Genomic DNA, 144,179 nt, shown 5'->3' on the forward strand with positions numbered 1-144,179 from the left:
CTCTTGTTCCTGAACCAGGATGAAACGTGGGGCTTCATGTTAAAACAAAGGGATTTTACTTATGTAGCAGCTAGGGTCTCCTCTTACTTGTGAGTTCCTAGAATAGCTACTCCAGGTTTGAGGTAGGCTATGGGACAGCACCAGTGGGAGAAAGCACAAATGTAAGGAGAATAACAAAGTTTGTGCTGCATAAAACAGCATAAAAATCAATGATAGGAATGAATATAAGGGCAGGAATGTGAAGCATGGGTAGAGGCCAAGGGCCACATCTGGTCTTTTGCTCCTCCAATTGTATTCACATGCTAATCAGGGAAAATCTTGGGAACAGGGAAAGTCTCCTTACACCATACCCCATAGAATTCCTGTGAGGTTTTGGAGGGTAGAGTACAAAGTCTTTAAGGGATACATACTCACAATTATGCATTTAAGAAGAGTTAAAAGGAATGTATTAAGCCCAAGACAAATTGTTATCTGGGATGTGAAGTCAGCAGCTGGAGAAAGGCCTGTCAAAATACAAGTGCTAATCTTAGCCCAAGGCATTCTGTGGACCTTTGCTGGCTAGTTGGCTAGGTATGTGGCAAATTGCTGTCAGCTACACAGTAATAGGATTGTAACTCAACCTTTAAGGGAAAAGTCTTTTGTTTTGTTTTTTCACCATTGCAGCCATTAGATGGCCAGAGAGTAGCATTATCAATTAATTGATCAATCAATAAGTATTTTATTGAGTACTTGCCATATGCTAGGTATAATAATAATCCATAATGACAATAACTAGCACTTACATGATGCTTTAAGACTTGCAAAGTGCCTTACAAGTATTATTTCATTTTTCCTCACAACAATCCTGGGAAATAGGTACTGTTTTGTTTTGTTTGCTTGTTTTTAATTTTGTGGGGCAATGCGGGTTAAGTGACTTGCTCAGGGCCAGATTTGAACTCAGGTCCTACTGAATTCAGGGCTGGCACTTTATGCACTGCGCCACCTAGCTGCCCTAGGTTCTGTTTTTAATTCCCATTTTACAGCTGAGGAAACTGAGACAGCAGAGTTTTAGGGTCTGAGTCTGTATTTGAACTCAGGTCTTCCTGACTCCAAATTTTTTTTTTTTTTTTTTTTTTTTGCGGGGCAATGGGGGCCAAGTGACTTGCCCAGGGTCACACAGCCAGCATGTGTCAAGTGTCTGAGGCCTGACCCGAACTCAGGCACTCCTGAATCCAGGGCCAGCGCTGCATTCACGGCGCCACCTAGCTGCCCCCCTGACTCCAGATTTAACTTTACATCCAATACACCACTTGGCTGTCTCTATCATCCTAGAGATGCAAAAACAAAAGTGAATCAGTCCCCACCTCAAGGAAATTATATTATAAAGACTATAGATCTGATGAAGATAAATGTCCCTAAAGAGACTGAATCTGACCCGATGAAAGCAGATTTTCTGTAACCATGAGGCACCATCAGAGACGCCTACAGAAGATTATGCAACTGAGATCAGAAATGTGGCTCCCAGCAGACAAAAACATGATAACTACCACCAGGGTCTGGCAGCTCTATAATAGCAGACATATAACTTGTTCTAACCTTACATGTGTCATGGTCACATCTGTAGCTATATGTTCATCCTGTTTGAGCAAATGATCAAATGAATTCTCTACACATACACCATCTTCCCCCAAGTGTAAGTTATAGGAGGGTTGCATGCATCAATGCATGCATCTTTTCTTGTTGTTTTGTTTGCTATGTTCCTTGATCAAATGGCTTTTGCTTTAAACCAACATATCTTCTAAATGTAAAAAGGAAGCATATTGATGGGGACACATGATCAATAGTTTTGGGCGAATGTTGACCAACTGAGTACTTTTTTTAAAGACTACCTTATCAGTCTGCTTCCCTGAATTATAATCCAGCTCTATATATCATCCTATGCTAGGGGTAGGGATGAGTACTCCCATTTTATGACACCTAGGGGCACACTGGGTCCAGAGCTTATTGTTAAATTTTCATTGTGAGCATTTTCAATTCAGAAATTGGCAAATGCTACAAATCAGGGCTTGATTTAGTATTTTGTTTCTTTCTAGACTTAAAAAAATGATGGAGAATTTTTTTTTACTTAATAGTATATTTTCCAATTACATGTAAAGATAGTTTTCAATATTCACTTTTGTTAGATTTTGAGTTCCAAATTTTTCTCTCTCCCTTCACGCCCCCTCCCCAAGACAACAAGCAATCTGATATAGGTTATATATATATATATATAATCATGTTAAACATGTTTCCACATTAGTCATGTTGTGAGAGAAGAATCAGAACAAAAGGAAAAAACACAAGAAAGAAAAAACAAAAAGAAAAAAGTAAAAATAGTATGCTCCAGTCTACATTCGGGGGGCAGCTAGGTGGTGCAGTGGATAGAGCACCAGCCCTGGATTCAGGAGGACCTCAGTTCAAATCTGGCCTCAGACATTTTACACACTTACTAGCTGTGTGACCCTAGGCAAGTCACTTAACCCCAATTGCCTTACAAAAAAAAAATCTACATTCAGACTCCATGGATGGAGAAAATTTTTAAAATTCAGATTAAACTTGTTTTTCATAAAACTGGTTGTTAAACATTTACCATAATACTGCTGACTACACCTGAGGGTTTTGGGCTACCTGGGGTATACTGTTCTTTGAGTTCCTTGGAATATGATGCGTCCTTTTGTGGCACCTGGAATATGGACATAGGAATAACTGTTTTAAGATTGAGAAGAAAGAGATTTTAAAAGTCATCTAGTCCAGTTGAAATTTACAAATGAAGTTCAGAGAAAGGAAATAAGTTGCCCAAGTTCCCATAAGTAGTAAGGCAGTAGACCCAAGATTGAAACCCAGATCTTTTCCCCCCCAAACTCATGGCTCCTTCCATTATGCCATATTATGACTTCTATAACACTTTAGCAATAGAGAAAATCTGAGGAATAATTATTCTCATTACATGCAACTCTAGCAATCCATGCAAAATTATGAAGGGAAAATATCTTCCCAGAATTGCTTATATAATTTTTAGAAATGCAATGGAGCTAGGGACTGTCCACAGCTATCATATTATCCTTTCATAGTCCCAGATTCACTGAAAATAAAAATTGCCCTGGAAAAAAATCTGAAAAAGCATGGACTAATTACTGTGCAACAGCAGATTCTATCCAAGGGCTTATACTTTATTTCCTGAGCAAAAAGAGTAAGCACCCTAGTGTTACAAAATGGAATTCAGGAAAGGGAAAACCTTGTAAAGTATTTGGATGGATGGGTTTGAAATGTTCTCAGTTCTTCATTTTCTTTTACAAAATGAGATAATAAATCTGTTTGTCTGAGCATTCCCAAATAGGCTTATGATAATCAAAGAATTTGACAGTTGCTTACGAGGAGGGGAAGATAGTCAAATCTGCCCAATTTAACATTTACCCATCCAGCCTGTGGATGGTCTTATTGTTGGAAAGTCATTAGAATATTGTCTTCATAGAAATAAACTTTGTCTGGGGATAGAAATGGGATTCAATGCTTGCAAAATACAAATGTATATGATGAAACATACAGATGTCTCATTAGATTCTCTTTATAGACACAATTCAGTGAGCACACAATATTGTGTATTTATTTATTCAGTTGGCAAATACTTATCAAGGACCTACTCCATGCACTAAGGGCTCAAGGTGGGATACAAATCCAGTGAGACACATTTCTTTGCCCTCAGAGAGCTTACAATATCAGAGAAGGTGGCTATATACACAAAAAAGCTAGAATACAAGATTTTCTTCCCGATAGCTTTCCCTAAGTCATGAAGAATGAAAATTTATCTGTTCCTATGGTATTCAGTAAAAACATGGATAACTCCATTCCTTAGCTAGATGTGAAAGTGTTTGGCAAATTGTAAATCACTGAACAAAAGTCAGGAATTACTAGAATGATAGTGATAATGAAGATGATAATGTACAGATTGTCCCAAGACAGATGTGGGGATGAGTGCCATAGGGGAGAAAGTATTGGACCTGCATTCAGGAATATTTGAATTCATATCTGGTCTCTGGCACTGATTATCTATGTGACCCTGAGCAAGTTGCTTAAACTCAGTTTGCCTCAGTTTCCTCAACTGTAAAATGGGGATAATAATAGCACCTACCTTCTAGGGTTGTCATGAGAATCAAAAGAATAATATTTGTAGAGCACTTGGCACAGTGCCTGGTACATGGTAGGCACTGTCTAAATGCTAAATATTACTAACTATTATTACACCCAGGGGTGTTCTGGAGCCAATTCCTTATAGTTGTGCAGTCATTTTTAGTCATGTCCAACTCTTCATGACCCCATCTGGGGCATTCTTGGTGTAGATACTAGAGTAGTTTGCCATTTCCTTCTCTGGCCATTTTATAGAAATGGAAACTGAGGCAAATAGGATTAAATGACTTGCCCAGGGTCACACAACTAGTAAGTGTCTGAGGCCAGATTTGAACTCAAGAAGATGAGTCTTCCTGACTCTAGACCCAGCACTCTAGTCACTGTGCCATGTAGCTATACATATCCATACTAGCTTCATAACATCCCATTGTTAAGTTTTCATTTACACTGCAGGAATTGACAAATACTACAGATCAGGACTTGATTTATTGCTTTGTTGATTGTCTAGACTTAAGAAAGTGATGGAGAAATGATTAATAATTCAGATTAATTTTTTGGTATTTTTTTCAGATTAAATTTAAAAGGGAATAAGGAAGAGGAGGATTAATACCTATATACCGAGGTTCCTTCCAAGTTTTTAATGCCAAAATACAAGCAAGTATATACAATATTCTGAGGGAACTAAGGAGAATCATTCTTAGGGTATAGTAACAGGAGCAGTTGTACCCAGAAACATGTGATGAATGCTATAAGTACAAGTAAAGTGTCAGAGGAGTAATTTCCTTAAATATAGTGATTGGTTCTTTGTATTTCTATCCCTAGTGTCTTTCACATAGCAGGAATTTAATAAGTGCTTGTTGTTTGATTTATTAGGAGATGCTACTATTAGGAATATTCCACCATCTTCCTTCCTAAATTTCTCCAAATGAGTTTATATTCCAAGCTATGGTTCCCTTTAGCTATTTTCTCTCTCATAATTGCAAGAAATCAAGTGTTTTCTAGATGTGGCTGGTTTTGTGTTCTTTTACTCTCCTTTGTATAGTGATGGCTTTTTAGTAGCTGAACTTTTTTAGGAAACAGAAGAAAACAGAAAAGGGCCTGTCCTCTTTGCTCTATTCCATTTTTGATCATTAATAACTTTTCTTTAACATGTCCAGTTGGTGATTTTGTAAAAGTATGCATTGTCTTCACTTTCATCATTTATATTTGTATTCATTTTGACCTTTGCTGCACTGAGCTGATGATTTGACCACACTCATAGAGTTTATTTGAAAGTGATTCTAATATTGGTAGCAAGCCAGTTAGTTCCTCTTTGTTAAGATATAATTAACTTCATTTTTTGTGCTGTTTGGTACTCATCCTCTCCAGTGCCTTTTGATTCTCTTCTGGAAGAAAAGTTGTGTTGTCCAGCAAAAAGAGTGTTCAATTTGGAGTCAGAGAGCCTGAGGATCCAATGATGATTGACATGCTGGGTCTAATTGCCTGGGAGAATGGTGATGCTGTTAACAAAGAATTGATTTCGAGGTGTGATGATCACTGATTATTTCAGTTTTAAATGAAGGTTTAGATATTCTAAAAGCTAGCAGAGGGGGAAAATACATATAAAATGAATCAGCCTGGCTTTTTGTGGGCCAAGAGTGTTTTCTGGTTCTTTCAGAGCTGTGATTAAATCATGCCTGACTCTTTATGACCCCATTTGGGGTTTTCTTAGCAAAAACACTTGAGTGGTTTGTCATTTCCTTCTCCAGCTCATTTTATAAAGGAGGAAACTGAGGCAAGCATGGTTAAGTGACTTGCCTGAGCTCATATACCTAAGGAAGTGCCTGAGGCTAGTTTTGAACTCAGGTCCTTCTAATTCCAAGCCTGGCACTCAATCCACTTCATCACTAAGCTACTATCCAACAACTCCAGGAGAAATGCCAGTCACAGAATAAAGTTCTGTACAACATTCATCAATCTAACCAAGGCCTTTGACACTTTCAGTCACAAGGGCCTGTGGAAGATCATGGGAAAATTTGGTTCCCAGGAGGAGTTCATGGGTATTTTGTGACAGTTTCATGATGACATACTCACACAATTCTGGAAAATGGACAATACTCTAATGTTTTCCCAGTCACCAATGGAGTAAGGTAGGGCTATGTGCTTTTTAGCATGATGTTTTCAGAAATGGCATCAAAGTTAACTGCCATACTGACAGGAAATGGTTTAACATGAAAAGGCTATAAACACAGACTAAAGTGGGGGGCGGAGCCAAGATGGCTGAGGAAAGACATTAAACTCACAGAGCTCCTAATACAATTACCCCAAAAACAGCAATAAAAGAACCCCTGGAGCAGAGAAACCCACAAAAATATGGGCTGAGATTATTTTCCAGCCATAGATAGATTAAAGTGGGCCATGCTGCTCTGTAAGTAAAGTCAAACCACATGATCATGCCAACAGAGACCCCAGGCATGCCACACCAGAGGAACTTAACCCCCAAGCCTCTGAATCAACTGAAATACCGGTGCCTTCTGGAATAGATATTGTGGTCGAGTGAAAGGGCTAAATGACTGGTTGGGGTGGGGGGAAGTGCAGGGGTGTCACCAGGACCTAGGGAAGAATTCAGCTGCCCTGGCCCCCCCGCCCCAGGGGGGAACCAGGAAGAAATCCTGAGCAGCAGGAAGACCAGGTGGGGAAGGGGCACAGGCTCACTGAAGCCAAAAACCACCACAGCTCTCTGCTGGCTGGTTAACTAGCAAATTGGCTTGAGGTTATCTTTGGACCAGAGAACAAGCCAGGTGAGAGAAAAACCTGCCCTCCCTCAAACCAAAACATCTGGGACCCTCTGAAGCTGGGGACAGTAGTGTAGCCTAGAAGCAGGGCCCCACAGTGGGGAGTTAAAAGTCAAATAAAAGATGGCAAGATGAACAAGCAAAGAAAGTTCAGAACTATAGAAAGTTTCTTCAGAAACAAGGAAGATCAAAGGGCACCCTCAGAGGAGGAAAACAACCTCAGGGCCCCTACATCCAAAGCTTCCAAGAAAAATATGAACTGGTCTCAGGCCATGGAAGCTCTCAAAAGGGACTTTGAGGAGAAAGTAGGAGAGATAAAAGGAAGATGTAGAGAGAAGGAGGAAAGAATGGAAAGAGAAATGAGAGTATTGCAGGAGAGTCATGAGAAAAAAGTCAACAGTTTGAAAAGTCAAATGGAAAAGGAGATAAAAAATCTGTCTGATGAAAATAATTGCCTAAGAATTAGGATTGACCAAATGGAAGCTACTGACTTTCTGAGAAACCAAGACACGGTAAAGCAAATCCAATTGAATGAAAAAAATAGAGGGCAAGTGAAATATCTCCTTGGAAAAACAACTGACCTGGAAAATCAATCTAGGAGAGATAATTTGAAAATCATTGGACTACCTGAAAACCATGACCAAAATAAGAGCTTAGACACCAACCTCCAAGAGATTGTCAGGGAAAATTGCTCTGATATTCTAGAAACAGAACCTAAAATAGAAAGAATCCACCAATCACCTCCTGAAAGAAATCCCAAAAGGAAAACCTCCAGGAATATTATAGCCAAATTCCAGAACTCCCAGGTCAAGGAGAAAATATTGCAAGTATATAGAAAAAAGGAATTCAAATACTGTGGAGCTCCAATAAGGATAAAACAAGATCTAGCAGCATCTACATTAAAGGACCAGAGGGCATGGAATATGATATTCCAGAGGGCAAAGGAAGTGGGACTGCAGCCAAGAATCACATACCCAGCAAACCTTGTATAATCTTTCAGAGGAAAAAATGGGACTTCAATGAAAAAGAGGACTTTCAGGCATTTGTGATGAAAAGACCTGAATTGAATAGAAAATTTGACTTTCAAATACAAGACCCTGGAGAATCATTAAAAGGTAAACAGGAAAAAGAAATTGTCAGAGACATTAAAAGGTTAAACTGTTTACATTCATACGTGAGAAAATAATACTTCCAACTCATAAGAACTTTTTCAAAGTAATATACAGAGGACACAGGTCTGAACTGAATATGAAGGGATGGTATTTGTAAAGCATTTATTTTTCCTGTATCCTTGTTCTTTGTGGAGCAAACAGGATGGGGTGCCTTATGTCTGGGGGTAGATTTAAGCTCTGGGCCTCCTGGGCCCAGGGCTGGTATTTTGTCCACTGTACCACGTAGCTAACCCATGATGACATCTTTAAAATAGGGTTGAGAGTAGGAGGAATAGACCGGGGGAGGGGGAAGGGGAGAGGTAGTTCACATGAAGGAAACAAGAGAAAAGCTTATGGAGGGAAGGGGAAGAGGGGGAAGGAATGGGGGAGTGAGTGAACCTTACTTTCATCAGAATTGGCTCAAAGAGGGAATAACATACACACTCAAGTGGGTATAGTAATATATTTTGCCCTGAGGAAAAGTGGGAGGGGAAGGAGATGGGGGTGGGAGAAGAGGGGAAGCAGGGAAGGGCAGATTGGGGGAGGGAGCAGTAAAAAGCAAAACACTTTTGAGGAAGGTCAAGATATTCTGCATAACTGCACATGTATGACATTGAATTGCTTGATTTCATATGGAGGGTTGAGGAGGGAGGGAGGAAGAAAAATCTAGAACACAGAATTAGCTCAAAGACTTAAATCTCATCAGAGTAGGCTCAAGGAGGGAATAACATACACACCCAATTGGGAAGAGTAATCTATTTAACCCTACAGGAAAATAGGAGGGGAAGAAGATAAGGAGGGAAGGGTGAATGAAGGGAGGGTAGAGCAGGGGAGGGGGCAGTCAGTAGCAAAACACTTTTGAGGAGGAATAGGGAAAAATAAGATAGAAAATAGAGTAAATATCATTGGAAGGGAATAGAATGGAGGGAAATAGTTATGATGATTGACTACAGTGGCAAAATGTATGGTACCTACTCTGCTGGGATATTGTGAAGAAAATTCTTGGTCAAGTTTAAGGTACTATATAAAAGTTATGATGAACAGGATGCTATCAGAAAAACTTGGAAAGACCCACATGAACTGAAGCATAGAGAAATGTACTGTATACAAAATAAAAGAATTAGTGTAAGATTATCTGCTGGGAAGCACAGGATTATTTTCAGCAAGGTGATGATGCAATATAACTCTGAAGAACCTATGACAATTGCAATCCATGTACAGAGAAAGAACTACTGTTGTCTGAAAACAGACTGAAACACATTTTTTCTGGACAATTCCTTAATCTGAAGTTTTGTTTTTATCTTTTTTCTCTCACAACCTAGCTAATGTAGAGATGTTTTCCATGACTACTCACGTATAATTTATATTGAATTGTTTCAGTTCTTGGGTTGGGGGTGGGAAGGGAGGGAGGAAAAGAAGTTGGAACAGAAAGTTTAAAAAAATTTATGTCAAAAATAAATTTAAAAAAAAGGAAAAGCAAGAAATGATGAGCAGGCAGATTTCAGAAAAACCTGGAAAGACTTAAGTGAACTGATGCTGAGTGAAGTGAGCAGCACCAGGAGAATATTGTACACAGTAACAGCAACACTGTGTGATGATCAACTGTGACAGACTTGGCTCTTCTCAGTAGTGTAATGATCAAAGACAATTCCAAAGAACCCATGATAGAAAATGTTCTCCACACCCAGAAAAAAAGAATTGTTGATTCTGAATGCAGATTGAAACAAAAAAACAAAGACTACCATGGAGAAAAAGTTGGTGTGTGTTTAGCTTGCAGATGATTATGCACTCATTGCAGCCTGTGAGGCTAAGATGTAAGAAAGTATGTATTGAATCTCTGCTGATGATTTTGGCCTAACAACACTAAAAACAAAACAAAACAACAACAACAACAAAAAAAGAGATTCTCCACAAGCCAGCATCCGTACATGAAACCCTTGGTTATAGTAAATGGAGAAATCCTGAAGAGTATGGCTAAGTTCACTTACCTTGGCAACATACTTTCCATGGATATAAACAAATATGAAGAAGTTGATGCATACATTGCCAGAGCTATTTCAAAAAAAATGTTTGAGAGAAGAGGTATTAGGCTGACCTCATTGTTGTATCCCTGTGAAACCTGGACAGTTAATCAGTGCCACGACAGGAAATTGGAATTATATTATAAAGATTCTGAAGATTGCTTGACAAGATAAGGTACTAAACACTAAAGTCCTTTCTTGAGCTGAACTGCCAAGTATTCAAACTCTACTACAGAGAGCACAATTCTGATGGGATGGCCATGTCGTTTGAATTTCAAATGTATATTTGCCTAAAAGACTATTTTATAGAGAACTCATATAAAGCAAATGCTCCCATGGTGGTCAGCAGAAGCAATACCAGGATGCTGTCAAGGTCTCTCTGAAGAACTTTGATATAGAGGCATGGGAGACACTGGCACAGATTGTCCAGTATGGTGTGCCCATATCAAAGAAGGCACTGTGAGCAAAGTAAAACTGTGGTAGCTCAAAAGAAATTTAGATGCACAAATTTAGAGACTTCTCTCTCCCAAATGGTTTGTGCCTGACCTGTTTCATAGCCTCCTGAGCTCATATTGGAATGATCAGGAACAGCCAGATACACTGTACATTGGCCCCAACATCATGACATCATTGCGGTCCTCTTTGAGCATCAAGGACAAACAACAGCAGAAACTGTGAAACCTCTACCTCCAGATGTGGTGGAGTGGTCACCTGAGATAACAGCACATGGGATCAACTAGTGGTAAAATGCTCAGTTGTTTTGGTCCTGGCATACTAGGCAAATACAACCAAAGCAACATGGTATAATAGAGTGTTGGGCTTGGAATCTTCAATTGAATCCTTATTCCACCAGTTGCTGCCTATGCTAAAAGAATCAGAATTTTAAAATCAGAAGAGACCTCAGCAGCCATCTAACCCAAGCAATAAATGGAAAAAATGCTTGTTAACCCACTTGACAATTGGTCTTCCAAGCCCTGTTGGAGACTTCCAAGGAGAGGGAACCCAGGACCTCTCGTGGTATCCCATTCCATAGCTTAAATCATTAATGTTTTCCTGAAGAATCTAAATTTGCTAATTTGGACAACTCATTCAATCTCCCTGGGATCAGTTCCCTCATCTGTAAAATGAAGTGGTTGAACTCTAAGGTCCCTTCTAGCCCTAAATGTTTGATCTTATGAGCCTTTGGGAATAATCTGTTGAGATAAGCTCTGTTATATACCCCACACCTCAGCTCATCTGGCCTGCTGGATCCTGTGGACAAAGATCAGGGCTGCCTCACTTAGTCCTCATAATTGCCATCCCTGATCCAAAACTGAGAGGCCATTTCTTGACGAAAGAAAGATCTTTTTATAAATGGACTATATCATTCAACCCAAGTCAGAAGCACAATTTCCTTAGAAGACCAAATCCTGCCACAGAGAAAGAATGCAGAATTAGGGCATTTAACTTTCTACTTTAAAGCAGAGCTTTCCCACACAATCTGGACATGTGTAATCCGATCAAAAGGGCTTAAAATTTCTACAGTGTATTCTGAGGGAGCCACTTTACTGTGACAGGCTGGTGTATTACACGCATGAGGCCCTGAAGGTGTTCACCACTAAGGATTAGGCAGTTCTTCTCCTAGCTCACTAGACTTTCTTTTTTTTAAAGGTGTGCAGGAGAGGGGTGCATGAAGACAGATGTAATGGAGACAAATCATATCCATTAAAATGTTATGGGGGGAGGGGATGGGGAAGAAGGAACTAAGAGACTCCAAATGTGTTTTTTTTCAATTAGAGATTGCCCTGCTGGAGTATAATGTTAAAAACTTCAAACCATTTCAAAACTCCTAAAGTGGCATAAGGATCACTTAATATTAGCCTAGCATTCCCAGGTCATTTTCTTGGTGAAAGCATTTAAAAAGCAGAAACTAATTAATATTTATAGGCTTTCCACCCCCACCCCAATCAATTAAGGGAGATTGGGATTCATGCAAGAGAATGGGGTTTCCAGGCTCTATGACTCCTTTGGTCTTTGTTGGGCAAGTAATAAATTGGACCATAAAGTGCTTTGTAAAAAGTGCCATATAAATGTCAGAAGCCAGTAGGAGTGTTGGTGGTGATGATTGTAATAATCATAATAATGATGATAATAAATAGTCCCATTCTTCCTATCTAGCTCTTGAGATGTTGCCTTTCTGCTGAGAGACTGAAGATAAAAACCAGCCAAGGGTGAAATGGGACTGCCCCGAGCCCTAGAGGCTCTGAATTAAGAGACCATTGACGTTGTGCCTATCACAGAGAGAGAGAAGCAGACAGCCCCTGGGCCCTATTTGGCATCTGGTGAAAAGTTCCCCCTCCTACCACCTTACTTCAGGACCCCATGCTCTCCTACCAAGATGACTGCAATAGTCTCCCAATTGAGCTTCCTGCCTCTGGGCTCATCAGCACTCCCCCATACACATTTCAATCCATCCACAAGATAATTGTTGTATTCATCTTAATAAATTCAGCTCTGATTGTGTCATCTTCCTAATCCAAAACTTTCAATAGCTCTCAAAAACTACAGTATGTAGTCCAGAACCCGGCCTCCAAAAGAGGGTGACCATCATTATAAGTGGCTTCAAAAAATTCCATGGGAAGATTGCCTTTAAAAATTGGGAACTATAACCTGGAGAAGAGAATGTAGGAGAGATATGATAGCATTCATCAAATCTTTGAGGGGCTGCCATGAACAAGAAGGATTATAATGATTCTACTTGGGCTCAGAAGGCAGAAGAAGTCATAGGTAGAAGCTTTAGAGAAGCAGATAGATGTAGGCTTGCAATAAGGAAAGAATTTTCTAATCATTAAAGCCTATGGAAAATAGAATGGGCTGCCTTGGGAGGTACTGAGTGCCCCCTCATTAGAAGTCTTCAAGCAAGGTTAATCACTTGAAGGAGATGTTGTAGATGGAATTACTATTAGAATAAAGACTGGCTTGGGTAGTCTGTAAGGTTCTTTTCAATCCTGTGATTCCACAATACATATATATTTGTAACATTTTGGTTATATATAAACACTAGGTGGTATTGCAGGAGTATACAATCAGCTGCCTCTTGCACCCTAAAACCCTCTCTGGACACAGCAGTGTACTGGGATTCTTAATTATCCACTGGCTCTGCCCCCTTTATCATAGTTCCTTGTTTCTTTAATTCTCTAGAGCAGGGTTTGCTAAGCTTTTGTTTTCCTGTCCTGGACCCTTTTGGAAGTCTTATAAAGCACAGGGACTCCTCAGAATGTTTTAAATGCATAAAATAACATATATACAATTACAAAGGACAATCACACTGAAATAGTTGTCAAAATACTTTAACCAAGTTCATGAATCCCTAATCTAGAAATGTGTTTGTGTGAGCATGAATCAATATTTCAGTTCCACCCCCCTACCTACTGACCATCTTCCTTCCTTGTCTTGATGGCTAGTCAGGCATGATCGCCTTAGTAAGCAGTTTGATTGGATTTGATAGAAGATTCATAAAATGTAATTAATAGACACATGTATTTCAGAAATAGCAACCATCTCAGTTGTTCCCATTCCTATGAGGTAACACCTCACTCTCATTGAATTCCAGATTGAGATAGTCTATATTGGGAAGCTAGGTGGCACAGTGGATAGACTTCCAGGCCTAGCATTAGGAACCTGAGATCGAATCTAGCCAGAGACACCTAACTGTATGACCCTGGGTAAGTTATCTAACTCTCTTTGTCTCAGTTTCCTCATCTGTAAAATAAGTTGTAGGAGGGGGGCAGCTAGATGGCGCATTGGTTAAAGCACCAGTCCAGGATTCAGGAGGACCTGAGTTCAAATCTGGCCTTGGACACTTGACATTTACTAGCTGTGTGACCATGGGCAAGTCACTTAACCCCCATTGCCTAAAAAAAAAAAAAAAAAGTTGTAGGAGGAAATGGCAAATTATATCAGTATCTTTGCCAAAAAAAAAAAAAAAACCCAAATGGGGTCATGAAGCATCAGAAATCACTGAACAAAAACAGGAACAAAGATTAAATTCATGTATTTAATGCAAATCTCCTTACTTGCACTGTCAGGTATTGTTAACATGAACTGGAAATTGAAATTTTCACTCATCACAGTAAACTTGCAGAAACTTTTCCCCTTTCTCCTAATTGTCTTTCTACACTGCTCACTAATCAGTGAGGCTGGATGGGATTTTGTTTATTCGGCTGAATGTGCCATGGCTCTGCTCATGCCTGCTGGGTTCAGTGCTAGTGAAAAAAGAAGTTTCTTTGCCAGGTGCTGAGGCAGGTTACTAAGGCCCAGAAAGAGACCATCCCTGGTACTGGGTTACCTCTACTGCTCGCTCAGTATCTCTTTCACCGATACTGCATTCTTTGTATCCCCATAAAATTGTTGTTGATTGATCAAGTGCTTTGTTTTTCATTTGAAATTTCATATACCCAATTCACCCCTCTATATTTTATATGGGCTTCTAAGAAATGAACTCCATGACTCACTCATTACCATGCTCTCTGTTCTTCTGGGAAATGTCATTTATGGGATGATTCCCATAATGAGAATTATGGCATTATACTCCCAAGATAAAACAAAAGTCAATTAGGCATGTATATACAGAAATCTTAATTTGACATTTAATCTTGGATTAAAGGTACTTGAGTGAATTCTTGAAGTGTAAAATAATGAAACTCAAACTTTGACAAGTTCTACCATGCTAAGAAAAAAACAAAAAGTTTCAAATATGGCCCAAGCAAAAGTCTATGCCTGCTTCTAGAGGACCATTATAGCTAAATACACAAAGGTTTATCATCAGGAAGCTGATGATGGGGTGAAGAATTCTTTGGCTTTGAAAATCCATGAAACAAGGGAAAATACAAATCACCCTCAGTCCCTCCAGAAGAAAGTTAGATGGATCCGTGGATGAAGCACTGGGCCTAGCATCAGGAAGACCTGAGTTCAAATACAACCTCAGATACTATCAGATACTTACTATCACCCTGGGAAAGTCACTTAACCTGTATTTGCCTTAATCCACTGGAGAAGGAAATGGCAAGCCACTCTAATATCTTTGCCAAGAAAATCTCATGGACAGTACACTATGATCCACAAGATTATGAAGAGTTGGATATGACTGATCAACTGAACAACAACAGTCCCTTGCAGTTATGAAGGTGCAATAACAAATAGCAGGAGGGGCAGCTAGATGGCTCAGTGGATAAAGCACTGACCCTGGATTCAGGAGGACATGAGTTCAAATCCGGCGTCAGACACTTGACACTTAGTAGCTGTGTGACCCTGGGCAAGTCACTTAACCCTCATTGCCCCGCAACAAAACAAAACAAAATAAAATTTGGGGGCAGCTAGGTGTCGTAGTTGATAGAGCACTGGCCCTGGAGTCAGGAGGACCTGAGTTCAAATCCGGCCTCAGACACTTAACACTTACTAGCTGTGTGACCCTGGGCAAGTCACTTAACCCCAATTGCTTCACTAAAAACAAACAAACAAACAAATAGCAGAAGGATTTAGAGGATATTAATAATTATGTAGTTTTTAGATGGCCTATGGGTATTAAGAAATAGAAAGCTCCTCCCTCTTTTTCTTCATTCATTCCCTAGTATATTCTTTTGTTTCTTCCTTTTCTTTATACTTTAAATCAAACACCTAGGTCCTGAATCTATCTTTATTTGCTCCTCTTTCACACTTTAAAATAATGGGATTTTGAGGTTCTCTCTAAAATTATTTAATCATCATTTATTTACTGACCATTGTTTATATGACCTTTTCTAAGGTCATCCTGTCTTTTGTGCTTGTGTTTCCATGATTCTTTTTTCCTTTCTTTTAATAGTTCAGTATTTTATTATTTTCAAGTTATATATACATACATAGTTTTCACCATTTGTTTTCATGGGATTTTTAGTTCCAAATTTTTCTCCCATCCTCCTTTCCCTCCCTCCTTCCCAAGACAGAAAACAATCTAATATAAGTTATATATGTACAATCACATTAAACACATTTCTGCATTAGTTATATTGTGAAAGAAGCGTCAGAGCACAAGGGAAAAACCTCAAAAAAGAAGGGCACAAAACAGCCCAAAAGTAGAAACAGTATGGTTCAATCTGCATTCATATACCACAGTTCTTTTGTTCTGGATGTTGAGAACATTTTCTATCATGAAGTTCTTTGAAATTGTTTTGGACCAATGCATTGCTAAAAAGAGCCAAGAGTCAAGTCTATCACCATTGTTCATCACACAATGTTTCCGGTACTGTGTACAGTGTTCTCCTGGTTTTGCTCCTCTCGGTTAGCATCAGTTCATGTTAAGTCCTTCCAGGTTTCCCTAAACTCCTCCTGCTCATCATTACTTTTCACATTGATTTTTTTAAAACTTTGTGTTCTAAATTTTCTTCCTCCCTCCCTCCTCATCTCTCCCTCTGAAATCCAGCAATTCAATATGTCATACATGTTCAGTTATGCAAAATATCTTCTCATTCGTCGTGTTGTAAAAGAAAATAGACAAAATACCTTTAGAAAGAGGAGGAAACAAATAAAATTGTACTTCAATCTGTATTCAGATACCATCAGTTCTTTCTCTGTTAATGGTTTGCATTTTTCATATGTTCTTCTGATATCATCTTGCTCATCATTTATATCACAGTTACTATTGATAACTATTACCCTCCATCCTATTCCCTCCCAGTGATATTTACTCTCTTTTCTATCTTCCTTCACCCTATCCCTCCTTGAAAGTGTTTTGCTTTTTACTGCTCCCTTCCCCAATCTGCCCTTCCTTCCTTTGCCTTCTCCCCCCCTCATCTCCTTCCCCTCCCACTTTCTCTCAGGGCATAATATATTACTATACCCACTGTAATATGTATGTTATTCCCTCTTTGAGCCAATTCTGATGAGAGTAAGGTTCACTGACTCCCTCACTCCTTCCCCATCTTCCCTTCCACTCCATAAACTTTTTCTTGTTTCTTTTATGTGGGCTACTTTTCCCCAGTCCACCTCTCCCTTTCCCTTTCTTCCAGTGCTTCCCTCTTACCACTTAACTTTATTTTTAAGATGTCATCGTGGGTCAGCTAGGTGACACAATGGACAAAGCACCAGCCCTGGACCCAGGAGGCCCCAAGTTCATATCTGGGCCCAGACATACACCACCCCACCCTGCCTGCCCCATAAAAAAACAAGGGAAACAAAAAATAAATGCTTTACAGATATCATCCCTTCATATTCAATTCACACCTATTCCCTCTAAGTATATTCCTTTCAGCTTCCCTAATACAGAGAAAGATCTTATGAGTTAGAAGTATTTTCTTCCCATATAGGAATGTAAACAGTTTAATCTTTTAATATCCCTGATGATTTCTTTTTCCTGTTTACCTTTTTATGCTTTTCTAGGGTCTTGTATTTGAGAGTCAAATTTTCTGTTCAGTTCAGATCTTTTCATCACAAATACCTGAAAGTCCTCTTTTTCATTGAAGTCTCATTTTTACTCTGAAAGATTATACACAGTTTTGCTGGGTATGTGATTCTTGGCTGTAGTCCCAGTTCCTTTTCCCTCTGAAATATCATATTCCATGCCTTCTGATCCTTTAATGTAGATGCTGCCAAATCTTTTGTTATCCTAACTGTAGCTCCACAGTATTTGAATTCCTTTTTTTCTAGCTGCTTGCAATATTTTCTCCTTGACCTGGGATCTCTGGAACTTGGCTATAATATTCCCTGAAGTTTTCTTTTTGGGATATCTTTCAGGAGGTGATTGGTGGATTCTTTCAATTTCTATTTTAGCTTCTGCTTCTAGAATATCAGGGCAATTTTCCCTGACAATTTCTTGGAAGATGATGTCTAAGCTATTTTTTAATCATGATTTTCAGGTGGTCCAATAATTTTCAAATGATCTCTCCTGGATCTTTTTTCCAGGTCAACAGTTGTTCCAAGGAGATATTTCATATTGCCCTTTTTAAATTCATTTTGATTTGCTTTATTGTGTCTTGGTTTCTCATAAAGTCATGAGCTTCCATTTGTCCAATCCTAATTCTTAGGCAATTTTTTCTTCAGAGAGCTTTTGTATCTCCTTTCCCATTTGACTTTTCAAGCTGCTGAATTTTTCTCATGACTCTCCTGCAACACTCTCATTTCTCTTTCCATTCTTTCCTGGATCTCTCTAAATCTTCCTCCTATCCCTCCTACTTTCTCTTCAAAGTCCCTTTTGAGTGCTTCCATGGCCTGGACCAAGTCATATTTTTCTTGGAAGCTTTGGATGTTAGAGCTTTGACTTTGTTATTATCTTTTTTGGGGGGAGAGTCTGGTCTCCTTTGCCCCACAAAAAGTTTTCTATGGTCTGCTGCTTTCTTTGTCTACTTATCTCAACCAGGAAGCAGATGACTAATTGAAATCTGATTCTTTATGGTTGGAAGCTTGATGTGCCTGTGCCCCTACCCCACTGGGCTGCCACCACTCAATTTGGCCCACTGGTTCAGAACCAGGGTGCTTCCCCCCAACTCCAGCAGAGACTGCAGCCACTTCACCCTGGCTAACTGCCGAACCCCCTTACTGGTCCATGAGCCAAGCCTCAGAAGAAGCTGCTGGTGCAAAAGACTCTGAGGCACTAGAGGTGCGGTCTACTCCTAGCTGGGTCTGAACCATGCACTGAATAATGCTCTCAGCATGATCAGCAAGTGATTCCAGTTGCTGTCTTTGGATGAAAAATAGTCTCACTCTGTTATGTGAGTTAGGCTGCTCTGGGAGTCTTTTATGGCATTATTTGGGAGTGAGTGGATGGGTTTATTGGGAGTTTGTGGGAGTCACAGCCTCTCCTCCATCATCTTGGCTCTGCCCCCTGTTTCCATGATTCTAACTAGCTCTGGTTTGTTAATAGATATTCAAAGAAGTTATCAATTTTGTTAAAATTTTATCATTTTCCCTTTAGAATTATACTGTGGGTTTTTTGCAGAGTACATTTTTTATTGAATACTTTTTTTCTTTTGCCTTTTGGTATATCATATTCTAATCATTCTGTTCTAATAATTAATTGCTGCTGAAGTCATTGCTCCTTTTCCCCAACTGCATGGAATATGTTTTATTTTACCCAGAAGTTCTAGACTTTGGCTATAACATTTCTAGGAATGTGCAATTAGGTTTTTCCTTCAGGATGTGACCCATGAGTTCTTCCTGTTTTCACTTTGCCTTCTGGTTCTAACTTCTGGATTGTTTTCCTATAATTTATTCAAATGTGGCATTCAGAAATCAGCTCAGTAACCATAAGACTCACGGAAAAACTTAACATAAATGACACAACAGAGACAGCAATAATGAGTGCAATAGAAATGCAGCAACCAGAAAAAAGCAGTAAAGATGATTACAATATCACCAAAGGACATCAGCCATCCTGCAGGATTGCAGGTGTGAGTTGCCCCAGGTATACATACATCCTAGCAAGATATTTCCCTAATTCTTCTTTGGTTGAACATGCTTTTGGTATGTGTACCTTCACACATGTTCTCTAGCCTCTTAAGTTCTTCCTGTGTATGTGCCCCCCCCCCCCCCCCCCCGCTCAATGCATTTTGCCTGGATTGTTCCCTCCCTCGCTGGTAGTGTCATAACCTGTAAGGATGTTCACCACAAATGTATGTGAGGAGGATTGACTTTCTTTTCTGGTCACTTTCTTTGTTATACTATTTAATTAAATGCCTTTGTCTTTATGTCTTTTGATTAGTCTAGTAAAAATAAACAGATTCAAGGAGACTTCTGAGCTATAATGTTGAGCAGTTGCTCATCCACAGAGTACTGAAAACCTGTAATAACTTTTCTGAAGTCCTATTGGATGGAAAAAGAGGAGAGGGAAGTTCAATTCAAAGATAGTAAGCATAAGAAAGCAACAGGATTTTACTCCTAGAGTGGGAAGAATCCTTAGATATCATCTAGTTCAGCTCCCTTATTTTACAGGTGAGGAAACCAAGACCCAGAGAGGTTAAATGATTCACCCAAAGTCACACAAGTAGGTAGGTTTTTTTCTTCTGTGGGTTATTGGGTTATTTCAGGTTTGAGTGCACATTTATCCTAAAGGCTGAAAGAGGAGGAGAGACACAGTTGTAAACTTAGTACCCAACACTGTCCCATGACACCCTTCTTAGAGACCTAAGTCCCAAATGCCCTCCTCAGCTTTACCAACAGAGACAGATTTCATCATGACACTGTTGTTCTTTGACTGGATTGAATCTCTAGCATGGGGGTGGAGGCGGGCTGGTGCAGGGATGGGGGAAGAGTTTGGAAGGGACTCACATTTCTTTTCAAACTGTCAATTTCTACTAGTTCCTCCCTTCAGCTAGTCCCCTTCTGCTATGCATTCCTGTTTTAAGTCCAACTGCTCTGTCATCCACCTGGGACATAACCCAGAATAGTGTATAAAATCTGCCAGCTGCCTGTTTAACCGAAGGCTGAACATTTGTCCCACTCAAATATAGCAACCTGTGGTAATGACCTCAGTAAGGAAACCCCTTGACCTGGAAAGTGATCAGATAAGAAAAATGTGTTTCCATCCTCTAAAGAGCCAGGAGCTAACTCACCTCAAGAAATTTTCTGTGACTTTCTTTTCCTGATTTTTGAACAAATAATTTTTGACAGTTAAGTTCGTTGTTGCTTCTCACCTAAAGTTTGTGCCAGAAATATATAACACCTGTTGGGGGAAACTCACTCAAGAGGACAACACAGTGCAGCTCTGAACACAAGATGTCAAAGGATGGGCAGCCTTGATTCAGAATCTCCACGCCTGTCTCCCCTGGAACGGAGAATTCTGTGATGACTTTAACCTTGGTAAAGGTGAAAGACCTGACCCTGGAGGGCAGTCTTGTGCTGACCCACCTGAGAACCAAAGTCTTGTTCTATTCAAAGTTATCTACACTAAATTCTCCAAGCCTGATTGACCAAGGAGAACTCAATCTAATTTAATGGATGATTTGACAGTGGAAAATTGAAGGAAGAAAGAAATGATACATACTAGATTTTGGCCTAGGAGAAACAGAAAGGGTACAATGCCAGTCAGTCACTTAATGGATGAGAAGCATTCCAATGGGGAGGGTTGGGTTCATTTCTTCAATTGAATTCAGTTTAAAAAACATTTATTCAGTGTCTCTTAAAGTCCAAGGCACTGGGATTATGAAAACAATAAATGAAACTACCTGCCTCCAAGAAGCTTATATTCTACTGAAGGGATACATTGTACACAGGAATTATTGATTTCCTTGTATTCCCCTATATGTACTCTATATTCTAGGCAAACTGGCCTACTTTCTAGCCCCAATATAAGTCATTTTAGCATCTGCCTCAATTTTTTATCTGTAAAATGAACTAGAGAAGGGGCAGCTAGGTGGCACAGTAGATAGAGCACCAGCCCTGGAGTCAGGAGTACCTGAGTTAAAACCCGGCCTCAGACACTTAACACTTACTAGCTGTGTGACCCCGGGCAGGTCACTTAACTCCAATTGCCTCACTTAAAAAAAAAAAGATAAAAATGAACTAGAGAAGGAAATGGTAAACCACTTCAGTCTCTTTGCCAAGAAAACTACAAATGAGATAATAAAGAGTAGGATACCGCTGAAATGACTGTACAACAAAAGTGCTTCCACTTCATGCTGCTAGGTGGCACCATACTGCACAAAGCCCTGGGTCTGGAGGAAGAGGATTACAATTCATATACAGCCTTAGACACTTCCCAACTATGTGATCCTGGGCAAGTCACTTAACCTCTGTCTGCCTTAGTTTCCTTTCTGAAAAAATGTAGATAATAGCACAAACCACCCAGAGTTGTTCTGAGGATCAAATATGTAAAGTGCTTTTCAAACCTTAAAGCACTATATAAATGCTAGCCATAAGCATCATCATTTATCTTTGAACATGCTATGCAAGTCACTCAACATGCCTCCCCCATCCCTGATGGGAAGAAAGCATTTTTTTTATTTTAATGAACAATAGAAATTGAAGCCATCATTTAGTCCAATCCTCTCTTTTCTTATATATATATATTATATTATTATATTGTTGAGCTTGTTATATTATTATATTGTTATATTATTATATTGTTATATTATTATATTGTTGAGCTTGTTGCTAAACATAAGCTTCTGATATATATATATATATATATATATATATATATATATATCAGAAGCTTATGTTTAGCAACAAGCTCAACAATCTCAATTTTAAAAATTAAAAGATTTAAAATGACAGAGCCTGATACCCTTTATGTTACCATTAAATAGTGCTCTTTTAAAAATAAAAGACTCTAACCAGATACTGATTTTTAAAATTAAAAAAACTCCCACTTAATAAGATTCCTTTTATAATCACACACCCTACCTCTTGCTCTCTATCTTCATGCCCTAAGGCAGTTTGCAAAAGATCAGACCTCCAGGGAGGGAACTGGGCCAAATTTCCCCTCCTCCAGATGGGCCACTGTGGTGGTCTTTCTTGCATCCCAAGTAAATTGACCCAATGGGATCTTTTCTTACTTAAATTTGTACTTGTTGTTTGCTTCTGTGGCTTTAGAATAATATTTCCAGCATTTCTCTGAGGGTCAGATTAGGAGAGACTGGATGAACCTTTGCTAGGGGCTGTAAAATGACCAAGCTTTAGTGTGTGCCCAGCCAGCACCTGAGGGGGAAAGAAGAGGCAGTGAGTGTCAAGTGTTCCTTCCCTCTTCACCTACTGCATTACAATGCCTGAGGAAATATTGCAGAAGGGGCCAGGCATTAGTGGGTGTTGGCAAGAGTGTTGTTTCTGGCCCCCATTCTTGTGAGCTTTACTTCCCTTCAGCCTCTTTGGTTAGATATGAAGGGGCTGAGGCCACAAGGTGAGGAAAACTCCTCACATCACCTTTTGAGCTGCGGGCACATCTTGTGATTGGTTTCTCTAGTCAGTTATTTAGCATAGGGGTAGCAAAACTGAGTGTGGGATGAGACTGCCTTAAAACCAGAGAGTAAAACCAGAGCAACAGGGGAAAGCAAGCTGCCTAGGGCTGGGGAGAGAGCAGGCAGTAAAAAGAAAGAACAGATGATGTGATTTCTGCCTGCTTCCCCATACCCCACCTCCTCCACCAAACTACAAGTTATATCTTCCTCCTTGAAACTCTCATCCCACTTTGACTCTGAGACATGCACTTTGGGTAATGGGTTTTGGAGCTCAAATGTACCTTGTACAGATCTGCAAATTCAACCCCTCATTTATAAATTAACCAAGAGAGATTATAACATTTATCCTAAGTCACTCAACAAGGAGCAATGAGTAGAGGCAAGATTTTAACCTCTGACTCCATACCGAGCCCTCTTTCCACTATGATAAGTTCTCTCCACCTATCTCATTATAATTGGCAGTAGAGATATCTGTGTATATTTCATCTCCTCTATTTAATTATAAACTCTTGAAGGGGAGCAATTATCTATTTAATCTTTTTATTCCTCACTGGCTTGCAGATCATAGGCACTTCATTTTTTAATTGAATAGGATGGAACTGAATTGAATTGAATCCCAGAGATCCATGTTAGGTGTCCATTACTAGAATCACAGGGTCACGGGATCATAGTAGTCAAGATCCAAGAGACCTTAAAAGCTATTCAGTCTAGTCCCCTCATTTTACAGATGAGAAACCCCAGGCCTAAAGGCGTTAAAGGATTTGCCCAGGGTCATATAAGGTAATAAGCGTCAGAACCCAGGTCCTAGTAGATTTACTGTGGATGAAGAAAAATGAGTAGTTCCCTCTCATTCTGGAATGCTGGAGTCCTTTATATGCCCATAGCACTGGGGAAAGGCACATGCTGCATGTGCGGGTAGAGGGATTAGCAATCACCTCAACCTACTGCACAGAGTTTTCTCATGTTCATTTTGGAACAGTATGGAAAAAACCCAACATTCACCCCTAGGGACAGCACTGAACAAAGTCCCTCATAATGGCAGACAGAATTCACGCACTATTAAACCAGAGGACAGGCAGAGAGGACAAAGGTATGAGAGAAATCAACCTTAGAACATAGTTATGTTTTGCTGAAATCTAACTCTATTTTACCTGCTTAAGAAATGCATGCAAAAAGATGTTTAATAAAGAATTGATAATTCTACAGATGATTGGTGATTATATCTTCCTTTTATACTGATATCCCCAACATTTAGCACAGTGCACATCATCAGTGCTCAATAAATACTTTTTTTCCATCCATTCATAGATTTGCCCTCATTTTAGAGATGAGGGCAGCAAGGTCCAGAGAGTATTATTGATTTGTATATTGTCACATAGGTCATAAGTAGACAAAGAAATATGTCAACCCAGATCCTATGACTTGAAATTCAGTGCATGATTGAGGGACAGCAATGTGGCACGGTGGATAAAGCACCAGCCCTGAATTCTGGAGGACCTGAGTTCAAATCTGGTCTCAGACACTTGACACTTAATGGCTGTGTGACCCTGGGCAAGTCACTTAACCCTCATTGCCCCGCCCCCCCAAAAAAAGAAAGAAAGAAAATAAATTCAGTGCATGATGATAATGAAAAGGAGGATAAAGATGATGAGGGGGTGGGAATGTTTAGATGATTCTGGAAATGTGTCTTGGGCCTTGACTGTGGTAGTACAGGAATTTTCCACACACATCATCTGTAGAAACTACAAACATGTTGGTATTTCATATTTAAATGTTGCTTTTGTTTTTCTTTTCCTCTGAGAATTCTTTATTGATCAGATCAAGACCATTGTTAATGTAAATACGGAAGGCCCACATCCCAATTAATATAAACATATTAATTGGCTCAGACTTCTCAAATTAATCAATCAAAGATATAAACTAGATGCAAACAAGTATTTAATCCATTTTGAAGGAATAAAACACTTTGATCAATGGATAAAGATGAATTATATCACAAATGATTGTAGGAAATAACCAGGCACACCACTGAACCTTTTTATGACATTATAAACCAGTTAAGAATAAAACAGTCAGGGGGCAGATAGATGGCGCGGTTGATAGAGCACCGGCCCTGGATTCAGGGGTACCTGAGTTCAAATCCGGCCTGAGACACTTAACACTTACTAGCTGTGTGACCCTGGGCAAGTCACTTAACCCCAATTGCCTCACTAAAAAAAAAAAAAAAAGAATAAAGCAGTCCAAGAGAAAAGCAGTTAATTTCTTTTTTTTTTTCTTTTTATGGGGCAATGAGGGTTAAGTGACTTTCCCAGAGTCACACAGCTAGTAAGTGTCAAGCGTCTGAGGCCAGATTTGAACTCAGGTCCTCCTGAACCCAGGGCCAGTGCTTTATCCACTGTGCCACCTAGCTGCCCCAGCAGTTAATTTCTGATCTCAGGAATTCCTTGAGTAGATAGACTCTTGTGCCTATTTCAGAAGGGATCAAGGGGAATGGTTAAGATTGAGCCCAGAGGGGCAGCTAGGTGGTGCAGTTGATAGAGCAATGGCCCTGGAGTCAGGAGTACCTGAGTTCAAATCCGGCCTCAGACACTTAACAGTTACTAGCTGTGTGACCTTGGTCAAGTCACTTAACCCCAATTGCTTCACTTAAAAAAAATAAAGATTGAGCCCAGCAAAACTGTTATGCTTTTGAGAGAGAGAGAAAGAAAGAGAAAAAGAGAGCAAGGGGAGAGAGAGAGAGAGAGAGAGAGAGAGAGAGAGAGAGAGAGAGAGAGAGAGAGAGAGATCTCCAATAAAAAAACAGAACAGAACAAAAATGTATGTTGTAATTTCCAAGACACATTGTAGCAATTCCAAAAACAAACAGTCCATTCTGCAAGAAACCAAGGTAAAGACCTTCAAATGTAAAGCAGAGGAAGTTTGAAAACACAAGATTATTCTGTACTAACTATAAATTGCAGAAAAGAATGGAATAATGTATTTAGAAGAACAAATTATCTCAAAATAAATCCCAGAGTGACATGCTCTGCAAACCTGAGACTAATTATCAATAAAAAGATTTTGAATAAAAAAGAGGAATTTGAAAGATGTCTACCAAAAAAAGGCCAACTTGATTTTAAAATGCCTCAAACAGAATATTAAGGAAGATAAATATGACTACTAAGGAAAAGACAAGTAATGAAATAAATTACTCCATCTCTAGAGGCTATTAGAAAAAATGGAATAGAAATGCTTATAAAATTAAAAATATGAAGAACAAGAGAGGAATCATTAAGAGATTTTTGTAAAGGTACACAAATGATAAATGATAAAAGCAGAGATTTAAAAATATAGGACAGGGGCAGCTAGGTGGCACAGTGGATAGAGCACCGGCCCTGGATTCAGGAGTACCTGAGTTCAAATCCGGCCTCAGACACTTAACACTTACTAGCTGTGTGACCCTGGGCAAGTCACTTAACCCCAATTGCCTCACTAAAAATATATATATATATATATATATATATATATATATATATATATATATAGGACAAACAACAGTGAAGGAACAGACCTAAAATAACATGGACTAAAGCTCATAAACCTACACTTCCCCCTAATGAATTAATGTATTTTTGAGGACAGAACTACAATGGATGAGTGCATAAAAATGGAAAGGCAAAGTAGAAAACAGAGGGGAATGTGTGGTTGTACCATATTCAAGTAGATGATAAACAATGAAGGGGAAAATAACTCCTATTATCTCTAAGCAAGAAGAGATATAGGAATATGGATAAAGTCAAAAAAGGAGACACTGAAACAGGTAGGGGCAAAGGAAGAGAGAATTCTTGATTCAGTGGTCTGGTCCCAGTGAAGGACACTCTTATGAGTGGAAAGATGGGAACTTTACAATAGGTTAAATGCACAGGGATTTGAAACTTCTTGAAAGTCTTCCTCTCAGAAAGATATTTGTCTGTAGTGGCAATATCCTGCTTCAAGAAAAAGGAAATAAAATGTCCTGGGAGCAACCAGACTGCAGAAGCATGGGAGGATATGGACCAAGGGGACAGAAATAGATAAGAATATGATCATGGGGAGAGCAGGGGGTAGAATTGAACTATGTAAAAAAGAACACAAGAAAATTTACCAAGGGGCAATAATTCTGTCCTCACTATTTCCTTCAGGAATTGATGCTTTTAAGAGTGAAGCAAAATAGAAAAGGGGAAATGATTCAAGGTCTATAAGGCAAAGAAAAAAAAAGAATTTAAAAATTGGTACTTCAGAAGTTTTAATCCATGAGTAACATAAAGAGACTAAAGAAGAAATAAGTAGCTATCAAGACCATGAATTGAAGAGTAAAAGCTTAAAATAGACAGTTGGAAAAGAACAAATTAAGAGGACAAGGTAAGGAAATCATTTTTATTAAAAATAGGCAGATTTTTTTAAAGTTGAATGAGAAGGTAGTAGGGGGTGATTTTAGGTGACTACTTAAATAAGAGAAAAAAGAGGGGAATAATTTGATGAAAGAAAAAAGAAAATACATCAATAAATAAGTTAAGTAATATCAATTGGTTATATTGATATTTTCCTCTTTTTCTTTTTTTATCTTTAAAAATACTATTTTTTATATGAGATGGCTCTCTGAGAAGGAAAAGAGGAGTGATACTATGATGATATGGAAAAAGAAAAAAAATCAATACAAAAATGTAAGCTACATAAATCTTAAACTAGGGGAAAGGGTTACAAATAATAGGATGGAGGGAGGATAAGAGGAAGAGAACCTGTGGGAATGGAGTGGTTTTAAAATAGATTAAGCAAAAATCACTGTTGGAACAAAGAACCATCTTAGAGGAAAAGGAACAACAACAACAACAAATATTAGAGGAAGAAAGTATAAATTTCTCATAACTGAAATGTAAATGCATTAAATAATCTAAGAAAATGAAAGTGGGCAGCTAGGTGGTGCAGTGGATAAAGCACCGACGCTGGATTCAGGAGTACCTGAGTTCAAATCTGGCCTCAGACACAGCTGTGAAACTTAACCCTCATTGTCCCACCAAAAAAAAGAAAAAAAAAAAGAAAATGAAAGTGACAGATTGAATGAAAATACAAAATTCCACAATTTATGGCCTAAAAGATATAGTAATAAAAATCAAAGAAATGCACTAATTAAAAATGAAGGACTGTGGGGCAGCTAGATGGCGCAGTGGATAAAGCACCGGCCCTGGATTCAGGAATACCTGAGTTCAAATCCCGCCTCAGACACTTAACACTTACTAGCTGTGTGACCCTGGGCAAGTCACTTAACCCCAATCGCCTCACAAAAAAAAAAAAATGAAGGACTGAAAATAAATCTACAATGCATCATGTGAACCCAAAATGGTAGGAATTATAATCAGGTGATAAGATAAAGCAAATATAAAAATCCAAAATATAGTGATAAAGAAATTACATTATGCTGAAAGAAACCATAGACAACAAGGCAGTATCAATATTAAAGTGATATGCATCTAAATTCATAAATGAAAAATAAATTAATTTATAAACAGGCATAGATAATAATACAATAATAGTAGGAAAATTTAATGTTTCACAGATTTGGATAAAGTAACAAAAATATAAGCAAAAGAGAAAATATGGAACTGAACAAATTACTGGAGAAAGTAGTCAGAAAATTTATGCTTAAGTAAGACATTAAAGTGTATATGCATTTCTTAGGAACACAGGGAACTTTTATAAAAATTGACCATGTATTAGGGCACAATGATACTTTGAATGAAAGGGAAAAGGAACAAATAATAAACACATCCTTTGCAAACTACCATGCAATAAAAATTATAATTAGTTCTGGGAGCACAAACAAAAGAAACAGACCTAAATGGAGATATAATAATGAAAAAACAAATGAGAAGTGGGTCTAAGAACAAATCATGGGAACTATTCATAATGATGTGAAAAACAAGAGAAAATAAATAAAACAGTACTCTACAGCATCTTGGGGCAGATATAGTAAACCTCAGAAGGGAAATTATACCTCCAAACTCATCCATTAATAAAATAGGAGGGAAAGAAATATACATTTTGAAAAATGGAAAACCCAACAAATAAAAAATAAGCACAAAAGTGGGGATAATTGAAACTACAGGCTATATAGATATATTGGAAAGCAACAAAGACTTTAGAATTAAAAAGTAAAACTAAAAGATGGTCCTTTCTAAAGACTAACAAATTTATAAGCAATTAGCCAACTTGATTAACAAGAAGAGGGAAGAAAATCAAATCAACAAAACACCAAATGAACAAGGTGAAATCATAACAAAACCAGAAGAAATAAAAAAAAATAAATTATTAGAACTTATTATGCACAGTTATGATACCCAAACTAAGAGAAAAACAGATAGATATCTTAAATATTCCACATTCAATAAAGGGACTAGAAGTAGTTATAAAAAGCTACCCCCCAAAAAGAATACCTAATAAAACTAAAAAATATAAACTTCTAGTCCTGATTGATTAACAGGAGAATTCAGTGAAACATTTAAATAACTATTAGTATCAATATCACACAATTATTTTACAAAATTGAGAAGGAAAACATTCTACCACACTCTTTTTATGAGATAAATATAATTCTATTACCTAAACCAGGGAAGGATAAAACACACAAAAAGAGAACTGTAGACCAATGTCATTAATGAATATGTATTTGAATATTTGAAATAAAATCCTTTCCCATTGTAGCAATTCATCCAAGAAGTCATCAATTATGACCAAGTTGGATTTATACTAGGTATAGAAAGATGGTTCAACATTAGGGGGAATAGGTCAACCTAATTAAAAACAAAAATAACCCAAATCACATGACAATCTCACTAGATACATGAAAACCCTGCTTTTAAAAAAATAAAACTCTCATGCTAAAAAACAAAACAAAACAAATCTTTACAAAACATAAGTTTTGAGGGATTTTTAATACCATAAAAAGTATCTGTCTTAAATAAACAATAATTATCATATGCAATGTAGATACATTAGAAGCTTCCCCAATAAACACAATAGTAAAGCAAGGATGTCCACTTCTTTCTGCTATTGTTTGATATAGTTCCAGAAATGTTAGCAATAATAATAAGAAAGAAGAATCAAATTAATGATAGAGAGGCAAAAATAAGATATAATTTAATTTACAGTTTTAATGCTATAGCAATCAAACTACCAAATGGATATTTTTTAGAATTCAATTACAATAAAATTCAGTTGGAGAAACAAACACCTAGAATATTGACAGGAATTGTGATTGGTAGAAATTAAGGGATGATGGCACTTATAAATATCAAACTATATTATAAAGAAATAGTCATCAAAATAATTTGGTATTGGTGAAAGGAGAGAAGTAGATTTTTTAAAGAGACTAGACAAGAAAGAATCAGAAATAATGAAGTTTAATAACTCAGTATTCAGTAAACCTCAAAACATAAATTACTTAAGAAATAACTCCCTGTTTTAAAAGAACATCTAGGAAAACTGGAAAGCTATCCAGCACAAGTTTAGAGCTCCTTATCCCATAATGAATTCAGAATGAATACATGATCTTAGTAGCAAATTAAAAGAAAGATAAGTCATATATTTTTCTTAATTATGGATAGCGTATGTATTCTTAATTTTTAAAAGGTGGGGATAGAGGTTATTACAAAAAGTAAGGTGACTGATTATTCAGTTGATATATGGTGGAAAAGATTCTACACAACTAAAATTAACATAAGGGAAACAGTTGAATGGGGTGGGGGAAATCTTTGTATCAATTTATTTTTCAGATAAGGTTTAGATATTCCAGATATATAGCAACTAAAACACACACATATACGTACATGTGTATATATTTAATGTATACATATGTATATGTTTTATATCTGTATGTATATGTTTATATGTGTATGTATATGTGTATATGTATATCCAAAATCCATTCTGCAATTACCAGGAGATATGAATAGTCTCAAAGAAGAATTGCAAACTATTAACAACCTTGTGAAAAATACTCCAAATCACTAAGTGAACTAAAAATCAAAATAACCCACAGGTTTCACTTTATACCTAGCAAATTAGCAAAGATCAAAAAAGTATAAAATAATAAATGTTACAGAAAACATAGGAAAATCATCCTACTAGTTAGTACATTGTTGTGAATTAATGCAACCATTTTGAAAGGTAATTGAGAATTATTCAAATAAAGCCATTAATTCTCCATGGACTTTGACCCAGAGATTCCACTATGAGCATAGACCCAAAAGAGGTCATTGATAAAAAGAAAGTCCACACTACCAAATTATTTATAACTGCATTTTTGTGTTAGCAAAGAACAAGAATCAGTGTAGATGCCTATTTATTAGGAAATGGCTAAATGCAATGTGGTATACAAAGGTAATAGAATGTTACTGTGCTATAAGAAATGATGAGTGTGATGAATACAGGGACTTATCAAAAGACTTTCATGAACTAATGCAATGATAAATAAGCAGAGCCTTAAAAAATTTACACAATAACTTTAATAATTCAAATAAAAAAATACACAATTGAAAGTAAATTTTGTAAAATTGCAAAATGTAAGCCCAATCATAAAGAAAAACAGGAAAAGAAACTTCTCCCTATCCCTTTATAGAGGTGGGAGTTTCATAGGTATAAAACATCATATAAATTTTCAGATTTTTAAAATATATTGAGTGGATTTGATTTTTCTTTTTATTATTATTACATTGTTACTAATGATAATATCTAGTATTTATATATTTGTGTGCATAAACACATTTGATCCTCACAACAACCTTGTAGAGTATGTGCTCTTATTATATCCACTTTACAAATAAGAAAACTGAGGTACAGGGAGGTTATGTAACTTTTCCAGGGTCACACAATAAGCAAGCATCTGAGACAGAATTTGAATTTAGGTCTTTCTGATGTCAAATCATTTGCTCTATCCATCTTGTCACCTAGCTATCTTTTTAAAAAAATTCTGTTATGTGGATGGCTTTCTGAGAAGGGGAGGGGTAGGCATACAGAAATAAATTTAGGTGATATAAAAACATACATATATATATGGAAAAGATTTATTTCAAAGAAGAAAAATCACTGTAATAACTTGTTATAAAGGAATAAATCTCTTTTATGTGAAAATATAAGTCACTGGACCAGAGACTAGTAGTTGGTGTTCATCAATTGATCAACTCAATTACAGAGGCAGCTAAATCATCAATGTTAGCATAAAGAAAGCCAGTCCCCTGAATGATATATCCATTTCCTCTCAACACCCCAAGGACGATAATATAGAAGGCAAGAAGATTGACTGGCTCTAGAATTTCTTGGCTATAACCTTTGGGTTTTTTGTTTTGTTGTTTTTTGTTTGTTTGTTTGTGAGGCAATTGGGGTTAAGTGACTTGCCCAGGGTCACACAGCTAGTGAGTGTCAAATGTCTGAGGCTGGATTTGAACTCAGGTCCTCCTGTATCCAAGGTCGGTGCTCTATCCACTGTGCCACCTAGCTGGCCCAGGCTATAACCTTTGTTGCTCCTCAGTCAAGACAGATACTCTCTAACCTCTGATGCCATCAAACAATTCATATGAATGAAATGGAATAATTTTGTTGATTCTTCAACCCTCCAAATAACTAAAGTTTCATTAGTGTGAGAACTCCTTCTAATGCAGTTTACAACACATCTTTACTTAAGTAGACAATCTACATGAGTAAATCATGACTAAAAACTTAACTAGTGCCTAATGAACATAGAATTCTTTATATCATTGAACACTTAACTCAATCACTAACTTCTACACTAAGCCTTTCCTGATACCCTCTCAACTACTAACATCCTACTCTATAAACTATTTTGCAATTATTTTTATGTACATATTGTAGCCTTGAAGTTTGGGACTCTTTCACTTTGCATCTTTGCATCCCTGCACCTGGTCCAGCTCTCAGAACATGATAAGTGCTTAATGAATGCTTGGTGATTGCTTACTTGCTTGATTAATGAGGGTGGTCCTCTAATAATAAACTTCTAGGATTATACTTGAATAGGACCTAACAGACCCCATTTTCCACTAACAATGCCTTTGGGGATACAGGTTCACCTTCATGAATTGGTTAGGAATCTGAGGAGTATTTAGTCAAGGGTACTAATTAGTCTTGATTGGAAAACTGGGAAATTAAGAAATTAACTTGCTTCTAATTTGTGAAACAATTAGTCAACCAGAGGTCTGAACTGTCACATTATTCATGATGTTTGACACCCCAATCCACCTTCAGTACCCAACAGAGTGTTTTGTACATGGTAGGCACTTAATAAGCCAAGGTTTGTTTTTTTTTAGTTAATTAATTAATTAATCAAAGACGGCTGCCTCATGCACACAAAACCTGTTACAATGTCAAATTCCACTTAATATCACCAATAGGTATTTTCACTAGACTTGATCAGCATCTTGTAATGAAAACAGCCCATGATTCTTTTCGATTAGGCCAGTGAGATTGTGGAGAAAACTCTAAAGATTGTCTGCTGAGTGCCAGTTTTTAATGAATCCCATTTGTCTTTCTTGATTAATTCTGCTATTACCCCCATTTAGTCCTGTCACCAACCCGTTAGCAAGAATTTTCATATCACTGTTTGGATGAGAAATTGGCCTATGAGAACAGTACTCATCAATCAGTAGGCAGTTTATTTAATACAGTTTACAGTTTATGAGTTCAAGAAACTAGAGCCTCACACTTTAAAAATGGGTAGCAGTCCAAAGAGTCAATCAAGATTTTCAATTCAATAGACAGGTTTGTAGAGCTCATGTTGAAAAGGTGGTAAGAGCCCTGAGAAAGCCTAAGTTATTACAAGCTTACAGTCCTGTGACTAAAAGGTTTTCTTTAATGATGGGGGAATCCCTAGTGTTTGGGGTGAGTATTCTACTTTACACTGTCCTCTAAACTTTGTAACCTTCAAAGTTGAAAGTAAATTCTAAGAAAGCTCACTTCCTTTAATGACAGATTTCCTTCTTGGTTGCAACAGCTTTGTAAATAAGCCATGCAGAACTTCTCTCTCTTCCTTGAAATCACAAAGAAGCAAATGCATATGAAGGAATTTTTTGTTTGTTTTCCTTCAGAAACCACAGCCATATATTAAAGAGGGAAGTAGAGATAGAATAATTCTCTGATCAATGAGCAATGTAAACAGCTATTCTGGGTAATTTGGGTGCCAGGGGAGATTTTGGTGGTGTAGGTAGATAGACTGATAAATCTAGCATCATGGACTGTGCTGATCAAATTAAATCAATATAATTCAGTTTGAACATTTACATAAATTTAGAACAAAAAAGGAAGTAGATGGTCATCTTGTCAAACCCAAAGGGATTATTAAATGTTTCCTAGCTAGGTGGCATTATGGACAGAATACTGGGTTCAGAATAAGGAAGATTGGAGTTCAATTTTATTTCAGACACTTCCTTATAGTATGACTCTAGGCAAGTCATTTCACCTCAACATACCTCTGTTAACTCAAATGTAAAATGAAGATAACAATAGTACCTACTTTACAGGATTATTGTGAGAAATGAATGATATAATATGTGCAAAGCACTTAACACATTCTCTGGCACATAGTAGGCACTTAAAAATAAATACGCATTCATTTCCTTTCCAAGGTTACGCTGGTAGTAGATAGTTAAGATGGGATCCAAACCTTGAACCTCTACCTACAAATCTAGTGGGCCTTCTGCAAAACCACCACACCATACTATCTCTCTAGCACCACAATAATGCTTAGATATAGACATGGTAATTAATGGGACCAGGTAGTAGGAAGATTCATTCAATTTTTATTTCACTCAGATCTATAATTTAAAACAGCAATTCTCCAGTTATTTCACCCAAATCTTTGGATTTTGCCCAGGTCAGGTATCTTGCTGTATACCCTGTCCCTGACTCATTTTTCTCACTAGAAATAATTCTTCTGGACAGGATGTACAGAGACCATGCCTTCCTGTTCCTCTAACACCCTGTCACCTCCTTTAATTCACTCCGCTTTGATATGATTGGTGGTTGTGCAAATGAAAACACATCTAACCCAATCTAACCCATTCAAACATCTGCAATGGCATAAGAGCCTATTCATCATAACATCTTGCTATCTGCCCAGTTCTGTGAAGGTATATCTCCATCTTCTACCTCCTGTTGCTCTGAAAACAATATTAAAATCATTATTCCCACTGATACTGAACAGCCATGATAGGCTACTGATCTGTATTTCCACTCAATCCCTGAGACTGCCTTGCTTGGTCACAATTCCTTTATATCTGTTCTATCCCCCTTAGAATGTAAGCCTCTTGAAAGTAAGCACTGTCTCAGTTTTGTTCCTTTATCATCAGAGCCTAATACTATGCCCCTATGATAAACACTGATGATACAGAGAAAATCCAACAAACAAAACAAAAAAGTCCCTGCTTTCAAGTAGTTCACAGTCTAATGGGGGAGACAATATGAAAACAAATATTTACAAACAAGATAAAGGGCAAATTCAGAATAGTCACAGGATAAAAGCAATAATATAAAGGGGCATTGGGAAAAATTTCTTGTAGAAGCTTGGATTTTAGCTAAAACTTGAAGGAAGCCAGAGAAATCAGAAGAAAGAGATTAAAGAAGAGAACTCTAGGCATGGGAGACTGTAAGAATGCAAGGAGTTGGGAGATAGAGTTTCTTGTGCAAGGGACAGAAAGGGGCTCCACATCACTGGATCACAGATATATGGTGGAGAATAAGGTGTAAGAAAAATAGAAATGTAGAAGATGGTCAAGTTATGAAGGATTTTAAAAGGCAAATAGAGGATTTTGATATTTGATCCAGGAGGAAATAAAAAAAAATTAGAGTTTATTGAATGGATGGGAAGGGAGAGAGTGGGTTACATGGTCATAGAGGTGAGTAGAGGATCAATTGGAGTGGGGAGAGATGTGATTTGACAGCTGAGTAGAGGATCAGTTAAAGTGGGGAGAGACTTGAGCAAGGAAAATAACCAGAAGACTATTGCATAGTCTACTCATGAGACTATGAGAATCTACACTAGGACAGTGGCAGTATCAGAGGAGAGAAGAGTGTATATGACAGTTGTTACGAAAGTAGAATCAAAAGACCTTGGCAACAGATTGGATGTGGGGAGATAGAGAGAATGAGGAGCCTAGGATCACACTTCTCAGGTTGTCAGCCTGGGCAATTGGGAAGATGGGGGTGCCTTGAATAGTAATTAGAAAGTTAGGAAGGGAAAAAACTTTGGGAAAAGATAATGAGTTCATTTTTTGGATGTATTGAGTTTAAGATATGGAGAGATAGAGATAGAGATAGAGATAGAGATAGAGATAGAGATAGAGATAGAGATAGAGATAGAGATAGAGATAGAGATAGAGATAGAGATAGAGATAGAGATAGAGATAGAGATAGAGATAGATATAGATATAGATATAGATATAGATATAGATATAGATATAGGAAGGTCAGTTTAAAATATCTAATAAGCAGTTAGAGATGTGAAACTGGAGGTCAGGAGAGGCTTTATAGTTGGATGGGTAGATCTGAAAATACCAGCATTAGAGATCATAATTGAATCCATGGGAGCTGATGCAATCATCAAGCAAAATAGTTTAGAGGAAGAAGAGAAATACAAGGAGAGAGCCCTGGGGGACACCTATAGTTAGTGAGTATAATCTGGATGAATATCCGGCAAAAGAGAATGAGAAAGAACAGATAGGCAGTAAGCATGAATGTAGTGTCATGAAAAGCTAGAGAGAAGAGAATGTAAAGAAAAACAACAGTATAAAAAACTATTGAGAGGTCAAGAAGGATGACGACTGAGAAAACGTCATTAGATTTGGCAATTAAGGAATCAGTAACTTTGGAGAGAGCAATTTTAGTTGAAGCAATAGAGGCTTAATAAATGTGTTTTGGTTAATTGACTGATTTTTCCAAATCACCTCTTCACAGAAGGGGAATAAAATCTCTCTATTTCATTTTACAGGTACTGATATTACCAAACTTTTTTAAACATATAATCTATCATTTGGTATAGTAAAACACTATGAAGATCAGAAGGATGTAGGACAATGAGTTGACCAGACATCAAATATTATTAATCGTGATGAAGATTATGCGACACATGTGGCATTACCCTAACATAACTATAGAAAGGTAAACACTTCAACCAAAAGTATAAAGAGAATAGTTAAACATTCTCAGAACATATGATTAAATGGTCAAAAACTCACAAAAATACATTTGGAATAAGCAGATATCAGTTCACTGAGTAAGTTGTAAAAATCAATACCAGGTCCACACCATTGCTATTGTCTAATATAACTGAAAGCAATTAATGTCCAATTAGAAGCTATGAAATAGATGTAAGAGTAGTATAAAAATGTCTTCCATGGGCAACAGCCACATGAATTTAGTAAACAAACATTTATTAAGCCTGTACTATGAGCCATGCACTGCACTAAGCACTAGAGATACAAGGAAATTCAAGACATTTCCTCCCCTCAAACAGCTTACAATATAAGATAGCAGATGGCATGCAAACAACATGTACAAACAAGACAAATACAAACAGCTAGGTTGCCCAGTGGATAGAGTATTAAGCCTAGAGTCCAGAAGACCTGAGTTCAGAAATGGCCTCGGATATTCACTGAGTGACCCTGAGCAAGTCACAACTTTTGTCTGCCTCAGTTTCCTCATCTGTAAAACAGGGGGGATAAAAGTATCTACCTCCCAGGGTAATTGTGAGGATAAAATGAAACCATACCTATGAAGCACTTTGCAAAGTGCAAAATACTGTATAAATGCAAGTTATTGACACTGGGTGTTTTGTTGTTAAATGGTGGAAAATCAATAATAGGAAGGCACTAATGACAAAGAAGAGTTGAACAAATTTCTGAATCAAGAAAATTTCTTTAGAGAAATGGAGGTATTTGCAATAGCAATTCAACACTGGGTCATTACCATTAGAAAATGTAGAAGATTTGTACCAAAAGCAAAGAGACCAAAGCATATTATGAAAAGAAACACTGGGAAATACGCAGCCCATAACTGTAAATTGGAAAAAAAATTAGCAACAACGAGCTACTTACCAGTCCTTCACTTGGTGACTAGAATTGAACATCAAATATTTAATAGATAACCGATAGACAACAAATCTCCATAAAACAAATATAGACCTCAAAATATCCTTGGGATCCCAACCAATAAATTGTATTGGAAAAATATTGCCCACATTGACCAGGCATAACTGATTCATAACAACTTGAACATTCTAATAGATTTCACTCTACCAGGTTTTCATAACTTGTAAACTGCACAGAACTGAAAGTTTTCAGAATATAAAACCTAGAAGAAATTGAAATGGGGTAGCATGCAAATCCTCCCACATGAACTCATTCCCTCACTCTCTTTGCTTAAGATCTCATTTCATACTTTACTGAGAAAATAAGGACATTTGACTTCACACACACAAACACACATTCCAATTCTAATTCCAAAAATATAATCAAATCAACACTACCATTCCTGGGGGGGAAAACTGCTCCCTGGTCACCACTCCCCAATAAGTGTTGTCTTTTCCTATTAGAAGGTATGCTCCTTTAGTAAGGAGACCATTTTGGCTCTTTGCAAGGCAGCTAGGTGGCATAGTGGATAGAGAACTGGGCTTAGAAACATAAAGACTCATCTCCATGAGTTCAAATCCATTTTCAGACACTTACTAGCTGTATGACCCTGTGGAAATCACTTAATCCTGTTTGCCTCAGTTCCTCATTTATAAAAAAATGAGATGGAGAAGGAAATGGCCAACCACTCCAGTACACCTTTCTTGAAAAAACCCCAAATGGGGTCACAGAGTCAGACATAATAAACAACAATTACTTGGTTGCTTGAATTTGTTTCCCCAATTCTTAGGACAGTATATAATATATAAAGTATATTATGTATAGTATATTATATATATATAGTATATAGCACATAACAAGTGCTTAAGAAATGTTTTCATTCACATATTTATGCATCCTTTGCATCAAGCTCCCTCTTATCTCTCAATCCTTATTTCATAATCCCTTGACTTCAGCCTCCACTATTTCCTGCTTTACTCCAAGCTCTGATTAGGATGTGATCCTTCTTCTCCTCAAGACCTATCCCTCTATTTATACCCTTAAACTTACCCTTTCATTTTTCTTCAGCAGATTGTTCCCACAATCATTGCCCTCCTCATTTTTATTATCTTCCTATCTACTGCCTCCTTCCCTGCTATAAAAGCATGTTTCCCTCATCCTTAGAAAACTTTCTTTAAATTCTATCATCCTTACTAGCTAGTATCCAATACCTTTCCTTCTCTTTCTCAGTGAAACCCTTTGGAAAAAAAAAACATCTATTCTTATCTCTACTTTTCTCAGTGTCCCCATCTCCAATCTGACTTTTTAATTTCAACATTCTGACAAAATTCCTTCTCCCAACAATACCAATGATCTCTTATCAAATATAATGGCTTTTTTAAAAAAAAACTTCATCCTTCTTGGGCTCTCTGTGGCATTTTGCACCATTGGCCACCCTCTCCTTCTGGATACTCTCTCCATGCTGTTTCCTTTTTGACCCTATTCTCCCTTGGTTGCCCTACCTTATCACTCCTTGGTCTTCTTTGATGGATTATAACCCATGTCTGTCTAACTATAGATATACCCCAAGGCTCTGTCGTCAGTCCTTTTCTCTCTTTTCTCTATACATTCACCTGGTCACCTCAACAGCTCTCATGAGTTCAATTACTATCTGCATGCAGATAATGCACTGGTCTATATATCCAGCCCTAATTTCTTTCCTGGAATACAGTTCAACATCACCAAATACCTATTAGATATTTTGAACTGCATCTTCAGTAGACATCTCAAATTTGACTTGCCTAAAACAAAACCTATTGTCTTTCTCCATAAATGCTCTTCTCTTCTAAACTTCTCTATTGTTATTGAGGAAACCACCAAACCTAGGTTCATAAACTTGATATGTTACTATACCTCACACTCACTCAACCCACTTATCCTAGCAGGTGCCAAATAATACTCCTAAAATAGAGACATTGTATGTATGATCAATAGATGAAATCCTAACCCTATCTCTTAGATATAGGATCATGAAGAAGATATCACCCAGCCACAGTGGTTCTAGATACTGCCCACCTCAACCTCTACAAACTACTGAGAGTTCCCATCACTACAGAGTTAGAAATTTCAGTCTTTTTTGGTGACAAGGGTGGCTCAGATGCTAGGAAAGTTTCTATTCATGTCTTGCATGGGCCAGTTGTCTTCATATTAGACAGGGACAAACCACATATAAAATATATTTATATGTTGTTTTCCACAAAATAACCTTGAGTATAGTTTCAATTTTGTCTTTGTACCCCCAATGATTAGTATAGTCTATTACACAGGAAGTGGTTTAAAATGTTTACTTATTAATTTATTTATTGATGCTCAGCATCTTGTCTGCTACTGAACTTGTACTAAGTATATTTTAAATGAGTCAAGAGAAGAAAGCTTATGTCCAAATCACAGGCATATAGGGAACATGGGCCAAACATGTCAGAATATACAAAGAGTGGAAATGACCAGTTTCTTGCCTTCTAAGGGTGCTGGAGCTGGTGTTACCTTCCCCCTAAGGGGAAGAAGGAAGGAAGGGAGGGAGGGAGGAAACAAGAACTTATTAAGTGCCTACTATGTTCCAGGCACTATGCTAAGTAGTTTACAAATATTATCTCATTTGAAATACGCAGTAACCTTTGAAAGTAGGTACTATTATTATCCCCATTTTACAATTAAGGAAACTGAAACAGACAAAGGCTGAGTGACTAGCCCAGAGTTGTACAGTTAAGTGTCTGAGGCTAAATTTGGACTTAGGTCTTCCTGACTCCAAGTCCAGCACTTCCTGACTCCAAGCCCACTTTGCCTCTACCTACCAATATAAAGGTCAACAATAATGTCCACCTCCATGTATGCCAAAAGAACAGATGCATATTTTATGCATACCTATTATCCCAATACTTCTGGTTATCTTCCAAAAGCTGTTATTTGATATGTCTGGACAACTGTCTACACAATTCTAAACAAAGAACAATATCAAGGTACCAACTTGTGCCATGACCAACTATATCTGAAATTGATAATGAATGGTATTTATTTACCCTTTTACTTTGTTTTGAATGCAACAAACATTTATTTTATTTTTTCCAGTTACATGTAAGGGCAGTTTTCAGCATTCATTTTCATAAGATTTAGAGTTCCAAATTTTTCTTCCTCCCTCCCTTTCCTCCCCCCTCCACAACACATTAACCAATCTGATATTTGTCACATATGTACAATTCACAAGTGCTCTTTTTACCAGTTCTTTCTATGGGGGTGGATAGTATGCTTAGTCATCAGTCCCTTGGGATTGTCTTGGATCATTGTATTGCTGAAAGTAGTTAAGTTTTGATGGCTCATCAAAAAATACTGCTGTCACTATGCATATTGTCCTCCCACTTCTGCTCACTTCACTATACATCAGTTCACAAGAGTATTTCAAGGTTTTTCTGGTACCATCCTGTTTGTCATTTCCTATAGCACAATACCATTCCACTACAATCATATACCACAGCTTCTTTAGTCATTCCTCAGTTGATGGACATTCCCTTGATTCCCAATTCTTAGCCACCACAAGGAGTTGCTATAAATATTTTTTTGTACAATTCCCCCCCTTTTCTCTTTTTCATGATTACTATTGTTAACTCTTTCCCTCCATCCGATTCCCTTCCCCCATGGTATTTACTCTATTATCTATCTTCTTTTACCCTATGCCTCTTCAAAAGGGATTTGCTTCTGTCCCCTCCACCAATCTGCCCTCCCTTCTTTTTCTCCCTTTCTCTTTATACCCTTCCCCTCCTATCTTCCTGCAGGGTTAGATAGATTACTCCACCCAATTAAGTGTATATGTTATTCTCTCCTTGAGCCACTTCTGATGAGATTGATGTCTTTGAGCCAATTCTGATGAGTGTTGGGCTCATTTACTGCCCAGATTAAAGAGATTACTCCACCCAATTGGGTGTGTGTGTGTGTTAATCCTTCCTTCAGGCAACTCTGATGAGATTAAGGTCTTTGAGACTATTCTGATGAGTGTAAAATTCATTTACTACCCTGCTCCTCTTCCAACTCTTCCCTTACTCCATAAGCCCTTTCCTGTTTCTTTCATGTGGGATTTCACCCCATGCTACCTCTGCCCTTCCCCTTCCCCCAGTGCATTCCCCTCACCCCTCAATTTAACCCTAAAGATGTCATCATGGGGCTGCCAGGTGACACAGTGGATAAAGCATCCACCCCGAACCCAGGGGGATCCCAGCCAAAACCCGGCCTCAGACAAAAGACAGTCACCCACTGCATGACCCCAGTTATGTCCCCCAACTCCGATTTTTTATGGTTTTCTAGGGTCTTATATTTGAAAGTCAAATTCACCATTCAGTTAAGGTCTTTTCATCACAAATTCCTGAAAGTCTTCTTTTTCATTGAAGTCCCATTTTTTCCTCTGTGAAAGATTATGATCAGTTTTGCTGGATATGTGATTCTTCGTTGTAATCCCAATTCCTTTGCCCTCTGGAATATCATATTCCATGCCCTCCGGTCCTTTAATGTAAAGTATATATATATATATATATATATATATATATATATATATATAGAGAGAGAGAGAGAGAGAGAGAGAGAGAGAGAGAGAGAGAGAGAGAGAGAGATCTTGTGCTATCCTAACTGGGGCTCCACAGTACTTGAATTCTTCCTCTTTGGCAGATTGCAATAATTTCTCTTTGAGCTGAGAGCTCTGGAATTTGGCTATAATATTCCTAGGAGTTTTCCTTTTGGGATCTCTTTCAGGAGGTGATCAGTGGATTCTTTCAATTTCTATGTTACCTTCTGCTTCTAGAATATCAGGGCAATTTTCCTGGATGATTTCTTGGAAGATGATGTCTAAGCTCTTTCCTTGATCATGGTTTTCAGGTAGACCAATAATTTTCCAATTATCTCTCCTGGACCTATTTTCCAGGTCAGCAGTTTTTTCAAGAAGATATTTCACATTGCCCTCTATTTTTTAAATTCATTTTGATTTGCTTTATTGTGTCTTGGTTTCTCATAAAGTCACTAGCTTCCATTTGTTCAGTCCTAATTCTTAGGCAATTATTTTTATCAGAGAGCTTTTGTACCTCCTTTTCCATTTGGCCAATTTGTCTTTTCTAGCTGTTGACTTTTTTCTCATGTCTTTCCTGCATCATCCTCATTTCTCTTTCCATTTTTTCCTCTACCTCTCTAACTTTATCTTCAAAATCCTTTTTGAGCACCTCTATGGCCTGAGACCAATTCATATTTTTCTTGGAAGCTTTAGATATAGGGGCCCTGATATTGACATCTTCCCTCGGAGGGTATACCTCGATCTTCCTTGTCACTAAAGAAACTTTCTATGGTCCTCACCTTTCTCTGTCTGCTCATCTTACCTTTCTCTTACTTGACTTTTAGCTCCTCAAAGTGGGGCATTGTTTCCAGGTTGTACTATTACAAACTTAAGAAGGTGCCAGGTGGTATGATTTAAGAAGAAGCAGGTTCTTCTCTCACCTGGCCTGTTCCCTGGTCTGTAGATGACCCCAGACCAACTTGCTAATCAACCAGCTTTGTGTGTCGTGGTTGTCAGTTCTGAGGAGCCTGTGCTCCTCCCCCACCTGGTCCACTACTACTCAAGCCTACCTCCTGGTTCCCAGCAGGGGTGAAAAACCCAAAACCTGGAATTGTCCTATGGCATTATTTGGTTTTTTTGGAGCAATCAAATCATGAGTTCAAGAGCTCACTGAATGTCTTTTAAATAATGATTTAAAATTGATATAGCACTTTACATATATTATCTCTCCTAGGCATCATAACAAGCCTGTGTATTAGCTACTACAGGATTTATCCCCATTTTTAGATGAGGAGACTGAAGCTCAGAAATGACACAGCAAGTGGCAGAGACAATCCATTCTTTTAACTCTTCATAATCTCTTTGGACTTGCCTTTATATGATCTGAACCCCAAGACTAAAGAATACTAGCTTAAAATCACCTTACATTTTTCTTCTTAACAGAATGACAGTACTCAAATTTCAGTTGATTCCAGTGTTACAAGGGAGTACTTTATTTCTTTCAGGCACCTGGTTCTTCTCTGATGCTTGAGCAAAAATGTCCACACACTCTAATTTCTCCCGTAGTGCAAAATTCCATTTCTTAAGTAAGCAAAAGGCCACTTTGTCTGTGGTCACACTGGGAAACATTCAAATAGAGCAAACAATAAACAAGTCAGTATGTAATGGAAAACCTATCATGAAAAGCAATTCATGTGGGCAAAAACACATTTTGACTCGATGAATTCAACTACTGAGTCCAACATTCTCAATATTTTCCTATCATGAAGAATATATAATGTAAATACTTCAATGACATTATAGCTTCACTTTTGTAAGAACTGAGATGACAGAGTTCACAGTAAATTCTTTTGTCAAAAACAACTAATAGTGTGGAAGCCAACATACGTAGTATTATTATCTCTATCTCTATTTTTTTTTAATACAGAACAAATTCTTTTTAGGCTATGCTACTGGAGTCACTATCCCTTGAAGATTACAAATAATGTAAGTCTTTCTAATAAGGGGCTGGATTAGCTTCCATTCTTTCATTAACACCAGTTACTTATTAACAGGAAGACTTAACAGCCTGGTGCTTAAGAGCAATGAATGCAACAAACAAGACGTCGGGTGAATTACAGGAAAACCAATGGATATATTTAAATGAGCAATTAGATTAATTAATTATGAGGTACAAACTTGATCCCATCATCCTCATGCCCATTGGCTATCAATGAGATGTTTTCTTTCTACACAAAAATCACAGAAAAGAAATTTTGTCTTGGTGGTAACAGCCAAAGTGAAGAAACATGTAGCTAGAAAAATCAGAGATAATAACAATGTAAAAATAAAAGAACTGGCTATCTATGGTATATAAACCTGGCATTCAGTCCTTAAGGCAAACAACAAATGAACTTGGTTTGTATTCAGGAAAGCTATGAGCCCAGGATTTCTTTTCTATGACAATTTTTACTTAAGAGTTTGACTGGCAAAGGCAATAGCTGTGGATTTGAGGAAGATGATGAGAGGCACAGACAGCTGTTTAAAGTAGAAATCAAACTATGGGGTTAGGATTACATGGTTTAGTATTTCAATTTGCAAAAAAAGTAGAATTTACACTTAATGTAGGAGAATTCAAAATTATAGTATTTTCTTTATTGAGTCAATACTAAAGAAAGTTTTTAGTGTCTCCTCAGTATGATGTCAAGTTGATGAAAGTTACATTAAGAACAAAATTCTTCAGGTAAAAATTAATATATTCATATATCTATGATGTATATATGTATGAATATAATAAGCTTTGAATGACAAGCAGAGGAGTATGAATACTGTAGGTAAAAAGATGCTTCTTTATCATCAAGAATACCTGAGGGTAGATAGGTGGTGCAGTGGATAGAGCACTGGATCTGGATTCAGGAGGACCTGAGTTCCCTGCAAAACCTTCATTTCCCTGCAAAAAAAGGCTGAGTTCAAATTCCCAGTTCTGATAGATGCTATATGTGTAATTCTGGACATCTCTCAATAACCCCTGGCAACTGTTTAAGCCTCTAAGTCCAAGACAAATTAATAGTTTTCATGGGTTAAGGAATTTGCATTCTTTTAGCTCCCTAGACCAATGAAGGCATAGGCTCATTCAAAAAGAATATTTGGAAAACACCACTTCTCACTTCCAAATTCTATGATTCTATATCATGTGATGGACATGGCAAGGAAGAGAGAAGAGACTCCATTTACTTTCTTTTTCTGTCCCTCCAATTCCCTTTCAGGGTTCTATTATCTAACTTAATTGCATCTTCTCTTCACATCCTTTCTCTGGTTAATCAATCCTTGGACTCAGCACACTTTACCACTGAAATATCAACTCAAGGTATATATTTTCCCATGCTTAATAAGTAGCATCCTATTTGCATAAAAACATCAATATCTGGTAAAAAAAAATTGACCAGTAGATGGATGTGAAAATGGATATTGTTCTGTGTTTTCACAAAGGGAATCATTCTGAAATTATCTAATCAAGAATTAGGAAGAAATGAAAAACAGACTTTAAAAGTTCAAAATAACTATAAAAGGACTTTTTTCCTTTAAATCTAGCCCCCACTTTTGAGAACAAAGGCCTGGCATTTAGCACAGCTGATCACTGATCACACATTCCCTCATGGGTACTATTGCACATCTGCCCAGGTAAGTTCCTGTTTTCCTAATTAACCTTTTCCTAAGGCATTGGGTGCTGTCCAGTGCTAGAGGCAGGTGCCAGACTCGTGATACAACTTGGCAAATCAAACAATCTAGGGCTGAAGCCTGCTGTTGCTTTTTAAAAAACATCCTGGACAATCCTCAGGAATAGGAGAGTTTGATAAAAAAGCACTGCACACTCACTCCTAGCAATGATGCCTTGGAAATTACCAATGACTGCCTTCTTCTGCTCCCCGATATTCTGACCTGGCAGAGGTTGTTGTCTATAGGATGCCACAAAATTAGGTGAAAAGTAAAAATGTCAGTCAGTAAAACTATGCTAGTGTTTGACCAAAACTATGGATGGTTACATTTTTCATTGTTCATTTGACTTTTTACAACCACATAAATTAATTCTAATTCAAGAGGAGAGAGGAGAGGAGAGGAGACTTTCTGGTACCACATAAATAAATTGCAAGTCAGAAAGAAAGAAGAAAAAAGAGGACAGGAGAGGAGAGGAGACATTCTGGGGCCATATAAAAAATTTCCAAGAGGGGAGGGGAGGGAAAGAGGAGAAGAGAAGAGAGAAGAGGAGAGGAGAGACAAATTTTCTGTGCTTAACATTTCCAATAAACTTTTCATTCCAAAGTCCATCTACCACTTCTAGAGGGAACTGGAACAAAATATTGTATAGGAGATTTCATATTGGGGACCACTCAAGAGACATTGCTAAACTTATAGTTTTTACTAGAGCAAATCACTGGACTCTCTCTTAAGGCTTCCATCTGTAGTCACCTGCAAACAAATACATTTATCTTAATAGAGAACAAGCAAAGTTTAATTGCCTGAGCTAGGTATTTTTGTTCTGTTTTATGTGTGTAGTTGGTAACCAGACCCTTGTGGATAATGTTAAAAGATGGATATTCTTTTCACTGAGCTCCCCCCCCCCCCCGACTTCTTCCTATAAATTACATCAATTGCTTGGGGGATTGGACAAACCATAACAATAATCAGAATTTCGATGCTGTTTGGTTGTAGTCTAGCTCCCTTTGAAATAGTGGCAAGATAATCGATTCACTAGAGTCAGCAGGCCATTGCTAGCTGGGTTTGTTTACTGATCTTGGTCACTATGGGACTAAGTTCACTTGGATAGGGTCAAGGACTAATAAAACTCAAATCCTTCTCCATAGTCAATCAATCAACAACCATTTATTTAGATAGACCCTACTATGTGCCATGCACTGTACTTAGGTGCTGGATGTAAAGAAACAATAATGAAATGTCTCACTCTCAAACAACTTGTATTCTATTATGTTAAAAAAAAAACGCTCAATTAGTAAATCAGCAAACACGCATAAAGTGCCTGCTATATGTCTAGTCACTCTGAGTATACAAAGACTAAAATTATAGCCCCCTGACCTAAAATATGAACACATATACGTATGAACACAGTGTATACATTTGAATATACTTGTATATAAAATTAACACAAGGTAGGAAAGAAGGGAGGAAAGGAGGCATCAGGGAAAGAAATCAAGAAACTTCCATGTAGAAGATACTACTTGAGCTTGAAGGAAGCTAGGAATTCTAGGTGAGCATCTGGAATGAGTGAATTCCTGGTTTAAGGAATTATTTGGGTAATTTATGGAAAAGAAAGATAATGATGCTGAAGAAATCCAAGGGTAGCAGTTATATGAAAAGTATCTGGCTCCCACAACTAAGTTTATCTTTTGTTTTTTTGTCTTTTTGGCAGGGCAATGAGGGTTAAGTGATTTGCCCAGGGTCACACAGCTAGTAGGTATCAAGTGTCTGAGACTGGATTTGAATTCAGGTCCTCCTGAATCCAGGGCCACTGTGCCACCTAGCTGCCCCCAACTAAGTTTATCTTTAAGAGGCTAGCTGAACAGTAGCAAAATAACTGGCTATGAAAAATTCTATCAAGTGAATTATTTCACATTTAAACAAATAAGAGCTGTTTCACGTGTGTGTGTGTGTGTGTGTGTGTGTGTGTGTCTAGAGCCCTAACTAGGAATTCTCTGAACCTGGAGGAAAAGCAATTGTGGGAAAGAGTGAGACTGTAGAAATGACAACTCCAAGTGGGCGGAGGGCAGGTGTTTGCTAGGGATTGTTAAATTTTCAGTGTGAGTATTTATACCTCAGAAATTGCCAAATACTATGAATCAAGGCTTTATGTATTGGGGGAGGGGAGTTGTCTGGACTTAAGCAAGTTATGAAGAAAATTTTAATGATGAACATTAAACTCAAAAGCATGGCATGTATATTTTTCTAGGGGTGGTAAAGAAGATGTGTAGTTGATATGGGAAAGAGAAATCTTATGCTTCTCAGGCTTTGGGAAGGCAAATGGGACCTGAGAGAGGGGCACCTTAGTGATGGGATTATGGACACAGATGTGGGAGGGTGACATGCAGAATGGGTGAAGGACCACAACTCTGCATTACAACATAGCCTTACATAGGCTTGAGGAAGGTCCTCACAACATTTCAGGAAAAAAGCTTCCTGAGAGGAAGCTGCCCCCTTCCCCTCCATTTGATTACCCTGAGGTAAAGTTCCAATCACTTTGTCCTATATATAGACACAGACACACACATATGGAGAGAGAGAGAGAGAGAGAGAGAGAGAGAGAGAGAGAGAGAGAGAGAGAGAGAGAGAGAGAGAGAGTTTGCACACAGCAAAAGCTCTTTGGAACCACAAACCTCAAAGTCAATTGTTGAGAGAAGCCACCTAAGGAAAACTGTCCTCAGAAACATATCTTTATACCTAACATAGCCAGTTTAGTTTCAAATTCCCAACCAATCAGCCTCAGCTGAGCTCAATGTTAAGTATGGTTAGTCCCACCCACCCACCCCCTCCACACACACACACACACCTTTCAGATCATAATGGCTTTAAGTCAATAACCTTGTTATTTTTTTCCATGTCAGCATTAACTATTTCATGCCTATGAAATATTGTCACAATATATGGTGCTAATTACTTTAATTAATCCTTGTGAAACTTCCCTGCAGTGGACTATGATAAAATGTGTTCTTTCAATGGAGAACAATGCAATACCATTTTTTGCTAAGCTTTTTCTGTTTCTCTAGGATTTAGCTCCCATGTTATAATTTTATTTTCAGCATCACAGGCCAATAAACAAAACTTTTTTTAAAAATCCTGACTGTAGGGCTTCCATCTTCTCCCTGTACCTTCTTTCATTTCAGATAGGGTAGTGACCTTTTTAACACCTAGCCAAGCAAAAGAACCTTAGTAATTGATGTTTATGGCTGTGAGTCTGTCTAGGCCAACCAGCTGTCATAGATGTGATCTACTGTGCCATGCAGAGAGTAAGTCCCCTTATGGACCACAATTCCCACTCATCTTTCCCACTTTCAAAGACTTAACAATGTAGAAAACTTGGGTGAGAGAGGGCAAGGTGGAGAGGCTGCCAAATTTCATTAGCTGTGCTCTCTGAATCAACCTGACACCATCAGTAATAGATGCTTCCTTGGCCCCAAGAATTGAACAGACACCCTGATTCTTAGCAATACCAGTACCTGTTAGGACTCAGTCCAGAGCTGAAAAATAGCCTGTACACTCATTTCAGAAAATGAACTGAATTCAAGAAGCAGCTGTATCTAAACCATGTCTGTCTCACGGTTCATTCAAGCAAGGCTTTTTCTTTATATTAAGAGTAAATCAATTCTGATCCTCTCTATAAAGGAACATAATAGCTCCATCCAGAGTCCTGTTCTGTTTGGTGAGCACCTAAGCCAGATCCCCATTTTCACTAGGGACTCCAACCATGCTCACTTCACTACCTGCCCCATCCACTCTCTGTTCTTCATCTCTCAAAAGCAGCTTTGCCCTATAAGCATTGACTTCTGCTTTCCATTCCCCTCTATGCACTGTCTTTTCCCATTAGAATATAAGCTCCCTGAGGGGAGAAACTGTATTGCAAGTACTTGTATCCCCAGAACTTAGCACGGTGTGCAGCACGTAAAACCATTTAATAAATTACCCATCATATGTCTGCCTGTCTGTCTGTCTTATCTATCTAATTATGTATTCATCCCAGCCAACACTTGTCTCACTGTCCTGGCATCCTCTTGGTGACATTTTCCCTGCATCACTTATTGTACCACTTAGCCGTATATTGAAACATGAGTAGGGTGTTAGCTAGACATTTTCTACATGGACATCTTGTCTCTCCTGTGGGATCGCAAGCTGTGTATTCACTCTAATACCTAGCACCATGATGGAGTCAACATCCATTATAGGTACCTAACAAATACTTGGGAATTTTTTTAAATTACAAATGTATTTTATAATTTTCCAGTTACATGTAAAGATAGTTTCCAACATTTGTTTGAATAAGATTTTTAGTTCCAAATTTTTCTCCCTTCCTCCCTTCCCTCCCCACTCCTCAAGATAGAAAGCACTCTGATATAGGTTATATATGTACATATTTCTGCATTAGTCGTATTGTGAAAGAAGAATCAGAACACAAGGGAACATCCTCAAAAAAGAAAAAAAGTAGCACAGTGCCTGACATATAGTAGGTGCTTAATAAATGCTTATTGTATATAAAGTTCATCTATTATTAAATTTGAATTATTATTAGAATCATATACCTAGAGCTAGAAAAAGATCTTGGGGTTGATTTAATACAACTTCTCTTTTTTTATAGATGAAGAAACTAGACCCAAATGAGATAAAAATGACTTGCCCAAGATCATACAGGTCCAAAATATTGAGCTGGGATGGAAGTCTAGGTCCTCTAAGATCTATTTGAGTGCTTCCTGCTCTGCAACTCTCTTTGGGCTCAAGGCAGCAAAGTGATCAAAGAAACAACTTCTGATTAACATTTCACTTCTTATCCCCCAAAGAGTTCACAGGAAAAGAAAAAAATCTGTATTATATAAAAATGTTTATGGTGACCTTTATTTCTGATAGGAAAAAACCCAACTAGACTATTTTTTCTGATTATAATTTTTATTTAGAATTTTCCCCAAGTTAAATGTAAGAAAAGAAAAAAAATAAAATTTTTCACATTGATTTTTTTTAAATTGTGTTCGAAATTTCCTTCTTCTCTCCCTCCCCAACTCTCCCTATGCAAACAATTCAATATAAGTCATAAATGTACCGTTATGCAAAACATCTTCACATTAGTCAAGTTGTGAAGGAAAATAGACAAAATAACTTTAGAAAGAGGAACAAATAAAATTATACTTCAATCCATATTCAAATACCTTCATTTCTTCTTCTCTTGATGATATGCATTTTTCATACCTCCTTCTGATATCATCCTATTCATCATTTCTTTCACAGTTACTAATGCTACCTGTATTACCTTCCATCCTATTCCCTCCCCTTGATATTTACTCTATTTTCTATGTTCTTAAACTTTATCCCTCCTTGAAAGTGTTTTGCTTTATACTGCCCCTTACCCCAATCTGTCCTCCCTTCCTTTGCCTCTCCCCGCCTTTCCTTCATCCCCTCCCACTTTCCCTCAGAGCAAAATACATTACCATACCCATTTGAGTGTATATGTTATTCCCTCTTTGAGCCAATTCTGATGAAATTAAGGCTCACTCACACCCCCGCTCCTTCTCCATATTCCCTTCCACTCCATAAGCTTTTTCTTGTTACTTTTATGTGAGGAACTTTACCCCCTTCCACCTCTCCCTTTCCCTTTCTTCCAGTGTATTCCTCTTACCCTTTAACTTTGTTTTAGAGATGTCATCATGAGTCAGCTAGATGACACAGTGGACAAAGCACCAGCCCTGGACCCAGGAATCCCTGAACCCAAATTCAGCCCCAGACATAAGCCACCCCATCCTGCTGGCCCCACAAAAAAACCAAGGATAAACAAAAAATAAATTCTTTACAGATATCATCCCTTCATATTCAATTCACACTTGTGCCCTCTAAGTATATTCCTTTCAGCTTCCCTAAGACTGAGAAAGTTCTTTTGAGTTAGAAGTATTATCTTCCCATAGAGGAATGTAAACAATTTAATCTTTTAATGTCCCTCATGATTTCTTTACCTGTTTACCATTTTATGCTTTGAAAGTAAAATTTTTTGTTCAGTTCAGGTCTTTTCATTACTGATGCCTGAAAGTTCTCTCTTTCATTGAATTCCCATTTTTTCCTCTGAAAGATTATACTCAGGTTTGCTGGGTAGGTGTTTTTAAATTGTAGTCCCAGTTCCTTTGCCCACTGGAATATCATATTCCATGCCTTCTGGTTCTTTAATGTAGATGCTGCTAAATCTTGTGTTATCCTAACTGTAGCACCACAGCATTTGAATTCCTTTTTTCTAGCTGCTTGCAATATTTTCTCCTTGACCTGGGATCTCTGGAACTTGACTATAATATTCCTGGAAGTTTTCCTTTCGGGATCTCTTTCAGGAGGTGATTGGTGCATTCTTTCAATTTCTATTTTACCTTCTGCTTCTAGAATATCAGGGCAATTTTCCCAGACAATTTCTTGGAAGATGATGTCTAAGCTCTTTTTTTAATCATGATTTTCAGGTGGTCCAATAATTTTCAAATTGTCTCTCCTGGATCTTTTTTCCAGGTCAGCAGTTATTCCAAGGAGATATTTCATATTGCCCTTTTTTTTTATTCCTTTAGATTTGCTTTATTGTGTCTTGGTTTCTCATAAAGTCACTAGCTTCCATTTGTTCAATCCTAATTCTTAGGCAATTATTTTCTTCAGAGAGCTTTTGTATCTCCTTTCCCATTTGGCTTTTCAAGCTGTTGACTTTTTTCTCCTGATTTTCCTGCATCACTTTCATTTCTCTTTCCATTTTGTTCTTCTACCTCTCTAAATCTTCCCTGTATCTCACTTACTTTCTCTTCAAAGTCCTTTTTGAGTGCTTCCATGGCCTGGACCAATTCATATTTTTCTTGGAAGCTTTGGATGCAGGAGCTTTAACTTTGTTATTGTCTTCTTCTGAGGGTGTATTCTGGTCTACCTTGCCCCCAAAGAAGCTTTCAATTGTCTACTGTTTTCTCTGCCTACTCATCTTGACCATCTATTTCTTGGCTTTTAACTCCTTCTTAACATGCAGCACTGCTTCCAGGACAGACTGTCTGGTGCTACATCATGGCCCAGGGGGTTATTAGGCTTGTTCTCAGCCTGCCTGACCTATAAGTAACCACAGTCCACTTTCTCTTTGACCCTGAACCAGATGTCTAATTGAAATCTGATTCTCTATGGTTGGAATCTTGGTGTGTCTGTGCCCCTCCCCCACTGGGTGGCTACCATTTCAGTTTGCTTTGCTGGTTCAGAACATGAGCACCCCACCCCAGTTCCATCAGAGCTATTCCCCCAAAATTCTGGGCCCCCTCAATGGTCCCATGAGCTGGTCTTCAGAAGAAGCAGCTGAAGTTTCGGAGGCTCTGGAGGTGCCGCCTGCCCAAGGCTGGCCCTGTTCCATGTGTTGTGCTCCTCTCTCAGCCTGAACAGCAGGTAATCCCAGTCAACTAATTAAGCCATTTTTTTATTGGAAAATAGTATCACTCTATTCTTATGTGAGTTATGCTGCTCCAGGAGTTGTCTTATGGCATTATTTTATGAAGTGCATGGACAGGTTTGTTGGAAGTGGGGAGAGTAACAGCCTTTCTTCTGCCATCTTGGCTCCACTCCTATAACTCCCAATTAGAATCTAAGGGAATGCCCATCAATTGGAGAATAGCTGAACAAATTATGGTATATGATTGTAATGGACTACTACTGTGCTGCAAAAAATAAGTAGATATAGAATTTCACTGAAACAAAAAAAAAGACTTGTATGAACTGATGTGAAGTGAACAGGAGTAAAATCACTTATACCATAACATCAATATTATTTTTTTAAAAAGAAAACACTTTAAAAAAATTTCTGTGATGAATAAAATTGGCAGGATCAGGAAAACAATGTATAAAATAACAACAGTGTAAAAACAATTTTGAAAGAAACAAAAACTCTGATTGGTGCAATGGCTTTGCATGATTCCAAAAGGCCAGCAATGATAGAGATCCTGATAGAGATGACAAAGTCAATTGCAGAATGATACATACTTTTGTACACAATGAATGAGGGGATTTGTTCTGTTTAACTATGCATATTTCTTACAAGGACAGAGAAGAGGAAGGAAGGAGGGAGGGAAGGAGCAAGGAATGAAGGAGTGAAGGAAAGTGGAAGGGAGGGGAGAAAGAAAGGAGGAAGGAAGAAAGGAGAGAGAGGGAAAGGGGGAAAAGAAGGAGGGAAGGAAGGAAAGAAGGATGGCAGTCATGGAGGAAGAGAGGAGGAAGAAAAGAATAAAAACAGGGAGGAAAGATGGATAGAGAGATGGATAGACAATGATAAAAAGACAGACAGATGATAGGTAGATAGATAGATAGATAGATAGATAGATAGATAGATAGATAGATAGATAGATAGATAGATAGATAGATAGATAGATGATAGGATAGATTGGTATGGACATCTTGAGAATTACTTCTATTACTTAGTGAGAAATGAAGTCAGTGATAAAGGGTCATTAATATCTCTCTCTACTCAACCAAGAGACTTGTGCAATCTTCTATGCGTGTAGATGATATTTGATTTTTCCTTGGGCAAATGAGGGCTATGACATCAACCTATTTATTGCCTGGATTGTGAGGCAGGTCAATATTTAGAGTCTTCCACATTCATCCATTCTATTCTCAGGGCCTATGATTCCATCATTATAAAGAACTCTCAGTGTGTAAACTCCTTCTGTTGAACAGACTGACAACTCATCTCTCACTTTGAGGTGTTATGGTGCATGGCTTACTCATGGTCACATAGTATGTGTCGTAAGCAGGACTTGAATCCTGATATTCTTGACTCCAAGGCCATCTCTCTATCTCTTGAATCATGCTGTCTCTCCTTGCTCAGCCATAGTCTTTGTCATTTAGCTTCTCTGCTCAATTACCTATCCTTAAATCTCAAATCTGCTTATATCAAAATCCAGCTTCCTTGGCCTGGCCTTCAATGGCCTCTGTCAGTCACCTCCCTTCTCTTCCACTCCAGCAGTTTCAGGACTATATTTTCCTTCCCCTGACTTCCCCTATAGCTCTTATTGATGCTGCCCCACCCTGCCCTCAGTTGTACATCCACTAGAACTTGCTTCTTCTATCCTCATTTTGTGTGTGTGCTATTGCTTATCAGCCAGAAATCTGTGGCCTTCAAAACTCAGTTCAAAATTCACCTCCTCAAACAATTTGGAACTATACCCAAAGGACTGTTCATACCCTTTGACCCAGTAATACCACTACTAGGTCTGTATCCCAAAGAGATCATAGAAGAGAGAAAAGGACCCACATGTACAAAAATATTTATAGAAGCTCTCTTCATGGTGGCAAAGAATTGGAAATTGAGGGAATGCCCATCAATTGGGGAATGGCTAAACAAGTTGCGGTATATGAATGTAATGGAATACTATGTGCTATAAGAAACAATGAACAGGAGGATTTCAGAGAAACCTGGAAGGACTTACATGAATGGATGCTGAGTGAGAGAAACAGAACCAGGAGAATATTGTACACAGTAACAGCAACATTGTGTGATGATCAACTGTGATAGACTTGGCTCTTCTCAGCAGTGTAATGATCCAAAACAATTTCAAAGAGCTCATGATAGAAAATGTTCTCCACATTCAGAGAAGAGAACTGTGGATTTTGAATACCGATTGAACCATACTGTTTCTACTTTTTGACTGTTTGGTTTTTTTTCTTTTTTGAGGTTTTTCCCTTGTGTTTTGATCCTTCTTTCATAATATGACTAATACAGAAATATATTTAATGTGATTGTACATATATAACCTATATCAGATTGCTTTCCATCTTGAGGAAGGGGGAGGGAAGGGAGGGTGGGAGAAAAACTTGGAACTAAAAATCCTATGAAAAAAATGTTGAAATATCTCTTTACATGTAACTGGAAAATAATAAAATACTTTTATGATAAAACAATCAAACAAACAAAAAAAACCAAATTCAACCTTCTCTAGGAAGTCTTCCAGGATTAACAACATCTCCCTGGTTACTTGACAGCACATTTCCTCTAAAGTTATATATTCATGTCCTACCAAAAGACTAATTATAAAGAAGCAGTGATAAAGGATGTGGATTTTAAGTTAGAAGTCCTGGGTTTGAATCCTGCCTCCAACATTTACTGGTTCTGCCACTATGGATAACAGAATATTCTGTCTTCAAATATCAGATGGCCTGCCATATGGAAGGGGGATTAAACTTGTTTTATTGGCCTAGACAGCAGAACAGGAGCAATGGGTAGAAGTTGCAAAGAGGCAGATTTTGGTTTTCTTTCTTTCTTTTTCTTCCTTCCTTCCTTCCTTTCTTTCTTTCTTTCTTTTTTTTTTGTGGGGCATTGGGGGTTAAGTGACTTGCCCAGTGTCACATAGCTAGTAAGTGTCAAGTGTCTGAGGCCAAATTTGAATTCAGGTCCTCCTGAATCCAGGCCTGGTGCTTTATCCACTGCACCACCTAGCTGCCCTCAGATTTAGTTTTAATATAAGGAAAAATAATTTTAATTATTAGAACAACCCAAAAGATGAATGTCTTCTTCAGGGACTAATGAATTCCCCCTCCCTTATGGTCTTTAAGCACAGGCTGGATAAACGTTTTGACAATTCTGTTGTAGAAGTGATTTCTTGAATGTATGGATTGAACTGGATCACATCAAAAACAACAAAGTACCCTGGGGGACAGAGAGGAGACAGCATCTGTCAGGCAAATCAGACCCCCACCACTACCACTTTGACCACATGTCCCTCAGACCCTGATGAGGATAGCCAAGGACCCTAAATCCCAAAGCCCCACAAATAGTGACATTAATTAAAGACATTAAAGAAGAGAAATTACCATCTTCTTTATCATTGCACCCTAAGGGTCACTAGACTTTTCTATCCAACTTAGAGCTGAAGCCTTCCATGTATATGGTCTTCCCTTTTAGAATATGAGCTCAGGGACTATCTTACTTTTCTATGTATATCTCTAGGGCTTAGAACAATGTTTTGCATATAGTAAGTGCTTACTAAATGCTTTATTCATTCATTCATTCATCTGAGATACCTTTCAAATTTTCAAGTTTTGTAATGCTGTGAACTGCTGAAGGACATGGCAAACCACTCTACTTCACAAGGAATAGAGTCAGGAAGACTGGGACACAACTGAAATGAATGAACAACAACAATAACAATGAGGCTACTTATTTTTCTAAGTCTCCATTTCTTTATCTCTAAGGCTATGCTAATAACACTTCCTGAGCCTAGCTCACAAGGTTGTTGTGAAGCTTAAATGGAGAAATACATGTCGAATATTTTTCAAACCATAAAATATTATGTAAAAGTAACCTATTATTAATTGCCTTGTAAAAGTGGTTTTTGGTGCCAGGTGAGTCCATATCTGACCTCAGACCTTCCCATCTTACAGATGAGAAAGCCAAGACTGATTAATTGATTTATACCAAAATCACACAGATAACAAGAGGCAGAATTTGGATAATAGTAACAAAAATAACAACATAACTAGCATTTACATCACACCTAGTATGTGCCAGGCAATGTGCTGAATGTTTTACGAACATTATTTCATTTTATCTTCATAAAAACCCTGGGACATAGGTGCTAATATTATTCTCATTTTACAGTTGAGGAAACCAAGACAAGCAGAGGTTAAGTGACTTATCTAAGGTCACGCAATAAGTGGCTGAGGCCAAATTTCAACTTAGGTCTTCCCAATTCCAGAGCCAGCACTCTATGCTGCCTAATTCCTCTTTGAGGATTCACATCCAGGTCTTCTGACTCAGAAAGTTCAGTCCTCTTTCTCCTTCTCCACAATACTTTCCAAGGATCAAGCATTCCCTGGTTTGCTATCATTGGAACCTCAGCCCATTTAGAAGAATAAACTCATCACCCACTATATCCCATGCCACTGGGTGAGGGAATCCTATTAAACAAGGGAAAACAATTGATGGGTGAATACTTTCTTTAAAATCAAATTCTTTCTGAGGCACTGATCTCATTATTTGTTCACTAGACAAGCTCCTACTAAATCTATTCACAATTAAAAAAAAACCTACCTAGCTAGTAATATTGAACTGTGCCTTAATTAGGGCAGCCAAGAATGTCTTGTATAATTAACTGGGCTTTGTTTATAATTATTTCTTTGTGGTTAAAACTGTTTTCAGCATGTAACTAGGGCAATACTAATAGTAATCCTAACCTCAGGTTTTTATATGGAATAATTGAAGGCCAGATAAGAAAAACAAAGGCAGATGCTGAAAAGCAAAGTTGGCTAAAAAAGGAAAGGAAAGAGGAAAAAAGAGACTTAGGATTTCTATTTGTCATCTGGATTTACTTGGGAGACCACATTTCTGAACCTTAAAACAAGTGAAAAAGATCTACTAGCACCAGGTTTTGGGCCAATAAGAGGAAACCATTCCTAAGATTCAAGAGCTAACCCTCTTCTTTTCTGCAGAGAGTTCTAGTAATGCCTGATTCCACAGTATTTCCCTTAGGTGCTTTGGAAAAAAGCACTGGGGTATATGAATGGAGCACTGACAGTTCCATAGGCAAATTGGCTGATTTAGAAAAGGAAGTAATAATACTGATTTGATTGAATTTTGCATTTACTCAATAAAGACTAACTATTGCCAGGCATCATTCTAGGTACTAGAGATATAAAGACAAGCAGTCCCTACCCTGAAGGAGCTTACATTCTGCCAGAAATGTACACCATGGTGTACTGGCTATAGGAATTAAGCTAAAAAACTGGGCAGTAGCAAGACCCTGGGCAGTAGCAAGACTTTTCCACATTTTGTGGAATATGACTAGTTATATTCATCAATCGATTCAAATTGGGACTAATTTTCCCTCAATATTCCAAAATTGCTACAATTTGATTTTTATGTCCTGAGATTTTGAATTTCAAAGTCTTGTTAATCTTATCATTTGATTGATCCACATTTTTAGGCAAAAATGACAAACCTTTTTTATTTTTCCTAGAATAAAATTCAAGGAAAGGATACTCCAAGAAGTTGTATTATCATTACTGTGGACTCAAGAGCTGCATTGAAGCATCAGGCTTTGCTCTATGGTGCCAAATTTAGAGGGCACTATAGTACTTTGCAGTCCTTCAGCATACTGGACTAATCTCCACCACCCCCCTCTACTATTCCCTTCCCAGTGGGTTTCCCAGAAGAGATGATGTTCAGGGTGTGTATTTCTTCCCTGTGCAGTGTCCCAGGCCTTCTACTCCAACTGTCAATGTTTTCCATCCAAATTGCCTGTGGACAAAAATTCCTAGTTATGGGTCCAGGAAACACTCCCTCAAGTACCATAAATCTGAATCACTCTATAGTTTTCAACACTTTTTGCAGGTTGGAAAATCTAATGGTTAACCCAATGATGAGCTCCCTGAATTATCTGGTCTCTAATTCATTATTAGGACTATGTTGGAAGACTCTCTGCTTTGGAAGTACTTGCAAAAACTTCCATTCTACTATCATAATCTTCAACAGTCAAATGAGATAATATTTTTAAAGTCCTTAGCCCAGTATCTGGTACATAGTAAGTGCTATATAAATGCTTATTCCCTCCCTCCCCTGCCAAGAATGTAGATTCACCTCTATGTATTGCTTCAGTTCAGTTCAATACAATTCAATAAATATTATCATCCCACCTACTAGGTCTTACATACCAAGAATAAATAAAAACCAAACATTCCAGAAAATAAAGAGCTATTTAAATTTGATGGGAGGGGGTATTATACTACTCAATTCAATGCCACAAGTATTTAATAAATAAGTAAACCAATAAATACATAAATACATAATAAAAGCACCTACTATGTGCAAGGAACAGAACTATAAAGACAAAAACAAGTAGCTTTTGAACTCAAGGAGTTTATATTATGCTGGGGGGAGAGGAGAAAGTTAAATCATGAAAATAGATAAGTGAATGCAATATACTTTGAGGAGGAAGAGAGTACTGCACTAACAACTTGGGAGCTCTGGAAAGGTTTGGCACAGTAGTTGTCACCTGAGCTGATCCTTAAAGGAAAGTTAAGACTCTAGAAAGCAAAAGTAAAGGTGTGAGAGCATTTTAGGCATGGAGATAGAGTGATCAAAGGCATGGAGGGAAGAGATGAAATATTATCTACAAGGAATGGCAAGTATGGCTATTGGGCTATGTGAGAAATGATTTTGTAACAGATTCAGTTATTATGTGAAACCAATAACTTGGAGATTTATTCCTGACTTCTCCCCATTTTGAATTCCTTAATAAGATAAATCAACTCTCCTTGGCCCTGGTCTCGCTAGGTTATAAACCTCTAGGAATGTTGATAAGAATGACCCTACTAAATTCTTGTTAAGGTAATAAAAAGTTGGTCTTGGGTGAAAATTAAATAGCCCAAGGTTGGGGGGTAGTCTGATATCAGCCCTTCATTTTCCTATAGCCTACCTCCAAATTACGTTGAACAATCAGAAGTGATTAGGTAACCCTCAGGAATGCTTCCTCTTCAAAGGGCGTATAATCTGTGACCCCACCACCATTAGGGGTTTTTGGTCTGAGAGAGATGGCCATGGGCCATGCTTTTATTAATAATTTGCCAAACTATTAATAAAATTATTAAATTACCCAGAAACTATGTATCCCATATTTTTAATCATCACAGCTAGAACAAGAAATACATGAAAGGGATAGTATAAAATAACTCTGAAAAGCTAGGCCAAATCATTCAAATATTTAAACGCCTTGATGAGGAGTTCTATTTTCTCCTAAAAGTAATATAGAACACTGAAGATTATTTAGCAAGGGAATTACATGGCTAGACTCATGCTCTAGGGAGATTACTTTGGAAGCTATGTGAAGGATGGTTTGGAGAGAAGAGAAATGGAAAATCAGGAGATTAATTGGGAGGCTATTACAATATCCTGGTGAGAAGTGACGAGTGTGTGTATTGGGATGGAAGCTATGTGAGTTAAGCAAAGGGGATAGATTTGAAAAATGAAGCATTGCAAGGGGGCACCAGAGCACTACTTTGAAAAAAAAAAAAAACAAATGTCATACAACTTAGGCTAAGTAAAGACAGCTAGGTGGTACAGTGGATAGCATTCTGGTCTTAGAGTCAGGAAGACCTAAGCTCAAATCTAGTCTCAGATACTTATTAGCTGTGTGGTCCTGGATAAGTCACTCAGCCTCAGTTTCCTCAACTATAAAATGAGAATAATGATAACATCTACCTCCCAGGGTTTTTGTGAGAATAAAATGAGATAATATTGGTAAAATCTTTAGCAAGGGGACTGGCACATAGTAGGTGCTTAACAAATGAGTGTTCCCTTCCTTCCTTAAGATTTGGTCCCCATTCTCTAGAAGAGCCTTATTGATTGGAATGCCAGTTTTAGGGGATAATGGAAGTACCTAGGTTAGCACCTAGATCTTTCATTCAGTCCTTGTACAACCTCGGCCAGTGACTTACCCTCTCTGTACCTCATGTACTCCAAGTACATGATTCTTACAGTGATACTGGCAGCAGCCCAAAGGGAGATAAACCAAGTTTGGATGGAGGAAGCTGGATCATCTGTGTGCACTGAAATAGATGATTGGTGGGCTGACTTTTTTAAAAAAAATTATGAAGAATGGGAGCAGCTAGGTCGTGCAGTGGATAAAGCACCAACCCTGGATTCAGGAGGACCTGAGTTCAAATCCGGCCTTGGACACTTGATACTTACTAGCTGTGTGACCTTGGGCAAGTCACTTATTGCCCTCATTGCCCCACCCCCCAAAAATTATGAAGAAATTGACTGGTTGAATATCAGTAAGAACAGTTGACTCAATTGCCTCTATCTTGACAACAGACCTTAGCTTTGGAATGCATGCAGCATAGACAGGAAGGTAAACACATACATTCAACTTCTACACTCTTATTTTAGGAGGGGTTAGGAATGAAACACAATTCAGCCCATGTCAGCTGGTTTAACTTTAACTAACCTGTTCCATTTTTATTTTTTATATTTCAAGGAAGTATGATTATCTGCAACCAAAGTTTAACACTCAGCAAAATAAATGTAACCCCATAACTAATCAAATTAAAATGATTATTCTGCTTATTTTTCAAGGTTTCATGGATGAATTTTTAAAATTCAATGAATCTTGAATACTTTTAGTGAAATGAGTATTTGAGTTTACATGATTGACTAAATTTCTAGTTCCCACTGAAGAAATTAGAAACTAGATGAATAAATGAATGAAAATACCTTTATTAAGTACTTACTATTTGCCAAGCACTATACAAAGTGCCGGAAATACATATCTAAATGCCAAGACAGTCCTTTTTCTCAATACTCTCAAGCAACTTACACACTAATGGGGTGGACAACACAGAAGGTACCAAGGAGGGACTATTTGGTTCTGAAAGTTACAGTGATAATGAATGGAGATGTGGAGAGATTGACACATTCAGCAGTGTACTGGAACATTTAAGAACCTATGTATAAAAGTTGAATAACTAGTTCACCAAAAAGAGTAAGCATGACACACTTTTCAGTTTAGTCTTCATTATTAACTTTTTCTCCATCACTTTCTTATGCCTAGCCACATTAGCTTAGCCAATAAACAAAACAATCAAGCCCTGATTTGTAGCATTTTCCCATTTCTGAGGTGTAAGTGCTCACACCAAAAATTTAATAATCAGCTCTCAAGAGCCAGGCTTGAGCTGACTGTAGCATACTCCTGAAAGTGATCAGAGGGAACTCAGGGAAAACTGGGTTCAAGTTCCACCTCTGACATATGCTAGTTATTTTACCCTGGCAAACTTCTCAGTGCTTTAGAGAACTCTATAAGACTTCAAGTTGTAGAGAAATTACAGAACTGTATAGGTAGAGAAAATAATCATAAACCCAATCCCTATCCCTATGTGTTAGGTGCTCTAGCACTCCCCCTTGACATGTCCTATCCAGGAACACTGACAGAATTGATTTGATCTTGGTTCATAACTCTAGAACTGGATGTGGAGAAGGGAAAAAAATACCTGCACTGGCAGCAAGGGGTCTGGCAAGGGCATGAAGGAAGTGGCCATACAGCAGGGAGTGAAGAACAGAGTCTGAAGTATGTGTGCAGTATTTAGGGAGAGGGGGAAGAAAGCTGTATGTAAACACACATGTGTGCTTTGCCAGTTCTCTGTCTCTGTCTCTGTCTCTGTCTCTGTTTCTCTCTGTTTCTCTCTCATATATATAAAAACGGGAGTATTTGAAAAACATGACAAAATCATAGAATCACAAAGTTGGGAAAGATCTTAGTAGTCCCCTAGTTAAAGTTATAGCTAAGAAAGAAAAATAATTGCTTCTATAGTATAATCATCAAGTGGTAATCTAGCTTTTTATTGAAGATTTCTAACACCCAGGAGATCATGACTTATAAAGGTAACCTATTACACTCTAATTATTTTGCTCGTTTGTTTGTTTTTCGGGGTAATGATGGTTAAGTTATTTGCCCAGAGTCACACAGCTAGTAAGTGTCAAGTGTCTGAGGTCGCATTTGAACTCAGATCCTCCTGAATCCAGGGCTGGTGCTTTATCCACTGTGCCACCTAGCTGCCCCCATTGTAATTGTTAAGAAGGGTTTGTTGGTAGTTTTTCCCCTAACTCAAGCCCAAATTTGACTCTTTGAAGCTTCCACCCATTGCCTCTAGTTCTTCCCTTTCAGCTTGAAAAGTACACCTTTTCTAGGTGTAGCCCTTCAAATACACCGAGGTAGCTCTTATGCACCCTAAGTCCCCTTTTCCCCCCGACTATATATCCCAAGTTGCTTCAGCTGATGAAACCATGATCTCAAGGCCCTTCACTATCTTGTTTTCCTTTCTCTGGACTCTACAATTAATCAATGTCCTTCCTAAATTCTGACTTCCAGATGTGGCCTAACCAAGGCAGGAGCAGTCATAATTACAAAACTTCTTCAGCTAAAACCATAAAACCAAGCAGTCTAACAATGTAAAAGGCAAGCTAAATTGTATCTGTGAATAGGAGCTCTCTTTAAAGGAAAAGTTTAACCAAATTGCTTTCTGTATCCAGGGCTATTTCTACACCCAGCCAAGTGAAGTAGAGGATAGTCACAGCTTTTGCTAATCACTGACTGTGGCCATATAGCTAATTATCCATTAATGTAGAGTTTTCCTTTTAACTACAGATACCTGTTGTGTTAATATACATATCATTCCCTAGGGTATCCAGGTGAAAATTAATTCAATACTTAGGGCCAAAACCGAGAGCAAAGAATCATTTTTAACATACAAAAGTAATTGACAAAAAAAAGAGTATCCATATGAAAATGCAGAAGTAAATATTCATTGAAAGAGCATGGAGACCTCTGGGCTGTTAGGATCAGTCATATCACTAGTGAGCAGCTCCAGACCAAATTTGAGAAACTGAATCTGAACCATTCCAAGGAATGCAAATCAGTTTTTAAGTTGTTCATCTCTTTATTCTCAGAAAAAATGTCTTTGACTATAGAAGATTCCCATAGGGACTATTTTCATAACTAGACATTTGAATATTTATCTGTACTTGTCTATGGAAAGAGAAAGACAGAGAATGACAAGAATAAGGATCACCTGATGGATAGACCCCATGTGTTCCATGAGCACCTTCACAATGTCAGTTGGAAGTGATGAGGATCCCAAGAATACTATAGGGACACCTCCCCCATAGTGAAACCACAGACAGGAGTAATTAGCAAAAGTATGGATCAGTCATGATCTGCATTAAGAGAACATCCATTCAGGGGCAGCTAGGTGGCGCAGTGGATAGAGCACCGGCCCTGGAGTCAGGAGTACCTGAGTTCAAATCTGGCCTCAGACACTTAACACTTACTAGCTGTGTGACCCTGGGCAAGTCACTTAACCCCAATTGCCTCACTAAAAAAAAAAAATACATCCAGATGTATTCCTTCGAACTGCTCCATCACACTCTGACTCTGGGTACCTTCCCTCCACCCTCTTTCAACTTCTTTTTGCATGTTGTCCTGCCCCATTAGATTGAAAGCTCCTTGATGGCAGAGACTGTCTTTTTCCCTATATTTGTATCCCCTGAACTTAATACAGTTTCTAGAACATAGAAGGTCCTTAATAAATGTACACTGATTTATTGACAGAGTGATGAGATCACAAATACATTAGAGTATTTATGCATTTGAGCATCTCTGAGGGACCCAGACAGAGGTGAATAAAGCAGACTAGAGTAATAGAAATGTGAAAACACTTGAGGAAGCCCCTATGCAGAAGCCTCAGGTTTTCTTCTTTTGGACTTCTATCTCCTCAATTCTTGTTTCTTTTTTTTTTAAAAAAAATATAATAATAAACAAAGTAAACAACTCTAAATGTGAGTGTGTATGTGTGTGTGTAATTTATAGCAGCTCTTTTTTGTGGTGGCAAAAAATTGAAAGTTGAGGGAATGCCCATCAATTGAGGAATGACTAAACAAATTGTGGTATGTGATTACAATAGAATACTATTGTGCTTTAAGAAATGATGAGCAGGAAAAAAAAGAAAGAAATGATGAAGAGGATGGTTCTAGAAAAACTTGGGAAAACTTGAACTGATGGAGTGTGAAGTGAGCCAACCCAGGAGAACATTGTACACAATTGACAACAATATTATATGATAATCAATTGTGAATGACTTAGTTATTCCCAGAAATAAAATGATCCAAGATAATTCCAAAGAATCTCCATTGAAAAATGCTGTCCACCTCCAGTGAAAGAACTGGTGGAATCTAAATGCAGATTGAAACATACTTTTTTTTTACTTCATTTATTTGCTTTGTTTTGGTCTGCATTCTCTTTTGCAGCAGGACTAACATGGAAATGTTTTGCATGATTGAACATGTATAATCTATATCAGATTACTTTCCTTCTCAAGGAGTGGGGAGGAAAGGGAGATAGGAAGAAAATTTGAAACTCAAAAATTTTTAAAAATAATGTTTAAAAAATTACATGAAATGAGAAAAAATAAAATTAAAAAATAATTCTCTCAAAACAGAAAGTGAACAACTATTGTTTCCTTAGTGCCCAAGATCAAGTACCCAAATCCTAAATCCTATTTTAAATTTGTTTTTATATTTCCTGGAAAAAGAAATACTCAGTAGACATTTGGGTTGTTTTTTTTTTTAGGAAAGGAAGTAACAGAGCTAAATGAAGAGCTTTTCTACATGAACATGCAAAATCTAGGGGAAAATGATGAATAATAAATGAAATCTTCCTTGGAATCATTGGGGATTTTACATCAAATGAAAAGAAATGGTTTGTCAGTAAAATCAGCACAATTCCAACTATACCTTGAAGGTCCTCCCACTGTTCTCCAGAGGTCAGAGGTATTTAGATAACTACAGAGAGGAAGTTTTGGTCACACACAGTATTCTGAATGGCCTCTAAACTGTCAAACTTGACTTAAAACTACCATTCACTGTGGGAAATCTCTGCTCTTTTCTCTTAGCAAATGTTTCTTCTTTGGTTCTATATGAACCCAGAATAACCAGTGGAAACATGGGGAAATTCTGCCATTCAACTTGTTATTTTGTGTATGATCAGCTACACAACAATTTGACTTTTCCTCAATGATTTTGTAGAGTGATTGAATGGATTGTTTGGACTTCATGCAAATATAGCCCAAATGGAATGAATAGAATGGATTAGATGAGTTGATGGTCAAGGCAGCAAAACACAGGTAAGAATTTCTTTCTAGACTTAGAATGGACTTGTTTCTGAACCAAACTAAGAAGAAACTCTGAGGAATGGTGTTTAATTTTTCCCTCTTTCTACAGTCCAATGTTACGATGTCTCTGCCCTTGGATCAACATGTTCCAAGAACTAGAAAAATAAAACATGAACCAAGAAAACCCTGTAGTTAGAAATGTTATATTTGGAATCTTACATTTCGTTTTCTAGTAATGGAAACTATTAGAACCCCATACCAGAATACAGTCTTGTTCGTTTAATCAACAATTTCTAGGTGTGTTTTTTTTAATTGCTGCTAAATTACTCTCAGCTCTCTTTAATGCCTAGTCAATAAGCAGATTAAAACATAAATGCCACTAAATATGCTTTAAATATCAGGTCCATTGAAATACTTCTAAGTTCTGTATCCTCTTAAAATAATCCCCATTCAAAATTGAAAGGAAATGTCATCCGTATGAGTTTCTTCAGAGTTTAAGCTCTGATTATACAAGGAATTATGTACTGTAGCTTTGGAGATCGGATAATTAAAAGAAGCACCAGATTCTTGTATTGATGGCATTTTTAAGCCCTGAGATGTGAGAAAAGTTTTTTTTTTCTGTTTTGCAACATGGCCACAGAATTTCCTTCTTAACTAATCTTATCCATGTTCAATGTAATTCTGACCCCAATTATATCCAACTACCCTAGGAGGGGAATGTGATAAAAGGCAAGGTAACAGTTGGAAGGAGATGGCCCTGGTTATTTGGCCCTCATTAAGAGGGGGGAGGGGGAAGAAAAAAAATAAACCAGTAGGTTAAAAAAAAAATCTTGTTTTCAAGACATTATTGACCATCTTTTGAAGTCAAACTGGGTCTAATATTAATTTGACTACTTCCCTCAAACGCTTATTTTTATATGACTCAAGATAATTTTATAGAATCTCAGGTCATCTCATCACACTTCTGGGTAGAAACAAAGAAAATGGATGAAGTAATGTATCCTCATCTGGTAGGGATGTCAGAAGCATGCACTTGTCATTCTTTCTTGCTAGAACCTGAGAGCTGGCTATGGTTTTAGTTTTGTATCATTTATCTTGGGAGTCAGTGTGGTAGTGAAAAGAGTATAAATTTGGATTCAGAAAGACCTGGATTCAAATTCCAACTCAAAATACTAGCTGTATGACCTTGAGCAAATCATTTAACTGCTCTGGGCAAATCCCAACCTCTTTGGACCTCAATTTCCTCATATGTAAAATGTCAGAGTTGGATTGGATAACTTCAAAGGTCCTGTTCCAGCTCTAAAGGTATAATCCTAAAATCCTCTTATCAATTAAAAAATATATATCTACCCTATCTAGAAAATCTTTTCAATTCCTCAAATTCAAGTTTTGTATAGTTTGTCTAATCTTGGACACAGGATACACTCAATAAATGTTTGTTGAATAGAGTTCAATTGAATTTACCCAGATTTGTTCAGCTTCAACTTTAATAATAACAACAATAATAATAAATAAATCCTTATATTCCCCCATATTTTAAATTGAAATCTGTTTCCCATATCTTAGGATAATAAATGAAGAGTTAGAAAGGACTTCAGGGGATAGCTGGTCCAATCTCTTCATTTTCCAGATGTGGAAACTGAGGACCAGAGAATTTAAGTCATTTGCCCTAAATCACACACTGCAAAGGTAGGATTTAAACATCTAGATCAGCTGAAGCCAGGGTCAGTGATATTTCTACTGTACCACAATCCTTTCCCTACCTACTCCTCTTCTGCCTTCTAGAACCAATTGGGATAAACCTCATCCTTTTAACAAAACAATTCTACATATCTTTGAAGGCTACCACATATGGGTCTACACTGTATCCTTTAAATACAGAATCATAGAATAGTCGATCTGGAAAGGATCTTAAGTCTAACTCACTTTGAAAGTGAAGAGGGTTAGGTAAAACACGATTATGTGAGTTTCCCAAGTTCACAGAGCTGTATGGCAATAGAGCTGGTACTAAAAACCAAGATTTTCTGACACCCACACACATACTCCAGTTCAGTGCTTTTCCCACTCCTCCCTGGCATCCCAGAAAGGATGCACATCTCCTGGGAGGTACAGAGTTCATTTCAATATTTAGAATATTCTAAAGCTTCCAGTAAATCTCTACTGCAGTGGTTTCTAAAGGACATGCACCATAAATCGTGCTAGAAGTCTTCATCTAGATCTCCTTGAATAAAATCTAAATTCATGTTAGGCTTCATTGAGGGGCTTTATAAACCATAATCCCCAACCACCTTTCCTTCCCATTCCTCACTCTACCTCATCTGGGTTGAATACAACCTAAGTCAAGGTTTGTGATAATATTGTCAATGTATGCATTGTGTATGTATTCTTTTCAAAGGCAACTCACTTTAGTGATAATAATATAGGTAGCTTCTATATGCTGCTCAAAAGTCTGCACAACACTTTACAAATATATCATTTGATGTTCACAACAACCCTGGGATATCGGTGTTTTTTGTTTTTTTTAGTGATGCAATTGGGGTTAAGTGACTTGCCCAAGGTCACACAGCTAGTAAGTGTTAAGTGTCTGAGGCCGGATTTGAACTCAGGTACTCCTGACTCCAGGGCCAGTGCTCTATCCACTGTGCCACCTAGCTGCCCTATTGGTGTTTTTATTATCTCCTTTTTTACACATCAGAAACCTGATCTAGAGGATAAGTTACTTCCCAAGGGTCACAAAGCAAATAAGAGTCTGAGGCTGGATTTGAACTCAGGTCTTCCTGACTTCAGGTCCAGTGCTGTATTCACTGCCCCATGTAATTGCACATTTATATAGAATTTTAAACTTCGAAAATGCTTTAGACAGATTTTACTTGAGCCTCACAACAATGCTGTGGATTAGGAACTACAGGTAGTATTATCCTTATCTTACAGAGGAAGAACCTGAGGCCCCTGGAAGTTAAGCAACTTGTCCATGGTTACACAGCTCACAAGTATCAGAGGCAGAATTTTAACCCAGTTCTTCTCACCTCCAGTGCTAGCACTCTTCCTACCATGCCTTACTATGAAATTTGGATAAAGTCTAAACTTGATGTGGCCTTCTTTTGGACCAAATATAGCCAATTAGGGTTGTGGACAGAAGAATGATATAAAAATAATAGTAAATATTTATATAGCTCTTTAAGGTTTGTGAAATGCTTTTCATATATGATTCCCATTTGAGGTTCCTAATGGAATCAAAATCATAATAAGACCTCAGAAAAAGTTCTTTGAGAAGGGGCAGCTAGATGGTGCAGTGGATAGAGCACCAGCCCTGGATTCAGGAGGACCTGAGTTCAAATCCAGCCTCAGACACTTGACACTTACTAGCTGTGTGACCCTGGGCAAGTCACTTAGCCCCCATTGCCCTGCCCCCCCCCAAAAAAGTTCTTTAAGGGTACTGAAATTCACAGCACCTAAGTAAATTATGTACACCTGATGGGATGGAAGAAGAATGATCAGATAGGCCCAAGAGAGGCTTTTCCAATTTGCTAATGTCTATTAAGATTTGGTTAAGCATCCAAATTTGGCTATGAATCTTAAATTGAATAAGCATTGAAACTTTTAAAGAACAATCCTGGGTAGAACCCTTACCCAACCAGGATGTGAGTCAGATAGTCAAACAAGATTCTTTGGTGTTAGATTTCAGACTATCTATCCTAATATTACTTACATATAGGCATACTCACACATATATGCAGGATCGTGTGTGTATGTAAATACTCCAAAGCATTTGGCCAGTTGGCTATGCATCCAATTTCTCTTGGAAGAGATTTCCTTCATATCGAATAGGAATATACAATCTGGTTAAATGTTGCTCCTAGAATGTATAACGCATGGGTGGATTGAGATTGTGGACAAGTAGAGAATACTAAAGCAAACCATCAGGAAAGAAGCTTTGAGGGGAGGCCAGAAAAAAAAAAAAATCCATTCCAAAGAGAGGGGATATGCATCTATTGTTTCTCCAGTTGGCTAAGCAACAGCAGGAATGTTTCCTACTAAACAGCCTCATTAACATAAGCATAACTACAGGGTAAGTTTTCAGGCTCATTCCAAGTAAATTCAAGGGGTTTGGAGGGAGGAAAGATGCCCGTTAATATGCAAAACTCATGCAGACAATGATATGAAGCTAATTCATTTCATCATATTATCACCATATCATATTAACTTAAAAGAAGTAATAATATAACATGGAAATGTTTGCATATTAGAGAGAATTCTCATTGTACCCTATTAGCACCATATCATATTAGTATTGCATTAGGCTACCATGCTGCAAAGCTAAAATGATGAAATCCCACTGTGAAAACTGATATTGAATTCTTGTAATGTTTCAGAATCATTTTTAGCACTGTGTATAAATAATTCATGGGAGCAGATCTAATGAATTGATGGAGGGAAAAAAACATCCCTTGGCATTGTGAGCATATTTATGAATGTAAAGTCATGAGCAGGAGGATGTTTTCTTGAAGAGATAGGCAGGAGCAGGGACCTATAGCAGGTGCCATTATCTCTGCACTCCAGAATCTTTGGTCAAGTCCAGGGTCTTAGAGCCCTGTAACTGAAAGATGGTACTGAAAAAGTGATGGCACCATGTTAGTAGGTATTGCCCTGGGATTCCTGGCTCCAGCTGCCAATCCCAATGCAAAAACCACTCTAGTCTCAAGCTAGCAGAAAGTTGAAAGCAAGAAAGTGAACTGCAGCTAAGCATTGTATTTACCTGATGCCAAGACCACCAGCTGAAAAGTGGGTTATTGTATTAAACTGGTTATTTGACATTACATAGAGGCAGTTGGTAGCATGGTAGAGTAGAGGACATGGAGTTGGGGAGGTATGAATTCAAATCCAGTCTCAGAAACTTACTAACTGTATAGTCCTAAAGAAGTCACTCTAACTTCTCTGCCTTGGTTTCTTCATCTGTAAAACGACAATAAGTAATAAGAGCACCTTCTCCTAGGGTTGTTCCAAGTTAACAATAAAATAATAGTAGGGTACTTTGCAAACCTTAAAGAAGGATAGAAATGCTAGCTATAATTACTTTTTTAAAAATGTGCTGTATCCTTAAATCATAAAACTTGAGCTGAAAGAGAGCTTAGTGGAACAATTAGTGACTCTGGAGTCTATGGACCTGGGTTCAATTCTTGTCTCTGACACTTATTACTTAGGGGACATTGGGAAAGTCACTGAACCTCCTTAAGCCTTGGTTTCCTCATTTGTAAAACAAGAGAATGGAACTTAATGGTCTCTAGAGCTACTATATGATCACTGATTTGAATCTCATATCATATAGTACCACTGATTCATTTTGCAGATAAAAAACTGAGGCCCAGGGAAATGAATGCCCAAGGTCACACAGGTATCAGAGGTAGGATTTCAACCCAGGTCTTCTGCCTCCAAATCCAAGGATCTTTCCACCATTCTACTCTGGTATATGGATATAATGAAATGGAATTATATTACAGGAAGTATTATATATTAATTATTCAGAGAAGCATGGGAAGAATTTTATACACTGATCCAGAGGGTGACAAAAACAAAAGAATGCGATGATTAAAAATATGAAAAGCTTAGTTTCTGGATAGTTTTATCATTTTTATTAATAAAGCCAACAGGTTATTAATAAAAGGATGGTCAATGGACATCTCTCTCAGAACAAAGACCCCAAAATGGTGGTGGACTCACAGTTTATATATCCTTCTAACTATAGGTGGTCCATCAAATAACAATCCAATCTAATTGGTCAATAGCAATCCAATCTAATTGGTCAACATGATTGAAGGTGAGTTATATCAAAATGAGGTCTTGGGATAAGTGATTTAGGTCACTCAAGTCTTGGTCAAAAAGACATCAGAGAAACAACATAGATCCCACCTGAACTGCTTTGGAGAACAATAGCTTCCACCTAGGTGTGGTCTAGTACAAGAAAGTTAGTCCAAATCTGATCATTAAAATCCTTCAGAAAAAAACTTGAAGGACTTAAGAAGAAGGGGTAGTACTGAACTTTCCCAAGATATTGATTATTAATAAGTATTTCTCACAGGGGCAGCTAGGTGGCACAATGGATAAAGCACCAGCCCTTGATTCAGGAGGACCTGAGTTCAAATCCGGCCTCAGACCCTTGACACACACTAGCTGTGTGACCCTGGGCAAGTCACTTAACCCTCATTACCCTAAAAAAACAAACCAAAAAAAACCCCTGTATTTCTCACTATAATAAACACAAGAACTACAATAATGCAAATAAAAACAATTGAGAGGCAATCAAAGTCACTAAAGTTGAATCTCCACCCCATAAAACCAATGATGAAACATATTTCCTTTCTTTCAGTAGAGTAGGCTGTGGGTGTAGGATATATGCTGTCAGAAATAATTGTATTTGTTGATTTTCCTTAAAGGATTTTTTTTCTTTTTTCCATGGAAGTATTCATAAAAACATGGGTTTATAACAAGCTAGGGACCTTAGAATTTATCCAGCTCTCTTTTTTATAGATGAGGAAACTAAGGCAAAGAGGTTTAATGACTTGCCCAGTCCCTGGCCTCCTGATCCCAAGTGCAGTGATGATTGATTTAAAATGACTCTGAAGCAAAAATAGGAAATCCATTTTAATGATTTATTTTACAATTCTATTTAATATATTTCATGGTATGTTATATTTAATTTTAATTTTGTATAAATAAAACAAAAACAAAATCATTCATACATATTTTCACGTAGAGACAAAACCAAGGTCACTGGAATGTCTCCAAATGTTGATGCATTAAAAAAAAGAAAAAGGTTGCAGCTTGACTTTTGATTCTTCAAACCCCATACTGCATATATATTGTCAGCATGCTTGGGGAGAAGTGATCCAAATGCAGTTTTAGTTTCCTAGGATGATGTTTCCCTACAAGGAACCTATGCTCTAAGAAGTGTATTCCCCTACATAGAAGCCTCGTTGGCAGTTTCAGTGGATTTCAGGCAGAAGCCAATGACCTGTTTCTGGCTGCCTGTGTAGCTGGCTTCTGGGCACCATGCTCCTTTGTTACTACTCTCTGGAGTTTACTCTGCTTAAGCTCAACTTCCCTCATGGCCTATTTCCAGCGACTGTTCAGCTGACATTATCTAGAGGACTTGGTTCGGACTCTCTCTCTCTAGAAAATGAATTTCAAAGCAGAAGTATAATAGGAAAAGAGTAGCCAAAAGGTTCTCCTGGTTAAAGTGGGTTTCCTCTTTGTCTGTCCTTTAAAGGGGGAAAGGAAAGAAAAGCAGGGAACATCTTGATCTCCCTTCTCCCATACTAGCCCATTCTCTCCAACTTAATCTAGGTCCTGAAGGTATAACTAATGCATGTCCACCAGGGGAGCTGGTGTTTACCACACACACACTCCTTTAGCAGAGCAAAAAGAGGTGAGGGGATGCATTAATTCAAATATTCTTCAAAAAGTGAGGGGAAATGGGGGCAACTAGGTGACCCAGTGAATAAATTACAGGCCCTGAATTCAGGAGGACCAGAGTTCAAATCCAGCCTCACACACTTGACACTTACTAGCTGTATGATCCTGGGCAAGTAACTTAATCCTCATTGCCCTGCCCCGCCAAAAAAAAAGTGAGGGGAAAAAGTCTGAGTTCCAGGAGGCTGTTGGATATCGTCCCCCTCCTTCATTCTCTCCCTCTACCTCATAAAGAATCCTCAAACCCACCCTTCTCCCTCTGTAGGGCTTTCCCTTCCCTCTCTCCCACTTTATTTCTGTAAGCAGTGACACACCCCACTCCACCCCCATTGAGGACCATAACCATACTGGAGGTTACTTCCCCTTTCCCTCCCACGCAGTATATAAAAAATGTCCCTTCTAATGGAGGAGTAGGGAACCCCAAATGACCTGGAGGTGGCAGAATAAACTGACACCTCCTGAAACTCTAAAACTTTATACCCTAAACTATAGTGTCTGATTCTCCTTCCACTCAAATGACTTGCTAACAATTATTTCCTATATTATTTTCACACCATGAATTAAAAGGTCAGCTACCACATGCATAATAAGATCATAAGTTTAAATCTCGAATGGACTTTAGGGGCTATGAAGGCTAAATCTTTCCTTCTATAGCAAAGGAAACTGTGGTCCAAAGAGAGGCAAGTGACTAATCCAGTAACTGATAAGTATCTGAGCCAGGAGTTGAAGTCAAGTTGAAGTCCAGCTTTCTGGACTCCACATGCAGTGTCTAATCCACTAATGCATGCTGCCTTTCACTATGTCATGCTGCCATGTTTACAGACTCTTTGACCCAGCTGGTATTAATTGCCCTGGGTGGCAACTGCCTTGGCATTGAAACTGATACTTATGGCTTTGGAGTTATTCCACATTCCCGAAGGAAATGGTACATGGTAGTCACAAGGATAGGCCTCTTTCCCCAAAGTTTTGAGAAATAGTTAGAGGCATCATGTCATCTCCCCATGACTTTGTCCCAATTTTAAAGCCAAATGGCAAAGCTACTTGTTGGGAATACACATGTGAAAATCAGTGGAGTTAGGGATAAAATAAAATATGACATGCCCCACATCAGGTGCTTTCATTAAAGGACAGTTAGCTACAAGGGGAAAAAAGGTCTGGGCTACTTTTCTTCAGTGTTTATTGTATTTTGTTTGCTTTTATCACCAATGTAATAAATGCTCAAATGCAGTCTATTTTTTTCAAGGTGGAAATTATCAATAAAGAGGAAAGAAGTAGAGTTCTCATATTATTAGGTGATGAATAATAAGGTCCCTATTCTACATTCGGTTCCTTCATTTCCTTTAATAACTTCTGCCAAGTAATCAATAGGAGGCACTGAGATTGGCTGGGAGGGAATAAGAGCCCAAATGCAAACTGAGCATTTATCTTCCTCTGATGAGCAAATCCTGCCACAGGTATGCACACACACCAAAACCCTTCTGGTGAATCAGAGGGACCACTGACCCTGAAGAAAGGAAAATGATGGGCAAGCAGGGGCATCAGTCCTTAAGAAGCAGTTTGTTCTGTTGAGCTAATGGCTGGTTTTAAGTGCCTCTCCAGACCTTTCCTGATTCACAGATCACCGCGGGTAACCTGCTAAAGTCGTTTACACAGCTGTAAAATACAGGCCAGGAAAAGCTAATTGCAAGGGTGAAAATGCTTACATTTTCTTCTTTCTCTCAGTATGAATAGGATGACAATTCTTTATTCCCATATTTTAGTAGCTGATGTTTGTAGAGTGCTTTTCTGCTTGCAAAGCTTCTTTATATATGTCATCTCCCTTGATCTTCGTAGGACTTAGTGGGGAAGGACCTTAGAGATCTTCTAGAGTCTAAGTCAACCCATTCATTTTACAAATGAGGAAACTGAGACCCAGAGAAATTGTGTTTTGTCCAAAGTCACGCAGAGAGTAACAAAACTGAAATTTGAACCCAGTTCTGTGTCTCCCAAAACTATTTCTGTGCTTGATATGCCATCTATTTATCTGCCTAGGACATCTTGCCATTTATTTTGCTATTCCCCACCTAGAATTGTACTGAACCCTCCAGAAATCATGTTCCTCCATCCCTGGGGCAAATAACCCACTCAGCTTGAAACTCACTTGTTCTGATACTGAGCTTTTTTGATAAAGGGATAATGTACCATATCTAGCCACTTCCAACAGACCACACTTCATATTGCATCCAGAAATCCACAAGGCCACCTTGCCATAAGCCCTGCACAGTACCTGTACACCTATCTCCCTTCCTCCCCCACCTTCCACCTTGTGCTCTGGGCACAGTAATAAAACCAACACTACCATTGTTTCTGAAAAGTGCAAGTAAGTCAGTTGCCTGATAGATCAACTTACCATCCCTATAACTCTTCAGACCCAAACTCCCTTTCTTGGCCACCCCCTTTCTATATGTATGTTTCACTCTATTAGAATGTAAACTTCTTTAGGCTAGGGATTATTTCATTGTTGTATGTATCCCCAGAATGTAGCACAGTCCCTGATGTATATTAAGTACTTATTGAGTACTTTTCCATTTATTCACTCATTCATTCATCTACCCACTTTGCACCTATGCATCCATTCAAATATACAAGCCCAAGCAATAGGTGAGGTATATAGGTACTATTCCCTGTGAGAGTATAAGGAAATTGATGCACAGAAAGGTTAAATGACTTGGCCACATTCATAGAGCTATTAAGTGGCAGAGAAATCTACTGATTTTCTTAATTAAGAATGTCACATCATCTTGAATTCCCTATCCTTATTAGCCGTGTTTTGTGTCACTTCTGCCCAAATAGTTCTCTTTAAAAAATTCTTTATTTTCATTTCCAAATTCTCTCCCTGCCTCTACCCCTTCCCTCACCCATTGAGAAGGCAAGAAATATAATACCCATCATACATGCAGTCATGCAAAACATATTTCCACACCACTAGCTTTCATCCCTCACCCTCTGGAACCTCTTGTGCACATGGCCCTGGCTTGAGCTCATCAGCATACAGGTGTGGGGAAGGTATTGCAAGGCAAGAGAGACTTATATGTTTAGCACTAGAGCATCAGTCTATCTAAATTCCAAAAGACTCATCACCAAGTCGGCCACAACTCTGAAAGACTGTCTAGCTAGTCAAAGAAGGGTTGTACTCTATCATATAAGGATACAGATCAATGTAAGTGGTCCCCAGGGTAACAATATCATAGAACTTTTAAGGAAGGTCACTCGTCACCACCCAATGTTATATTTTCTCAGTACATCTCAGCCAAGAAGCGCCACTCTCCTATTGGAGATTTTTCCCTCTATTTACTATTTCAGTTTAGGAAACCAGCAACATCAGTTGGTCAACCAATCACTCAAAACATATTTATTAAGCTTTCAGTATGTGGCAGGTACTATACTAAGCAATGGTGATTAACAATTTAAAAAGAAAAGCAAAAATAAACAAATAAACAGAAACAAATAAGTACCTAACTGATAAAAGCTTATGAATACTGGACCCCATGGTTTACCAAAAAGTCCTTATAGTTCCCTTGGAGTCTGGGTCCATTGTAGTCCAGGGTTCCAAGGCAGTCTAGGATGAAGGTAGAGAACAATGACTTTTGGTTCAATTTTATTCAACAAATATTTATTGAGGGACAGCATTGTTTTATGGCAACGGTAGTACACTGAAAGGCAGGAACACCTTAATTCAGATCCTTTTTCTGATGATTAATAACAGTGTGGTGATGTTCAAATCACTTAATCTCTCTGAGCCTCAGTTTCCTCATCTGTAGACCGTACATAATAATACCTATGCATCTACCTCTAGAACTGCCCAGCCTCTCAAAGAAAAGAATGGATTTCAAGTGCTTTGCAAATTCAGAACTCTACATAAAAGTCAGGTGTTATTACTATTCTATCCTGAATTGGTCTTGATTCAACCCAAATAGTCTCTAGGGTACAGAAGCCAGTGCGAAGTTCTCTGGGAGGACCCCTAGAGCAATGTAGGGAAATCTATTAGACTTCTTAAAATACCAGGTAATGGGTACTGGAATTTCCTAGTTTTTATTATTTAGTTTTATCCTAAATTGTGCTGAATCAAAGCAACAAGCAAAATCCACAATCCTAGAACCTCAGATTTAAAAGGCATATCAGAAGTCATCTAACCCCTACCGGTCCTAGCTAAGAATCTCTTTAACATCATCCCCAAATATAAAAAACAGTACTCGCTCCAAATGCATCTAAAATTTTATTTGAATTAATTAAGCCTCATCTGTGATAGTGACCACAAAATGGACTAAAGTGGTCATGGGAGGGAGGGGAATCCAGGTCTGTGATTGAATTGGCTTAGATCAGTAATTTTTCTGCAACTTAGGATCATAGATAATAGATTTAGAATGAGAAAAGACCTTAAAAGTCAAGAACAACTTCTTCATTTTATAGATGAGAAAACTGAGGAACAGATTCATGAAACAGCATGTTCAAGTTTAGAGCACTCCTAAGTGGCAGAGAAGGGAATCTGAACCTAGATTCTCTCACTCCATCAGCTTTTGCACTCTGACACATTGACTGGGGGCACTGAAGAAATGAAATGACTTGCCCAGGGTCAAACGACCCTGCCCTGGATGCAGGAGCAGGTCTTGAACTCATGTCTTCCTGACTCCAAGGCTGGCTTTCTATTCACCATGAGACAATGCTTCTCAAAAGAATTATCTTAATGAAACCTGAATTCAAAGAAGACAGAAAACCTCCAGCATTTCTTTCAGCTGATAGTCAGGAAACTAAGTTTGGAAAATCAAGGTGAAGCAGCATAATCTAGACACCAACAATATTTCTCAGAATATGTCATTTTTCAATAAACAAAGACATATATAAGACCATCACTGCCACAAATCTTGCCTATAATTGAATGCATGAATAATAAAGAATCTAAAATTGGGAGGGCCTGCTTAGGAATGTTTATATTCACAATAATACTTCCAACTAAATGTCTGCATAAGGATTTCAAATTTGTTTTTAAGGATGTAATAGAATACATTTAATGGTTAATAATGTATTCATTAATATCCTGGGTTACCATCATGTCATTATTATACATAATGATACCTAATTGCAGTAATAAATACCTAATTTGGTGGATTTGTTTATTTTCCAATTAGACATTTTTCACATTTTGAGTTATGTAATTATTCATGAGTAATTATTGTTAGTCACCAGAAAGAATTAATATTAAGCCTACAAAAAAATCACAACTAGCTTCTTACTGAGAAAAAGAATTCAACTTTTCCTGTTTCCTTTACTAATTAACTTTTCTTTCCATTCTTCGACAGTTTTTCAGATTTAGAAGTAGAATGCACTAGAGAAACTTATTCTAAATATTTTTATAATTATGAGCTCGCAATAAGAAGGAAAGAAGCAGCCTAATTAATTTTTACATCTCATTCATTCCTTCCATAAATATTTACTAAGCCCAATCTTACCAAACCACAAAGAAGTGTTGTTTGGATACCATAGAAGGCTGTCAAGCTGTCAGAATCTATAGGATTGGCCATGTACAATACTATAAGATGAAAGTAGAACTGACCCAGAAAGAATGACTGGCAAGAATAAGAAACAGACAATCTGAGAGCTGGATGAGTCCTTCCTCAGAAGCCACCTCATCCCTCCTATAACTGAATGAGAATCTCCCTATAATATTCCTGGCAAATGGCTAACCTGTCTTTGCTTGAATACCTCAAGTGAGGGGGCATCCCATATGTCCCGAGGTACCTCATTCTACTTTGAATAACTGAAATTGATAGGAAGGGTTTCCTACCCCCTTTACCCTAAAGCTAAATCTGCCTCTTGCAAGTCCTTATTTCATGTAGCTCCCTTTACGGTGCCTCGCAATCCAAACTGTTTTATTTATCGTTGGTCAATCATATTATTTGATATTATTCAGGCTATCCCCTTTGCTTGGAATGCACTGCCTCTTTTATGTCCATCTCTTTGAATCTCTTAGTTTGTGACACATAAGTTTTTATGCTGAAGGAAGTCTTTGCTGATCATCCTAGTTTTTTTTTTTCTATCTCCTCAAATTATCACCTATTTGTATGGTGCATTCCCAGAGTAGAATATAAGCTCACTGAGGACAGGAGCTGTTTGAGAGAATGTTTTTAAATCTCTGGCATTCAATACAGAGTGATCTGCACACAGTATAGTGCCTACTATGTTGATGTTATGTTGTCTGATTGGATAGTTCATAGTTTTACCATCTTGTGCCAAGTAGAACAAATCTAATCCTTTTTTTATTCCACTCTACCTTACCAGCCTTATTTCATATTGTGTGCTTTTTCTCCCCTCATAGAACCTGTACTCTAGTTAAACTGAATTAATTGAAAACATATCCTCATTATCCCACTTCTATAGCTTTGTTCATTCTATTCTATTCTATACCTGAAATGCTCTCCTTCCCTAATTAAATTTTACCCACTCTAATCCTAAAGTTAAACATATATCACTGTATATGATTACATTAATTATGAGGTTAGAGTTAATGAATTAATGAATTGATGGATAAATGAAAAAGTATCCCTTAATTAATAGATTAATTATATGCAGTTAATATGTGCAAAGCATTGTCCAACCAGAAAGAGGAAACCAAAACAAATCTCTACTCTAAAGACTCATATCATAATACAGGAGATAAAACACATTAATCAATCATCAAGAAGTATTTATTAAGCACCTACTATGTGCCAGGCACTGTGCTAAATATTAAGTACTCACACACATAAGAGATTTCCATGGCAAGTCAAAAAGAAACGCATCATTGTCCTTAGGATACACTGGCAAAGTAGATGGTAATGTCTCCTTTAACATTATTTTCTTGATAAAACTATATCTGTTTTTGATGTTAAACCATTTGAACCTCAGAACTCTGCTGAGAGGCTGTATCAGCCTTAAAGGAAGTTGGTAGGTCTGTCCCCTAAGGGTTGCCTTGCTGGGAATTAGCTACAGGGGCTGGCCTGGAAGCAAGGCCAAAGGACAAAGGGACACTACTATTCCTGGGGCTCTTAAACTTAATCTACCCTTTGGTGACAGTTGTTCAGCAGTTGGAATTGGTGGTAGCAAGGATAGTGGGGTCTGTTCTCCACAGAGGTTGATTACTCAGTGATGACTGTAAGGAGCAGGGCTAAAAGCAAAACTGCTAGTCTGAGACACACTGCAATTCCCAGAGCTTTTAGGCTCAGAATGCTGGGCTGCCTCCCTGGAAGTGTGAAGGAGGTGACAGTGCAGGTGGTGGTAGTGGTTTGACTTGCCCAGCCCATGCCAGTTACAGATAATATCTGATGTCCAGCTCCAAAGTCATCCACCTCTTCCTCGGATCCCTGTAACTGAAAATAATCTCTCCCTATGATCTTTTATCGAATTTTTTTTATCCAAGGCACTTGTGATTGATTTTATTTTACATTTATATCAATTCAATTCTTATCTCCCCTTGTACTACAAGCTCTTTGAGAGTGGGAACTCTGCCTAATTCACAAAGGGATGTCCCAAAAGTTTTAGTGCAGCTTTAAGCTTTAATAGCTTCAAATTGGGTGGGGGGAGGAGAATAAGTTTTAATGGCTTAAGAGTTCATTGTTTGTATGTCACAAGCAGTTGGACTAGCAGCTTTTCTTTGACTGCTGTTGGTCCTAATGATGACATTTTTCATTTAAATTCTTGCAGTGCCCCCCCCACCTTACTAATCATTAGCTTGTAATGCTCAACAGCTTTTTTTTTTTTTTTTGCTTCCTTAGGTCTTTCCAGACCCCAAGCCTCTGGATGCTAATGTAACAGTAGTTAGAAGAGGGCAAGCCTACAGTTCCCAGAATTCTGTGTGGCAAAAGCCAACCCATTCAGGAACTACATTTCCTACAAGGCTCTAGACTTCAAAAGTCAAGCCTTCAGTCATCATCATTAACAAGCATTTATTGAGGGTATACTATGTGGCAGGCACTGTTTAGAACTATGGCTACCAAGGAGAAAGAGACAGAGACAGAGACAAAGACAGAGACAGAGAGAGACAGAGAGAGACAGAGAGAGAGGGAGAGAGGGAGGGAGGGAGGGAGGGAAGAGGGAGAGGGAGAGGGAGAGGAAGAGAGAGGAGAGGAAGAGAGAGAGAAGATAAAGAGATAAAGGATAACTAGAGGGGGGAAAAGAGAGAGAGAGAGAGAGAGAGAGAGAGAGAGAGAGAGAGAGATGGCCCTAGCCAACTATTCACATACAAGTTTGTACAGTGTAAATGGTATTCTCAGAGAGAAGGTACTGGCAATGGGGTGGAGAGAGAAAGGGGGTCAAAACAGGGAAAGGTGTCCTACAGGAAATGAGATTTTTTTTTTTAGGAAGTGAGATTTTGACTGATTCTTGAAGGAAGTCAGGAGGCAGAGTTTAGGAGAGAAAGAAAAAATTCAAAATGTGGATGATCGATCATCAGTTAAAAAGTATGGAGTCAAGAGATGGTGGGCTGTGTGTGAAGAACAGCCCGAAGTTCAGTGTCATTGTATGCTGGAATATTTGAAGGAGAGAAAAGCATAAGAAGACTGGAAAGCAGGAAGGGGTCATGCCGAAAAGGGGTTTAAGAGCCAAAGACAGGATTTTATATTTGATCCTGAAGGTGATAGGGAGCCACTGGAGGAGGGGAGGAGGGGTGGGTCAAGGGAGCCATGGTCAGATCTGTGATTTAGATGATCATTTTAGCAGCTGAGTGGAGGATGAACAGAAATAGGAAGGGACAAATCAGGGAGATCAACCAGAGGCTATTGTAACAGCCCAGGTGAGAGGAGATGACGACCTACACCGGGTGGTGGCTGTGTGAGTGGAAAGAAGGAAGTATATATAAAGAAGGTTGAAATGGCAAGACCTGGTAACATTGGCTGTGTTCGGTAACTGTGACTAGGAGTCACGGATGACATGAGGTTACAAATCTGGGTGACTGGGAGGATGCCCAGTGACATTAATAGAGAAGGAGAGAAGGGTCGGAGGGGTGTTGAGAGGTGGGAAGATAATGAGTTCTGTTTTGGATGTTCTAGGTTTGAGGGGTCTACAGGACATCCAGTTCAAGATGTCCAAAAGGAAGTTGGTAATGCAAGACTGGACGTCAGAAGAAAGGTTAGGATTATAACTATAGGGAAGTTCCAGAGGAAGAAAACATCTGAGGCACCGTGGTGAAATCTGGAGAGTTACAAGCAGAACCAAGAGGGGAAGAAAGCATGGTCAGCTTGATCTTTCCATAATTTTCAGGAAATAACGTGAAAGGCAGAAACTTCTACTCTGGATTATGCTTGAGACTTGGAGAGTTCTCATTTCAGAACTGCATGAGGGGAATGTTACTATTGTTTCACATTTCATTTTCTGTCACAATTAGACATTTCTAATGATTCTATGCCATTGTCTGAGTTTCTGTCAGCTTAGTTATTGAAAATCTAGGCTCAAGTTGATTTTAGAAATTCCCAGCCTATGAGTAGGAAGGGCTACCAAGAAAAGAGACATGATTTACCAGGTAATTCTGCCATAGATATGAACCAATGTCTGTGAGGGGCTAATGTTCTCTGGAACACAGGGGAAACCCTAAAAACAAATTAATCACTGTCTTTTAAAAATATTCTGTTGTTCTATCCTTGACAATCACAAACTAAAGTAAACATTTTTTTAATTTAAAGAACAGGAAAAAAGATTGATTATATATGAAGTCATTAAGGTCATTATGAACAGCTTGCTTTTTTAAAAGCATATAATAATTGGAACCTGCTAATTTTGAGGTTTGTCTGTATCTCCCTCCAAATCTTCTACTGTTTGCACACTAATGCAGAGCAAAATACATTTCGTGTGTGTGTGTGTGTGTGTGTGTGTGTGTGTGTGTGTGTGTCTCCTTCTTTCTCCTCACAGAGACATCAACCTAGTGCAGGCTCTCATCACCTCATGCCTGGACTATGGCAATAGCCTTCTGATTGTTCTCCATGACTCATCTCTCTCTGCTCTAGTCTAATGCCAAAAATTATCTTCCAAAAGCATAGATAACCATATGACACATACAATCCCCTCCAACCCTGAACACAGATATACTCAGTGGTTCCCTAATATCTTCAAGATCCTGTCTTTGGCTCCTCAAGCCCTTCACAATCTGGTTCCTTCCTACCTTTTCAGGTTTCTGTGTATAGTATCATACCACCTAGCAACATTGGTCTTCTTTTACTGGCTATTCCCCATGTCTAGAAAAACAAATTATTGAACTAAAGAATCTCAAAGGTCTCTTTGTGCTCTAAATCTATGATCCTATTATTCCAGGATGGAATACACATGTTTAGGGAACATATGTGACAAAGAATATATTTGGAAGGCAACATACATAGGGAACATTTATGTCAAAGGAACACACATAAAGGAGCCTGTAGACAGGGCCAACATGTGACCAAGACATGTACATGGTCAGAGCAACACAAATTTCCAATGCTGAAAAGTGGCAGTTTGCTCTAGTGATGTCATCATCCTGGTTTCCACTGATTTCTGCTGGGCATTCCATATCCTCTCTCTTCCTTTTGGGCATCTTGTCTCTGATCAGTATCTGAGCTGCTGCTATGTGTTGTGTTTCCTCTCTCTGTCTAGTCATCTCTTCTGGGCATGTCTAGTGGCTTCTAGGTAAACTGCTATCTGCTGGATTTAAGTCTTTTCAGAATATCTTTGGGTCTTTGCAACTATATTCTATGATAAAGCTTCTGAAAGGAAGCTCTACCTTGCAAGGGAGGGTTAAAGTCTTTTAGACCATACAACCTCAGGTCATAACACAGAGATTATAACAAATGTACCCAGGCAGGCAGCCAGCAAGAGTCAGTAAAAAGCCCTTAGTCTAGGAATAAGTATGGTTTGGTTTGATTTGGCTTGGATTTACCACTGTGCTGTTCCAAATTGCTTTCCTCCATCAGCTATCTGATTTGGAGTTAGAAAAGTCCTCTAAGCTCCTGAAATGTCCATAAGTCTCAGGTTAGATGATGTCAGATCATAATGACTTTGAGGACTCTACCCAATGAAACTACAAAGGAGCTGTGTGGGGCTAGAACAATGTTATCCCATTCCCCAAAATGGTCCTAGTGACCATCCAAATAAATTAGCATGGAGACGAGCATAAGAGCCAGGTGAACCTATAAGATGATCAGCTATTGGGTTGTCAGCCTCTGCTTTACATCTTTGATTCTAAATTCCTAACTTTATTGTATAGAAATACTAGTAAAATAAAGAAGCAAATGAATGGATTTATGGATCTATGTTTCTTTAGTATTTTTGCCATCAGCAAGACTTTATGGTCTTCCTAGATTTGAATGACAAAAAGTTTGATTTGCAATACTTTAGCATTTCAAAGGCACGTGAATTCCTGAGATTATAGGTATTCCCATTACTCCCAGGAAATTCAAGAATCAGGGTGGCTGAAAAGTTTCATTACTATACAGCAGATTTGGTGGTGAATTCCTCTGAATTAAAGGAGAGTAGTTTTCAGATATATATTTTTAAATGTATAATTCTATTTTTTGCAATCTTACTGATGTGGGGAATTCCAATTATGATTATAGTGGGAAAATATTGTTATTTTATTTAAATATCAATGAATTAAAGTATTTACTAAAGTATTATTGCAACTGTGTTTGGTATTGGAGCTACCAATTTAGTGAATGAAACAAGCCCTACTTTCACCAAGCTTAGAATCAAACAGGAGAGACAAATAGATGCATAAGCACATACGGGAAGAAGTATAAAGAAAATAAATATAAATAAATACAAAGTAGCTTGAGAAGGAGGGCTCTAACAATTGAGAGGATCAAGAAGTTACCATATAGAAAGTGAGTCTTGAAGAAAGGAGGGCCCCTGTGAGGCAAAAATAAAGATGGGTACATGTCAAGCTTAGGCACAGCCAGTGCAAAGACATAGAGATGGGAGATTTATCATGTATGACTATATTGCAGAGTATGAGAGAAGCAGCAATGTACACTTATGCTGAAAAGATAGTTTGGGGCAAGATTGCAAAGAATGTTAAATACTGAGGAGTTCCTGGAGGTAATAATGGGTAGCTATTGGAGTTTACTGAGTTGGGAAGTGAAATGATCAGTTCTATGCTTAAGGAAAATCTCTTCTACAACAATAGAAGATGAACTAGAATGGAAAAAAGCTTGAGGTATAGAGACCAACTGGGAAACCATTGAAATAACCTAAGCAAGAGATGATGAGGACCTGATCTAACATGGTAGTTGTGTGAGTAGAGAGAAGGTCTCAGATGGGAGAGATTTCACTTGACAATGTAATCATTTTCAAGAGGAGAATGTATGAATAAGAGAGAGGAGTCAAGGAAAATAATACCTAGGTTATAAACTTGGAAGACTGTGAAAATGGCAGTGCCTTCAACAGAAATAGGGAGTTTGGGAAGAAGAGTGAATTAGGGTGAAAGATAATGAATTCTATTTTGGACACAAGTTTGAGATGTCCCTGGGACATACAATTTGATATGTTCGACAGATAATTGGTGATGCAGCATTGAAGTTCAAGAGGGAGTTGATGGCTATAAGCTATTGGTATAAAGATGTAATTAAAGCCATGAGAACTGATGAGGTCACCAAGAGTGTAGAGAGAATAGAGTAGGGGACAATAAAGACCTACACTTTCTTTGCAATTTATAGTCTTTGAGAGTTGCCTGAGGCATTGAGAGATTAAAGGATTTGCCCATGGTGTACTAGCTAATTTTGTCAGAGAAAAGACAAGCTACCTCACTACCTACTATACAGTGCCTCATACATTTTTATACAGTTCTAAAATCAGCATCAAGGTTGTTCAAAGGTACAACAATGTTATTAGAGAAAATGAACAGCTTTTGAAAGATACCATCATTTACTAATCCATTCAATCAACAATTATTTATCAAGCATAACCCACTATGGCTCCTATTACAATTACTAATATTGAACAAGTTCTTTCCGAGTAGACAATATCAGGAAAGGTTGAACATGGCAGCATGACAACCCCTGCCTTGCAGGAGCTCACATCTTAGCTGGGATGAAAGACTTGCCAACACCAACAATACAGGATTATAAATGATAAACCTCATATGAATTGTGCAAGCAATATGTTCTCTAGGACATATAATTTCTTTTTTTTTGGGGGGGGGGGAGTGAAGCAATGGGGGTTAAGTGACTTTCCCAGGGCCACACAGCTTGTAAGTGTCAAGTGTCTGAGGCTGGATTTGAACTCAGGTCCTCCCGAATCCAGGGCCAATGTTTTACTGTGCCACCTAGCTGCCCCCCAGATAATTTCTTTACAACAACTCTTATAATCTTCATTTTACAGACAAAGGAATTGAGGCATGGAAAGGATAAGTGATTTGCTCCGTCACAAGGCTAGTGTCTGAGGCAGGCTTCCACCTCAGGTCTTTCTGATGTCAGGTCCAACATTTTTACCTTTGTGACAACTAGACTGCAAGCTCCCTGAGAAGAGGCATTATTTTTGCTTTTCCTTTGCATCCTCAGTCCTTAGCCCAGATTCTTAAATATTTTAAGTACTATATACATTCTTGTCAACCGATGAATTGATTGATATGCATATCCACAACAACTTTTTGGGCAGAAACGACTGATTATAGCCAGTAAGTTTAGTAAAAATATCCATAGCTACTTCATGAACAATCTCAGAATCATAATTAGAAGGAAACTTGGAAATCATCTTGGGACCAGCCCTTCATTTTACAAATAAGGATACTGAGATCCTGGGAAAGACAGTGTGACTCATCCCACCTCACACAGTTAGGAGGTAGCAGAGTAAATATTCCTACCAAGAATATCTGACTCCAAACCCGACATTTCTGCTACTGCACCGCACTTCCGACTTTTGCAGCTGTTAATTTTAGAAATAATCCACTCCAATTTGTGCATTTTACAAATAATGAAACCAAAACTCGGAAAGATGCCCCACCCAGCCAGCCCGCCAAGGACACGCAGCTAGGAAGCAGCCAAATTCGGGTTGGAATCAAGGTGTCCTACCTCCCAGCCTGGCGCTGTTTCTGCTATAGTCAGTCCACTCACAAACAATCCAACCATTTCCCCTCACCCTCCATAATCCCAAGGAGTCAGGAGAGAGATGACTAAAATATGAACTCCCTGCTGGCTCCCATTTTCATTCCCTTGGGCAGTGTGTAGGAGAGGTATAACTGCATGAAGGGAGCAATGTCAGAAGGAAAAAAAAAATCTTCTAGCTGATCTATTTTAGTTAAAACAGCTTTTACTTTTTTTTTTCCCCAAGGTCCTAAGAGATTGCTTGCCTGCCAGGGTGTTGGCCCTGAGCAGGAGCTGGGCGCTGGGGAAGAGCTTTTTAATGGAGGGAGAAAATAGAAAGAAAAAAGGCAGCCAGAGCCACAGGGTGCTTGGGGAGGGGGTCGTGGTGGGGGGAGAGAGAAAATGCATTGCGGAGGTGTTCTTCATTGCAAATATCTCTGGGCTAAAGAAGAGTACCGGCTTTTCACTGAGCCGCTGGAAAATTAGCATCTCCCACATCCCAGAATTTGTCGAACATTAGCCAAAGCATCACATTGCACACGTCCCCCGGCCATCTATTATGTTTCATGAATTTATGCTGGTTTGAAAATTCAGGCTGTTCCCAGAAAGGAGCCGAGGAATCTGAATAACAGATCGTGCATGCATAAATCCAAACGCCAGGACCTGGGCACGTCCCTAATGAGCAGAGGCTAATGACGGTGAGTGAGGGCAGCCACCGAACCAGAGGGTACCTAACTGGAGAAAGCCTCTGGGAGAAGGATTCCTGGGCCTAGAAGGAAGACAGGGACCTCTAATCAAGACTAAAAGAAGCCTGAGTAGAAAATAGGAGCAAGAAAATAAATGCTAATCATCTTCAGGAAGAAACTCTTAATAGGGTGAGCTACCTAGAAGTGATTCATAAGAAGTAAATTCTACCCATGTCTAAATGCGCTTCTTCTCCCTGGTTACAGGAGAAAAACTACAGGAACCTTACTGAGTCACTAAAGTTCTGTTTAGTGCCTATCTCTTCACCCTGGCTTGCTCCTTATTTCTTGAGTAAGAGATTAGCCCTAGGGGAAGTTGCTGTGTGTGCAGGATAAGACCATCTAAGGCATGAGGTCTGAAAGGTTAATGGACCCTCAAGCAGCTCTCTGACTAGCAGTGCTATAACTAGGCTAGAACAACTGGGTCTTTGCTCCAGGGTACCAACCAACATTTATAGGATGCTGATAGTGCTGACATCCCTTCAGCAGCATAGAAACAACAGAGCTTCATATTTTGTAAGCAAGAATGGTTAGTTTGCACATAGTAGGTTTTTAACTTTCTGTTGACATGTATTGAATTGAACAGATTAGGAAACTACCAAAGGGCTCACTTCCTTCCCCAGTGGCCATAGTCCAGGTAAACTCTTCGGAGGACTATTCCTCTCACATCCCTATTCCTAACCCTATGCTGCCTGTGCCTGGATTCATTGGTTATATTTTTCCCAAGAGTAAAAATGGATAGTTATGGGTCTACTCACTGGCCTTCCATGGTGCCTACTGTACTTGTCTTTGGAAGCATTCTATCTACTAATCAATCAATCAACATCCATTTAGTAATGGCCTGCTATGTGTCAGGTATGGTATCAGGTAATGTAGATACAACATGAAAATGAACCTGTCCTTTCTCTCACAGAGCCCAGATTCTTTCAGGAAAGGGAACATGTACATAAGAGGTATATTCAGATGCTACATAAATAGGTACCAGGTGATTTGAGAAGAGAGCACTAGGGGCAGCTAGGTGCCACAGTGGATATAGCACCGGCCCTGGAATCAGGAGGACCTGAGTTCAAAACCAACCTCAGACACTTTACACTTACTAGCTGTGTGACCTTGGGCAAGTCACTTAACCCTCATTGCTGAGAGAGAGAGAGAGAGAGAGAGAGAGAGAGAGAGAGAGAGAACTAAAAGTTACTGGAGTTGGGGGAGGAAGGTTCAGGAAAGACTCAGGTATCACCTGAGCTGTGACTTGAAGGAAACTAGGGATTCTGAGAAGAGATGAGGCATAATCTATTCAAGAAGAACCCAGGAAATGAGGTGGGTGTTACTTGGAAAAGGATCCCTTAATGTGTCATTGTATTACCTGGAAGGGACTTCAGTTTCCTCCTCTGTCAAAGGAGGGGCTAGAACTGTTTGTTCACCAGCAAACCCTTCCTCACTTTAATATGCTACAGTCCTATGAGTATCACCTCCCCCACATGACTCACCAAGACCTTTGCACAGATCTGTTCATCAGACAACTGGCTGTCACTTTTCAAAAGTGAGAGCCTGGCCTTGAAGGACTAGTTCTTCTGTCAGATATTTAAATGCAAGGTAAAGGAGGTCACTTGCTTTGATAACTTCTTTCAATTTAATCCCACTGGAGTGATTAAATGTCTTTGGTGACATCACTGGTCTCAAAAATCCTACCATTTGCACTAAAAATAGAACCTCTTGATGGGTAGTGGGCAGCTAGCTTTCCTGATTCATTTGCTCTTTCTCTAAAGTACATCCCCATAGGAACTATCTCCTCATCATCCTGTGTCTCTATATCAATGCATTTGATCAAAATGGTGCAGCAAAAAAAATTTGCAATGATTTCCTTTTAAAGAAGAAACATGTATGCTTCCTTATTTTTCTACTTCTTTGCCTATAAACATTGTGCGACTGGTGAATGGATTTTCATCATTTAATCTTCCCCCAATCCTTTATGAGATACAGGAATAAAGAATTTGACATGGAGAGAATATTTCACATGTTGAGGCATATTCAGTATAGGTCACTGACTCAGTTCCTATTGGGGGAGACTTTAAGAGTCTTTGAGCTGGGATGTTAAGGATCGTGAATAGGGTCTTATGGGGAGGGGATGAGAGGGAGTTTATCAAGCTCTAATTAGGGCCAGGCTGCACTGCAAGAAGCAAGCAGTGGAGCCTGGGAACCACTAAATAGATTACTGGCTGGCCTCAAGGGATTAGGATATAGGACAACACTGGAGCAAAGAGGAAAAACACCAAAAGTTGAAGACACAAGATAATGTAATAAAAAGAGTACTGAGCTTGGAGTGGGAGACCTAGGCTTGAATCTAGCCTCTGTCACTTGGGATTATAGTTCTAGAGCTTAAAGGCCATATAGTGCAAATTCTTCATTTTATAGATGAGTAAACTAAGGTCCAGAGAGGGTTAAATGACTTACTCCAAGTCACACAGGTAGTAAGTATGGGAGGCAGAATTTGCTCTTTCCACTATCCCTCTCCATATGACCAAAGCCAAATCATTTAACCTCTCAGAGAACCTCGGGTTTCTCACCTATAAAATAAGGATAACAATACACCTTGGGGCGGAATGGATAGAAAACTGGGCCTAGAGCCAGGAAGACCTGAGTTCAAATTTGACCTGAGTGATACTGGACAAATCACTTAACCTCTGTCCCTCACCCCACGGTTGCTGATTACACAGCACAATAAGTTGTGCCTGAAAGTGTCTCTCAAGATTCCTCTGCCTTATGTTCCTTTTCCCAAGCATGAGTGATCCTGAGATAGCTGTTTCCAACTTTGGAAGCCACCTCGTTGAAACAGACAATTTGGCTTTTGTCTTGTACCCACTTTGTACAGTATGATGATGCATGGTAAGAAACTGATAAAAAAAAATGGTTGAATTGAATTGCAGCAAGTCACTTAACTTCTGTCTGCCTCCATTTCCTCAACTGTAAAATCGGGTTAGTAACAATACTTACTGATCAGAGTTGTTGTGAGGACCAAATGGAATATCTGTAAAGTCCTTAGAATAACATCTGTCAAATATTCTTTTTGTTGCTGTTGTTTGTCCTTCATTCTCAAAGAAGACAAATGATATCAAGCTAATAATAATAATAATAATAATGCTTAATAAATGCTTATTCTTTTTCCCTTCCAGATGGACCTCAGAAAGGAATCCTTAGTATTCTATACCGGGGAGGAGAATGGGAGATTTGTTCAGATTTGTGTTATATCATAGAAGAATGTGATACTAAGTTGTGATGCTATTTAGAAAAGAATGGAGACCGAGGGATTTGTGGTATAATGGAAAGGTCTGAGTGGAGTCAGAAGAGATGGTTTCAAGTACTTCCTCTAACTATGGATCTCTGGGTGAGTCACTTGATGTCCCTATGCCTTAGTTTCTTTATTTATGTAAGGAAAAAGAGAGGGAAAGCAGGAAGTTCAGGCCAGAGGCCACTCTGCTCTCAGAGAGAAGCGGTACCATGATAGAAGTATATCTTTCTTCTTCCTTAAATATTCTCAGTCTAGGGGCAGCTAGGGGGAACAGCAGATAGAGCACCGGCCCTGGAGTCAGGAGGACCTGAGTTCAAATCTGACCTCAGACACTTGACACTTACTAGCTGTGTGACCTTGAGCAAGTCACTTAACCGCAATTGCCTCACCAAAAAAAAAAAAAATCTTAGTCTAGGTGATGTGATCAGCTTCCATCTAATTTCTGATTGTTTTGTCGTTTTTATTGTGGGAAGGAGAAATCCAAGATCTATGTCCAAGATTTGATCCTTTCCCCACCAAGTACCAGTTCCATAATGAGCTCGCATGGGGAATAGTAAAAAAAAACCTCAGTTATCCAAATGGTAAGAAGCAGAAATCAGAGAAGGTTTCCATAAGAGGATATATACCAGACATGACAGAATGAAGGAACTCTCCCACTGGGAGCAAGATTCTCAGCTCAACCAAGAGAGAGTGTCCCGGATCTGACCAAAGAAGAAAACTCGCTGAAGTCTCTAGTGTAGCAAGTTGGAGGTAGAGATGTGATAGAGACTTCCAGCACCATCCCAGAGTCTTTCCCTTCAGCAGCCTGAAGTGGGGTTAACTATCTTCTCTCTTAAAACCAGAAGCTGAAAGTGACCTCCACAAGTCTGTGATTTGGATTAGTATAAAGCTGCAATCATCAAAGGACTTTGGAGAATTCAAATTTCAACATAAATGGGAAGCACAATGTCTTGTGTTGGGTATTGGCTTTCATACAACTCTGAACTTAATTCACCAGACCTCTCCAGAGTGTTTTCCTAAGGACTTATGTCAAGTGACATGCCACCAGTAAGAAAAAGACACCAGTAACTGACACCCCTACCAGAAATGCCCTCCCTCCTCACTTCTGTCTTCTGAAATTCTTAGTTGCTTTCAAGGCTCAGCTGAGGTGCCACTTACTATAGGAAGCCTTTTCTGATCTCCCTTAGAAGTTAATATTCTTCTTATTCCTGATAACAAAAACAAAACAAGACAAAACAAAACAAAACAAAACAAAATCCCTTCTTTTGGCCCATAACTATGATTTCATCAACTTAATGAACCCTTGGTTAAGAAATTTCCTTTAACAGAGGAGGTCTATAACTTGTCAACAATTTAAAAGTTTTAGGGAGAAACCTGGGGCTCTAAAGGGTTAAGAAATGTGCCCAGGGTCACTTGGCCAAGCAGGGCTTGACTCCAGGTCCTCCTGACTCTTAACATCCAGCTCTCTATCCACCTAGGTCAGGCTACCACTCTTTGTATTTGCTTTATGTGTCGTTTGTACTTATCCATCTATGAACACATTGTTGCCCTCCCTCAGGCTGTAAGCTAAGCTCCTGGAGCTGAGAAACTATTCTCTTTTTCTGTTCTTGTTTTCGTCTCCTTATCTTCAGCTTCTCACAGTGTCCCACACATAGTAGGTATTTAATAAAGTCTTATTGAATCAGACCAAATTGACTCGGATGGAGCCCATGATGAACCTGCCTTGAACTGAATTCAGCTCCATAGTGAGGTTCCAGCATAATTGCTTTCTCGAAGTTACACACAGTTGAGGGCAAGAGAACCTGTAAGGATAATCACCTTTGGCAGCCCAGCAGGATCCCTGGCTTCTACATCTGCCTTAACAGCCATAGCAGGGACAGCGGGAGACAAGTATCATTTTGTCAATTAACCTGTTTCAGTTTCTAGTTTATTAGAGCCTAAAAGAAGACATTTATTAAATGGAGAGTGTTTTTCTTGACAAGACACTTTCAACATAAGATACCTGCACTTTCCCCTTCATCAGACTCAGTTGCACCTCTCCCGGCAAATTGAATCACCCTGTGTCACATTGCATAAGAAAATCCTTTTTAATTTATGGAAGGTCTTGGATCTAGTTTAACATAATGCACTGTCGATGTCAGCTTTTGGAAACCCTAGTTTTCACATCCAGGCTGTCTCAAGGTAGCTGAGGATGTGGTGTCCTTCCTGGGTACACTGACTGTCTTCCTCAAATGTGGGGTACCTAGGATGGCACAAAAGCATGTTAAAATGGGAACCACATCAATGATGTGCTGCCAGCACAGAGGATTACGGAGCTCACCTTCTATTGTGGTTACGGAGGGCAGATTTTCATTCATTCAGGAGAAAACATAACCCAGGCACCAACTTGGATCACGTTCCACAGCCAAGAGTTCAAGGAGGGCTTGTTGCCATGGTTGGGAATCTTGCACTGGACAGCGGAAAATGTGACAGTTCCCATGAAATGAGATGCAAAATAGAGTGGAAGGAATGACCTCCAACCAGAAATGTAAAATGCTATAGTAGAATAGGTTCAGCTATACTTATTTAGAATGAAATTGGCAATGTGGGACTTGATCCTAGGGTGAGACCAAGTAAGTGAAATCTCTCCACATGTGAGGCATTAGACCCCAAGAGAACACTAGGCTTGAGGAGTTAACTGGAACCATGAGAAAATGACAGGAGCAGACCAGGTCACCTGGGACACAGTGAGAGGGAGACGGGACAAAGCACAGAAATTCATGATATGAGAGCCCTAAATGGTGGAGAAAAGCCTTGTTTCCTGTGTAACATAGTCAGTCCATAGCATCTAATGTCAAAGCTAATTCAACTCTTTTATTTTACAAGTGTGGAAATTGAGGCATAGAGAAATAAAGCCCTTTTGCCTAAATGAAGAAGGGCTGGGGTTCAAATCCTGTCTCACATATATAGCACCTGTGTGACCCTGGGCAAGTCACTTAACCTCTCTCCTATCTACCCTCCCTCACCAACTATCAACTCCTTTCATCTTTCAGTGCCTAAAACTCTCAAGTAATTCTAAGATTGTTGAGTTGCAGAGGAGGTGTTGAACATTGGTAGAGTTTCCTCATCAGAACATCTCTATGCCCATAACATCATAGGTCTGGTCCCTTATGTCATGGAATAATTTGGAAAGTGCATGGGAGCAGGAGATGGAGCATTGAGTTTAGGGAACAGATACTGTAGTAGTCCAATTTAGCTGGAACACAAAGTTTTTTAAGGGAAGCAGTATGAAATAAGTCCAGAAAGGTAATTTGGAGCCATTGTGGAGAGTTGTGCATTCTAGTGAGGAAGTTTTTGTCTTCTCCTAGAAACAAAAATCAACAGTTTTTGAGTGTGGGGGGAGGAATAGCATGATAAGACAGATTATTAGGTGCTTAATAAATGCTTATTAAAATGACTTACCAATTGTTAAGAATGTCCATAGAGTAATTTTTATGTAAGGCATTGAATGGACCAGATCTTCCAAGATTCCTTCCAACAATGAAATTCTCCTGATCTATGTTTCTGAGCAAGTGCTCATTAAATATTATTTTAAGGATAAATTGGTTGGTTATTATGTGGATTCACCAATATTCATTTTAATTCCAATAAAACTCATGTTTTCCTTTATCAAATATAAAGCATTATTTCTCAACTAAACTTCACTGTTGTTTTGTTGTTGTTCAGTTGTTTCAGTTGTGTCCAACTCTGTGACCTCATTTTGGGGTTTTCTTGGCAAAGATACTAGAGTGAGTTGCCATTTCCTTTTCCAGCTCATTTTACAGATGAGAAACTGAGGCAAGCAGGGTTAAATGACTTGCCTGGGGTCACACAGCCATTAAGTGTCTGAGGCTGGATTTGAATTCAGAAAGATAGGTTTTCTTGATTCCAAGCCCAGTGCTCTATCCACTGTACCTCCTATCTGTACATACTAAATATTATGATCCTAGAATTAATGAGAGGCAGCATAACATGGTGGACAGAAAGCCAGTCTTTGCGTTAGGAATGGCATCCATACTCTGATACATGCTATCTGTATGGCCATGAATAAGTTACTTAACCTCTCCATGCCCAGGCAACTTTCTTTCTTTTTTTTACTATTCTTACTATTATTATTATTATTATTATTATTATTATTATTATTATTCAGTTCACTTCATATAAAGAAATCTCTCTGTTCTGTGGCCCATAAAACTACATGATAATCCCCAGCGAACCATTTTACAGATGTGTGCTGTTGGTCACAAACAGGGAAGGGAATGCAAACAGTTCATGGCAATCCATCAATATTAGCACTCAAGGGGCAGCCCAGTGGCACAGTGAACAAAGCACTGGCCCTGGATTCAGGAGGACCCGAGTTCAAATCCGGCCCCAGACACCTGACATGGTCCAGCTGTGTGTCCCTGGTCAAGTCATTCAACCCCCGTTACCCCACCAATAAAATAAAATAAAATAAAATAAAATATTACCACTCAAGCACAGCTTTTCCTGCCACAGAGGCTAGGCTTGGAATGTTTATGAGAAAGGAACAGAAAGGAGAAGAAACTATATAGCAAACATTGGCAACCCTGCTGTGCTTGTGGCTTGGTAATGGGGATTAACCTTTTCTCTGTGCTATGAATCCTGAAATTGGGACAGTGGTAAGAAGTGATGGTGACAAGGCATGCATGTCAGCATAGAACTGCAGTAGACAAGGTGTGCCTGTGTTCATTCCTTTCAGCCTCTGCTTGGTGGATTCCCACTGTCCGAGGCTCAGGAAAGAACTCCTTCCTGTAATCACTGGGATGGGCCAGGAGTCATTCTCCTTGCCAGGCAACTTTCTAAAATGTTGTTACCAAGAAGTTGGTAATCTATGTCTCGACTAGAAGTTTCCACAGCTAGGAATTCCCATATGCATAAAAGTCTTTGGTAGGGGGAGGAGAGAGAAAAAAAAACTGAAGCCAGTGTTCTTATTATATTCAATGTACTTCTTACACATGGACAGAATGTGAAATTGCTGGAACTATTCTTTCTACAGTATTTTTTCTTCACTGTAGTTCATATTATGAGTGGCAGAGAAGAAAGAAATATTGGCCATTGTGGTCTATATGCCTGGCTTCAACACTTACTAGTTAAATGACTACAACTCCCCTGTCTGAGCAGCAAGCACATCCCTGAGATGATAAATCATAGATGTGATCTGTTTCATTGGAGAGAGGTCCACATTGATTAAATCCTAGCCCTTGATGTATCAAATTTAGTCAAAATTTAGCATGAAAGTATACTTAATAAGGAGTGTCTTCTCTTTTTTCCTTAAAACAGTTTCATCACACTGATGTTGAGAAAATAAAGATGGATAACTGCTATTGTTAGCAATTAAACTCAAAGGCCCCTCAATCAATTAGCATTTATCATATGCCTCCTGTGTGTCTGCCACTGTTCTAGGTACTAAAAGATAAAAAACAAAAATGAAAGAGTTCTTGACCTCAAGGAGTTTTCTATCAGATAATTTGTGTGTGTGTGTATACACAAACATACACATATAAAAGTATATACAGGGGCAGCTAGGGGGAGCAGTGGATAGAACTTGGAATCAGGAAGACTCATCTTCCTGGGTTCAAATCTGGCCTCAGACATTTACTATGTGACACGGGGCAAGTCACTTAACCTTGATTTCTTCAGCAACTTTTCTGTAAAATGAGCTGGAGAAAGAAATGACAAACCATTCTAGTATCTTTGCCAAGAAAACTACAATATGGGGTCAACAAGGAGTTGGGAACAAGTAAAAAACAACTGAAAATAATCATATATAAAATATATAAAAAAATACAAGGCAAATGGGGATGGATAGGAGTTTGTGTCTTAAAGAATCATGAAAGACATTATGCAGGAACTGTTACTCGAGCTGAGCTTTGAAGGGAACTAGGAATCCTAAAACAATCATCTGAGTCTGAGGTCTCTATGACTTCGGAAGTGTTGACCAACCAAGACATCCCTTTTACTAGAGTTATCTTCACATCATCAGTGATTTTAGTAGACAAATAAGGAGGCAAATGGAAAGGCATTTAACTTTGAGGTCCACAAGGGGGAAAAGCACACAAAAACATTCATGTTTGCCAAATAGACTAATAAGAATGGGAATACAAAAAATGTACTTTCAAGATTGGAAGATTTATAAACAATGAGGCATAGAAATTGGAACTACAGGAAAGGAGTTTCTGTAAGGTCTTAACTCTAGATATTACTGCAAAAATTCTAATCATCAAGTTGTCATTATTATTATTATTACCTATACTAAACATTTGTTGACTGCCAACAGCATCCCAGACACTGCACCAGAGAGAATTATACACAGTCCCTGCAGAGCAGCTTACAACAGATTATAATTGCAATAGAAAATTATATTAATAGCAACTCGATATTTTATTAGGAAAATAATAATGTTTTTCTCCTCTCTCTGGGCTTTCTAGGACCAGAAAGAACACTGTTTCTTGGCCTGGAAACTAGGTGGGTAATAGTTGGTTAGGAATAACACAAGGGCTGGTCCCAGAAAAATGCAAAATAACATCTTGCTAGACTAGGGTCAGTCAGTCAAATATAGATCAATAATTTATATTCAAAAATGGAGAGATAGTCTTGGGAACTGATCAGGGCTGAGGGAGGGCTGCTGAGAGGGGAAGGCTTTGCTAGAGTTTAGGACCAAGAACAGAAAAATCAGAGCAGAGGATGAGACTGGGATTGGCCCAATGGGACACAGCAGAGGTCCTTCACTATAGCAGAAAGAAGAGGAAAGAAGATTATATACAGGGGATGCATGAATGTAGCATTTATTGCAGATTAGGTAGGTACATGGTCATTGTACAATGGTTAGAACTGTAATAACTATAATACCTGGGATATAGGTAAGGCTAAGAGAGTCAGAAGGAAGAGCAGGAATTGCCCCTAGGGGAGCAAGTTATTATAAATGGAAGCTGGGGGGCAGCTAGATGGCGCAGTGGTTAAAGCACCGGCCCAGGATTCAGGAGTACCTGAGTTCAAATCCGGCCTCAGACCCTTGACACTTACTAGCTGTGTGACCATGGGCAAGTCACTTAACCCCCATTGCCTAAAAAAATAAATAAATAAATAATAAAATAAAAATAAATAAATAAATAAATGGAAGCTGGCCACCAAGTGCTACCATTTAAAAGAATAGCTAAAGGATTTCAAGAGCTCAAGATCTTTCCTAGTTATAGAGGGACAAAGTCTGTGAAGGGATTCAAATCTACTCAGTGGCTTCTTGTCACTTAGCCTAGAAGTCCTTCCTAAGGAGCACTGTCCTCTGGGCAGATAGAAGACTCTTTCAGGGTATGATAACTGAATGGCATTTGGAGTTTTAAAATCAGTTGATGAGGAGATGCCTTTGAGGTTTTTACTTGCTTACTAATATTCTAAGAATTTTAGAGTCATAGGGGACTGAAGCAGCCAATTTATCTAGCCCATGTCCCACAAAGAATTTTAATATAATAACCCTGCCAAGCAATCATCCAGTCTCTGCTTGGAGTTCTCAAGTGAGAAAGAACCTGCTGTCAGTAGTCAATAAACATTTATTAGGTGCCTACTATGTGTCAGGCTCTGTTTTTAAGTACTGAAGATACAAATATGGAAAAGAAAGACAGTCCCTGCCCTCAAGGTGCTTAGAATCTAATAGCAGAAGAAAGCATACAAAAGAAAGCTAAAAAGGGGATGAAGGGAAGATAAAGAAGATTCCCAGGGGTATGGTGAAGTTAAAGAAGTCCAAAACTGAGTGCATCACCTTCTAAGGAAGCCCAGTTCACATTGGGAAAACTTTAAATGTTAAGAAGTTTTTTTCCTGATATGAAGCCCAATTGCCTCTTTCCACCCATGATTCTTAATTTTGCCTTATGGGCTAAACAGAATAAATGGAATCCCTCTTCCACATGAAAGCTCTTCAACCACTTGAAGGCAGAAGAGTATTCTCTAGGTCAATATCACTAGTTCTTTCAATCAGGTCTCATATGACATGGACTAAAAGCCCTTTACCAACTTGGTTGCTGTCTTCTGAATGCTGTCTGGTTTATCAATGTCCTTCCTAAACTTCAAAGTCCAGAACTGAACAGATATAGTCTGATTAGGGCATGGTAGAATGGAACTATCAACTCCTTATTCTTTGAAGATATGTCCCTTTTAATGGAACCCAAGACCATATTAGCTTTTCTGCCTACACTGTTGACTCTTACTGAGGTTGGGGTCCCTAGAAATCCCCCAATCTTTTTCAAATTAAAATATATGTCTTCATTTCTTTCATTTGTTCAGTAAGTTACAACAAATGTAGTCAGCTTTCTGATCCAATGAAATAAGGTCCCAAACTATACTTGACTACTGTGATCTTTAAAATCTACATGTGTGGTCATCTTAAATTAGAAGCTTTAGCACCAGTCTTTGGGCATTAAGCATTTATTAATGCATACCAGGTATTAGAAAAAAAAGAACACATGGAGTTAAGAAAAGGCCTATATAGCCTAGAGTTCCATCCTGGTCTGGTTCTTCCTCAAGACCTCCACCATGAGCCTGCTTCAACCATGAACTGCTTTCAAACTGAGTGTGGAAACTTTTTTATAGGTCTGGAGCAGAGGCAGTCCTTACACACTGCTTCAAGCTGATTGTTTGGCATCATCCAAATCCATTGGTTCACTGGACTTGAAGGTGGTCTCAAGTTGAGTTCAAAGTCCTTAGCTTCTGAGAACAACACCTCCTTAAGGTCCAGCCAGGTGTGGTTACAATCTAATTAACTTGAAGTAGGCTAATCAGCAAAGTCAATCACTCTCAATTCAATCAGTTTAGATTAATCTCCAGGTGAACCTTTGAGTATCTGCCAAATCCCATTATTTTCTCACACTACTCAGAATCTCACCTTTGTACCACTATAACTTTAGGAAAGGCACTGGTTACCCACCCATATTAGATTACAAAAGGGATTCATGCTAAGTTGCACCTGTAGTTTTGCTTACCACCTTGCAAAAAAAAAATGGTACTCAATATAAGCTTTCAAATTAGTTTATTTTCTCTAATTTTAAATTAATTCCAAAGACATAGAATACAAGTGGGGAGACAGAATAGTATATAGTGATTAAAACAATATGAATGGGGGCAGCTAGGTGGTGCAGTGGATAGAGCACTGGCCCTGGAGTCAGGAGTACCTGAGTTCAAATCCGGTCTCAGACACTTAACACTTACTAGCTGTGTGACCCTGGGCAAGTCACTTAACCCCAGTTGCCTCACTTAAAAAAAGAAACCAATATGAATGAAAAGACTGTTAAATGGAAGATGAGCTCTAAAAAACTGAAAAACTTATAAACTATTCATTATTCCAGAAAATAGATAATGAAACTTATCTAGCTCCTGTTTTCAAATTCCAGTTCTATCATTTCCTAACTTTGTAACCTTGAGCTAGAAATTAATCCTTCCTGGTCTTCAGTTTTCTCAACTGGAAAACAGGCTTTGCTCTCTAAGATTCCTTCTGGCTAGACTCATGATTATATAAAACCAAGAAACATCTACTGTGTGCAAAGCACAGTGTTGTGTGGTAGCTACATAAAAATCCGATTGCCTTGAGTGAAGTGCACCAATTCAAAGAAATGTTTCATCAGTAGTCTTTATTTTTCCCCTTGCTTCATGGGTCTCTCTCTTCTGTACAGTATTTTTGTGTTCTCCACTGGACAATGGATGGTCCCTTAGGAATCTCTTGCTGAAGAGCTCCATAAGGTCTGACATTCAGTCTTTACAGTTCAATTCATTGCACTATATTTTAAGAGAAGTTAGTTTATTCCTTGTCCCAAGTCACCCATATTCCTTCCTTCCTCTAAGGATCATAGAACCATAGGACTATAGATCTAAAGCTGGAAGGGGCCTCTGAAGCCATGTTCTCCAGCCCCACCCCCAGCCCACCCCATTTCAGAGATGAGGAAACTGAGGCCCAGTGAAGTTAAGTGATTTGTCTGAAGCTAATTAAAGGGACAAAGGTATGATCTGAACCCAGTTCTAAGCTATGGTTCCTTCTCTGTTCTCTCTGGAACCATTATAAGTGTTTCAATTGCTCAGAGTTTACCTTGCTTCTAGTGATCTTTTCATTTGTATTGTTTCAATCATTTTATAAGTCTTCTTATTTCTAGGAGTCTTCTTATTTCACTCCACATTAGTTACTCTAAATCTTTTATATTTACCTGAATTCTTCATATTCATCATTTATCACTAGATATTCAAATACCATAATTGTTTTTTTTTCTTTTCTGCCATTCCCCAATTTATGGGTACCCTCTTTGTTTCAAGTTCTTTAAGATGATTTTTTTAAGTTCTCATAGTCCCTGTTGAAATTGGAGACCTGAGACACATCCAGAAGAGAGACTGAGAGAGTCAGAGAAACAGAGATAGAAACAGAATGAGACCCAGAGAGATACAGGGAGAGGTACACAGAGACAGAAATAAAGAGACCGAGATACACAGTCAGAGATAAAAATACATGGTAAAATTGAGATACACAGAAAAGCAGATGCACAGAGACATACACACAGAGATAAAGAAATACAGTGAAAGAGTGATACACAGAGAAAAAGAGAGATGTGCAGACAGAAGGATTAACACATTAGGTACTTAGCAAAGGCTTGTTGAATTGAATTGACTCTCTGAAGTACCTGTCTCCTCAGTTCCAGTGGACTCCCAAGGTGGGTATCTCATATGTACTTTCTCCAGGGTAATGCTATATCTCTGTACTCCCAATCATCTTGTCTATCTGTGGCTATGATAGCAAGCAGAATAGAGATCTGTTTAGTATATTCAACCAGTAAAGGATAAGTAGATAGCTAGGTGGCATAGTGGAAAGAATGTTGGGCTTAGAATCAGTGAGTTCAAATTCAGTCTTGGACACTTATTAGCTATTGGACAAGTCACTTAACTCTGCCTCAGTTTCCCCATCTGTAAAGTGAGCTAGAGAAGGAAATGGCAAACCACTCCAGTATCTTTGCCAAGAAGACCCCAAATAGAGTCACAAAGAGTCATACATAACTAAAATGACTCAACAACAAGAACAAAAAAGGATAACTGGCCAGTAATAAGATGAGGGCCCTCAGACTCATTTATAGACTATGTATGTATGTGGTGTGTGTGGCTATAACTTCTAACTTATTCCTTCTCCTTTTCACTGAGCATGTGTCCACTTGAGACTGCATGAAACCTAACAAGCAGAGGTCCATTTGCAGGAGGCATGAGGTGAGAGAAATCTAACCATACCAATTCAATTAAAATTAGCCCATATGTTCAATTAGCCATTTTTTTAAATGCAAGAAGCATGACTCATTTTTGTTTACTATTCAAGACTGTATGGCCCAGCCTCAAATGTCATGGGAAATGAATATAGAGAACACTAGGTCATTTTCCTAGTTTTCCAGTTCTAAAATTCCACTTTAGTTCTCTCCATTCCCTTGGTCATCCTTTATTCCTTTATTTACAGGCAATTAGATAGGAATGGTGTCACAGTGGGTAGAATACTCGACAGGTAGTCAGAAAGATCTAAGTTTGAATCTTCCCTCAGATATTTACTAGCTATGTGATTGAGTTAATCACTTTCTCAATTTCTTCACCTTTAAAATGGAGATAATAATTGAACCTACTTCAAAGGGTTATTGTGAGGATTAAATGAGATCACATGTGAAAGCAATTTGGAAATCTTATAGCACTGTATAAATGTTAGTTATTATTATTAATTATTATTACCTCTGACCCTCAGATATTTATTCAGGCTTCTACCTGGGCTTGAAATAGCTTACTCTACATCACTTCTGTCAAAGCCCATTTCAAGATGCAGGTCTTTGGCTGAAAGTCCCATGGTACTACTTTGTCTATTTCCTCCGATTCCAAGGAATGTGCAAAGAAAGGGAATACATTTTTCAAAGGTCTATTAAGGACTCAGTATTTGTCTGGCATGCCATAAATAATAACAGTTCTCTCTGCAGTGGGACTGTTTTTAGAAGTCTCTCTTTTGAGAAACAGAAGCTCACCAGGAGTTATTACTACTCTTTTGGTAGAGAGTTGCCATGACTGATCCCTGTTTAATGGCACTTTTTAGTTCCAAGTATGATAAGTGTACACAATACAGTGTGGCATGGTAGATGGAATGATGACTTTGGAATCAACCAGACCTGGGTTCAAGGTCTGTTTTGGGCAATTATTTGCCACTTGACCTCTGGTCCAGTCACCTAAATTCTATGTGCCTCATGCACCTCCCTAGGACTTACCTGTCACAGATGGGTTGTGATTTTGTGTTGGCAGAAGGAATTCTCACACAAAGAGTTGTCCATACCTACAAAACACAAACCCTCCACATATATACATATGATATATGGCACAAAGATTATTTGTAAGTAAAGTCTGTCTTGGAAGAAAGACTATGTGGGTTTTATTTTTGTTTCAAGTTCTTGTGCTAATATTTTTTTCATCCATAACCCTACCAGCAGGGGGCTGGCAGGCGGTGTTGGGAGAGGGATATATTAAAGCAAGTACTGGTCCAGGAGCCCCCTGCAGAATTTTTACTCCCAGGAGCAGAGAGCCTGGAGAGATTCCGCCCTTTGAGAGGCACCAAGCAGTTTCTTTGGTTCTTTCTTTTCTCCAGTGTTGGGTGGTGCTTTATATCGGGTGCTTTTTTTCTTCTCTTTGTTTTGTCTTAATTCTCGAATGTTTTCAGTGAGGAGCCAGGGACTGCAAACAGAGAGACAAAGATGAAGAAAGACAGAGTAGCCTCAATCAAGAGATAAAATACCGACTGCAGCAGGACTTTGCCCAGCCTTACCACTGACCCAGGTGACAGCTTGTGACTTTCTTTTGGACAAAGAAAATCATTGTCTTTGATGAATCCTTTGGGATAGTTTGTGACTTCTGATATTCTCTTCCTCTTAGGCAGCTACTGAAACTGAAGCCTGTAGGGAGAGCTAAAGCTTCACCTAATTGAGAATACCTACACAAACCAAGCCCATGGACTCCCTCCTTTAATTTTAAAACACAATCAGGAGCTCTAAACCACTGCAGTATTTAGTATTTTATCTTAAAATAATTATCTCTGCAATTTCCCTTTCTAAAAGACAGTTTCATCTTTTTTAATAGCAAGAAAAGAAGGAAAACAGAGCAATGAGCAAGAACACCAAGTGTGACTTGAACAGCAGAGACATATCTCTTTCTCTCTTTGGAAGCAGGGAGGGTGGTGGTAGTTACAGTTACTTGAAGTTGGGATGTACCACAGAGTGTCAGAAGACAGATTCAAATCCTGTGCTCTATCCACTATCCTATACTGCCTTCATCACATGTGCATGGTGATCTACATGTGTCCAAATTCAAATATTGTGCCCTAGCCATTGAGCCACACTGCCTTTGTGGACACACACATATAGAGATATGTATGTGTATATTGGCATTCGCTCTCATATGTTTGTGTTGGCAGAAGCACCAACACATGCATTCTCCCACAGCTTTACTTTCAATCAAATAAGTCACAGGGTTAGTCTTTGGCATTCTGAGCAAGATTACCCAAATATGATTTAAAAGGCTTTGTGAGCCTTTTCCTCCCAATTGCCTTTTGTCAGCCAGATCTAGAAACCACCTATGGAGTCTGGACCACAGTCTGGCTCCATTGGGCATCAGTCCAAATTTGCAATCAGTGGCAACATTTCCACTGACTGCCATCCTGGGCTCCAACCTTCACCTCCCCACATACCCTAAATAAACTACAAACCAGACCAAGAGCACACAAAGGCACCTGCAAATAATATAACTTGGTCAAATCATTTCACATATCCTCTTTGGCTTTTCGCAGGCTGGGCTTCACACTGCCTTACCCAGCATGCTAGTTGTGTTCAGCCATTATGCAATGATGTTCTATATTGCCAGCAAACCATGGCTTCCCACCCCTGTTCAGTATAGTAGCTCCATTTAGCTTTATTTATTGGATTTTAAATCTTCTTGTGCAGTAGGTGTTGATCTCTCCTAAAGTTGTGATTACAGCTTTAACTATTGACACTTCTATCACTGCCAATCCTTCAATTCTCCTCACTCATGCTGACATGAAATGGCAGGTCTTCAGAGCCTTCAGCCTCCAGCCCTGTATACCCTGCCACAGAAACACAACTGAGAGCACATGGATGCTGATTAGTTGGTTTCCTTAGCAACCCAGAGTTTTCCAATTGTTTTTCTGTGCTCATTGGTTCTTTAAATGGTTCAGGAGAAAAAATGGAAGTGAGCCTGGTTTAACATAAGGAAAATACTTTGGGACCTACTCAGAATCGAGATGTGACCCTGTCCCTTCTCCAACAATAGAGAAGCAGGTATCTTCAATCATAGTCTTCCTGAGACATTTTTTTCTGTTTGGCCTTTAAAGGGAGAATATCATGGCTAACATTCTTTTATGCAAATATTTAATAAATCTATCATTTAATTTGTATCTATCTAATGATATTCATGCTCATGGTCACTAGAAAAATTACAAACTAATACAGGGAGACCTTATAAAGTTTCTCTGGGTAACAAGTTATAGGGTGAGGCATCTTCAAAGCCTACATAGCCCAAAGGTGTCAATAACTATAAATTGAAGTGGGGGGGGCAAAGAATCAAGATCATACTAAACACTGACTCCCCTTGAAAAGCCAACTGATATACTGGCTACATACTCTCTGAAGAGTGATCCCTCAATCTTCTGATGAGTTTTGAGTGTGCTTTCTCTCTCAAAGAAATGTTCCACTCCATGATCCACTTTTCTGCCATGTGGAGCCCACATAGAAAGACCCATAAAAGATTCATAGGCCCACCAGTCAACCTAGGTTGCCAACCAAAAGGTGGCCCATCGGGATGAGTATGGCAATATGGGAATAAGAACAGGGAGTACAGAATGACAATAGTTCCTGACCATCTGTTCAAATGGAAATACAGTATGGCATAATGGAATAGAGGTAAGAAAATTGTGCATTAGTTGATTCAGCAACTAATGCATTACATATCTTTGGCCAAATAATTTTAATTCTATGCCTTTTGTTTTCTCATCTGGTAAAAAGGAAGGCTAAATTTAGATAAGCTGTAAGATTTGTCTGTGTCTTACATATTTTGAATCTATAATCATAGAGAAGAACTTGAAATTTTGGTTGGTGAGTCTTCTGGCTTACCTCAGCCAACAGCTGTCCTTGTTGCAAGAGAAAGCTATTCCTTGGAAGTAATTTATCTCAACCTGTATCAAATTAGCAAATCTAATTATGTCCTTCAAGTCAAAGAATTACAAGATCTCAAAGACAGGAGACCTAAGTCATCCAGAACAAATCATACTCAAACAATGTTCCTTCTGCAGCATCACTCAATCAAGCAGTCAAAAAGCATCTAGTAAATGCTTGCTGTTTGATAGGTACTGTCATAAGCACTGAGAATACAAAGAAAAAGGAAAAACAGTCCCTGCTCTTAGGGAGCTTACCTTCCAGTGGGGGTGACCACACGTACATATATAGGTATATACAAGATACATGAGAAGTAGATACAAGGTAACCTTAGAGGCAAAAGCTTTAGCAGCTGGTAGGGGAGAGAAGACCCCCTTAAGAAAGTAGCATTTGAGCTGAATCTCAAAGGAAGCAACAATGTGGGGAAGGAGAACCTCTTAGCCTTGGGGATAGAAAATACAATGACATGGTAATGGAAGATGAAACATTGTATATGAGGAACAATAAGTAAACCAAGAGGGCTTGACTGTTAGGTGTATGGAGGGGAGCAAAGTGTAAGAAGATGTAAAGACACTGGAGAAAAAGGAAGGGGCAAGGTTGGGAAGAGAGCTAAATGTCAAATAGAGTGTGAGAAAATAATGGGCTTTGCCAACGCCCCCGCTGGAGGGGATTGATTTGGATTGATTGGACTGACTGAGATTGACTGACTTCACTGATTAACTCACTTAAAGTTAATTCAATTGAAGCCACACCTGCCTAGCCCACAGGAGGGTGTGTTCTCAGAGACTGTGGACTCTGACCTCAACATAGGACCACCCTCAAGTCCAGTGAACCAATGGATTTGGGTGATGCTAGCCAATTAGCTTGAAGCACTGTGGAAGGACCGCCTCTCCTTCAGATACAGAGGAAGCTTCCTCAGGCAGTTCATCTCAGGAACAGGCTGGTGGTGGAGAAATTGAGAAAGAACCAGGCAAGGCGGGAACACTAGACTCGATAGGTCTTTTCTTTACTTTCAGACCCAGGTGTTCTCTTTTTACTAATAAATGCTTAATGCCCAAAACTGGTGCTAAAGCTTCTAATTTATAAGTACACCCTAGCTAATTTTCCCCACACTTGGGACAGGACCACACATTAAATTTTAAACTTCACAAGAGTCTATACTTGATCCTGGATTTTATTGAATAGTGATGCGACATGATCAGACTTATGCTTTAAGAAAATCATTCTGGCTATATGCAAACCAAGTAGATGGCTATTAAAATAGTCGAGGCAAGAGGCATTTAGAATCTAAGCTACAGTGTAAATGTAAGAATAGAGGTATATAAAAAAAAATGTTAAAAGAATAAAAAATGAATAGAGGAGGGGCAGCTAGGTGGCGCAGTGGATAAAGTGCCGGCCCTGGATTCAGGAGTACCTGAGTTCAGATCGGGCCTCAGACACTTGACACTTACTAGCTGCGTGACCCTGGGCAAGTCACATAACCCCCATTGCCCTGCAAAAAAAAAAAAATGAATATGATAAGTGAACATAAAACTTATAAGATATGGGAATTATTAGATAGATAGGGTGAGAAAGGGGAGTCTAGAATGACACTGGGGTTGCAATTCAATGTTATTGGAAGAATTGTGGTATTCTTGGAGGAGGCAATAGAAAAAGTTTAGGACAGACTTTAGAGAAAAGATGATGAGTTCTGTTTTAGACATGTGTTTGAGATGCCAACAGGACATTCAGTTCCAAAATGTTCAATAGTTTGCTATGGACTGGAAATCAGGAGATAGATCAGGGATATATGTGTTTATGAATGTGTGTGTATCATATATCATATGTCATATCATATATATATAATGTGTACATATATATCATATATGATATTTGAGATAATGGGAGTTGAGGTCACCAAGAGAATATAAATAAGAAATAAAAGAGGGCTCAGGATAGAGCCTTGGGAGATACCCACAGAAGGTGGGCATAATATAAATGATGAGCTAGCAAAGGAGAGTGAGAAGGAGGAGGAGAACAAAGAGAGAGCGGTGCCACAAAAAACTCAGGTAGGAGAAAGTGGTCAAGAGTATCAAATGTCTCCGAGAGAAAAGAATTGAGAAAAAGTCATTAAGTCTGACAATTTAGAGACCACCACAGTAGTAACTTTGGAGAGAACAATTTCAGCTGATCAGAAGCCAGATTTTAGAGTGTTTACAAGAGACTGAGCGGGGAGACAATGGAAGCACAGAGTATAGATAGCTCTTTTAAGAATTTTAGCTGAAAAAGGGAGGAGATATCTAAGACAATAGTGAGAAAGAATGGTAGGATGTAGTAATGTTTTAAAGGATGGAGGAGACGGGCACATTTGTAGAAAATAGAGAAGGAAGTTGGAGATAAGGAGAAACTAAAGGTAGGGGGTAGGAGATCATAGTGGGGGCCATAAGCTAGCAGGAAGGGATAGAATCAAAGTTATATGTAAAGGGGCAAGGAGAAGGGCTACCTCTTCCTCAGAGAATGAATTAAAGCAGGAGATAGTGGTGGGGTTAGTGAATCCTAATAAAATGAGAGACAGTGGTAAGGCAGTAACCCCTCATTCCAGGGGAAATCTCTCAAGATGGTGTAGAAATTTCTGATGCTAAAACTACAGAGCCAAAATTTGAGATGTTCATCAGTATGTCCTTACTTTCCATAAGGAGATTTAATAAAAGACTTAAACGAAGACCTCACCTCTTTCTTAAATCACCGGATTCTCTCCTGATGCTCTATAACCCTAAGCACCCAACCTAAATGTTTTGAGGGAGGCAGATACTGATCAGTAGGCTCAAGAATCTAGTGTGATGCCTAAATTTAAGATTCACACCCCCGAATGTATATAATTATTTTAAATATCTTCTGAATTATCTTCTTTTGGATTTAAAAAGTCACTGGCCACAGTCAGATTGTTTGTCTAGTTTCAGCTTAGAAAATAGAATTTTTTCAATCAATATTCTAATGATCCCCCAGGCCCTTTTGAAGGACTAATACCAGAATATTGCGTGACATTTTATTATACAACATTATTTTAATATGTCCTTTCATTTAAGGTATTGAAGCCCCATTGGAAATAGATTGAGAAAATAAAACCCAATGAATGGGTAGAGACAAGGAGGAAACCTCAAGTATTAGGCCAAGTCGTTAAAAGATAAATGGTTTGCAAGGGAAAAACCTAATTAACAGGTTCCACCAGATATGTTTGTAAAATTCCTCTGATGCGTGACAATGTTTTTGTTTACTTAATTTTTCTCAGATTCCAGTTCTGTGTTTTAATTAATTAAATGCAAGCAAATTGGTGTTCTTAAATAATTCCACAGTAACTAATTCCTACTGCTGCCTCAGTGAAGAAAAATCAAGGGCTTAAGAAATGGGCTTCAGTGGTGAGGTTCTGAGGCATATTGCTTTAAAAAGTGAATGGTAAAGGAAATAGAAACAGAGAGCAGTAAATCCAGGCAAGTCTGTTATTTAAAAAAAAAAAGTAAGGAACAATGGCCTTCTAACTGTCTTCCTTAATTCTGATCCTGTCATTCAATTCCACTCCATGCACTATACACTTATTAAGCACCTGCAATATAAGGGTAGCTGAGTGACTTAGTGGATACAGTACTGGACTTAGAGTCATCAAGACATCTTCCTGAGTTCAAATCTGGCCTCAGATATTTATTAGTTGTGTGATCCTGGGCAAGTCACATAATCCTGTGTGCTTCAGTTTTCTCATCTGTAAAACGAGTTGGAGAAGGAAATGACAAACCACTCTACTACCTTTGCCAAGAAAACCCCAAATGGGGTCACAAAGACTCAGACACGACTGAAAAGACTGAACAGCAACATCAACATGTACAAGGTCCTATGCTATGTGATGGAGAGAAGTGGGGAGAAGGAGAGGGAGGATGAAGGAGGGAATGAAGAAAGGAAGGAACACAGAGACGAAAAAAAAAAAGCTGGAGGAATCAATGCCTTAAATGCACACCTATGTTCAAATGGATAGTCCCTTCACAGGTATTTGCATTTTTTTAAGAAATTATTCCACCAAACCAAATGAATATTTAATTGATAGAATTTTAGAATTTATAATTGTTAGAAAATATTGAGGAAGGAGGGCAAGAGATTAGCCTGTCTTTCTGGTAAACTTCCTTAAACCAGGAGACAGCATTGTATAGTATATTCAATGTATATTGTATACTTTTTTGTATACAAAAGAATCTCAGAATTTAGGAGCAGAAGGTGGCTCTGAGGTCATCTACTCTGACATATATCAGAATAATAATCTCCTCTATGATATACTTGACACATCTAGATAATAGCTACACTATGGAAAAAATGGAAGTAGAGCTACACAAAAGTTCAAAAGAGAGTAAATCTGAGTGAGAGAAATTATTATTTCTCTCTTATATTAATAACCAATTATTGAATTAGGACTAAGGTTTTTTTCCCCTTTTCTACTTCCTCATTCAGAAATCAGCCCCTGTAGGTTATTCAGGAAGCCTTTGAAGTCCATGGGCTGATAATAAAGGGAAAATTCAAATCTGTTCAAAAGGTAAAGAAATTTTAGTTTAGATGAATTGATGGATTCTGGTCCATTGTATTTTATTCAGACAGGTCTGGGAAAATGTGGATTTTCTCATTTGTCTAGATTACCCTAGATGTGGTGATATGGATATAGATAAGTCACCTTGACCAGGACTGAGTGATCAGAGTCACATTCCCCAGACCCTTATTAGAATTAGCCCACCTCTCATTACAATATTCATTCTTTCATTACTTGTTAGCCAGAATTGATTGCCACCCTCAGGAACATCAACTCTTCCAAGAGCATATAAGCGTTGAGTGGGTTCCATGAGGGGTCTCCGGCATTCAAGAGTGTCACTGTCCCCTTTTACTAATTATTGCTAGCATGATTAATAAAATGATTAATTACCCCCAAATTATGTCTCTCACACAAGAAAGAGGTCAGTATCAAAACCCATGGCCTTATATGCCTATATAAAAATGCAGAAAATGTCGATAACAAGGTATCCTCAAGATCTTAATTCAAGGAGGTGACTCTCCATACTTCTATTCCTACCTTGACCCAGAAGCCTTGCCCGTACAGCCCATTGCTCTGATTGGTCAATTCCTTCAGGACCTTCCATTTTAAGCCAGTACCCAGACTAACTCTGTTCCTTCCTTCATTCCTCTCAGGTTCCAGTCCCAACTCTCTCCGCTTCTTTCTCCACCATAGCCCCATGTAAATCCCCATCTCTGCTTTTCAGCTTTCCTCTATGTGTTCTCTTCTCTCATGAGAATTATATTTATATTCCCAGGGTTTAGCACGGTACCTGGTACATATTGTTATTGTTCAGTCATGTCCAACCCTTTTTTTCTTGGCAGAGATACTGGAATGGTTTGCCATTTCCTTCTCTAGCTCACTTTACAGATGAGGAAACAGAGGCAAACAGGGTGAAGTGACTTGCCCAAGATCACATAACTAATAAGGGTCTGAGATCAGATTGAACTCAAGTCTCCCTGACTCCAGGCCTGGCTCTCTATCCACCATGCCAGCTGGCTGGCCCACCTGGCACTTAGTAAGAACTTAATAAATGCTCATTGACTTGAGATCACAGAAATCACCAACACTTGGTGATACAAGAGCTAAGACCAGGCAGCTAAGTGGTGCACTGGCCCTGGATTCAGGAGGACCTGAGTTCAAATCCATCCTCAGACACTTGAAACACAGCTGTGTGACCCTGGGCAAGTCACTTAATCCTCATTGCCCCACAAAATAAAAATATGGAGCTATAAGAAATTATGTTCTAGCCCTCATTGTTCTCATTGATAAAATAAGAATAGAAGACTAAGTTGTCTCTTTCAGCCCCTTCTACTTTGAAAATTCTGTATCCCTCCTGAGTTACTCCAATTCTTCCAAATCACTTTTTTTCTTGCAAAGGTTAGAAAAAGAAACAGATTGGGATGGGGGGAGAGAGAACAGTAACTGCATCTTTGTTTTTTGTAGGTCATTACAGGTTACCAGTAGCTCTCCTCTGTCACATAGCCTTCTCACCTCATTCCTCCTACCCACGCTCTTGAACTGTTTTTAGACTAAAAACAGACCACGATGGACCAGTTTCACTAAAGTCTGGTCTGGCAGATATATCTGCTGGCACACAGTCTGACCCCCACTCACCCCCATCCTCCTCTGGGTTCCACATGTTTCTCTCCCCTCTCTCTGCCCTACATTTCCCATTTAGAATAGCTACCTCCGAGATAAGTAAAAGAGAACAAAGGAAAGAAAAAAATAAAGAAATAACTACCCTAAGCATAGTAAAATCAGCCAAGAGCAGACTGTACCTCCTATATAATTGTATGCATAGTACATGTGGATATGCAAAGACATGTAAATCACATTCACTTTTAATGCAAATACATGCGTGACCTTCTTGATTATCTCTGACACCTAGATGGAACTCTCAGGATAACCCTTGTGTGCACCATTGCCCCGGCTGCCTGGGAAAGAATGTGATTTTTAAGCTGAATCAAGAGGAAAGAAAGTGAGAGTCTTTCCCTCTTCATCTCTACCTCTTGGCTTCCTTTAAGTCCCATCTAAAATCCCACCTTCCACAGGAAGTCTTTCTCTATATCCCTTAATGCTGGTGTCTTCCCTCTGTGGACTATTTCCAATTTATTCTGTATATGGCTTGTGTGTACATAGTTGTTTGCCCATTGTCCCCCTTATTAAAATGGGAGCTCCTCAAGGGAAGGGACTTGTCTATTATCTTTCTTTGCATCTCCAGCAGGGACATTGCCAGTCGTCTTGACTTTTGTCTTGCCACTGGACTTTAATGACTGGAGGAGACAGTAAGGCTGATGACTTTGCTCAGCTCTTCCTCACTTAAATCCAATTTGCACACAAGTCAAGACATCATCCTCATGATGTCCTCGATCCTCTTAGAGAATGAAGGATGAACAAGAATCTCCAGTGCTGAGCACACTGCCTGACACATAGTAGGCACTTAATAAATGCTTGTTGACTGATTAGCTCATTCACTATGACTGTTTCATTCCCAAGGTATTTCCATTGAATGCTGTGAAGCTGGGGGTGACTTTTACTATCTCCTACAAGTTCTCTTCATGTCTGTCCGTCCATGTAAGGTCAGCCACTTCTCTGCCATTTATAGTTTTAGAAAGTCACCTAGGACACTAAGAGAGTGAATGATTTTTGCAGAGTCAGACAGTCATACTATGTCAGAGGTAGGCCTTGAATCCATCTCTTCTATCTCCAAGGCCAGCTGTATTGAGCCATTGAGCCATGCTGCCTCTCAATAGTCAGTCAGTCAAGGAACATTTATTAAGCACTCACAATGTGCCAGGCACTCTGCTAAACATAGGTTGCACAGAAACATACTATGAAAAAAATAGCAGAAATATGTAAAATACACATTAAGTTGTTGTTCACTTGTTTTTCAGTCATGTCTGACTCTCCACTTTCCCATTTGAGTTGTTCTTGGGAAGGATACTTTCCTTCTCCAGTTTATTTTACAGATGAGGAAAGTGAGGCAAACAGGGTTAAGTGACTTGCCCAGGATTACACCACCAGTAAGTGTCTAAGACTAGATTTGAACTCAGGAAAATGAGTCTTCCTGACTCCAGGCCAGGCACTCTATCACTGTGCCACCTCGTTGCCCCACATATATTAAATAGCCTCCATCTATAAGCATTATCAGACAGTATCTGTAACCTCCTCTCCCATTATTCTTAGAGATCTTAAAACAGCCTAGCTATGGTTCACATAGTTTTGGCCCTCCAATTGTGAACTGCTAGAAAGAAGCTTGGCACCTTTCATATCTTCACAGTATTATGATGCCTGCCCTCCTGATCTTCAGGTGTTAGATTGCCCAATACAACCTTCAGGGTCCTTGCATATGTACTTCCACCAGTGTTGCAAAAGTTGAGAAAGGGTAATAGACAGGCTTTTGTGAATGATGTTCAATGGCAGACCACAGCTTTTTAGCTGTATGATTGACTGAAAGGTACAGAGAATAAATTACCCTACTTGTCTTAGTGTTTTCTGAGTATTTGATTCAGTGGAGCAAAATACTACCTTATAAAGGCTCTGTTTCAATGAATTGTCTCCCTAGCACATGTCAAAATCATATAATATTCCTTGAAAGATGTAACAATAGAGATGACTCTGCTTGATGAGGCTCTGATTATTAAAATCAAGTGAGACACATGTATAACCTATATGGAATTGCTTGCCATCTCAAAGCAGGGAGGGGAGGGAGGAGGGGAGAGAATTTGAAACTCAAAGTTTTAAAAATAGATGTTAAAATTCTTTTTACATGTAATTGGGGGAAAATAAAATACTTTTTTTAAAAAAATCAAGTAAGGCATAGAAGAGAGAGACATATGCTCACCAGAGAAATTTCACACTACCCTAGAGAATGTCCAGTTCAGAATTTAAATACAAGAGAGATTATCTATGGACAATTAGTTCCTCAAGATGATCTGATTTCAGGTAATATTGTATGAATTGCATTAAGCGCTGGAACTCAGAGACCTAATAGCCTCTCCTAAATGAGATCCATAATCTCTCATAGTGGTTAAGCCTAATATCCACAGAGGGAAAAAAAGAAGTGCATGAGGAATGTACCTTTTCCAAAGTTTGACAGTGTTATTGTTGTTCAGTCATTTTTCAATAATGTTTAATCATTTTTCTCATGCTACCATTGGGGGTTTTCATGGAAAAGATACTGGAGTGGTTCATATTTCCTTCTCCAGCTCATTTGATGAAGAAACTGAGGCAAACAAGATGAAGTGACTTGCCCAGGGTCACATAGCTGGTAAGTGTCTGAGGCCAGATTTGATCTCAGGAAGATGAGTCTTCCTGACTTCAGGCCCAGAACTCTATCAACTCTATCAACTGTACCACCAAGCTGCCTGATCTATCAGTACATATATAGTAGAGACACATAGTAAATAACAATGAATCTGGACCATAATTGAAATAAGAGGATGAGGGAGGGCTGGATTGCCCTTCGGAAACTGTGCAATGCTTTTAATGATCCCAAGCTTCTCCCTGAAATGAAAGTCCATCTGTTACACACTAATGTTCTTTTGATGATGCTTGATAATAATAGCTAGCATTTAGATAGTGTTTTAAGACTGGCAGAACACTTTATAAATGTTAGTTTGTTTGATCCTCACAACCTCACCGGGAGGTGAATATTATTATCATCCTCATTCTTACTCTTAAGACTGAGATACAAGGAGATTAAGTTTTTCCCAGGATCACATAGCTAGTAATTGCCTGAGACAGGATTTGAACTGAGGTCTTCCTGACTCAAAGTCCTGCACTCCATCCATAGCAAATTTTTGCTATTCTGGGTTTTCATTGAAAAGATACTGGAGTGGTTCGCATTTCCTTCTCCAGCTCATTTGACAGAAGAAGAAATTGAGGCAAACAGGGAGAAGTGACTTGCCCAAGGTCATATAGCTAGTGTCTGAGACCAGATTTGATCTCAGGAAGATGAGTTTTCTTGACTCCAGGCCCAGAACTCTTATCAACTGTGCCACCAAGCTGCCTGATCTATCAGTACATATATAGTAGATACACATAGTAAATAATAATGAATCTGGACCAGAATTGAAATAAGAGGATAAGGGAGGACTGGATTGCCTTCAGGAAACTATGCAATGTTTTTAATGATCCCAAGCTTCTCTGTTACTTACTACTGTTCTTTCAATGATGCTCTATAATAATAGCTAGCATTTAGATAGTGTTTTTAGATTGACAGAACACTTTATATAAGTTATATTTTTATTTATTTTATTAAATATTTCCTAATTCAAAAGCTGTGCTATATGATTGTAGTGGAATGGTCTTCTGCTACAGTTAATGACAAACAGGATGATCCCCAAAAAACATGGAAAGACAAATGAACATCGATGTATAGTGAAGTGAGGAGAGCTGGGAGGACATTGTGCATAGTGACAGCAGTATTGTCCAATGAGCAATTGTGAATGATTTAACTACTCTCAGCAATGCAATGATCCAAGACAATCCCAAGGAATTAATGTGGAAGCTTACTATGCACCCCCATATAAAGAACTGATAAAAAGAACATTTGTGGATTGTACATATATAACCTGGTTGTGATCTTGTGGAGGGCGGAGGAAAGGGAGAGAGGGAGGGAGAAAAATTTGGAACTCTATTTAGAGTTATGAAAATGAATGTTGAAAACTACATGTAACTGGAAAAAATAAAATAAATGTTTGTTGCTAAAAAAATTAATAAATATTTCCTAATTCTATTCTAATCTGGTTTAGGCTATACTCAGAGGTATTGTGGGCCACATAGGTGACACCTCTGTTATAGACAAAAGTTTCTTAAACTGTGGGTTGTGATCCCCACTGGGGTAGTGGAAGTGAATGTGGGAGTCACAAAAATTTGTCAACAATAAAGTTATGTATAGGTATTTTATATACTTACATGCCCAGGGTCACATAAACATTTCTTAGGTGAAAAGAGGTTGCCAGTGGAAAAAGTTGAAGAATCCCTGCTATAGACCACTTAGACAGAAAGAAGAAATAGATGCATTGTTTGGGAAATATTGCAAGTGTGACACAGAGGCATGATATAGTAGTGATGGGGAGTATTGATTATCCCTAGATCTTCAAGAGTTCTCTCTCAGTGAAAAGCAGAGCAGCTAATAACGGTTCTATTAGTAATAATAGAAACTTGTATTAGTAATAATCTCATCCTTCAAAAAGTGGAGGAACCAAAAAGGGGAAATCATATTCTGGATCTGATTCTCATTAACACAGGTGAATGGTTTACTGGGGTAGAAATGATGGAAACTCTGGCAAGGAAGCAACCATTTCCTCCAAAAGGAGAAGAAATCCAGGAGCAATCTAGCATACAACCTAGATTTGGGGAAAGAAGGTTTTAAAGGATTCAGAGAAAAAGGTAGGACTAAAATGCTATAAAGAAAATGAGCCCAGGACAGGTGAAATATACTCAAGAATGAAATTCAGAAGAAAAAGGGAAAGGGAAATAATTCCAGTGAGAAAGAAAAAAAATCAATTTGTCTGTAAAGACCAAGGTGCACAGGAAGTCACTAACCAACTTAGTTTTTTGTTTTTTTTTTTTGTTTGTTTTTTTGGTGAGGCAATTGGAGTTAAGTGACTTGCCAAGGGTCACACAGCTAGTAAGTATCAAGTGTCTGAGGTCGGATTTGAACTCAGGTCCTCCTGAATCCAGGGCCAGTGCTCTATCCACTGCGCCACCTAGCTGCCCCCCATTTTATATTTTAAAAAGAAAGGTACCAAAGATGGAAGCAAGGAAGGGCAGGTATCTATCAGAGGATGGAGATGAGTGTTGTACTTTCTTATAAAAACAGTAACAAGAGGGGGCAGCTAAGTGGTGCAGTGGATAGAGCACTAGTCCTGGATTCGGGAGGACCTGAGTTCAAATCTGACCTTAGACACTTGACACTTACTAGCTGTGTAACCCCGGGCAAGTCACTTAACCCCCATTGCCCTGAAAAAAAACAAACAAACAAACAAACAAATAAGCTGAGGCTGGTGAGGGAGACTAAGGAAAACAAAAAGAAATGTTTAGTTATATTAGGAGAAAATAAAGATCAAATAAAGAAGCTCTTTGGTAGGGAAAGGAACAGGATGGAGCCGTGATAACTGACTAAAGAGTGAAAAGGTGAAGTCACTCATTTCGTATTAGGTTTCTGTTTCCTCTACCAAGGTAATTGACTTTTCAGGGGAAATGATAGAACAAAAGTTACTAAGGGTCAATATGCAAGAAAAGAAGGGAGATTGCAAGAGAGATAGCCATTCTTCAAGAACTCAGGTCACCTGTCCCAGAGGAACTGTTTCCTTGATTTCCCAAAGAATTAATGGATGGGATTGTTGAGCCACTGCCGTGATCTGTGAAAACTCAGAAAATGGAAAAGGGTTTATAAGATTGGAGAAGGCCAAATATTGCCCCAGGCTTCAAAAAAAGGGAAGAGAATATAATTTGCAAACCATATGAATTCAATGCTTGCAAAAAACCTACAACAGATGATTAAAGAAAGTGTTGGCAAACACTTAGAAAGTGAAGGGGGAGTTTCAAAGAGCCAGATTTGTCAAGAACAGGTTACGGTAACCTCATTTACTTTTTTTGGACAGCATTACTAATCTAGTAGATGAGGGGGCTGTAATTATTAATGATTCAGTATCAGCAGGGCAGGAAGTCTCCAAGGGAGTATCCTATGGATTTGTACTGTTGAATATTTTTTTCATTGACTCATATAAAGGAAATACTCATCAAATTTGCAGATGACACAAAGTTGAGAGGGATAGCTAATACAATGAATGATAGCAGTGTCCAAAAAGATCTTGACTGGCTAGAGTGCTGTACTGAATCTAATAAGATGAATTCAATGAATAAAAACAGAAATCTCTATATTTGGATATGGGGCAGGTAGATGGCTCAGTAAATAGAGCACTGGGCCTGGAGTCAGAAAGAACTAAGTTCAAATCCAGCTTCAGATACTTAACTGTGTGACCCCAGGAAAGTCACTTAACTCTGTTTGCCTCAGTTTCCTCTTCTGTAAAATGAGCTGGAGAAGAAAATGACAAACTACTCCAGTATCTTTGTCAAGAAAATCCCAAATGGCATCATGAATAGTCAAGACACAACTGAAATGGTTTAATAACAAAAAAAACTTGGATATGAAAGAATCAGCTTCACAAGTAAAGATGGGAAAGCATGGTTAGACTGCAATTGTTCTGAAAAAGATTCGAGGGTTTTAGTGGACTTCAAGCTCAATATGAACTAGTAGTTTGATGTAGCAATCATCAAAAAGAACTAATACAATCTTGGGCTATATTAAGAAAAGCACAGCTTCCAGGAATAAAGAGACATAATAGTCCCTCTGCACTTTACCCTTGTTAGCCAGTACTTAGAATCTTATATCTAGTTCTAAGCTCCAGTTTGAAAAGGACATTAATAAACTGGATACTATCCAGAGAAGAGCAACCAGGATGGTGAATGAGTCCTTGTCTCATGAGAACCTGTTGGAGGAAATGGGCCTATTTAGTCTAGAGAAAGGAAAACTTAGGGGCAGCTAGGTGGCACAGTGGATAAAGCACTGGCCCTGGATTGACATTTACTAGCTGTGTGACCCTGGGCAAGTCACTTAACCGTCATCACCCCACCAAAAAAAAGGAAAACTCAGGAGGGAAAGCATAGTTGTCTTCAAATATCTGATGGGCCATGATTCTGAGAAAGGATTAGATTTGTTCTACTTGGCCCAAGAAGGCAGAACCAAGAGTAATGGGTGGAATTTGCCCAAAAGACTAATTCGCCAATGTAAGAAACATCCTTTAAGCCCTTACTATATTCCAGACACAATGCAAAGCACTGGGGAAACAGAGAAAACACACACATACACACACACACACACACACACACGCCACCACCCTATAGGAAAAAGTCAACAATTAGAGGTGTCCAAAGGTAAATTGGCCTGCTCAAAAAGTGGTGGAGCTTAAAGGTTTTTTTGGTTTTTGTTTTTTTGTGAGGCAATTGGGAGGCAATTGGGGTTAAGTGACTTGCCCAAGGTCACACAGCTATAAGCATCAAGTGTTTGAGGCTGGATTTGAACTCAGGTCCTCCTGAATCCAGGGTCGGTGCTCTATCCACTGCGCCACCTAGCTGCCCTGAGCTTAAAGGTTTTAAACTGAGGCCGGATGACCACACGTCAGAGATACTATCATGGGAATTTCTCTGGCTGCATGTCAGGCCATATGGCCCCTGAGGTCCCTTACAGTTCTCAAATTCTGTAATTCTCTGATTCTGTGACTTAAGACAAAGAAAGGGCTCAGTGGCTCTGGTCTACCTTCAATCTATAGGAAAAATTTTCAGCTTCCTGCCTTCCTTCTCCATCTGTCTCTGACTTTCCTGACTTTCTGGGCTTCAAAACTCTCCCTTCTCTACTGTTGGCTCATCTTGGAACTTTCCTAAGCTCTCCTTTACCTGGACAGCTTACCATGCCTGTAGCCTGCCCACCGTGGGATATTCCTCCATAAGACTCACCTCTCTTATCTCATTGGTGAATTGCTCCCAGAGACTCCATTTGGGAGAAAGCCCTTGCGCCTTCATTTTTGTCAGGGTGCCATTCTTGACCCTGGACTTCAAAATCATGTCCCAATCCCCCTCATTCTTACCCATTTTCAACTCCTTTTAGGTGGTTTCCTTCCTTCCTCATTTCTTTCTTTCCTCCCTTCCTTCCTTCCTTCCTTCCTTCCTCCCTCATTTCTTTCTTTCCTTCCTTCCTGCCTTCTTTCTTTCCTTCCTTTTATACTGCCTTCCTTCTCCACTCCTAGTCTTGCTTCCATTCTTCTTTCCTTCCATCTTTCTTTCATTCTTTCCTTCCTTCTTCTCTTCCTTCCTGTCTTCTTTCCTTACATCTTTCCCCTCCCTTCCTTCTTCCTTCTATGCTCCCATCTCTCTTTCCTTCTGTTCTCCCTTCCTTCTTTCCTTCTGTTTTTCCTTCTTTCTTTCCTTCCATCTTTTCTTCTCTCATCTTGCCTTCCATCCTTTCTTCCTTTGTTCTTTCTTCTTTTTTCTTCCTTCCTTTCTTCTTTCCTCTGTTGATTTTTATAAGACACCAAGATGCCTGAATTTAAAATATATATGGAAAGACAATGAATGGCTTTTATAGGTTATCATGAACTTTTTGGCTATTTGCTATTATGAAAGTATGTGTGTTTTAAATAACTATTTGTGTGTTGAATAATGAAACCAAATTTGCAAATTAGTTCATGACAGTAGAATGATTACTTGGCCACTCCTCCAAAAGAGAACGGCAGAGACTCTGTTCACGGAGGTTGTCAGGAGCTGTCTCTGAGGTTTTGTTGTGGTTTTTTTTAAAATTCTCACTACTATTTTATTGAGAAGATGCTAATATCACTCTCTCATTTATACATATAAATGACTGACCATTAAGTGGTCAAAATTCTTTCACTCTGGCTATCCATGCAGGAGGTATAAGAGAAGTGATCAGTTTCATTTCATCAGTGTCACGGTTATCATCTTCCATATGTGTTGCATGCTAAAGTTTGTGGGCTACATACCACGGTCACTAAAATGGGAAGCATCTATATCCATGTATCTGTTCTTGCCAACCATGCTTTTCTGTGCAAGTCAAGATATCCTTCAACAAGCTGCATCTAGTCCCCCATCCTCCAACACAATCTGCCAGGAGGAATTTTAAATTTACCTCGAAGAAATTAGTTGAATCCTCCTACTCCTCTGTTATGGCTCCATAGGGTAGCGGGGATGGAGTGAAATCACAGTTCCATTGCCAAGCAGATTATAAAGTCAGTACAAATTTCCTTAGAGACTCACAGATTACACTTGCCTATCGGCTCCCTGATAACAGTACTGTCATTGGAAAGCTGCTGGCGGAAACAGCAAACAACCAGGAGCCTCAGGGAAAACACCAAAGGTGAGCTGGGGAATTCCATTGACTGATGGTGGGCAGCCTAGTGTGCCTCAAAAAATAATAAATCCTCAATTTCCAACACTCCCCTACTTCTCATTGCTGTCTGGGTAAGACTGTCTCATTATATGCTGCTATAATACCATACTAGTAAATAGTTAAATAACAGTTCTCCACCCCTGCCTGGGCATTTACACACTATGAAACCTCCTTTCTATTTGCCACAACTGAGTGTTAAAATGGGGTTTCCAAGGATAAGCTTTGAAAGTAAGGATCTTTTTTTCAAGCCACCTGGAATCTAACAAGACCTTTTGCCAAGGGTTTTGCCCTGGTGAGTTGATGTCCTAAAGAGATTGGCTCTAAGAGAGTAGAATAACTTTACTTTGAACAGACTTCCCCCATGCCCAATCCTAGAAAGAATGATGGGAATCCTAGAGAGGACCAAATCTGGCAGGCATCACTACACTCTAGTTTGCCTTCCATGGAATTATCTCGTTACATGTTGCCTTCCTTGAGGTATTTTTAGAAAAGAGGCAATAACTCTGAAATGAAAACATTGACAAAGTGCAAACGTCACCGAGATGATTGCTAATTTAGAACCTCACTTCTAGAAACTCATTTGCTCCTACTGTTTCTAGGCATGGTACCAGCAAGGAATTAATTGCCTGGGAGAAGAAGAAGGGGGGAAAAAGTAACTGTGTAAGTAAAATAATATCAAGTAAAGTTCAAATATTTCTTCCTTTTAAAAAAAAGCACATATGGATTTTAACATCTTTTCTAAGGTCTGCCTGCTTTACTGAGAAGTCAAGCTTCACTTCAGTGATCTGAGACCAAACAGACACACTGAACGTACATTTTCTGAGCTATAGCAATGGGTTATACTTGGCAACTTCAATGAAATATGCACCTTGGTACTCATCGTGAAATGTTTGATTAATGTTCAGTTAATCTTTCTTATTGCTAATAGACCAAAATATTTCTCATCAACGAAAGGAGGATCAGATGACTGATACAAGTGTCTCTGAAGTCCATTTATAACACTGTACCTGCGGCTTAAAGTTCTCAACCTAAAACATCCCCACTGCACTCAAAATGACTGATCTTCCCCTTTTCCATTCCTCCATCTCCTCCTTTAACATTAATTATTATTGGGAACAGAGATAGGGACTAGACCTATAATTTCACCCAGGTAGGTGGTGAAGTACATGGAGAGCCAGCTTACTAGTCCAAAAGACCTGAGTTCAAACCCTGCCTCAGATGCTTACTTGGCTGTATAACCCTGAGTCAATCACTTAACCTGTCCTAGCCTCAGTTTCTTGTTCTATATCAAGAAATAAATATAAAATAATAAATATTTTAAAATAAAATATAAAATAATAAAATGAGGATAAAAATAGTATTAACCTCACAGGACTGTTGTTAGGATTAAATGAGATAATATTTGTAAGTTGCTTTGTACACTATGAACAACTTTATAAATGCTAGTTATTTATTATGATGATTATGAAGAAGAAGAAGAAGAAGAAGAGGAGGAGGAGGAGGAGCCAGTGAGGAAACTCTTTCTATTAATCCAGATCAGCACTTTCTGTACAATTTATAATCTTAAAACAGTGGATAGAGCACCAGCCGTAGAGTCAGGAAAACCTGAGTTCAAATCCAGCCTCAGATACTTACTAGCAATGTGACCCTGGGCAAATCACTTAACCCTGATTACCTCCAAAATAAACAAAAACAAATTTAGTCTTAAAAAGTTGACTAGAGCCCTGAAAAATTAAATGACTTGCCCAGGCTCACACAGCTGGTAAGTGCAAGAGGAAGAACTTGAACCCAGCTCTTCCTGGTTCCAAAGGCAATTCTCTTTCCACTATGCCGTCTTACCTCTTGATTACTATTATTATTAATAATAATAATAACCAACTTTTAAATAGATATCACCATACCAATACTCATTACCTTCAAACTACATGGAGTGAAAAACTCTCAAAATATAAACTCAAGTGGAAGAAACCCAAACATTTTGGGAATAGGAAGAAGGATGTAGCATTCCTCTCATCCTTTCTACCACTGGAGTTGTCTCCCCAAAAAATGTTTTAGTGAGCCTACAGAAATTGAGCTTTCTTCCCAATATTTTTATTCAATTACAAAGAATAACCATTTTATTCACCTGCAGAAGTTACATAAAGGTTATCCTTAAGGATCCTGAAATTAGTCATCAAAGTATATTATTCAAATGTAAGAAGTGTCCCTTTCCTTTCAGAGTTTGACAGTTTGGGTGATTGAAAGGAGCAAACACAAAAGCAAAGGTAAAACTTCCACTAAGCAATTGAAGAGAGAGTGCCATCACCCAAGACAAAGGCTCCATCAAAGTTCTGTGTTTTAGGTCCTTGTTTACATATAGCAGACCCCAGAACTTGGGAATCAGTAGAGGGTGAAGTCTGATTCTGTAGTCTGTTTTAGTTGCTCCTTTGCTTATGCAACACTGATGAACTTGGATGTTAATAACTGGGAATACTGAACTCCAGAGCTATTTTATGATTATCAGACAAATGTACTGCCTGATTGTAGTTCAGCCAGCAGATGTGAGATTTTGGTTATTCATCTTAAGGTGGAGTCATGTTTAACAATGTGAAAATCCATTTCTGAACCAGAGAGGGTATTAGTGTAAAAGTACAGGCTTCAGAGTTGTGTGAAATAAGGCTATAGTTCTCTGTCAGAATAAATGATTGGTGACAGAGGCTTTACCTCTCCCTCTGCTACCTATTGCTAAGGAGATAAAGAAGAAGAAAAGATGTATTCTGAACTACCACCTGTGGCCAGAGACATAGATAAGAACATCAGAGCTCAGCCTGGGGAAGAGATTTGGAGAGGCTCCTTCCAGTCTTAAATCTCTGACCTTTCTAAAAGAGCGTAAAACTACCATCTGAGGACATTGGCCAAGCCTGAAGTTGGAAGTACCAAAGATTTCAGTTGCCATCAAAAAGTAGGAGTAAGCACAGCTGACTGGGGCAAGTGCCAAGCATAGTAGGGGCAGGCAGCTGAGCAGACCTTGAAAGAAGCTGATCTTACCCAACTGTAGAGCAGCCCAATTTAGCAATGGAACCATTCATCCTACAAAAATGCTAGATACATTGGTGAACTTCAAGAAGATAGTTCCTAAGAAAGAGAAAGGACATTAATGATCACAGTTCCTGAGCTGAATTACCTTAGCCACATATGTTCCCTGAATATGTGTCTCATTGCCCTGGTAATTTAAGTTTGTGACCACTCTCCTTATTGATGGACTTGGTGTACATTGGAGGGAAAGCGTGCCCTAGATATGTGTGTAGAATCTTATGTGATTATTACTCATGCTTTGCTTTCTATTTTGCAATAATATTGGTTAAGAGTTAATGAAATCAGGGCAGCTAGGTGGCACAGTAGATAAAGTACCGGCCCTGGATTCAGGAGGACCTGAGTTCAAATCTGACCTCAGACACTTGACACTTACTAGTTGTTTGACTCTGAGCAAGTCACTTAACCCTCATTGCCCTGCCAAAAAAAAAAAAAGTTAATGGAATCATCTTGGCTAATTTAATGATGGAGAAATACACTGGTAAGAACTCATGAGCTACCACTCCTAGAACTCTGAGAGTAGTGAATTATGACAAACATCCTAACTCTGGGTATTCCCCAGTCTGTTACCAGTGTAGGAGCAGGTTGGTTGGAGGAAATGAGTTAGAGGAGGAGAAAGAGAGAGGAAAAGAAAGCTCTGGAGAGGGAAAAGGAGAAGAGAGGGAAAGGAAGAGAGGGAGAGGAAGACCCATGAGAAAAGAGGTGAAATTGAGATCAGAACAAAATTAAGGCAATGATGGAACACCCAAAGCTGCACAAGGAAAAGGTAAAATCTGTGTAACATCACTGTGAGTTGTAAACATTTAGCACCTACCAAATACTTAGCACAACATGACCTGGTAGCTCACTATCTTTTATAGACTACCAAATAGTAAATCCCTTGCTAAAAATATAGACTACAAAATATATTAGAGAAATCAGCCAATAAAATTTACTTGATTTGGAACTTTATCACAGACTGAACTGTTGCCCATAATTGCCTAAGCATAACATTGATCCATTAAAAAAAAACATAAAAATAACGTTTTAAATAGATGTTACCATACGAGATACTTATAATTTCCTGGCTACATGTAATGGAAAGCTTTCAGAGTATAGAGATGTAGCAGAGGAGGTCAAACTCATATATGACTCTACAGAAAATGAACTTAAATCCTATGTTTTTTATTCAACTGCAAAAAGTAATTGTTTTATCTACCTGGGCGAGAGTTCATAGACTATGACCTATAAAAGAATAAGATAATAATTTGTCCTAAGACTGTGTCTGATTAGAAGAATGAGATAACCTGGTGTGGTACACAGGGCAAAGAACACAAAGGAATCACAGAACCTGAGTTCCAACTTAATCTCTCCCTTAACTTCTGTGGGCCTCAGTTTCCCCATCTATAAAATGAAAGGATTGGATAAGATGTGTGAGAATTGGAATGGCACCCCTGCTGTAGAGATACTATAGGGAAGCCCCGCCATGAGGGGAAAGCATATGATTTAGAGACCATGTGACTTTAGCGTCCAGAAGTTACATCTATAGAACCACCTGTGGGACTTGTCAATCAAAGCTAAGAGCCAATTAGCTTGGAGCTGTGTGCATGGATGGCCCTGTTTCCTTTTGAAGAGGAGGTTTCTGGGAGGAGGAAGGAGCGAGAGAGCCTTTTTCACCCAGAACCTCATTCTGAGTGGAGCTGAGATGCTGGCTCCCTGAGATAGATAGATGAAGGAATCTTGGCTTCTTTCTCTCTCCTCACCAAATTCTTATGCTCCTTAATAAATACTTAAAAGTCTAAACTCCTGCTAAAGCTTATAATTTATGTAGACCACTCATTTGATTTTTAGGCAGTCTAGCTGGAATTTTAGGCCCATACAGGTAGCTGACCACGAAGAGGAAAGCTGAACCTCGATCTTCTGATCTTCTGGTTGTGTAAGAAATTTTCCTCTAGCCTGTCCCTTTAAATTCCAAAGCAGTGCTAAGTATTGGCTGTTTTCCCTTTAAATTTTCAAATGGATTTTTTTAACTCCCTAAATACCCTATTTCTGATGAGACTACAACTAATTCTCCTTAGAGCTACAGATTTCAGGTGTTGGCGAGTTTGTGTGTGTGTGTGTGTGTGTGTGTGTGTGTGTGTATGTGTGTGTGTGTGTGTATATGTGTGTGTGTGTGTGTGTGTGTGTGTGTTTTTAGGCAGAGCTGGCTGGGCTGGAGGCAGGTTCAGGTGCCTGGACCTTTATACCCCAGAGATTTATACATTGTTTCCAATTCTATTAATCTCACTTGTGTGATTCAGATATTATTTTAAATTTGTTCCCATTAATAAGCCTCTTTTGTTTCTGAAAGAGGCTTTTTCTTTTTTTACCCCAATATTAAGGTGAGACACCCAATTAACTCTTCCCATACTAAATTTGGCCCTTATAGATGGCCTCTAAAGTTCCTTCCAACTCTAGAGGCCATACATGTGAGCTCTGTGAGCTCACATGTATATGGCATATTAAAGTTTGCAGAGCCTTTTGCACACATTGAATTGGAACCTCACAACAGCCCTTTGGGGAGGAGGGCATGGCTATTATGATTCTCATTTACAAACGAGGAAACCAAATCTCAAAAAGGTTAAGTGATTTGCCCAGAGTCATACAGCTCCTGAGTATCTGAGGCAAGATTTGAATCCAGACTTTTCTGACACTAGGGTCGGCTTTTTATTCTACTCACTATTCTATACTACCTCTCATTAATTACTTTCCCCTGATGTTGACAGTTGAACATAAAGGCTAGTAATCCAAGTTTGAGATGCTAATTTAAGATCAACCCCAAAAGAAATACACAGTCTGACAGCAGATGAGCTGAACTAAAGAGGAGGATCGAGCCTTGGCAGGCTAGGCAGCAGTTAAGCTGCCCAAGGCCTATCTTCTCTCCACCTTAACACCTGGGTCTCAAAGACACAGAGGTCATCAACCAGCAGGGGTCAGTGAAGCCAAACAAAGAAGTATACCTGAGGCTATCTCAGACCAGTAAGGACAGTGGAGTCTGAGGGTCTGAAACCCCAAGCAGCCTGGAATTAGTGCAAATAACAATACCCTTTGCCATGACGTGTGGCATAGTGGATAGAAAGCTGACCTCAGCACCAGGCAGACCTGGGCTCGAGCCCCAGTTTTGACATGTGTGACCTTTGGCAAGTCATTTAACCTCATCACTCCAGGTAAGAAAGACTAAAAGTTGTAGTGAAGCTGTGGATATGCATTGATAAATGGAGTTTCCCTACCAGGATTCCCTCTACCAACAAAACCCCAAATCCCAGGTCCAATCACTATCCCTTCTATATGTATATGAGGCTAGAGACTGTTTTGTTTTGGTTTTATATATCTGCTTAGAGAAGAGTAAATGTTTAATAAGTACTTGCTGGTTGATTTATTTGAAGTAAGTAGGACTACCCTTCTACTTAAAGAGAAAGAGACTCAACCACGTAGTATAGTTGGATTAAAGAATCAAAAGCCTAGAAAGTCACATCTACTATTTGGGCAGGCCAATTAAATTCAAGCTTCTACCAGCTTTAACATGAACTTCAGTTTCTTCATCTGTAAAACGAGAAGAGCCTATGATTCCTTTTTTTTTTCTTTTCTTTTTTTTTTTTTTTGCAGGGCAATGGGGGTTAAGTGACTTGCCCAGGGTCACACAGCTAGTAAGTGTCAAGTGTCTGAGGCCGGATTTGAAATCAGGTACTCCTGAATCCAGGGCCGGTGCTTTATCCACTGTGCCACCTAGCCGCCCCCTATGATTCCTTTTTAAGGCAGAATCTGAATAGAGACCTGGAAATTTGATACAATTAAATGAGATAAGGTATGTAAAATGCTTTGTAATGTTGATACACCATATAATTCATTGTCATTTTTGTGTCTTGATAGTGTTTAAAATTTAATATATTTTCTCCTGTTGAGTACTGCTCCTGGGCTGGATTAGTGAAAGTTAAATGTAAACTGTATAAAATGTCATCAGGTAAATTTGTAGGATTGTTAAATATTCCAGAGCTCATAGCACATCAACAAGGCAAGGCAAGATGTCTTAATAAATATGAATACACACACACACATACACATGCACACGCATAAAAGGGGGGCAGCTATGTGGCACAGTAGATAAAGCACCGGCCCTGGATTCAGGAGGACCTGAGTTCAAATCCAACCACAGACACTTGACACTTACTAGCTGTGTGACCCTAAGCAAGTCACTTAACCCCCAACACCCCACAAAAAAGAAAAGAAATGAATAAATGTGAATAAATACTAGGAAAGAATATTTTATTAGTGATTTATTACAGTTATTCCAAATAAATATTTCCCTCCCAAGAAATATAGAGTATTTAAATTCCTAGTTTTCCTAGATTCCTAAATTTCTAGCTAACTAGAAATGTAAATAGAAATGTGATCATTGTTGTTATCATATGATTAGACTGAGAGGGATGATGGTACAATGGATAGAATATGGGCCTTAATATCAGAAAGACCTGGGTCCTGCCTCTAAGACATTCTAGACTGTGTGACCTTAAGTGACATAGTTTGTCTGTATACCAAGAAACTCTAGTCTCAGAAAACACTATTAAATTGCAGTCAGTTTGTTGATTAGTATTAGTGGATAGAATTTCCCTATTAGAAGTTTCCCACACAGATGAAAATGCATGTCTGGGCCTAATAATTATAATAATAATAATAAATCATAAGTTTTAAACATTCAAAATGGTAGCATCATTTTTTAAGTTCCAACTAAATGTAGATTTTATGTGTTCTTAGGAAATCAACTCAAACTGAGACTTGAAAAATAGTATAGATGAAACATTTTACTAATTTTAAAGTGTTATATACAGGTTGGTTTTATGTGGATGGATTCTAACCTAAGTTCTCTGTCTGACTCTAAATCCATTCTTTTCACTGTTCCAGATTGGGTTGGACTAGATGACCTCTAGAGTTCCTTCTGGCTCAAAATTCTATTATATTATATTCCTAAGAAGTGGTTTACATCAGTGGCGTCACACAAATAGAAATGGATCCAAGGACTGTATATTTACTTAGAAAATCACAAATTAACATTATCTACATTTTATTGTATTTTCATTTATTTTTTTTAACATTTAAACATTTTCCAATTACATTTTAATCTGGTTTGGTACACTCATTTTGTGTCAGAAAACTTAGTACTAGCTTTGTTTGGTACCTGGTAGGAAGATTGTGTACACACACACACACACACACACACACACACCTCTTCCACTTTTCATTATGGGAACCTTTCTCAGAACTTTAACCTCTCCTTCATCTCCCTCTCTTGTTCATTTTTACTGAAACTTGCCTTATAAATCAGATTTAATTATCTATAAAATTTGGTGTAGAAAAGGATTTACTCATTAAAAATCTTCATCAACTTGCTACCCACGTTCCAGACTAATGGAAGTAGAAACAGAACACCATGGAAACACCAGAGAAGCCAGAGAGATAAGCCGGCTTTGAAATAAATACCTGAGTCTCAATTAAAGAGCAAGTTCCAGTTTCTGTATTTGCCTTTTAAAATATCATGTCCGGAGTAAGTAAATGTCACCAAATAATCATCTTTTCCTCAGCTTCTTCTTCTTCTCCTTAGGTGGCTTGCTTCAACAAGTTTGTGAAATAAATGTAGGGTTATGGGGGTTTTTTTCATTTTATTATATTCCCCTCAGATTACCCCATTTGTTTATGTGTTGCCTGAGATTTTTCTGCCCATGAGTGTTTATAGAAAATGTCATCATCCTTCCCATGGCTAAACACAACAGGTCACATTTAGAAGGGTGGGATCAGCAGTTAATGAATGAAAGCCAAAAGAATAAAGGAAATATGGAGCAGAATTCTGAAGAGGTTGATTCAATTCAACAAATTTGATGCTACAAACAATTTTAGACCACCCTGTGCATGAAGAGCACTTTGCTAGATATTGGGTCAAACACAAAGATAGAGATAACTATGTGCTGCACTGCATAGAGTACTAGACCTAGAGTCAAGAAGCCCTGTGTTCAAATGTGCACAACGACTCTTATTAACTACATGACTGTGGAAAAGCTGCCTGTCTGCCTCAGTTTTTATCTGCTTCAGTTTCTTCTCAGTCTCTGCCTCCGTTTCCTCATCTTTAAAATGGGAACAATAATAGTCCCTATCTCCCAGAGCTGTTATAAGTATAAAATGAGGTAATAATTGTAAAGTGTTTTTCAGACCTTAAAGTGCCACATAAATGCTAAATATATTATTATAAGGCCTTATCCCTGCCTGCCCTAAATAGGATTAAAGACATATTTGCACAAATAACAATGATACAACAGTACCAAGTCCTGTGAGAGATCTAAGGAGGCTTCACTTGCCCTCATTTCTGACTGGGGAATAGAACCTTTTCAGTCCCAGATGTTTATTTCTCATCCTAATATCTCCCCAGCACTCCAGTCTGGTATTTCCAGCTGCCTGTCCCTGGATGTTTTCATCTGGTTGCCCTTTTAAAACTTTAAATTCAAAAATCTAAAACTGAATTCATCATCTTCCTCCATCAATCTTCTCTCTCTCTGAACTTTCCAGTCCTCTGTGGTTGTAATTTTAGTCATCTTTAATAAGTCATTTTTAAAATTTCCCTTTTGATTGCTAAATTAATTAGCAACAAAAAGAAAGCATTCAATTTACAAAGAATAAGTAGAAATGTATAAGAAACTGAATTTCTGGATAATTGTTAAAGAAATACATATGTTTTACATATATAAATACATATTAACCCTAACAATGTAGGAGAAAAATATTTGTGTCCCCTTCTGCATTTATTTCTATTTCTGTAGATTTTTTAAAAAAGTTTAATTGGGGGCAGTTAGGTGGTGTTGCAGTGGATAAAGCACCAGCCCTGGATACAGGAGGACCTGAGCTCAAATCCAACCATAGACACTTGACACTAACTAGCTGTGTGACCCTGGGCAAGTTACTTAACTCTCATTGCCCCACCAAAAAGAAGAAGGAGGAGGAGGAGGAGGAGGAGGAGGAGGAGGAGGAGAACAAAAGGAAAAGAAAAGGTTAATTGATCTTTTTTTCTTGACCTATCACAACCTATAAGGCATTATGGTGTAGTGGATAGAGAGCCAGCCTAAAGGTAAGAGGACCTAAGTCCACTCTTTGATACCTACTGGCCATGTGATTCTGGGTATCTCACTTAACTGCTCAGGGTCCTAGGAACTTTCTAAGATTATAAATTTCATACTATCAACCTCCAAAGAAAGAAATGGTAGGGACAGAAAACAATGAAGCATGCCAGTTTTCACTTTCGTTTTTCTTTTAACCAAGTTTTCTTGTACAAAATGACAAATATGGTAATGTTTTACATAATCATACACGTATAACCCATATGTGATTGTTTGCCACCTCAAGTAGCGGGTAGGGGAAGGAGGGATAAAAATTGGAACCCAAAACCATAAATAAAAGTGTTTAGTATTAAAACATTTTTTTAATTTTAAAAAAAGATTACAGGGGCAGCTAGGTGGCACAGTGGATAGAGCACCGGCCCTGGATTCAGGAGGACCTGAGTTCAAATTCGGCCTCAGACACTTAACACTTACTAGCTGTGTGACCCTGGGCAAGTCACTTAACCCCAATTGCCTAACCAAAAAAAAAAAAGATTACAAATTTCAGAGAAGGTGCTGAGTTGCTTTGGAAGAGGAAATGTTTTCACCCAGGGCTTCTCTAAGCCAATAAAATCATTATCACCCACTAGAAATAGAAGCCCTTCCTTATAACAAATAGCTATAATCAAGAAAAAAATCATATATTAATAAAAAAGAGAATTATTTGATATCTCTTTCTTTTCTATTACCCTCCATTTCCCTGCCCTGCTCCCTTCTGCCACATACACACCTATCAGCCATGAAATCCTGTTTTGTTCTTTCTTTGTAGTATAGTTTACATTGGTCCTTACATCCCCTCTACCACTTCAACCACCCTAGTTCAGGTCTTCATCTCTTCTCACCTAGATTATTACCATGTACCTCACTTTCCTGCCTCTGCTCTGCTCTATCCTTTCTCCAGTCCAATCTTCACTCATGGACCAAGTAATCTTCCTAAGCCATCTACCTCTCTGATTACATCACTCCCCTATTCCAAAAATCTGCACTGTCTAACATAAAGAGTCAAACTCATAATGTTGGCCATCAATTTCCTCTATAACCTTACTCTAACTCTATAACATCACTCTCCCAAAAATGAGAGAGCTATACCTCTAGCACTATCTTCTGCCTTTTGGGGCCAAGCAGGACAAATCCAAACCCTTCTATGTGAAAGCTCTTCAAGTACTAGAAGACAACTCTCATGTCAATCCAAGATTTCTCATCTACAGGTTAAATATCCCCAGTTCATTGAACAAATTCTTATTTGCCTTTATCTTGAGGTCCTTCACAGTTTTTGTTGCCCTTTTCTGTATGCTTACTGAGATCTTTCCTAAAATGCTACAGGGTAGAATACAGTGGAACTGTGAACATCATATTTCTAGACACCATGCAGGGCTGCACTGGAGCCAACTTGAAAGAGAGAATTGTTAAATTTTCAGGAATGGAGTTGATACAGAGTGAAATGTACTGTATACAAAATAACAGCAATATTGTAAGATGATCTGCTGTGAATGGCTTTGTTATTTTCAGCAGTGCAATGATCCAAGACAACTCTGAAGGACTTATGAAAAATTCAGTCCATCTACAGAGAAAGAACTGATGGTATCTGAATACAGATTGAAGCATAATTTTTTGTTAGTTCCTTTATCTGAAGTTTTGTTTATTATGTTTTCTTTCACAACCTGGCTAATGTGGAAATGTTTTGCATGACTACTCACATATAACATATTGAATTGCTTGAGTTCTTGGAGAGGGGAAGAGAATTTTGAACAGAAAGTTTTTTAAAAATTGATGTCAAAATTTGTTTCTAGGGGGCAGCTAGGTGGCGCATTGGATAGAGCACCGGCCCTGGAGTCAGGAGTACCTGAGTTCAAATCCGACCTCAGACACTTAACACTTACTAGCTGTGTGACCCTGGGCAAGTCACTTAACCCCCATTGCCTCACTAAAAAAAAAAAAATGTTTCTACATGTAATTTGGGAAAATAAAAATTCCAAATAAAACAGACAAACATTCAAAATAAATTTTCAGGAATGGGTAAATGCCATAAATCAGAGTTTAGTATATTATATCATTGATTGTCTACACTTAAAGTGTGGATAATGCAGACAAATTAAAAGTGTGTCCCTTTTGCATTTTTTTCTTGGAAAGATGGTTATTAATCATTTACCAGTACACTCTTGACACTATGTCTTGCTTAGTATATCCTAAGATTACATTAGCTTTTTTGCTACCATAATTTTTTACTAATATTGAGCTTATAGTTTACAAAAAAACAGATCTTTGTCAGATAGATGAATTGCCATCGAATCACACCTTTCCCCTCTTATATTTGTGACTTTTAAAAAATTTTAGTACAAGACTTTGCATCTATCATCATCTAATTTCAACTTTTTTAATAATCAGGCCAGTGTTCTAGCCTGTCAATAACTTTTGACCACTGTACCATGGGTCAATATATTACCTAACCCTCCTACCTTTGTGTCTAAAAAATTGATAAGCATGCTATCTATGTATGCCTTTAACCAAATCTGATAAAAATGTTAAGGGGAGTAGGGCCAAGGGCAGATTCCTGGAGCTCTCTGCTAGAAACCTTTTTTCCAAGTCGGCACTGAACCATTAATGACCACTCTTGGGATGAGACTGTCCAACCAGTGCCAAATGGACCTAATTATACTAAAATTTCTATACTAAAAAAAATTCAAGCACATATTTTTGCCTTTTCCCCTAGGATGACCATGAGATATTTTACAAGATGTTTTACTAAAATCTGGGGATATGCTCTCTGCAAGATTCACCAAATCTACCAGCCTAGGAACCAGTCAATGAAGGAAATAAGGGGAGTCTCCCAGTGAACTGTTCTTCAAAAGCTCTTTGTGATCAGCATGTCTTTGTTCAAAGGAAAACATTTTAACACTCCCCTCTTTTCCGAAATCTAGCAGGTTTTTGTGTGTGTGACTTTCTTTTTGTCATGGCTTGACAAGAAAATAAATCCAACAGTCCACAATACGGTTGAGAAAATACGCACTGAGAGGCAACAAGCAAACCTACGCAGTGGAGCCAAAGTTCCCTTCTGTCCCCTCAAACCCTTCCAATGATGATGTCTCTTAGTGAAAGCTACTGTTACCTATCATTTTGTCCCATGATTCTTTCCTACCCAAAGAACCTGTTTCTCTCCCCTAAAAAACGTGTACCCAGAAAACCAGACACTGAGGTACCTACCAAGAGAAAAGAGCAGATTGGCATGGCCTCATCACCTATTTTAAGTAGTATTCTTGAAACCTATTTTTAATTCATTGAAATACCATAAGCTTTCCTTTGAAGGTTTATATTCTCCTTCCTGCATTTATTTATTCTTCGTATTTGGGTTTTTTTCCCCCTAAAACCAGCCTTTAATGCTTCTTGCTGAGTCTCCCATGCTGTGATCTTATCTGATTTCATGAGCAAATCAGAATTAACCCAGATTAGTATTTGGACAACTTTATCAGGACTCAGAAAAACAAGTTGTTCCAACTGCTGCCAAGACTTTGATAGGATGGGGGTCAGACACAAGGCTTCTTACTTAGAGAATCTCTTCAAAAAGCACCTGAAGCAAAGGTAGCCCTTTCTCCCCTGGTTGAGATGAATGTTGCCATATTTCACAGCTACACCATCTGGGCCCCGGATTTGCAGATACACAGCTTTTAGCTTCCATTTGGCCTTAACACAGCACTGCCTGGGAAAAGGGTGGGGCTTGAGGGGGCTGTAAAAAGTGATATTGACAGTTTCAGAGGTTAGGATATCTTCTTTCCCTGAATCAGTAGAGCATCAATATCCCTGCTTGTTGCCAGAACTACAGAGCGACTAGCATTCTATCTTAAGCTTTAAAATAAATAAATAAACACAAATGTTGACCTCAAATGGTAAAGAAAGTTACCCCACTGTTCAAATCTCACTACACTGTAGGACGCATTTCTGGACATTCCATTAGCCATCATGTTCTCTTTTTCTAAGCTATGACACTTTGTCTCACTTATCTCAAAGAGTTATTTAGTTTTTTTAAAATATTCAAGGCAAACGCCTATCAGAAGACTCTCTGAATTCAGTTCAATTCAATGGCTATTTAGACAAACAGACAATAAACATTTATTGAGAGTTTACTATGTACCAGGCACTTTACTAAGTGATGGGTATATGAAGAAAGGCATAAGATAATCCCTAACCAGAAGAAGCTCACAATCAAATCGGGGAAGACGACACATAAAGAGAAGTGGAGGGGTCAGTTACGTGGTGCAGTGGACAAAGCACCAGCCCTGGATTCAGGAGGACCTGAGTTCAAATCTGGCCTCAGATACTTGACATGTACTAGCTGTGTGACCCTGAACAAGTCACTTAACCCTCATTTCCCTGCAAAATAAATAAATACATAAATAAAAATAAAAGAGAAGTGGAAAAGCAAAGAAGAGCAAGATTGGGACAGTACACAGGATAATGGGGGGGTATGATGAAATCTATAGAGATGTAGAGAAGGATTTGCAATAAGGAGATGAATCCCCTTAAATAAGTATCTGGGGGACTCTCCAGTATCTACCTTTCACCCTCTCTAATCAGAGAGAGGGAGGCACCTGAAGAATGCAGTATAACTTTCAGGGCTGATGTGACTTGGCAGAATGGTGAGTTTTCGAAGACCACAATGAAGTCCAGAAGTGCAGACAGGAGGGAAATGTTCAGCTAATACTATGAGCCTTACATCATCCTGCTCACTTCATGACTGAAAAACAGAATGAGAGATGCTGGCTAAACTCTGTGCTCCTTGTAGACCCAATGCCTTGGACGTAGTAAGTGCCTAATTCAACACTGACCTGGGATCAGATTCCATTTTTTGAAATGGACTACTTGTGTGACCATGGGCAAATCTCTTAACCTCCCTGAACTTTAGTTTCGTCATCTATCAAATGAGGGGGTTGGAATAGATGGCCTTTGAGAACCCTAGGAAAAGACTATGGAATCACAAAATCTCAGATGAATAGGGAATATCAGAGGTATTCTAGTTTAATAAATTGCAGAAACAGGAATTCTCTCTACAATATTCCTGCAACTGATTATTCCCTCTATGCCAAAAGATCTCTGATTTAATTCAACTCTATGAACTCTATTAAGCAACTTCATGGTGACTAGCACTGTGCTTACTAACACCTGGGGAGACAAAAAAAAAATATCCACCCCTAAGGAGTTTGCATTTTACTAAGTCGATGTGAAATTCATTACCTATGAAGGCACTCCATTTGACTTTTGAATTATGAATCTAAAATCACTATGGATTCTAGTTCTGCCACCTGGAGACATGCCCCCCCCCCCAAAAAAAGTCTAATCCTATTCCAATTCATCGGATCTTCAAATATTTAAGGAGAGAGAGCGATAAGTTGATCAATCAATAAACATTTAGTAAGTGCCTGGTATGTGACAGACACTGTGCTAAGCACTGGGAATACCAAAAAAAAGGCAAAAGTCAGTCCCTAGAGGCAGCTAGGTGGCGCAGTGTATAGAGCACCAGCCCTGGATTCAGGAGGACCTGAGTTCAAATCCGGCATCATACACTTAACAGTTACTAGCTGTATGACCCTGAGCAAGTCACTTAACCCCAATTGCCTCACCCCCCCCAAAAAAAAAGACAGTCCCTGCCCTAAAGGAGCTTACAGTATAATGGGAGAGACAATGTGCAAACAAACATATACAAAGCAAGTTATATACAGGATAAATTGGGAATGATTAATAGAGGGAAGGCATTGGAATTAAGTGCAATTGGACAGGGCTTTCATATTTCCCCCATATTCTTTTCTTCAGGCTAAACATCCCAGGGACTTCAACCAGTCCTCATATGTGTCCAGGCCTTAGATGTCTCTGTCATGGAGAACAACATAAATTGGAATTTGTTGTTGCATTGAATTGTTAAATAGCAGACTCTAAATTCAGGACTACATTATATTACACCACTGACTGATTTTATCCTTAAACATCCTTCTCTCAAGCCCGCTTTGTCCTCCAACCCGTACGGAGGCTAGATATAGACCGTATACTCTCCTTAGTCCACTGTGCCATTATAATCTTGTGGGCTGCCATCATGAGCTCTATCATTTCTGAATCAACTATTTTACACTGAAACGAAAAAAAAATCATTCTGATTGTATATATATATCAGGAACTGGGGTGAAACCCATTGCCTCCTTCCTTTGACCCTGTAGGTTCCCCCAAGATCCACATCTGCTGGGACTCTGTTCCTGATCTTGGAATGGTCTTCACAATTGTTGTTGTTGTCATTGTTGTCTGATGCTGCATCTGCTTCTGATATGAAAGTTTTCTTGTCCCTCTTGCCCCAGTGAACAATTCTGGCAAAACCTGACTATTCATTGTTTTCTAACCTCATCCTTCCTATCCCATTTCCAGGCTGTTGCCCTTGGCTAGAATGGCTTCCTCCCACATCTTTGCCCACTGGTTTCCTTTTATCTCAAAGTCCAGCTCAAGTGCTTCCTCCTCCAGGAAGCCTCCCCCAACCCCGCCCTCCTCACAGGAGCCCTCCCTCTTGTAACCTCTCATACCACTCTGCTTGCTAGCCTATATCCTTATCATCACATAATGTATGACAATTATCCATGCACTTGTCCTTTTCTCCTCCATGAGTGTATCAGCTCACTGAGGCACGGGAATTGTGTTTTGTGCCATTTTCCCCTCTCTAGAATCTAGTCTAATCAAGTAACCTCAAATTTCACCAAACTGAATCGAGAAGCAGAGGATCCATTAATAAGAAGATAAGGAAAGGAACTTAGAAGACTTATGTAACACCCTAGCTAGTGTTTGTTGCCATGGGCCCCTACAGGGCTTTACAATAAAAGGGCTTAAAGTATACAAAAATATATGATGGTGTCTTGTCTCCAAAGCATAGGCTTGGTGTGGGAGGGGGGAGATTGGGATGGGTGAAGAGCTTTTGTTCCTTTTTTTGTGTGTGAGGCAATTGGGGTTAAGTGACTTGCCCAGGGTCACACAGCTAGTAAGTGTCAAGTGTCTAAGGCCAGATTTGAACTCAGGTCCTCCTGACTCCAGGGTTGGTGCTCTATCCACTGCTCCACCTAGCTGCCCCTTTTAACAGAGGTATTTCATCAAAAGAAATGTGTTGACAGGAGCTATAAAACTGAAAAGGTCACCAAAGAGTTAAGGCCAAATGAATGGAAGCCCAAAGTGACTTCATACTGTAGGGTCAAGGGAAGGAGGCAATGGATCCCAACCTGGTTCCTGATAAATGTACAATCAGAACTAAATTTGTTTTTCCAGTCTCAGTCTAAAACAATTCATTCAAAGAGGATAGGGCTGATGGCTTGTAGCATAAAAAATAGTCAGTGCAGAGGAAAGGGGAAAGGAAATGCCTTGTATCTAATCCCCATGGCGTTTGGGGAGTAAGGTGAGCTTGAAAGAGAGGCATCATGGTAACAGGCCCCTAGTAAAGGTGGCCATGCCATTCAATGGTACAGACCTTCAGAGACTTACAAGGCAAGACATGGGGGCAATGATTGCTTCAGGGAAGAAGTATAATATCTTGGGACGGAGCAACAACCTCCTTTCCCATAACAGTGCCTTAGAGTAAAAGTTAGTTTACATTCTAGTTACTTATCACCATACCTATTTGCTATGTGAGAGGCAATGTGGTTTAGTGAAAAATAGTAATAGTTAACTGTTGTATAGTACTTGGGTAGCTAGGTGGCACAGTGGATAGATTTCTGGACCGGGAGTCAGGAAGACATAGTGCTTACTATGTTCCATGCACAATGCTAAGCCCTTTTCATTTATTATCTTATTTGATGTTCACAACCACCCTGAGAAGTGGATGTTATTGTTACCCTCATTTGACATATGAGGAAACTGAGGCAAACAGAATTTTTCTTAAGCAACTTGCCCAAGGTCAGGGCTTCCTGACTCCAAACCCTATCCAGATCTATACTTATGATACCACCCTATCTGAGCCTCAGTTTTTTCATCTGTATACCTAAACCATTCACCTCCCAGGGTTCTAGTGAGAAACAAGTGGAATTGTTTCTGGAAAGTCCTTTATAAACTTTATAATCACTTATTATCAGTGCCACAAATTCAACAGCCAGTTCTTTTTTTTGTGAGGCAATTAGGATTAAGTGACTTGCCCAGGGTCACACAGCTAGTAAGTGTTAACTGTCTGAAACCGGATTTGAACTCAGGTCCTCCTGATTCCAGGGCCGGTGCTCTATCCACTTTGCCACCTAGCTGCCCCCAAGAGCCAGTTCTTAAAGCTGATTATGTAACTTTAACTCTGGAGATGCAAAGAAAAGCTAAACCACTGTCCCTGACCTCTAGGGGATCTCATTCTAATGGGGAGAAAACCTGCAAAAAATTATCTATGTGAGATCCATAATCTCAGATGAAAGATAGGGCAGGCCAGGCCAAGCAGGAGGAAAATAATAAGGGTGATTGGAAAGGCCTCTTGCAGAAAATGGGATTTGAGCCATTTTGAAGAAAACAAGGGGAGCCAGGAGGTAGAGACAGGAGGGGATGCCTTCCAGACCTGGGAGAAGGCCAGAGAAAAGGCATCAAGTGGAGAGGAATGTCATGTTACAGGCAAAGCAAAAAAGCCAGTGTTGCTGAATCATGGAGTATGTGGAGGAAATTCATGTGTAAGACTGAAAAGGTAGGAAGAGCTAGAAAGGGACGGGAAGATTTTCAGCTGCCACAGGATTTTTAAAATTTGATCCTGGAGGTAATAACTAGGAGACCAATGGAGCTTATTGAGCATCAAGGCGACATGGTCGGATCTGTGCTTCCTGCAGCTGGGTGGAGGATGGAGTGGAGCAGGGAAACGATCGAAGCAGCAGGCTCTTGCAGTGGTACAAGCCATTGGAACTACCATTGCAGTTCTGTAAGAGTGGAGAGAAAGTAGGGACAGGGAGTTTAAAGGAGAGATCGTGTGGAGGTAAGACTAATAGGACTTGACAACGGCCAGGATCTGTGAGCCAAGTGAGAATGAGGAGTCGAAGAAGAAGCCAAGGTCGCAAGAAAAACTTTTTTTTTTTCCTGCTTCTTGATTTGACTGAGAGCCAAGCCTGTAGATCTTGCTATTCCCTTCCCCGCTCCAACCTCACCTCAGGTTCAAGACTTCCTCAAATAGTTGTTGCAGGGACAGAATCACCTTTAAGTGCTCGATAATCTAACCCATGCCGCTTCTTTCCCAGTGGAAGCTCCTCTAAGTGACATACAAACATTGGTAATGAGGCGACATCTGCATGCGCACTGCTTTCAATAGCGGTGAAGCACCCAAGGAGTTCTAAGCCGTCAATCACTTAAGCTGTCCTCAGCCCTGTGTTTATTCAGAAATAATTTTCTAGACTGCGGGAAGTGTTGCTGCTAACTGATGAGCAAGTTGGAGCCCTGCGAATGGAGAATGATTGATGTTCTTTTAGGTAAACTGGGATACTCTTCCTGCACTCGCTGTGGCGGCTGCTGATAGAATCTCTGACACTGATAGTGAGTGATGAGTGAGGTGGGGTGTCTACTGGAAATGAGAGGTTAGGACAGAGAAGCAGGAAAAAGCACACACACACACACACACACACACACACACACACAAACATCAAAACAGGAATCCGATGCCTTCATCCCTCCTCCCCAGCATCCCTACCATCACCTTGATGTCCTGATTTGACATGTGACTGAAATGTCAATTTGGGTATTATTTACGTTTCTAATAAAATAGACGAAATCAATAGCTCACTAATTGATAATAAGTTTCTGTGCAATATTTTGTCTTAGGCCATTTCAGTCATGTCCTACTCTTCATGATCCCATTTGGGGTTTTCTTGGCAAAGATACAAGAGTGGTGTTGTTTTTTTTCCATTGCCAGCTCCCTTTACAGATGAAGAAACTGAGTCAAACAGGGTTAAGTGATTCACCAAGAGTCTCACAGCTAATAAGTGCCTGAGGACAGATTTGAACTCATGTCTTTTTGGCTAGAGGCCTAGCACTCTATCCACTACACCACCTGGCTGCCCTCTGTGCAATAAACTGACTAATAACTTTAGAATTTTCCTCATATTGTCGTTGTGGTTTTTTTTTGGTGAGGCAATTGGGGTTAAGTGACTTGCCCAGGGTCACACAGCTAGTAAAGTGTCAAAATTTTCCTCATATAAATATTTAATTAGACATATTCTCCATGTAGTCTTGCTGGAAGAAGCAACCCACCATAGTGGATAGACAGTTGGTCTTGGAATCAGGAAGACCACAACTCGGGAATTTATTAGCTTTATGACCCTGAGTAAGTCACTTACCTTGTTTGCCTCGCTTTCCTCATCTGTGAAAATCAGAATAATAACACCTAGAGTCCTATTCAGAGTCATTATAAGGATCAGATGAGATACTGGATGACAGCAAAGCGGCTCCATGAATAGAATTTTGGATTTGGAGTAATGCAAACTTAAGTTCAAATATTATCTCAAACAATGTGACCTTGCCCCAATTGCTTGATCTCTCAAAACCCCTTTTCACATTTGTAAAGTGGGGAAAATAATAATAC

The sequence above is a fragment of the Dromiciops gliroides genome, chromosome 4 (assembly GCF_019393635.1).
Source record: "Dromiciops gliroides isolate mDroGli1 chromosome 4, mDroGli1.pri, whole genome shotgun sequence".
NCBI lineage: Eukaryota > Metazoa > Chordata > Mammalia > Microbiotheria > Microbiotheriidae > Dromiciops > Dromiciops gliroides.